Source organism: Malus domestica, chromosome 09, assembly GCF_042453785.1.
Source record: "Malus domestica chromosome 09, GDT2T_hap1".
NCBI lineage: Eukaryota > Viridiplantae > Streptophyta > Magnoliopsida > Rosales > Rosaceae > Malus > Malus domestica.
The window spans coordinates 12,023,234-12,163,455 of record NC_091669.1 but is presented as its reverse complement, the minus strand read 5'-3'; the positions used below and the strand labels follow the sequence as shown (position 1 = coordinate 12,163,455).

Sequence of the window (140,222 nt, the reverse complement as noted above, 5' to 3'; positions counted from 1 at the left end):
TTTTGGCTGATCTGTAAGTAGATGGCTTGCACTCCATGCCATCTGTTCTGATTCTTCATTTATTTCAACCTCCAAACACTGCCTAATTAATTTTACTGAGCTTTATTTGGTATGTGATTGAAGTGAAGAAAACTGGGTTGTTTAAATGTAGTCATTTGGTTACTTTCAGATTGCATCCCGTAGCCCTTAAAAGATGAAAAGGTGGAATGAAAATATAATCAGCAGTTTTGGGGAAAACCAATGAAGTTTCTTCGTTTTTGGGATTGTTCTCTAATGGGGTCACCATGCATTTATTGTTTTTTGCTAATTTTTAACTTGGTGTACATTGTTGTCCTCCAAGTTACTTAACCAAATGGGTAAATGTAGCTTCTTTTTTTTTTTTTTTGTGAGTAAAGTTCCTTGCTTTGGTGTAATCGCGTTTCCGTGTTCTGCCCTCTTCTTAATTGGTTGGTAATTCTTACTTGCAGATGGTTTCCATAGATGGAAAGACAGACCTTGAGTCTGATGAAGAAATCCCTTTTAGCTCATCAGCAGCCACCAGTAAAGTAGAGGCCTTGGACTTTGAGATGATTCATTTGCGGTCACGGGCAGATTTGGCGAACTCATGGGTTTCAACACATATGTGGATAAGAGTTCCAAGGAGTATTTATATAGTCTTATTTAAAGCAAAGATCAATGTGTTGCTACCCCTTGGTCCGTTGGCAATCTTGCTACATTATATTACTGGAAAGCATGTATGTATACATCTCTAATTCATCTTTAAAAATCATTTCATTTAGTTGGGAGAAGAATGAAGTAGAGTTTAGTAAGCAGGGAAGTGCAGAAGAGCATAGTCTTAGCTACTGGCAACTAATCAAGAATTAGCGGTTCCATGTCTTTATTTTCTTTTGGAACTTGACATTACAACCTTGTGATGTAGCCTAATCTTATATGGCAAGGTGTTCCAACATGATTTCTTTCTTGCACATCCTATCAATAGTTTAAATTGACTTCACTCCTAATCCATTGACAGTTACTTTGTATACATTAGGGATGGGTCTTCTTCTTCAGCTTAGTGGGCATCGTACCTTTAGCAGAGCGTATAGGATATGTGACTGAGTAAGTGCTAGCTTGTTTTGGATTGCATTAAGTTCCCTTAACTTTGTCTAAGGGTAATTCTTGAGTTTTTCATTGTTGTGGTGCAGGCAACTTGCTTTTTACACCGGACCAACAGGTATAATTTTTACCCTGCCAAGTGATGGTAGCCTGAATTTTTGTATCATTTTCATAAATTTTTGTAGTGATATTTATATCCCTAACTGGATTAGGATTTCGAAGAATTTTGTCCGAATATATATTATTTTGATGAACTAAATTTTCTGAGGTTGCCACCATCCTAGTTTAGATTCCTGGCTCTGCTGCTGCAATAAAGTACTGTTCTGTTGACACAAAATGTTGCTAGGGCTGTCAATTGGGGCCATACATTTAGACGCAATATTATTTGATCAATGGTCATGATCAATAGTATACTTTAGTGGATGATAATATGGGTTTTTTTAATAGTCGTATATTTTCCCTTGAATCCCCTGACAATTGAGAAGTATATTTTAAGATTTTTTAGTTATCCTCAATAAATTAACTTCTTCCCTAGAATAATTTGTGTATCTCATTGATTAGACTCAGACTGTATAGGAACTAACAGAGTTGGTTCTTGGTAAACTATGCAAGTTATCTTTTGCTGGTCATTGGACTTTTGAACATGCATTTCGCTCTGTGTTTAATTTACTAGATCATAACATTATGGGATTTAAATCCCCCAACAGCATCAGTCTGCTGACCACACTGAGTGGGATAAGGCTTTGTTGTTGTTGTTGTTGTTGTAACAGCATCATTTGCTTCTCTATTCCTACCTGTTTACTAGTTAGTCTCTATGGTCATGTGTCTGGTTGAATGGCTTGTACGAAGTAAACTGTTTTTCTACGGGACTTTGATCATATCAATTACTCTAATGATGTTTTTGTGCCATTAATCGATTATAACGTCAGCTTACTAGAGTGTTTACTGGACATCCTGAAAGATGTTTTAGTTGTTATAAATAGTGATTCAGATAATCTTAATAAATTATCACAGATTCCCAGTGCCGGTAACCTGTTCTCTGTAGTGTCACTTGATACACTTCTTTTCGTTGGTTATGAAAGGGAATAGGTAGTTCCTCTTGTTTTCAAAGTAGGAGCTTTGGTAACCTACTTACTGAATCACTGATTCAAAAAATCTTATTCCTTTGTGCATCTTTTTTTGGTTTTTTCTCAAGTGAGCTAGTTGTTGGATTGCAGTTGGGGGTCTGTTAAATGCCACATTTGGAAATGCAACGGAAATGATTATATCAATATATGCATTAAAGAACGGAATGATAAGGGTTGTTCAGCAGTCTTTATTGGGATCAATCTTGTCTAACATGCTCTTAGTGCTCGGATGTGCCTTCTTCACTGGTGGAATCATTCATTACCAAAAAATTCAGGTTTTCAACAAGGTAGATCTTCAAATTTTATTAAGCCTTGGACCCTGAAATTTTCTGCTCTGTGAGCTCTTTGACGCTGTTCATCTTGATGTCATGACATTTACATCCGAATGTGGCTACTTTTGCAACAGTCTGCCGCCCTTGTGAATTCCGGATTGCTGTTGATGGCTGTCATGGGGTTAATGTTTCCAGCTGTGCTTCATTTTACGCACTCAGAGATCCACTTTGGGAAGTCAGAGTTGTCTCTTTCAAGATTTAGCAGCTGTGTAATGCTAGTGGCATATGCAAGTTACCTCTTCTTTCAACTTAGAAGTCATCGTAATCTTTATAATCCCATTGAGGAGGTCAGTCAAGTTTGCTTAAGTTTTTCAAAGGATCTAGAATGTCATTGTTTTTCTATTTTGAACATTGTGCATTGCTGTGTTAGTTGCTGAAGTTTATCAAAATGATGAGTTTTTTGCATTTTTTAAATCTTGAATGAGCTTCGGTTTTTTATATGAAAAAATTTCATATTTAAGGGAATTATCTTCTTATCAATTTTATTATGATTTTATTTTCCATAAAGAACAGCGTTTACTAGTTCCTTCAGCTTTCTATTGAAAATATCCATTCAGTTGTTTAATTTCTCTTTGGAAACTGTTTCAGGAAGGAATCAGGGATGAAGATGAATCCGATGAAGAAGAGGCTCCCGAGATAACTCATTGGGAAGCAATTGGCTGGCTTGCTGTTTTAACCGTCTGGGTGTCCGTTTTGTCTGGATACCTTGTTGATGCTATCCAGGTAACAGTTGATTCATATACTAGTCCACTGTGCTCCGGGTGCATAGTTTCTGAGCTGCTATTGTGCTGACCTTTTGCACTTTCATTTTCTATGTGTGATTGTACACACATTTTTCATTCTTGTTTTACTGGTAATTTGGCCTCGGTTTTGTGTAACTATTTGATAAGTTACTGTATTTACTGTTTCTCCAGGGAGCATCTGACTCATTCAACATGCCTGTGGCATTTATCAGTGTTATACTACTACCAATTGTAGGAAATGCTGCAGAGCATGCAAGTGCTATCATGTTTGCCATGAAGGACAAGCTTGTGAGTGCTTTGAATCCAAGATTTGTAAACCTCAATTTATAGATTCCGTTTATTTTATTGACGGAATTAATCTTTCCACAGGATATCACACTTGGAGTTGCAATTGGATCATCTACACAAATATCCATGTTTGTGGTAAGGACTTGAATAGCTAGCTAATGAGTTCTCTCTACAGAATTTTGGCATATGATAGAATGTCTATGAACCGTCACAAACCTCTGTTGGACTTGCTTGTTATAGTTTCTCTTGAGTTGATTACATTTCAGAACGGAAAATAGGCTAATAATTTGTGTTCTTGACAATTGTAGATACCCTTCTGCGTAGTTGTGGGGTGGATCATGGGACTGCCAATGGACTTGAATTTTCAACTGTTCGAAACTGCCACACTTTTTATTACAGTGTTAGTCGTGGCATTTATGTTGCAGGTTTGTGATCATTTCCTTGTTTGTCTTCCTTTTAACCGTTAAGAGTTTCTCTAAGTTTAACCATGAACTTATTTGGTCCCTGTCGAGTCTTCCTATTACATAATCCGAGATGAATTATGCTTTCTTTCTTTCATGCCTTTTATTTTGTTTCTGTTCAATTGTACGATATGACAAAGTGTTCCTTAGTTGCTGTTTTTTGTTTACATTCAATTTTGCTCGATGTGAGATTCATTGCCTTTATCTTTGTAGGATGGGACGTCAAACTATTTTAAAGGCTTGATGCTTATTCTGTGCTATCTCATAGTTGCAGCCAGTTTTTTTGTGCACGTCGATCCTTCAGAAGGTGAGCCACAAGAAACTTACTGAGTTATACATTTTCGCAAGTGTTGTTACCCGTGAAAAGTCATCTTCATATGCAAGGGCATTACGGGCCTAAACAAACATAAGGATCTCTTTTCAATTGGTTTAGTTTGTGACGTGCCCCTAATTTCTGGCACACAGTTGAAGCCACAATTGATGGAAACTAACACATCGTGCACACGATCCATCAAGTTTCGATTGTGTCAAATCAAGCCTTGCACCCTTTTTATCATATTAGTTCTTTCCTGAATATGTAGCACACACAAGCGATATCGTATATGTGAAAGTACACGGCTAAAAGACATGCCGAGTGCTTTTTCTGTTACTGTATCTGCGTTTCCTAGTTGTTGTCGAAACTGAATCACTAACACATCAGTTACATTATTGACTCGATATTCAGTTAACATATTTGTTCTCAAATATCTGTTTTTGGGATTCGTTGCAGATGGTAATTAAACTAACCATTGGAGTGGCGGCATAGCATGTTACAGTCTACGTAGTATCTGCGATTCTTCGTGCAAAAAGGCGGTAGGAGATATACAGGAAGCTACTCTTCCACGAATCATCAAGCCATGTGATCCGTTCAATTTGTTTTATTTTTTGTTCTTGATCATGTAATGGAAAATCCATGTGATCTCCCAGAGCATCAAAAGTTTGGAAACTTGTTCAGCTTTGTATAACAGAGCAGTTTGATTCTCTTCAACAGCATGAGCATTCAGCTGTAACCCCTTGTTTTTCACTTTTGCTATAGCTTTTCACAAAATGACTCCTCTTTATCCAATTTTGTTCCTTGATGTTAGGTTTTCCTTCTTTCCCTATTTGATTTTGTCTCTTTTGTGTCCTCTCTAAATAAGTTTCAGTCTAATCCGTCTTTTTCGAGATAGTTTCATCATTGACAAAGAGCGATTTTAAACCACTCGAATCTACGGAGAAACAATCAAATTTTGATGCAAGAAGGCTAGCATGCTACTCATTAGCAAGTGTCGAATCAACTCTTAAAAAGAAAATTCTAAACTCATAGAGTATAATTAACAGAGTCAAAGTTTGAAAACTACGACGGACCTAACCAAGTAAATTAAAGCAATTTATTTTCTCACTTAAGTTTGAATTTCCTGTTTAGTAGTTTAGATTAGGCCTAATCGGATAAATGGTCTCCGTGGTCATAAGGAATTCGAAAGATAGCCCATGTGGTAAAAAAATTCGGATTTAAACCCCGTGGTCTAAGTCTGTTAGGATTTATACTTGAAATTAGAACTTCTGTCATTCCTCCGTTAATAGCTTGCAGGTGGGTCTCACGGACAAGACTAAGATGGTCATTTCATCATTTCCATTTCATCCCTTTCATTGATCTCCTTTCAGAACAATGATGACGGCCACAACCACACCGCAAAACTTGTTGTCGATATCTCCTCTTCCTCACCACGAAAACAAATCAAAATCTTTCAGACCCTCAAATGGTTACATCTTCCTCAAACTCTCTTCAAAAACCCCTATGTTATCTCCAAATTCGGGCCTTTCTCGTGCCCAGTTTCACGTCTCCGACTCTCTCGCCGCACCCGCCATCACCGGAGTTGCAGACAAGAATGCCAAGATTAACAAGTACTGCGAAATGGGTAATCTGAAATCCGCCATGGAAATGGTGTCGGGGGCTCAAAAATCCGAGCTTGACTTGGAGGCTTACTGCTCCGTTATGGAGCTTTGTGCTGGAATGATGTTGCTCCAAGACGGAAAAAGGGTTCACTCAATTATCTGTGACAATGGTGTGGAAGCTAATGGGCAATTGGGTGCAAAACTTGTGTTTAAGTATGTAAGGGATGAAATGGAAATGATGAAATGACAATCTTTGTCTTACCTTAAGACCCACCTGCAAGCTACTATCAGATGAATGACAGAAACTCTAATTTCGAGCATAAATTCTAAAAGATTTAGACCACTGGGGTTTAAATCCGAATTTTTTTACCACGGTGACTATCTTTCGAATACCTTATGATCACTGTGGAGCCAAAAATAATCACAAGGCGACACATGGATTTTTTGTGAAAAATGACAAAGTTACCCCTGAGACACACCGGTTGTCCTACGCGCGAGCAGTGGACAATCATTCTTTAATCAAGCCAAGAGTATCCAAAAAAAGTAACCAATTCCAAATTATCTCATCCATCCTCATCTTAGGTAATTACTTCATAACCTACAAATTATTCCATATAAATGGAGATTAATTGGCTAATTAATGGATTAATTCCTAATGAATCCATTAATCACCAATTAAATCACCAATTTTCACAAAAAAAACCTCTAAGGGCCGACCACCTCCATTCCCTATATATATGATCCTATTTTTTTTCTAAAAAAGGAGGTCTACACTCTTGCAAAACTCCCAAAAACTCTCCAAATATTTTTCTCTTTAAATTCTAACTTTGGCATCGGAGATTCTTCGGCTAAAGCCCCCCATTCATCGTGGATGCGTGAGGCTCTTGGCCTTGACCTAAGGTGTTAATTGTTTTGTTGGTGTAATTTTGTCCAAGAAGAAGAAGGCGGAAATTTGCATCCACAATCACGTAGACCATTTATCTGATTAGGCCTTTAGATTATATTCTAAATCTCTTTGAACAAGTAGTTTCATAAAAAATACCAGCAATCGACTCCTCTTCTGCTTGTTCACCTGGAACAATGCAAAAATTCAACAATTCAATGCGAATTCCTTTTTTTTTTCCTTCATGTTTTTACTGGGACAACTTATTGTTTCCCTAAAAAAACGATTATTTTTAATAAATGAATGTATCATAAAGAAGGACTTGGATTGTCTGCCCTTCCATTTCGATGCCCTCTCCGTACCCTTATGTTTTGTGTGGTCACGATTAAGCCACGTCAACATTTTATATTGTTTTTTTATAAAAATAATAAAATAAAAAGAAATAGTAATATAAAATGTTGACGTGACTTAACCGTAACTACACAAATAGAAAGACACGAGAAGAACACCGAAATGGAAAGACAGAAAATCCAAGTCCCATAAAGAGTTGTGCTAGGAAAGATTTCACAGCTTTTCCAATAATAATAAAAAGATTTCACAACTTTATCGGTAGGTGGTGCAACTCAAACTCAAACTACAAGAATTTTTTTTATAGGATTGATTGACTTGAGCAACTTTTTAAATAGAATTATTGTGAAATCGAATCCTACTAAAATATGTAAGGTCACATTTTTGTGAAAAAGTTCCCTACGAATTACTGGTCGGACAACTCTCTTCAACACGTGGCACTGGTGGCTCCATACTGGAAGGAAACAACCAGCGATAGAGCACTTATTTATGTGAATGAGAAATATTAGGACTTAAATATGTATAAAAGCATATGGTAGGGTAAGCTTTTGTTTGCATGTCATGCAGGTGGGATTTTGTTCAAGATAGAAAAACTTTATATCATGACACGGATTGCTTATCAGAAAGCATAAAAAACTTGGGCATGTTGGATGGACAAATTGTTGATATTGAGAAAACCAAAATATTCTTCTAAAGTATTTCACTGAGTCATTGGAAGTAAGTTTAAATCCGTTAAGCATTAGTCCCACATATTGATAACTTTTGAGCTATACAAGGAGAAAACCCTCCCTTCTATCAAAAGGGTATTAGGTCCTTTTGTTTATGGGAATAGAATTTAGAATCTCTTCAATATTAAACAATAATTGTCGGGTCGATATACATGTCTAAAGTAATGCACTACTCACCATTGTTACATTATTCATTGTGCATGAACGATGTGACAGTCTATCATTTACCTAGGCTCACTTTTGAACCTCATTTATTTATAACAAATAAGATTTTAAGGGTGCGTTTGTTGCACCGGACTATCTCAAACTGGACTAGCTTCAGGGACTAAGCTGGACTGGCTTAGACTAGACTAAGCTGGACTAACTTAGTGAAACGTTTGGTGCAGTGTCGGACTAAAAAGAAGGATAATAGCAAACTACAATATTATATTTTTTAATTCATATCTAATAATATTATATTAATTAATTCTACTTTTTTTATTCTAATAAAACTCTCCCTCTCTCTGTGGAAGCCTCATCCTTTTCTCCCTCTTTATCTCCCTCGTTCTCTCCGTCCCACTCTCTCCTTCCTGCCCTCTTTTTTTCCGATTAATTGCCAAATTTTTTTCTGCAAAACGAAGAATCGAGCTTGGTTTTTCAGGTTTTTGTTCGGTGCAAGATTACAACTGGAGAGAGCTTTCCAAGTCCGTGGATTCAATCGGAGCCGCAAGCCTGTGGAGCGGCGGAACCAGCCTGCAACAATGCCTGGCAAGCTGTCCAGCAACGAGTCGGGGTTTGTGGAGTCGGGGAAGTGAGAGAAGGCGATGGCTTGGATTTCTTGGATTCGTTTCCGTCAAACCCAAAATTGCAGATTTAGAGATCTTCTGAGATGAAGAAGAGGGAGGAGGAGAGAGAGAGAGTCAGAGAAAGGGACCGCAAGTTGTCGTTCAAGCCTGGGGTGAAGCGAAGCAACATGAGGTGAAGAGAAGAACAGAAGCGGGACTACAAATCCCCTCGTTTTTGGTGGCTCTCGCTAAGCCCACCTAGCGAAGGATTTAGTCGGCACGAGTCCGGCTTAATCCCATTAAACACAATCCCAATTTACACCAAACACAGGACTACTGATTCTAGCTTAGTAGTCCAGTCCAGTGAAACTTAAGCCGGCCAAACAAACGTGCCCTAAGAGATGTAAATATGATCATTCATCATTTTATGAATAAAGTTGGTATGAAAACTTGTAGCTTGCCGGATTCTTTTTGTGAAGATTTTGAAAATCTGTGAATTATATCCGTTCATTGTACATCATGCAATCAGAAATTATTTTAAATATTTTTATTTAAAATTAAATACAAACAGTAACTGATAAAAACTGACCGTATAATGTATAATGAATGAACACGATTTACAGATTCCCAAGATTATCACCAAAAAAATCCGGAGAAGATTCTGTTGGCTAGTAAAAACGAAGAATGATTCTCTTCCCTCCTATTTTCATCCTCTTCCCCCCTTCCTCTCACATATTGTTTTTTGTCTTATTGTCTCTATAAAAAAAAATCAATATAAGATATTAACATGGCTAAACTATAACCATTCAAATAGAAGGGAAATGAACGGAAGAAAGATTAGGAAGGTATAGAACCCACCTCCCGTAAAAGCATACCCAAAAAGAAAACACCCAACATATGTGATTGTGGAAAAACCGAAAAAAAGTTCTTAGTGACATGTCGAAGCTAGTGCTGTTGCTTAACGTGACAGGGCTGTCACAGCTGAGGAAAGACGGCCGCCCATCTACACATGGCAATGGAGCCCGCCGTAGACTGGACTGCAGCCACTGGTGCCTCCCTGGAGTTCTTGACACTTGGAACAAACTACTGTACACTGAGTTCATTCGAAATTCCTATAAACTCTCATATTACATGAAACTGTTTTACCGTCATGTGACATCTCGGTCTCATAATATATTATCATGTAAAGAAAAACTTATACATGATAATACAGTATTGGATAAAAGATACCACGTGATAAGAAATCTGTTTCATGTAAGTTAGGCAATACGAATTGAATTATCTAAATGACAATACAAGTAGATTATAATATCTGACAAACAAATATCATACCAATCAACTTCCATATACGTTCAAGAATGTAGTTTTCTTTTCTAATCATGTAAAGTTAAACAAATTATTGGAGAATGAAAAAATACAAAATCTTGAATTTTTCTCTATATTAGGTTTTCCTTCTATCCCTATTTGATTTTCTTTTTTGTGTCCTCTCTAAATAAGTTTCAATCTAATCCGTCTTTTTCGAGATAGTTTCGTTATTGACAAAGAGAGATTTTAAACCACTTTATCTACGGAAAAAAAATCGAATTTTGATGCAAGAATGCTAGCATGCTGCTCATTAGCAAGTGTCGAATCAACTCTTAAAAAGAAAATTCTAAACTCATAGACTATAATTAACAGAGTTGGAGTTTGAAAACTACGTACGGACCTAATCAAGTTAATTAAAGCAATTTATTTTCTCTCACTTAAGTTTGAATTTCCTGTTTAGTAGTTTAGATTATATTGTAAATCTCTTTGAACAAAGGAGTTTCATAAAAAATACCAGCAATCGACTCCTCTTCTGCTTGTTCACTTCGAATAATGCAAAAATTCAACAATTCTATGCGAATTCCTTTTTTTTTTTCCCTTCATGTTTTTACTGGGACAACTTATTTTTTCCCTAAAAAAACGATTATTTTTAATAAATGAATGTATCATAAAGAGTTGTGCTATGAAAGATTTCACAGCTTTTCCAATAATAATAAAAAAAAAGATTTCACAGCTTTATCTGTAGGTGGTGCAACTCAAACTCAAACTACGAGAATTTTTTTTTAGAATTGATTGACTCGAGCAACTCTTTAAATAGAATTATTGTGAAATCGAATCCTACTAAAATATGTAAGGTCATATTTTTGTGAAAAAGTTCCTTACGAATTACTGGTCGGACAACTCTCTTCAACACGTGGCACTGGTGGCTCCATACTGGAAGGAAACAACCGTGAGATATGATCTTGCTTTTAGTGGTTTAAATCGTATAACTTCAGCGATAGAGCGCTTATTTATGTGAATGAGAAATATTAGGACTTAAATATGTATAAAAGCATATGGTAGGGTAAGCTTTTGTTGGCATGTCATGCAGGTGGGATTTTGTTCAAGATAGAAAAACTTTATATCATGACGTGGATCGTCTTGTTGCTTATTTTTTTTTTTTGACATCAGGCATTAAATTTAGGGGAGGGGGGAATCGAACTTGGGTGAGGTAGGAGTTTCCTTGGCCCTAGTGCCACTGCAGCTAGGCCTTGTCCTCATCGTCTTGTTGCTTATTAGAAAGCGTTAAAAATTTGGACACATTGAATGGACAAATTGTTGATACTGAGAAAACTAAAGTATTCTTACAAAGTATTTCACTGAGTCATTAAAAGTAAGTTTAAATCCGTTAAACATTAGTCCCACATATTGATAACTTTTGAGCTATACAAGGAGAAAACCCTCCCATCTATCAAAAGGGTATTAGGTCCTTTTGTTTATGAAATTGGAATTTAGATTCTCCTTCAAAATTAAACAATAATTGTTGGGTCGATATATATGTCAAAAGTAATGCACTACTCACCAATATTACATTATTCATTGTGCATGATCGATGTGACAGTCTATCATTTATCTAGACTCGCTTTTGAACCTTATTTATTTGAGTAAACTATCGATTTACCTCTTAAACTTTCATCTAGTTTTCGATTCCCCCTTGAACTTTTCGATTGGAAAATTAAGGACTCAAACTAATTTTTTTTAGCCAATTTGCCTCCTACCGTTAGTTTTTCAAACATTCCATCTATATTTATGTTAAGTGAGACCATGTTCACAACATGTGAAGGTAGTTAAGTCATTTCACTCTTAAAAATGATTAAAAAACTGGAAAAAAAATTTAAGAAAAAAAAAACATTCCCTCTATTTTTTCCCTCTAATTCCTATCCTCAATTTTATTCTTCACTTATTCTTATGCATGAGAAATGACATATGGTATTCAAAAGTATCTAAGTTAGTCTTTTTCTTGAAGCATGTATTGCCATTTTTATTTTCTTTAACAAATTAATAATTTGACAAATGTTCATGGTGTTATTGTCTCCAAAGCAGTGCATTAATATAAGCATGTTACGTGTTGTGCTTCATTTTAGAGACATTAAGACTTTACTAGTAGAAGAGTTAGAATAGTTATAAAAATAGTTTCTAGCAGTTAACATGTCCATCATCTAGTAAAAACTACAATAAGTCAAAGAAAAAAAAACTACTCCAATCACTAGCATCAAAACTCCAAAGATCGGCTAACTGCACTAATCCTAACTATTCCTCCAATTTTCTAGCAATAGTATCCAACACAAAAAAAAAAAGTATATCATACCCACGCAGTTCCACAAAGCTTTGCTTGCCTCCTCAAAGTACAATGTTTTCAAATAATAAATTAATTACTATAAAAGAGAAGAAAGTGCACAACTCAACCTAGAATCAAATGATGGATATTTCAACTGCATTCTTGCACATTTAACACCATGAGCATTTATCAAATTATTAATTTGTTAGAGAAAATAAAAATGGTAGTACATGCTTCAAGAAAAAGACCAACTTAGATACTTTTAAAGATAATAACATCGTATGTCATTTCTCATGCATAGGAATGAGTGAAAAATAAAATTAAGGATAGGAATTAGAGGCAAAAAATAGAGGGAAAGTTTTTTTTTTTAATTTATTTTCAGTTTTTTAATCATTTTTAAGAGTAAAATGACTAACTACCCTCACATGTTGTACACATGGTCTCACTTAACAGAAATATGGATGAAATGTTTGAAAAACTAACGGTAGGGGGCAAATTGGCTAAAAAAATTAGTTTGAGTCCTTAATTTTCCAATCGAAAAGTTCAGGGGAGAAATCGAAAGCTAGGTGAAAGTTTAGGGGGCAAATTGACAGTTTACTCTATTTATTTATAACAAATAAGATGTTAATGTTGAGAGTTGTCCTACATCGGTAAGGGACAAGGTTTGCTATGTGCTTATATGATCTTGGGCTACTTCTCATATTGTCAATTGGTTTTATGGTGGAATCTCAATTTCATCATGGTATCAAAGCGGGTTGTCCTCGTGTGAAGCCAAACGGCCACACGCGCTGCACGTCACCTAGTTGTTGTCCACGTGTAGACTTGAAAATCCGTCACACATGCAGGAGTGTGTTGAGAGTTGTCCCACAGCCGCCCATCTACTTATGGCAATAGAGCCCGCCGTGGCATGAACTACAACCACTCGTGCCTCCCTGGAGTTCTTGACACTTGGAAAAAGCTGCTGTACACTATTCGAAATTCCTATAGACTCTTGCAAACATATTACATGAAACGGTTTCATCGTTATGTGACATTTCGGTCTCATAATATATTATTATGTAGAGGAAAACTTATACATGACAATGCAGTATTGGATAAGAGATACCATGTGATAAGAAATATGTTTCATGTAAGTTAGGCAATACGTATTGAATTATCTAGATGACAATACAAGTAGATTATAATATCTGACAAACAAATATCATACCAATCAACTTTCATATACGTTCAAGAATGTAGTTTTCTTTTCTAATCATGTAAAGTTAAACAAATTATTGGAGAATGAAAAAATACAAAATCTTGAATTTTTCTCTATAACGAAGTATTTATAAATGAACGAGATACAAGATTAACTTAAAAACAAGAAATAAAATAAGTCTTAATTAGACAATTAAACCTAAATCCAGAAAAGTAACCTAACCAAGGTATTATCTCCTCTCAAAAAAGATATTAAGAAATAATCCCATAAAAACAACAAAAAAGAGGAAATGGGCTGCGACTAACCAAACTATTACAGAAAAGCCAATTAGGCCCATTATACTCATATTGAATAAATATAATTGACACGCGCAACCGATAAAACTACAGCAAGTGGCGTGTTGGGCATATCGTTTCTCAGTAACGTTTTCAGAGGTCTCGGGTTCGAACTCTGGCAGCGCCTCTTTCTTCGGCTTCTCCTTTATTTTTTAAATTTTCAACCAGGTACGTACGTCTGTTTACTTTTTTAATTTCAGTCAGTAAATTCTGATTTTTATTTCTAAATTTCTAATTTTCTAAATTGTACGTGTAAAATTGAATAATCAATTGGGGATGATTCTGTTAAAATTAGGGTTTAATTGTTCCAGTGAAATTTTTCTGATCAAACAATCTCTTAACGATTTTTGAACAATTTTTAAATTATGGCGTTCTGCAATTTTGTAATTTCTCTCAGAGTGCGCCACTCCGCCGTTACGATCAATCAACACGATGAAATCCGCCAACGTCAAAACCCTAGATTTCACCAGGCAGCCCTTTATCGAGCCCGATACGCACCGTACGGTAAAGGAACTGAAATTTACCGTTATGTCCCCGGCGGAGATTATGAAACTGGCGGAAGTTCAAATCTACATTGGCGCGTATTACAACTCCGGTTGGAAACCCATCGAAGGCGGCTTACTGGACCCGCGGCTGGGCCCGGCGAGCAAGCGGTTAATCTGCGCCACTTGTGGCGGGAACCACGTCGAGTGCCCGGGGCATTTTGGGTATTTGGCCCTCGCACTCCCCGTCTACAACGTCGGGTATCTGGGCACGGTTGTGAACGTCCTGAAGTGCATCTGCAAGAATTGTTCTGGGTTTCTACTGAAGGACGAAATGCGGGTGGAGTATTTGAGGAAGATGAGGAATCTGAAGGATCCTATGAAAAAAATCGAACTGATGAAAATTGTGGTGAAGAAATGTACTGCATTGTGTGCCGGTAATCGGCGGGCGGAGTGCTGGAAATGCGGGTATGTGAACGGGACGGTGAAGAAGGCGGTTGGGATGATCGGTATTCTTCACGACCGTTCGAAATTTGAAGATGTGATGGATGAGTTGAGAAAAACAATGGCGGAGACTAAAGTCTCCGCAGCGGGGTTGAGCGTGGAAGCTATGTTAGACCCCGCAAAAGTTTTCACTTTGTTGAAAGAGATGAGTGATGAGGATTGTGAGGTGCTTTATTTGTCTACTAGGCCGGAGAATCTCTTGATAACCAACATTCTGGTGCCGCCTACTGTGATTCGCCCTTCGGTTTTGGTTGGGGGAGAAGTGAGCAACGAGAATGACATTACGGTGAGGTTGAAGCAGATCATTCAGTCGAATGCGCGCCTTACGCGCGATTTGTTTGATTTGAGGCTGGGGTATGCCCCCGGGGTTAAGCGGAGTTGGGATGAACTTCAGGTTGAGGTTGCGCAGTACATAAATAGTGAGGTTCGTGTGCCTTTCACAATGCAGGGTGGGAATCCGTTGAACGGTTTTGTGCAGCGGCTCAAGGGGAAGCAAGGGCGTTTTCGCGGGAATTTGTCTGCAAAACGTGTGGAATATACTGGAAGAAGTGTTATATCTCCTGACCCTAATCTGAAAATCAATGAGGTTGGAGTCCCCATTGAAATGGCTCAAATCTTAACGTACCCCGAACGGGTTACATGTCATAATATTGAGAAGTTGAGGAAGTGTGTGAGTAATGGACCTCATAAGTACCCCGGTGCCAGATCCTTACATCGTGATGGTGAAGAATTCTCCTTGGCGATTACGAGGATCAGTAAAAATCTGGCTGATGGACTCCAATACGGTGACATAGTTGGACGCCATCTACAAGACGGTGACATTCTTCTTTTCAACAGACAACCAAGCTTGCATAGGATGTCTTTCATGTCTCATCGGGCTAAGGTTATGCCTTGGAGGACGCTGAGGTTTAATGAATCTGTTTGCAATCCGTATAATGCTGATTTTGACGGCGATGAGATGAACATTCATGTCCCGCAAACAGAGGAGGCGCGGGCAGAGGCTGCTTTGTTGTTAGGGGTGGAAAACAATTTGTGCACACCCAAAAATGGGGAGATCTTGGTTGCTTCAACTCAGGATTTTCTGACATCCTCTTTCCTTATAACGAGGAAGGACACATTTTATGACCGTTCATCATTTTCACTCATGTGTTCATATATGGGAAGTGGCATGGATCCAGTTGATCTTCCAACACCTGCCGTGATTAAACCAGTAGAGCTGTGGACAGGAAAGCAATTGTTTAGTGTTCTCGTACGCCCAAATGCAAACGTGAGAGTCTATCTGAATCTAACTGTCACGGAGAAGTCCTACACCAGCACCAAGACCGAAGATGGGAGAGAAATTGAAGCAATGTGCCCGAATGATGGGTTTGTCTATTTTCGTAACAGTGTGCTCATAGCCGGGCAACTTGGGAAGGCTACATTGGGAAATGGCAACAAGAATGGACTTTACTCTGTTCTTCTCAGAGACTATAAACCTCACGCAGCTGCTGCTTGCATGAATCGCTTAGCTAAGTTAAGCGCACAATGGATTGGTAACCACGGATTCTCAATTGGGATAAGCGATGTTCAGCCAAGTGGCAATTTGCGTGAAGAGAAAGAGAAGATAATTAAAGAAGGCTATGAAAAATGTTATGGCCAGATAAAGTTGTTCAATGAAGGGCAGCTCCAACTTATACCGGGTTCTGATGCAGCACAGTCGCTTGAGTCGGGGATAACTAGTGTATTGAACAACATCAGAGATCAAACCGGAAAGTTGTGTATGCAAAAGCTGCATTGGAGAAATAGTCCCTTGATCATGTCCCAGTGTGGTTCTAAAGGATCTGCCATCAATATCAGCCAGATGGTTGCTTGTGTTGGCCAGCAATCGGTTGGTGGTTGTCGCGCCCCCAACGGGTTCATAGACCGAAGCCTTCCACACTTCCCTAGAGGTGTAAAAACCCCTGCCGCTAAAGGGTTTGTTGCTAGCTCATTTTACAGCGGCTTGAGTCCTACAGAGTTTTTCTTCCATACAATGGGAGGGCGAGAGGGGCTTGTGGATACAGCTGTGAAAACAGCTGACACTGGGTACCTGAGTCGTAGATTGACCAAAGTTATGGAGGATCTGTGTGTTCAGTATGATAAAACCGTGAGAAATGCGAGTGGATGTATACTTCAGTTCTGTTATGGAGATGATGGTATGGATCCTGCAGTGATGGAAGGAAAAGATGGAGCTCCGTTGGACTTGCCCCGGTTGTTTCTGAAAGCGAAAGCCACATGTCCTGCCGGCAAAAATGAGTACGTGTCTCCTGATCAAGTGTCTGAAATAGTGAGAAGAAGGCTTTCTGAACCAGATATGACTCCTGAGGCCGGGTGCTCTGCCGGTTTCAAAACTTCTTTGGAAGAATTTTTGGATGAGTATGTAGAATCATTCAGAAAAAAACATGAGATATTTATGTTTGATGATGATCAAATCCCTGCTTGGAAGGAGAAGATTGTGCAAAATATCGCGGGTGTTACTTCTACACAGTTGGAGGTTTTTCTTGATACTTGCATTTCACGTTACCATTCGAAGAAGATTGAAGGTGGAACAGCAATTGGAATAATCGGAGCTCAAAGTATTTGCGAGCCTGCGACGCAGATGACACTGAAAACTTTCCACTTTGCTGGAGTTGCAAGCATGAACATTACACTCGGAGTCCCCCGAATCAAGGAAATATTAGACGCGGTGAAGAACATCCACACGCCAATCATCACTGCGGCACTCGAATGTGATACTAACGAAAAATCTGCAAGGGTGGTAGCAGGGCGGATTGAGAGAACAAGTCTCGGGCAGATTGCTGAGAATATACAGATTGTGATGACTGCAAGATCAGCATCTATAGTGATCACGCTCGATATATCCATGATTCAAGATGCGCACTTGTCCGTGGATGCCAATGTGGTGAAAGAATCGATTTTACAAATTCGGGGAATCAAACTAAAGTCAGAAAATATCAAGGTTTTGGATGTCAGAAAATTGGAAGTTTTTCCTGCAGGGACTGACAGGAACAAACTTTATTTTCGCCTTCACAGCTTGAAGAACATGCTCCCATCAATCACAGTAAGGGGCATAAACACAGTCAAGCGTGTCGTGATTAACAACGAAAAAGAAGCGAAAACAAATCACAAGAAGTACAAGCTGTTCGCCGAAGGCAGAGGGCTTCTAGAAGTGCTGGGGACTGAAGGAGTAGACGGATGCAGAACCACAAGCAATGACGTTCTGGAAGTGCAGAGGACGCTTGGGATCGAAGCGGCGCGAGTCTGCATCATTGAGGAGATAAAGAGCACGATGAAACAACATGGGATGAACATAGACTGCCGGCACATGATCTGCGTGGGGGATGTGATGACATACATGGGGGAAGTGCTTGGGCTGACGCGATTCGGAGCGAAGAAAATGGAGAAGAGTGTGATTGCATTGGCGTCGTTCGAGCAGGTGGCGGATCATCTGTTCAATGGCTGTGTGAATGGGAGAGTTGACGCGGTTAGAGGAGTGAGTGAGTGCATAATTATGGGTGTGCCAATTCGGGTTGGGACTGGAATGTTCAACATTAGAGAGGGAGGATTTTCTGGTTCGGGAGCTCATGATTCAAATGTCGAACTGCACTATGGGCCAGGCTAGGTGGTTCCAATCACTTGAGTTGAAGAAAGAATGATGAATTTATGATTTTGTAGAACATCTCATTTCTGTTTTTGGGTAATTTGAATTTTCTTTCTGTGTTTTTTTTTTTTTTTTGTAGCTTACATGTTCGTTTGGTAACCAATTCATTTTCCTGTTTATAGTTTTCAATTTCTTTTATTGTTTTTTTAGTTTTTTGAAAGGGAAAATTAGAAGGCCCTACATAATTTCTATAGTTGTTAGATTAAGCATTCATCCCTTTTAAAGATTTGATTAAGGTGCTTCAATCAATTTCCACCTCAATAATTTTCTATTTATTTAATTTCCATGTCATTAATTTAAATGCATTTATATAGAGGTATAAGGTAGCTTATCAACTAATTGTCTATAATATAGGAATTTAATTTCCTCAATCCCCTTATGCGCATTAAATGACATTTTTTTAATAAAATAAAATAAAAAATTAATTAACTAATTCCTCATTTCCTTATTATTAGTATTTAAAGAAAATACTCTTTCTATTAAAATTGTATCAATAAAAAGTCTTCAATACATATTTTTTTTCATGTATAGATATATAAAAAATATACTTAAAACTTATGGTACATTTGAGAACAAAAGTATCGACTTTTGGTACGTTTAGATTTCAAATGTACCGAGAAACCAAATGTACCAAAAATTCAAATGTACCATAAAACCAAATGTACCCATTGTTATGTAACTTTTTTGGTACGTTTAGTTTTCAAATATTCTGAGAAACCAAATGTAACAAAATTTCAAATGTACCATAAAACCAAATGTGCCCATTGTCAAGTAATCATGTTGGTACGTTTAGATTCTCATTGTACCAAAAGACCAAATGAACAAAAAATCTCAAATGTACCACAAAACCAAATGTCTCTATTAGATAACCCTTTTGGTACATTTATATTCCAAATGTACCAAGAAATACAAAAAATCAAATCCACTATAAAACTAAATGTGTCCATATTATAGGTAACTAGACGTAGCTATATTATCAAACAAATCTTTACTATGTGTTGGGTCTTCTAAATAATAAAATTTGACAATTTTTTTTATAAATATTCTACTATATTCACAAAAAAAAAGTAAATATTATAACAAACAATTAAAAAAATGCATAGAGATGGATAATAAATGCATAAATATAGGGATAATAGGAAAAGAAAAAAAAAAGCAAACGAAATGCCCAGGAGATGGGTAATAAATGCATAAATATAGGGATAATAGAGATAATAGGAACTAAAATTAATAACCAAAATTTTAGGAAAATGTTTGATCAAATTTTCAAAAGGAGTGTATGTTTAGTCTAAAAAATTAAAAAACGAGGACCTATATCAAAATGCCCCTTTTTGAAACACACATTACGGTTAATTGTTGCATTCTCTTTTGGAGATGAACTTATCAGTTATTCACCAATTTGTTTACAACATATTGTTATCGTAAATATCATCAGTACAAAAAATTATTCAATTTAGTCATCTAAATGTATCTGTTAAAGTATCATTATCATAGCAAGCGTCAAGTTCATCGAATGTAATTATTACATGAACTTGAATTGAACATATCAATTATCAAGTCCTATGAATGTAATTATTAATGTAGTTATTAATGTAATATTGTACTATATAAGTGCAAAAGCACATATGATTCAATCAAGGCAATATATTTCAACGGTTCATCATAAGGGTGTGTTTTGGAAGTATTAGATTGTGTTTTGGAAGTATTAGATTGGAAATAGCGTTTGTATTTTTCGTTCTGAACTTTCAGAATTAGATTGTAATTTTTAAATTCAAATTTTTGGCATATTCAAACAAATTGGAATTAGAGTAATCTCGAAAATTTTGAAACAAAAATTTGAGATTCATACATTTAGTGAGCCTTTTTTTTTTCTTTTATGTTGAAATAATGTACATTTAGTGAGTTTTTGAATATCCTTTAATTTTTTCCATACATGCAATTCATTGTTCTTTCTTAATAAGTGGTATATATATGCTTATGTATAAATTCAATTCTTTTGGTGTATACTAGTATATTTATTCTTTTTTAATATATAACTAATGTTTAATATTAAAATAATGAACAAAATGTATCAAAACTAATATTAACCTACAAGTTGATTACAAAATATATAATTTGATAAATAACTATAAACAATCAAAATATTTTGGAAGTTTTTTTATCAGAATAAGTTCTCAACACTTCAAAAAAAATATTAGGATTGGAAATTCGAAGTTCTTGAAATCTCTAAATGCATTCCAATTCACGTTACAATTTTTGTAAAATATGCGGATTCGAAAATTCTATTGTCGGAATCAAAAATACTATTCAACCTTACATCCCTAGTTCATCATAATATGTCACTTAGTACTTATAATGTTGATTTATTTGATACATTTGAATGACTAAACGACAACCAATTTGATAAATATTTATGTGGATGATCTTCGAATGAAGATTAAGAGGAATTATTCAGATTATTAAAATTTCATAACAAAAATACGTTATTTGTGAAAAAAGAATGCAAGTATTATCCATTTATACCAGCTCGATTTCAACTTATTTGGTGTAAGTAAACTTGTCATATTCATTGCCACACAAATTTGCCTACCATGTGGATGCGCAGAGACAAGTAGCTTCATAGACTCATGGACTTGTCTCCTTGTAAAGAACTGTTGCATAATTAGTTAAGCGCATTCGTCTCGTATTTTAGGTTCTTTATATTTGATTCTCTTCTTGTCGTCGCATGTGTATATATAATCAGTGTTCTAAAAAACGTCTTAGGCGCCGCCTAGGCACTGGGCGCCTAGCAACCGAGGCATTTTTGGGCAAATCGCACGAAAAAATCGGGTTGGGCCTAGGCAGGCTAGGCGGTCTTAGGAGGTTTTTTATTTATTTATTTTTTATTAATTGCGTGTTTTTTTCTTTTTTGGTTTCATGGTGGTATACTTATGGAAATTGTGTATCTAATTTGCAAATGATGGATTCCAATACTTATGGAAATAGTGTACCTAATTTGCATTTTATCATTATTTTATTATCCATACAAGTATATATATTTTTTTAGGTGTTAATATGCACTTATTTACAAGATATACAAGAAATTTACCTAAATCCGCCTAGCCGCTTAGGCGCTATGCGCTAACCCGCCACCCGACTAGCGCCTAGCGTTTTTTAGAACCTTGATATAATATAATTGTATAACTAGAAGTCAAACTTAACATTCTGTAGTCAAATCACAAATCCAGCTGGCAACTAGTGTTGTCATATCACAATTAATATGAACTCTTGGCTTTGTTCTGAACTTGTATATGTATAGTTATACTGCACAAACCTTTGTGAACCAAAGGAGGAGGAGCCGCCTCCATTGACGCCCCCACACGGCGGCTACTTTGTCACGATGCACCGTCACAGGAGGAGCCACCTCCATTGACGTCCCCACACGGTGGCTACTTTGTCACGATGTCAGTCACAATATTAGAGATGCTTATTATCATCATGCATGCATGCTTTCAATACGTTGTCTATACCATACGGACAATGCTCGAATGGGACTTGTGGCCCATGTCGATGGTACCAATATTGGTCAGTCGAACACATGCGCGTGCCGGTGACTCAAGTTATTAGAAGTAAGAGTTATAATTATTTCATGCATGTGTGAGCGATATAATGATCAGTGTATAACTTTTTATACATAAATGACTGATGTTAACATAATTCTTCACGAAATACAATGGTTTATATACGAAAGTCGGGTCCTTATATTTTAGACTTTGCGGGTCGTAATCATAGTGCTTGTTTTCTAGGGTTAATGGTGATAGCTAACCTAGCTTAGAGGGCAATAACATGCAGTACCCTATTGACTTAAATAGGCATGTCTTGGTGCATGACTCAATTAATCATCCAAAAAATTAAAGGACAGAAGAACAAGGGCGGTCACCGTGGGATGGTGATAGATAAACATTTTACAATAGTACATACCAGGGTTGTCTCTGACATTTTAGACTATATGCGAACTTAATAAAAAGGTCCTCCTTATTTGAAAAAAATTATTTTTCTGAACAATTTATTCATGCAAAATTCAACAATAAATATTCAAGGAGTAATTAGGTTTTCATCCTTATTTTTACTATTCTATTGATTAAAACCTTATTACTTTTCAATTTTTGATCAAGGTCCTTTCTATTAATAATATCATTAATTATTTCAATAATAAAATATTTTTTATTTCTAAATATATTCATTTAATATTAAAAATGTTACAATTAGTATATTTATACTTATGGCTAAATTTTTTATCATATATTTTTATTTTTAGTTTGTACCCATTTTTAATTTGCAACCCTTTTTTAATTTGTACCAATTTTCCTTTCAGTTTTAATTTGTACCCATATATTAAATTCTTTTTGTGCCCATATTTTTTAAAGTTTTATTTGTATTGTACCCATATTTTTTTATTTATTTGTACCCATTTTTATTTTTGCTAAATGTACCCATTTTGAAGAATGTACCCATGTTTTGATACAATAATTTTTTGGTTATTTTTATGAATGTACCCATGTTTACACACACACACACACAATAGTATATTTATATTTTAATATTTTTAATCCCACAAATTATGGTTTTTTATTTAAAATCTCATTACTATAAACAACTATAAATTTTAATTTTTAATTTAAAAAATATAGTAACGTACATAGAAATAAATTATCAATTAATTTTAGGGACTTGGATCAAAAATTGAAAACCAATAAGGTTTCAGTCAAAGATTGTTCATAACTAGGGACCGCATCCAAAGTCTCCCAATATTCAAACTTAATTGAAATCAACATCTCATTTAAATAATCTCCAACTGCCATGAAATTATGATTTATGGTTCATCTATGAAAAAAAAGGAATGCGACTAAAACACAAATATGAAAATATGTTTGTATTTGTGGAAGAATGTAATACACATGTTTGTTTTTTATTATTAAATAAAGTAATACACAAGTTTTTTTATTGCTAAAGAAATGTTTAAGTAGAAGCTCTACTTAATTAATATAGATAATATCATAATATGATGATGATTTTCTTTTTAATAATTTTTTTTTGTTATAAAATACATACATATGTGATATATAGAAAGATCATAATTTTGGGCTCCTCAAAAATTTAAAACCCTGTACCATTGCCCTTGTGTACACTCTCAACGCCGGCTCTGGTACGTACTCGACTAGTGTTTCTGCAAATTGCTCCCATCCCATTCCATGCACTGCTTGATTGATTCGAACGCGTAGAATTTAAATATTAATAGGATGTAGATTTTGACATTCTGTCGACTCAAGTGGCCACTCCTGTCCTGCTCTGCTATGCTCGATTTGGATTTGACGTTAGAATTTATATATATATATATATATAATATATTGTATATCATATATGAATATGTGCTGTGTTCATCGAAGACTTTGACTCAGGAAATATCATAATTTATACGAAAAGATTGGATTTTTATAATAAAAAATTTAATATAAGCCACATGTTTGTAATAATTCCCGAAAAGACAGATCAAGCTAATCTGCTCTCTTCCTCCGAGTTAAGTCACACGCGACACAAAATCTTTTGCACTTAAAATAAATATAATTGCTATATAAATTTTAATACGCATTGACTTGTTTTTATAATTTATTCACATACTATTCTTTATATATTATTTTTTACCTTTTTGGACAAATCAACAAGAATCAGCCACACTTTTCACCTAGAAAAGGAATAAAAAAATGAAACAAGAATTTATACAATTTTTTTTGCCCCGGGGATTATATGTTGCAAATTAAAAAATTTAAGCTTGTAAATTCATATGCCTTCGATCACGATTTTCTCTTTTTGAAATATGCGAGTCAGTATATCAAGTGTTATAACATAAATAAATTTTTCTTTTAAGTGTTATTTTACTTATATCGTCACCATGTAAAAAATCTTATTATCAATATACTAAAACATCACTCTTGATCCGGCACCTGATTAGAAAATGATATGGAGAAAAAATCCTTCTTTTGGGAGAAGACAAATTAAACATGCCAACTGATTTCCAGGCTTCATACTTCATTTGCTATTATCGATGGTAATGGTCCTCAGTTCACTTGTGGTGGTGGTGTTATGGATAAGTGGTCACAATAAATGCTACAATAACCTCTCAACCAATAACCATATGCATTCTCATTCTATTACAAAAGGTAGATGTAAACTTAACATGATTTTCAATTGTTACAATGTATTTTTAGTCCAAACATTTCAAACTTTAACATTTATGAATATAAATGAAGAACAATTACCAAACAATATATAAGAGTGATAATGTAAAGACATAAATTAACCACATCTAATAGTAAAAAGACAGTTGAATTATATGTTCAATTCGACGGTTTTACGACTGGCATCATAAACTAGATCGCATGATTACCTTCAGGAAATAAAATGTAAACTGCTCTAAGATAATTGGCCTTTTATGCCACTAACGGACCATGGGCTCTCTAGACCTCCCCCCCATTGTATGAGTCATGGGATCTCTCGGTCACACATGATACATTATGGACTTAGCTACCCATAATTTGTCCTGCAATCAGGCCATATCCAATCCAATGATGGCAAGACGCTGACTCTCCAGAGTATTCCTTTGGGTGTCCGGTGCACCTAGGCTCCAACCAACAGGGACTGTAAGGAATACTAGTTGGCAGAATTGCTATGACTGACATGCATCATCAAGGATTACCCAATATGCTTTGCAGCCTCTCCTCCCAACTGCCTGCTAGGGTTTCTTCCCTACAAATAACCAAGTCAATCAGAGAAATCGGTAATCGCCACTTACTATTCAAAACTCTCTCAAGTTCTCTTTTCACTCTACTACTTTTCTAACTTAGACATCGGAGGCCCTTTGGCGGACACCCTCTCCCTTTTTCAAGATGTTCATCAATTAGGCTGGCAATTTTTGTCATTTTGTAGGTTAAATTTCGTCAAATCAGGAATCAGCCGTGTATAAAATTCGCATTCCCAAATTATATGAATGAATATCTTTCGAAAAGGGCAACCATGTTTTCTTCTCAAAAGCAAACAAACCAAGTCTAACACTCTAGGTCTGAATGGAATAATTCCATTTTGTTTGCCAAAATGGTTTTAGGCCACGTTTAGTGGCAAAGATAAAATTAGATTATATAACTCATTAAGTTTAAGATATACTGAAATAAAATATAGATGCTAATTTTAAAATTTTGTCAAGTCGAAGATAAAAAATGAATTAGTCTGAAAGGAAAACTATCCTCACTATTGCAACCATTACATGAGAATTTGACGAAATAAACTTCATTCATGACTAACCCATCTAATTCGTTCAACGGGGAAAATTTGAAATTCAACCTTCATTTCTTTCCTTAAGAATGTAATTAACATTTAATGAGTTTTCCAATCTGATATAATTCTAGGCATGCACCAAACATGAGATAAACGGCAAAGCATGGCTTGTAAAGTCACCATTTACCAATTGAAAAAGAAACAGAAGAGCACTGAATAACTTAATTATTAGGTTAATTATGTGTTTCCTTCTATCCAAATTCCAAACATGGTTTCCCATCTCACTCATACTTTTTTATTTTCACATGCTTAAACAATAAAAAGATGAAAAAAAAAGAAAAATATCTTTCTGGTAATACAAAAGTCCACAATTTCCACACGGAAAGATATACTTGTATGAAAAGGACAAATGGTCACATATCAAACCACTTTAATATTATTGTTGATTAACATAATGCACTTTAATCCATAGACCCACACACTCTCTCTCTTACCTCTGTCCAATCTCCTCTTCCACTCTCCACGTTCCTGTCTCTCCCTCCCTCCTTCCCTCAGTTCTTCCTTTCTCTGAGCTTCTTCAGGAGCTGCAACTCAGAGTTTGAGCCAAACATGGAAAGCCATCAGCTTTCATTCCCAAAGTTGCTTCTTGCATGTCTCATCTGTTCCTCTACATTTTTGTTCTTTGCAACTTTTGGTCAGTCAGCCACCACCGCCAAGCTTCACACTCAAGAAGGTAACCTTAAAAACTTCAATTTTGCAATCCTGTTTTATTTGATAAAGGCTGTATTCAAACTCAGGAATAATAACGGACGACCATTTGGATTGAGTTCATTTCAACTAATCTGAGTTGTTCTGCCAAATAAGGAAATTGGCTATCAACTCAGCTTAGCTAAATTGAGTTCTTATAGTATTCAAGTTTGCTTCATTGCATTCATTAATTTAATTGGTTGGTCTTTTGGGGAAGAATTAAATTCGTTATAGAGAGAGATTTGGAAGATTAACTAATTATATTTTTTCTCAAATGATTTTTAATTACGAAAGATTGTAACATTAATGTAAAATGATGTGCTAGATATCTGTTAATTTGCTTTTGCTGCAGTGAATGTATTGAAAGAGATAGGGAAAAAGATGGGTAAGAAAGACTGGGATTTTGGAAAAGATCCATGTACGGAAGAAGGGAATTGGACGGTCCCGATTAGTACGGGGAAGAAGGCCTTTGACAGTGCTGTCATATGTGATTGCACCTTCAACCACAATTCCTCTTGCCACGTCATCAGAATGTACATCTCTCTCTCTCTCCCCCTTGACCTGTAAACGTTGACTGCACACTGTACTCCGATTGCTGTTCTGTTTACCTTGACCGGAGCCGAAGCATTACTACACAAGCATCCTAAATTCAGTTCCTCAAATTATCGAAATTACGGATTAGTAAACATGTCATAAGCCGATCAGTAACTAATTATATGTGAAGCCTTAATGCATGGTCATGAACTGCAACTAGAATAATGTTGTTGGTGGGAGTCACTAGTTTGTTAGTTCTTTAATCTCGTAAGAAAAAAGAAAATTACACTTGTGTTAATTCCAATGAGGTAAGTTGCAGCTAATCTTCCGACATGCTGCTACCATGTTTTTACTTATCAGTGTCACTTGGCTACATTCTTGCTAAATAGGGTTTCGGGTTTTCGTGTGAATTGGCTAACTTCTTGCTTATTAGGGTTTAGGGTTCCGGTTTTCATATATGTTTTATCATTTATGTTGTGAGATTTTTTTTTTTTTCAGAAGTCAATGATCATGTGAATGACACAAAAAAAGTATTGCATGAGGAACTCAGCGTATAGATTGTGCAATTCTGCATTTTATTTTATGTATATTTCTTAAGGCATGATTTTAGTAGAGAGCTCTTCTGATTCCTCCAGTGATATATTGCAGATTTCTAAAGTCCCAGAATCTTTCAGGGACCGTGCCACCAGAGTTTTCGAAGCTTCCTTACCTAGAAGAATTGTAAGCATAGTATTGGCTTTGCATCTGTTCTGCACTAAACATTGTTGGTCTGTCTTCATCCTGTTTCTTTTACAGAGACTTGAGTCGAAATGTCCTCAATGGTACTATACCTTCCCAATGGGCTACCATGCGCTTGCACACGCTGTAAGCACCAGATCTCTCATCAGTTACTAGTTATCTAATCAAATTGCAATCGGTCAAGTGCCTAAGTTTTCTATTGGATATGCAGGTCTTTTATGGGAAACAGATTGTCAGGACCATTTCCAAAAGTTCTTACCAATATCACCACCCTCAGAAACTTGTATGTTGAATTATTTCCTTAATTCACATATTGATGAGTATGGATTTTTGTTCTCGAACGTATTTATACGAATGTAAAATGGAAAATTCGTTGTGTTTATATCAACAGAAAGTTGAAAATACGTGGCTGGTGAATCTAGAGAAAATCCGTTCCTGATAGTAGTCGAACTCAGTTAGACTTTGATGCTCTATACAATGTCTTAAATACCAATGGTTCTGCATGAATTTATACCATTTGCAGGAGCATTGAAGGAAACCATTTCTCAGGACCCATTCCGTGGGAAATTGGAAAGTTGATCAAACTAGAAAAGCTGTAATTTCTCATCACCTTCTTCATGAGAAGCCAATTATTTTGTCCAAGATTTTGCATTTTAATTCTCAACTAGCACTGACATTCTCACTATTTTCCTTCAGCATTCTGTCTTCAAACGCCTTCACCGGAAAATTGCCATCGACACTAGGAAAGCTGACGAACTTGTCTGATATGTAAGCAAGCTTACCTTTCTTCGGTTCTTCCTAATCTGTAGGTTTTCCAACCTAACTAAATAACCACCAACTTCGTAATTGCATAATATAGTGAACCAACTGACGACCTAGTGTAACAAATTTTACTTTTATATTGTATGTATCGATACTCTGTGTTGTAATATCTTTTGAAATTTGGTGTCCTTGGTACTTGTAGGAGGATAAATGACAATAATTTCTCTGGAAAGATACCTGACTTCATTGGAAATTGGACGCGGGTTTCAAAACTGTAAGCTTTGCGCTTGTAGTTTTATTGCTGCAATCACAGTATAATCTTTTGCTGATTTTAAAATTTTCTACTCTTATGTTACAGGCTTATCGAGGGTAGCTCTCTTGAGGGGCCTATACCTTCTACCATATCTGCCTTAACAAGTTTAACTGATCTGTATGTAATTCTACATCATCCTATCTTTTTCTCCTGTCAAACGAGAATGTGAAGCTATAGTTGTACCTTGATTATTTTTTAGGAGGATAACCGACTTAAAAGGAAACAGGTCTCCTTTCCCGCCATTGAGTAATTTAGAATCCTTGAAAACATTGTGAGTTGGAATCCTAACCAGTTTTTTAATCTCCTTTTATTACTTGCTAATTAAGCTCATAGGTAGTCAAATGTTTTGAATGTAGGATACTGAGGAATTGCTTGATACACGATGAAATCCCAGATTACATTGGGGATATGGAAAACTTGAAAAACTTGTAAGTATTTCAACAAATGGCTTTGTTCAGTTTCTCACTTTCCATGACTTGTATAAGTTTCGGTGAGAAACTAATCTGCATTTTTCTGAAAATTTCCTCAATGCAGAGACCTCAGCTTCAATGAGTTGACGGGTGAAATACCTGCATCTTTTGTCCGACTGGAAAAAATTGACATTATGTAAGCGGATTTCTAGATAACATTTTCATCTTCAGATAATTCACAGAGTCTAATTCTCATTAATGTTAATAAGAGACTATTGTTTAATTTGTTCTGCTTTAGGTATTTGACAGGAAACCAGCTCACTGGAACCATACCGGGATGGGTCCCGTCAAGTAACAATAATGTGTATGTAATACAAAACTGCAGCAGTAAGAGTATGGCTCTGATGATTAATTTTTGGTTTTGATCAGTTGAAATTTCGGTATACAGGGATATTTCTTACAACAACTTCACTTGGGAAGGTTCAAGTCCTAATGAATGCTCTAGAGGAAGTGTGTGAGTCTGATACACGCCATACAACTTCTATTTAATTTCTTAACCGATTACTTTTGTAGACTGATGAAACAATGTTTTCGTTCTTTATTCCAGCAACTTAGTGGAGAGCTACTCCTCGTCAGCTGATAAATTGTAAGATTCCTCGTCTGTTTGATATGAATTTGAACTACAAGAGAAATTTGTCACTTCCTCGGGGTTATGATTAAGGCTGCAGCCTTTTTATCACGTTTAGCTTCATGATATAAGCTCACATTTCTTCTCTGTCGCAGAAAAATACAACCGTGCATGAAAAGAAATTTTCCTTGTCATGCTTCGAAAGATCAGCGTAAGATCTCAATTAGCCTCAAACTTGAACTGGGGCTTGATGATTTATTGATTAGTTAATCTAATTGTAAGTCAATTTGAATTCATGTCTTAATTTTTTTTGCCTTTTCCTGATGGAAAACAGGTAAACATTCACTGTATATTAACTGTGGCGGAAAGGAAGTAATGATCGGTGACAAGAAGTATGAAGCTGATAGAGAACCAAGGGGTGCATCGATGTATTACATGGGTGAGAACTGGGCTTTCAGCAGCACAGGAAACTTCATGGACAACGATGCTGATTCAGATACCTACATTGACACCAATACATCTGCACTTTCAAAAAATGTCTCTGCGCTTGATTCAGAACTGTACATGACAGCGCGCGCATCTCCCATCTTGCTCACATACTATGGTCTCTGTCTCATAAATGGAAACTACACCGTGCAACTCCACTTTGCTGAGATTGTTTTTACCAATGACAGAACATTTTACAGCCTTGGCAAGCGTGTATTTGATGTCTACATCCAGGTAAATAATCCGCACCATATAAACAATGAAAAGCAATGTTAACTATTACTAATAAGTACTTATTCTGCAGTATATTTTGCATGCAGGATAAGCTGGTCCTGAAAGATTTCGATATAGCAAGTGAAGCTGGGGATGCTGGCAAGCCGATTGTTAAAGAGTTCACTTCGGTTGTTTCGAGTCATACATTAAAGATCCATTTTTACTGGGCTGGAAAAGGGACGACGGGCATCCCAGACAGAGGATTTTATGGTCCTCTCATATCGGCTATATCAGTAGATCCTAGTAAGTTGTTTAAAGTGCACACTAACCTTGCATTTGTCCTAATTAAATGGCCTAAGCATTAGAAACTTACTCACTTCGACTGCGGGGTTACGTCTGGTTCTGACCAACTACTATTGAGAAATCCACACGATCTGTTAAACTGGAGACTAACTATATTTAAGTATGCTCAAGGGAACTCAAGCAGTTTTTAATTAACTAACTGATAAAGCTTTTATTGATTGCATTTCGATCACATTGTTAAAATGTGAAGTTGTATCTGTTGTGGTTTAAGTTTTTCTATAACAAAATCCTGATTAAATTTCTAACGGGATATGTGACATAAATCAATGTAAATTTGTTGCAGATTTTAAACCTCCTTCGGTTGATGGCCACAAGAATCGTCTCGTTAAAGTAGTTGGGGGAGTGGCTGGAGCACTAGTACTTCTTCTGCTTCTGGTCTTAGGCATCATGAGGAAAAAGGGCTGTTTGGGAGGAAAGATCGCTGCAGATAAAGGTGTGGTTTCTAATTTATTGTCTCTCTATATTCTCCAGAACTACATAGTTTTCTTTTTTCAACTTATGAAAGAATGCCGGTGTACAGTTTTACCGTTGTATCTATTTTAGAAAATTAGAAGTAACAATATCTTCTCTTGACCAAGCAGAATTCAAAGATTTAGATCTTCAAACAGGACTATATACTTTAAGACAGATAAAGGCTGCAACAAAAAACTTTGACGCAGCTAACAAACTTGGGGAGGGCGGCTTTGGTGTGGTCTACAAGGTAACTTTTGGTTTCTTTGTATTCGTCTCTCTTTTTCCTGGTTTATTCTAACTGTTCTAGGACTGGGAATCTGCTTTCTGAATAGGGTGAATTATCAGACGGCACAGTAATTGCGGTGAAGCAGCTGTCCTCAAAATCAAAGCAAGGAAACCGTGAATTTGTGAATGAAATCGGCATGATTTCTGCCCTGCAACATCCAAACCTTGTGAAGCTTTATGGGTGCTGTGTTGAAGGGAACCAGATGCTGTTAATTTACGAGTACATGGAAAATAACTGTGTGTCACGTGCTCTTTTCGGTGAGAATAGGAACTTAAAATATTCAGGATTCACGTATTTAAACAGAAGGCAGTTTGGACTGAAAGTATGAAAGAGATTGACTATAATTCTGATCAATACAGGAAGCGACCCGACTTGCAGACTGAAACTCGACTGGCCTACAAGGAAGAAGATTTGCATAGGTATTGCTAGAGGCTTGGCCTATCTCCACGAAGAATCAAGACTAAGAATCGTGCATCGTGATATCAAGACAAGCAATGTGTTGCTTGATAAGGACTTCAATGCTAAAATTTCAGATTTTGGCTTGGCAAAGCTTAATGAAGACGACAAAACCCACATCAGCACGCGGGTTGCTGGAACCATGTAAGTTTCCTGCAGCATAAACATCCTACACAGCCACCTTTTTTTCTCTTAATAAATTAAGTTGGAATATGAACTTATATGTTATTGTGCAATTTCTCGTTGCAAGATTGAAACTATACTTTTTTTGGTAATTTGTTTTGGCCTTCCACTTTGCAGTGGCTATATGGCTCCTGAGTATGCAATGCGTGGTTACTTGACTGACAAGGCAGATGTTTATAGCTTTGGAGTTGTTGCACTTGAAATCGTTAGTGGAAAGAGCAACACAAACTACAGGCCAAAGGAGGAATTCGTCTACCTTCTTGACTGGGTAACTAAATTAAAAACTTCAAAAACACTCGTTTCCTTTACTTCTCTTCGATATCTGCAAGCATCACGCACAATCCCATACCTTTCAAACTTAGGGATTGTAATCTGTGTTTAGCTCTTCAATTTTCGCTGGTTTCACCATGCGATTACGCTTCCTCCATCTTAAATTTTTGCTTTTTCTTCAGGCCTATGTGCTGCAAGAGAGAGGGAGTCTATTGGAGTTGGTTGATCCAGCCTTGGGTTCAGAGTACTCATCAGAAGAGACCATGGTGGTGCTAAATGTTGCTCTCTTGTGCACCAATGCATCTCCCACCCTTAGGCCTACAATGACCCAAGTAGTGAGCATGCTTGAAGGACGAACGGCGGTTCAAGACCTGCTTTCGGATCCCGGGTTTTCAGCCATCAATTCCAAGGTCAGGGCCATCAGAAATCACTTCTGGCAACATCCAAGTTGTACTCAGAGCATGTCAACCAACGGTCCGAAAACTGATACTTCCGGTTCGTACATTGAAACAGAAGAGAATGCTGATCTCCTGAGAGTTGGATCATTGACTTCGGTTAAATCTGATGAGTAAAACTGTATCAGAATGTAAAGGATTAGTAGTTAAAAGTGGCTAATTATAATTAAATATAAGATGCAAAATATGTATTTACAGTCCAAATATAAGGCTGCATATTCCATATTTTCTGGTGATTTTACTTCCAACTTTGAAGTTCTTACTGCTCCGTTACACATGGAAGCATTCACTACAAGCGTGCCGGAAACCGGTGTTTTTTTTAATATGACGTGTGATATGTTATGTTGTCAACTTGTTAACGTAAATTGCAGATACAAATAAACATTTGTCAATTTCTGTGGAAGTACCTATTTAAATTGTTAGCTGTCTAGACATGATAATGTGTTACACCAAGAAAATATCATGATTTATCATTTCCATCATCACTTGGTTAACATCTTTCATTATAAGCAAAGCAATCATGGTCATAACTCATAAGGAATTATTTTGTTCATTTTCTGGTGACAATAAGGAGAAACTTATTTACACTTGGACTTGGAGAGTAACTATGGTAGTTCCTTTAGTAAATAATTCAATGTCACTGTGAACACGGAAAATTCCTGAAACGAATGAGACAAGAACAACGTGCACAAACAAATATTTGTATTTGATGATTTTGGGTTACAATCTCTCTCTAATTTGATCATCTGATTCGATCTCCGTAAGGTGTGTATTTGTGGATGTGTGATTGATCCAAAGGGCCGTTGGGCTTGATCTAAGGATGAACGTTCTTCAACGGCCGTGGACTTGATCTTGAAGGTGGATTTGAGTGGATCTTCAAAGGGGCTTTTGGGCTTGATCTTTGAAGAATAGTGACGAACGGATCTCCAAGGGCTTTTGGGCTTGATCTTGAAGAACAGTGATGAACGGATCTTCAAGGGCTTTTGGGCTTGATCTTGAAGAACGGTTGGATGTGTGGATTTGTCGACGTTGTTGATCCAAAGGGCCGTTGGGGCTTGATCTTGGATGAACGGATGATGAACGAAGAACGAAGAACACTTTCTTCAAGGGCCGTCGGGGCTTGATCTTGAATTGGTGGATGGTTGATCCAAGGGCCGTCGGGGCTTGATCTTGGAAGAACGATGAACGAAGAACGAAGAACACTTTCTTCAAGGGCCGTCGGGGCTTGATCTTGAATTGGTGGATGATTGTTGATCCAAAGGGCCGTTGGGGCTTGATCTTGGAAGAACGATGAACGAAGAACGAAGAACGCTTTCTTCAAGGGCCGTCGGGGCTTGATCTTGAAAGTGGATGATTGTTGATCCAAGGGCCGTCGGGGCTTGATCTTGGAAGAACGATGAACGAAGAACGAATAACACTTTCTTGATTCTTCGGGAACCTGAATGCTTGAGAGCTTCGGAGTTTCAGAGCTTCAGAGCTTCAAGGTGTAATATGAATTGGTTCTTTTTTTTAAATGAATGAATTAGCCTTCTATTTATAGAAATTTCCAAGGCCTAATTTTGAATATAATATTCCAGATGAAATAAGTCGTTTATGCCAGGTGTTGACACGTGTCCTATTTGATGACTTTTCCAACTCATTTCAATTTTCATTGAGTCACACGCTACGTGTAAAATTTATGTAATACATGAGCGTTGACACTTTGATTTATCGGTCAACATTTATTTACCGAAATTTCGATGTCTACAAATGCCCCCACTTCAAGGCACGTCGTATACATGTGCTTGTCACGTGTAGGAGATGCGTTTTGAAGTCCCTTATTGTAGATGTCGATCCAAGGGCCGTCGAGACTTGATCTTGAATTGGGCTGGAGATTTCTTCAAGGGCCGTTGAGGCTTGATCTTGAATTGGGCTTGAGATTTCTTCAAGGGCCGTTGAGGCTTGTTCTTGAACTTTTGTTTGAAATTTCTTCAAGGGCCGTCGAGGCTTGATCTTGAAGGTTGAAATTGGACCACAAGGAGCTTCATGTGGTAGATGATCTTTGGCTTTGGTAGTGGGTGAATCGGCACGTATTTTGTTGCGCTTGTTGACTTTCCACAGCTTTGATCTTGAACTGGGTTGGAGGAATTTCTGGCTTCCTCCGATTGTTTGAACTTACTCTTTATGTGGAGTTTGATTTGATTCAAGGGTGATGGACACTTGATCTTGAATTGTACTTGTGATTTCTTCAAGGGCCGTAGAGGCTTGATCTTGAACTTTGGCTGGAAGCTTCTTCAAGGGCCGTTTGAGGCTTGATTCTTGAAGGTTGACTCGAACACATGGCAAGCAGGCACGAGGTGAAGGTGACGACTTGTTGCTTTGTTCAATCTTTCCAATTCACACCTGAGCAGTTTGGTCAGCGGTATGATCTTCAAGATTGATGGGCTCTTCTTCCAGTTGGTGACTTGATATTTAAGGATTTGATTCAAGGGTGGTGAATCGACACGTGCAGCCCGCAATGCCTAGTAAGTCGACCCAAGAATTTGAGGGTCAAAACGAGTTCACCGTCCAGAGTGATTGCAACTTTGATGATATGAGATACTTTTGATTTTGAAGAAGTAGCGGATGAATCGGCACGTGCTTTGTGCTTGTCTCCACATGTTTCAATGTATCATTTCCCTTGCCTTATCTATTCTTCTGGCAGAATGTGGCATATGCTCGAGTTCCTCAGTTTGGACTCCTTCTGCTGAGTTGACTGTGCAGGCTGCATTCTTCTCTGCTTGTTTCTTCAGGCAGATGTGGCAGCTTCTCGAGTTCTTCAGCTCGGACTCCTTCTGCTGAGTTGACTGTGCAGACCGCATTCTTCTCTGCTTGTTCCTTCTGCACGTTGTCTCCACATGCTGCAAGGTATCATTTTCACTTGCCTTATCTATTCTTCAGGCAGATGTGGTAGCTTCTTTGGAAGTACAGCAGCAGTGGGAGACGAGTACTCGAGAGCAGTGCTAAGTAGGCAATTAGGGAAAGGTTCCAAGCAGTCGGTTCCTTACCCGAGTTTGAGTGGAGGTTCCGGCATATTGCTTTCTTTATCCTTGTCTTTGCAGGTAAGAACAAGGACAAAGGAAAGGACAGGGAGAGTGCATGATATGAGATACTCTTGCTTTCTACCCTGGTGATATGAGATACTTTTGCTTTGGAGTCATTGGCTTGCAGAGGTACCCCAAGGAATAAGGAACATTGAATGACTAGAGAGGCTTCGTTGGGAAATCATTTTTGGAGATGAAGAAAGGCTCTGTATGTCTGCCTTGCTATGGAGGGCGAAGGTGGACAGTTATAGGAAGTTCTTTGATACCTGTAGAGGTACTATTCTTTCACTCGTGTCGGCAACCAATGCGTGATTGAACAGTAAACTTCACGTGCTTTCTCCTTCACCGAAAATCTTCGACAAATTGCCCGTGATTTACGCAAAGTTGAGTGTGCATATGACAGGTGTTGACGAGGCTGAAAAAGACTGGCGCCTCTTCGATATCTGGGATCGGCGCTTCAAAAAATTGCCCGTGATTTCCGCAAAGCTGAGTTTGCGTGTGACGGGTGCCGACGCGTCTGGAAAAGCAAGATGCTTCTCCGATTTCTGAGCTTGCCTCTTCGATTTTTGAATGGCCTCTTCGAATTCTGAGCTCGCCTCTTTGATCTCTGAAATCCCGTCGAGTGCTGATTTTTTATAGAGGCATGCAGTTCGTTTCAAAGCATACTTGAATTTTCGCTTGTGAAAACTCCCCTCTTGCACTTCTAAGATCTTGATTTGTCCAATCTCTTCTTTCTTCAACACTTTGAAAATGTCTGGACCCTCCGATCGTCGTTTTGACTTGAATCTTGGTGAAGAGGCAGTCCCGCCTTCTCCAGACAACATATGGCGCCCATCCTTCATATCCCCTACTGGTCATCTTACCGTTGGGGATTCGGTGGTGAAGAATGATATGACCGCTGCGGTGGTGGCCCGAAACCTTGTCACTCCCAGAGATAACAGACTACTTTCCAAACGGTTTGATGAGTTGGCTGTTAAGGATTCTCTGGCTCTCAGTGTGCAGTGTGCAGGTTCTGTGTCTAATATGGCTCAACGCCTATTTGCTCGAACCCGTCAAGTTGAATCATTGGCAGCTGAAGTGACGAGTCTCAAACAGGAGATTAGAGGACTCAAGCAGGAGAATAAACAATTGCATAAGCTTGCACATAGCTATGCGACAAACATGAAGAGGAAGATTGACCAGATGCAGGAATCTGATGGTCAGATTTTACTTGATCTTCAGAGGTTTGTGGGTTTGTTCCAGCAGCATTTGCCTTCGTCTTCTGGGGCTGTACCGCGTAATGAAGCTCCTCATGATCAACTCCCGGCTCCTCTTCTTCCTGGAGTTCCGCCGAATGGTGTGACTTCAAACAGTCAACCTCCAACGTCTCTTTTTCCTAGAGCTCTGCCGAGTACTGAGACACCACCTGAGCAATGAAAACTCCCTCCCGTTTGTTTGCACATTTGTAAAAATTTTTTTTTTTTTTTTTTTGAGAAATCAATAAACGAGCTTTATTTCCTTCAGATGTACATATATATATATACATATATATATATAAAATATAATATATATATAATATATACCCATGTACATATATATAATATATACCCACACAATGTACATACACACACACACCCACCTTTTTCCTTTTGCTTTTCGGTGGTGTTCACATACACCATCATAACTTAAATGATGGCCACTATTGCTTGTCTGACACAACTCCACAAATCATATTTTATATATAACAAATATATACACACATGTCACCACACCTCTTTGCCGTCCACTATCCCCAAATTTTCATTTATGTTTTTTGTATATATATATTTTTTTCTTTTTCAGGATGGTGCCTGATGCACCATACCCCTTTTTTTTTTTTTTTTTTTATTATTATTTTTTGTTTCTTTAGTTGGTGCCCATGCACCATTCCATAAGCTTTAACCCCCATTTTTATTTATTTATTTATTTATTTATTTTTATCATGCACATATACATACATACGTACATACATATACATACGTACATACATATACATACGTACATACATATACATACATATATATATATACATACATACATATATATATGGGTAAACTGCCAATTTAGTCCCTGAATTATCACCTTAGTGAAAATTAGGTCCCTAAACTATTTTTTCAGAAAAATTAGTCCCTGAATTATAAAAATCTGCCAATTACATCCCTAATGTTATATTCGAAGCTACTATATTCAATTTTCCATCAATTTAAGTCACGTTACTTGCATGTGATACACATTGAAGGCTAGATTGGTAGTTTTTCATAAAGAAATAGTGTATGGAGTTAACTTTGGAGGAGAAATTGGTAGTTTTTCATAAAGAAATAGTGTAAGTTAACTTTTAAGGGTAAATTAGACATTAAATTCGCAACATATATGAAATGTTAAGCACTTATAAACAAGAAAATGATGGTATTACATTCTAAAGTGTGTCAAGTGACTTAATTTAACGAAAAATTAGATAAAATAGCTTTGAATATAATAATAGGGATGAAATTAGCAATTTCTAATGAATTTAGGGACTTATTTTACTGAAAAAATAATTCAAGGACCTAATTTTCACTGAGGTGATAGTTCAAGGACTAAATTGGCACTTCATCCTATATATATATATATATATATGGTGCGGGATAGGAGTTTGGAGAAGGAAGAAGGAGGAGCACGGAGGAGGTAGGTGTGGAGGAAAGAAGGGTACGGGCTGGCGTGGAGGCCTTGTGCGCTCGAAGGTGTGGCTGCTGAGCTGCAGCTTTGATACTCTCTTTACTTCTCATGTTGTCAGGCACCTTCCCCACAACGTGTTGCAGCATGAGCTCCACTCTCTGAGACGGGCTCGGCGGCGACGGGCCCAACAGAGCTGATTCGATGGTGGCGGGAGGTGGTTGTTGTTGCTGGTGTCTTTGTATTTGGGCCGGGTGAAGAAGACCCACTCCTTCTGCGAACTTCTGGGATGAAACCCGTCGTACAACCCGACCCGACCACCATGTACACGACGAAGAACCTCGGGACCAGCAATAGCACAAGCAACAACTCATGTGAGTTTCCGCAAAAGGACAATCCCAGAACTTTAATTTCCCGCCATGTCCTTCTCCTCCACCCCTGCGCATCTCAGTCTCCTCGTTTGCTCTTTCTTCAAAAAAACTGCCCAAATCCGATAAAAGCCCATCATCGTCGCTGAAATTCAGACCAGCCCCGAAGTCAATTGCCTAATTTTCTATACTCTTTGTGTGAGAAGCCCTCTTTGTCTTCGGGGAACACCACAAGCAACCCGATTTCCTCGGGGGCGAAGGGGAGTCTGTCAACCAATTAGAAGAATCCGGCGGAGAATGAAACGACCGAGATTTCGGTTTGGGCTTAGAACGCTGCTTCTTATCTGGGTTCTGTTTGGATGGCGAGAAAATTGCACTTTCCGGAGAGGAATTGGAGGAATTTGAAGGGGATGAGACTGAACCACTTTTCAATTTCGCCTTTGAACCCCTTTTCCCACCTGGGTTGTATTTCGATTTCGCCACTGACAATTCTGAGGGATCAGATTTGAGATTTTGGCCCCAATTTCTCATCTGGGTTCTGTTTGGAAGGCGAGAAAATGGTAGCATCAGAAACAGGGTCTGTCTTACCTTCAACGGAATTGAGCCGAGCTGAACCGGTGGTTAACAGTGGCGGGCGGGCTTGCAGTGGTGCACGTGGATGTTGAGAAGCCTCATTCTGGCGACGGAGATGATATCGGTGATGACGAAGATGAATTTTTCGTCTTGGAGCGTTTAGTTTTGCGACATCCGCCGCCGACGGGGACGTTGCGGAGGACGCCGCCTTTGGTCCAGTAGCGGCGGCAGGCCTTGCAGAAGTGGCGGGGCTGGGAGAAGTTGTAGTTGTTGTAGTAGCAGAACTTGGTGTTGAGAGAATCGCACCGCGAGCACTTCAAGGCATGCTGGTTCGGGTGCTGATGCGGTCTTAGCCGCGGGTCTCCTCCTCCCGAGCCCCCGAAGAACCTCCCTCCACCTCTCACTGAATGAATGTCTTGCATTTCAATTACCCAAGTTGACAGACTGCTGAATTTTTCCGAGAAAATTGATCGATTCTTGAGTTTTCCGGGAAAAAGCTAATGGAATTGCTGAATTTTCCGGGAAACTTCGCTCACATTTGCGTACTTTGAGCGTGCAATCTTTTCCTTATCACACATACTGTTTTGAGTTGTTCTTCTAGAGAGAGAAAGTGAGGAAGGAGAGAGAGCGACGTGGCTGGGGAGTTGGGCTAGTGGAATCCGGCTGCATCAACGAGCTGGAGATGAAAAACTGGGCCACAGGAGTTGGGCCCAACGTTTGGTGGCCTTGTTGATGGTGTGAACCGTGCTGGGCCGAAGCAATTGCAGATTATATATATTGTACAAACCCTTTTTTTTTTTTTTTTTTTTTTTTTTTGTAAATACATAAACATATGTATTCATCATTTTTTTTTATAATAAAATTGACTTTCTTTAATAAAACATTTATTTATATTTTGATGTGACTGAACTCGAAATTTTGAATATTCAAGCTGCCTACGTACCCCTCCAAAGAAGAGATCAAGTCGTAACGTAGTTCAAATACATACATATATTTTTTTTGGTATTTTCTTTTTGTGCCATTTGCAGTTTTAACTCATGCAGACAATGAGTGTTTGTTGTCGCCTTTTATGCTCGTGCGGACCAGGAGCTTTGTGCCATGCAGTTTAGACTCGTGCGGGCGAAGAGAATTTGTGAATTTTGTTAAGCAATTTTGGAGAGGCGTTCCTCACAATTTTCATAGCAAGGAGCTTTGACCGCATGATTGAAAAAGTCTTCGGGCAAGAAGTCGCGCATCGTGATGGCAACGGACGATCTTTGTGTCGCAATTTCATCATCTTCAACATGTTCACGTTGCTTTGAAGGTTGACAAGAGCTGTTTTGCCCCCTTTCCGATTGGCGGACTTGTGGAGGAGACGTATGCTTCTTGTGCAATTTCTTAGGAGTGACTTGAGTCCATCCTTCAACTTTGCTTGTCTTTGAGGATGCCCCCAGCGGTTGAGGTGAAAACTTTGAGTTGGAAGAGCCAAAAGTGATGGTGGTATAGTTTGACTTCACCATATCGTCAAGATCTAGCTCGATGATTCCTTTTTGAGCCAGCTTCATGATGAGATCTTTCAGCACGAAGCACTTTTCTGTCGGATGACTGATGAAGCGGTGGAATTTACAGTACCTTGGACTGTCGGTGCGATTCATCTCTTTTGGCCGTCTGCACTCGGGCAAGCCGATCACCTTCTTTTCCAGCAAGTCTTCTAACATAGCAACCACATCAGAGTCGGGGAATGGATAAGTTTTCTCCTCGAGCTCCTTCAAAGTGCGTCTACGCATCTCTTGATCACGAAAGCCTTCGGCTTGAATCGCCTTGCCTCGTGTAGGGATTTTGACGAGAGCTGTGTTGACTGTCATTACTTCCTTGGTGGATTTCCACGCAGCCTTCTCCACCTTTGTCTCAAGAACTTTGTCGTTCTTGTAGTTGGCGATTGGTTCCTTCTTCCCATGATGGGCGATGCTTAACTCCATGTCATGGGCGCGGGTGGCTAGCTCTTCGAAGGTCCGTGGTTTGATGCCTTGAAGGATGTATTGCAAACCCCATTGCATGCCTTGGATGCACATCTCGATTGAAGAGGTTTCCGAGAGCCTGTCTTTACAGTCGAGGCTTAGAGTGCGCCATCTGTTGATGTAGTCAATGACTGGCTCGTCCTTCCACTGCTTTGTGCTCGTCAGTTCTAGCATGCTCACAGTGCGGCGGGTGCTGTAGAAGCGGTTGAGGAATTCCCTTTCCAACTGTTCCCAGCTGTTGATGGACTCGGGCTCTAGGTCCGTGTACCACTCAAAGGCGTTTCCTTTCAGCGAGCGCACAAACTGCTTGGCGAGGTAGTCTCCCTCCGTCCCCGCATTGTTGCAAGTTTCGACGAAATGTGCAACGTGCTGCTTTGGGTTTCCTTTTCGATCAAACTGCATGAACTTTGGTGGTTGATAACCCCTTGGCATCCTTAGGACATCGATCTTCTTGGAATAGGGCTTCGAGTAGAACAAGGAGGTATGTGAGCTCCCTTCGTACTGTGCCTTGATGGTGTTGGTGATCATCTCCTGCAGTTGCTGGATAGAAAGAGATCCCATGAGTGCCGCTGCTTGGTCTGGCTCCGGCTTCCCATCGATTTTCTTCACCGGGGGTTCTTCGTCTCCGCCAGCTCCTCCCTTTAGTGGATCATCCTCTGGGTCGGGTTTATCGCCGTCCTGCGCCTCCAGTCGGTTGACTAGTGCTGCAATTTGCAAGTCTTTTTCTTCCACAGTTCGGGTTAGCCTTGCGATTGCTTCATTCATTTGAGCCAGCTGCTCATCGATTGAAGTTGCTCCAATAGTCATGACTTGCATGGCTGAACTGTCGCTTGAATCGGCATCGGAGAGCATGGATTCGGAGTATTTCCTTGGGCTTTCCCCCCTTGGTGCCCTTAGTGAGGCTAAGGTGATCAAAGGCTCATGCCTTGGGTGCTTTTGTTCCCTTGGCAGAGTTGATGCAGAGGTGAAAGAGGCGGCAGAAGTAGCTCTTGCCATGCTTCGAGTCGTGATGCCCAAAGTGACACCAGTTGCGACGAGGACGCTTTTGTTCTTTGCGCCGGTTGCGGGAACAGTTTGAGCCTTCCTTGATGCCATTAATTTTGGAAGTGTGCTTTTCTTGAACGGAGAAAGAGATGAGAGGCAGAGATTGTCCCACTGGGCGTGCCAATTTGTGAACACGGAAAATTCCTGAAACGAATGAGACAAGAACAACGTGCACAAACAAATATTTGTATTTGATGATTTTGGGTTACAATCTCTCTCTAATTTGATCATCTGATTCGATCTCCGTAAGGTGTGTATTTGTGGATGTGTGATTGATCCAAAGGGCCGTTGGGCTTGATCTAAGGATGAACGTTCTTCAAGGGCCGTGGACTTGATCTTGAAGGTGGATTTGAGCGGATCTTCAAAGGGGCTTTTGGGCTTGATCTTTGAAGAATAGTGACGAACGGATCTCCAAGGGCTTTTGGGCTTGATCTTGAAGAACAGTGATGAACGGATCTTCAAGGGCTTTTGGGCTTGATCTTGAAGAACGGTTGGATGTGTGGATTTGTCGACGTTGTTGATCCAAAGGGCCGTTGGGGCTTGATCTTGGATGAACGGATGATGAACGAAGAACGAATAACACTTTCTTCAAGGGCCGTCGGGGCTTGATCTTGGAAGAACGATGAACGAAGAACGAAGAACACTTTCTTCAAGGGCCGTCGGGGCTTGATCTTGAATTGGTGGATGATTGTTGATCCAAATGGCCGTTGGGGCTTGATCTTGGAAGAACGATGAACGAAGAACGAAGAACGCTTTCTTCAAGGGCCGTCGGGGCTTGATCTTGAAGGTGGATGATTGTTGATCCAAGGGCCGTCGGGGCTTGATCTTGGAAGAACGATGAACGAAGAACGAAGAACGAAGAACACTTTCTTGATTCTTCGGGAACCTGGATGCTTGAGAGCTTCGGAGTTTCAGAGCTTCAGAGCTTCAAGGTGTAATATGAATTGGTTCTTTTTTTTAAATGAATGAATTAGCCTTCTATTTATAGAAATTTCCAAGGCCTAATTTTGAATATAATATTCCAGATGAAATAAGTCGTTTATGCCAGGTGTTGACACGTGTCCTATTTGATGACTTTTCCAACTCATTTCAATTTTCATTGAGTCACACGCTACGTGTAAAATTTATGTAATACATGAGCGTTGACACTTTGATTTATCGGTCAACATTTATTTACCGAAATTTCGATGTCTACAGTCACGTGATAAAATAAAAATACCAAGCAATAAGTTATTAAGTTAAGGTACTAATACAGTAACGTTCTAAACATAAGTATGTCTCTACTTTCTAGAGGCCCCCTTAAATAATTTTTACTCTCATTTTTTTTCTCGAGACCTACATAGCACACCTTATCCACATTCTGGTTTACCTTCTCACTTTTCCTTTTGCGATTGTACTCAACTAGCACTCGAAACCATAATTTTAATTATATTAGAATCCCATTATTATTTTTTCCTTTATTAGTGTAATTAAAATTTTAGTTTGTCAACTAAAAAGTAATTAAAATTTTGATTTTATGTGCTAGTGAAATATATGTGACATGAATAGAATTGAGAATATTAAAATAAAAGGCTAAGTGAGAAGGTTGTTAGCAAAATTTCCTTTGCTAATAAAGGTCGTTTGGAAATACTTTAAAATCACTGAAAATGTTTTTGGTAATAATTGATTATAAGTTCTAAAAGCACTTAAAAATACTTTTTGGAAAAAACACTAGATGTATACTTTTTGCAATAAGCATTTAAGTCATTTTTTAAGACATATTTGAATTTTTACTAAGAATTAGTATTAAAAATACTTTCATTAATTTTAAAAGCGCTTACAAACACACCAAAATATGATATTAAAAAGGAAACCTTAATGAAAAGCTTTCGGTACTATTTATTTAACAAAAATCACATTTTTACACTAAAAAGTTAATTATGATATTTACCATTTATTTTATCTGTATCGTTAAAATTTAAAATTTTAAACTATTTTCATTAATTTTTCTTATTAAAAAAAGCAAAAAACAGAAACAAAATATTTTCCCTATCTGCGTGAGAATTCGAGCTCAGTTAATTTCTCAAACACGTGCCTGTCATCTCCATCTCCAATGCCAACAAAACAAGAGTGAGAAAGAAGAGAGGAATAAAGCACTGGATCTGTCTTCAAAGCCTTCAGATCTCCTCCCAAATTCACACTCAAACAATCACTTTCCTCTTTGATTCCGTGCAAATCCCAGCTCTTCGAACAAAATTGATAGGAACCCAGATTGAAATTTCCGCTGCAGATTTGGGAAAAAAAAAAGCTTCGGTTTTCCTCTCCGCCGCTGAAGATTGAAACGAAGAAATGGCGGCGGTGGAAGTTCACAAGTTCGCTCAGTGCATCACTTGCCACGCTTGGAGCCGTGATCGCTCCAGTAATGTTTCCCACCCTTTCTAATCATTTTTCTTATTCTGTTTGGTTGCTCGGAAAATATGGGATAACCGATAGGAAAACAAGCATTTAGTCTCTCGTTATTTTTTTTAAAGTTACATATTTTAATGCTTTTATGTTTGTGGGTCTGTGTTGAAAAATTGGAAAGCTCAGAGCTTGGAGCGATTACAGTTCATGAACTAATGTGAAGATTTTGGGTTGAATATTTTGATTCCATTTTTCTATTTGCACTTTCTGGGAAGCCAAACAGAGGATTGGGGTTAATTATTGTGCTGTGAAGCTTATATCTTTTCTGCTTGTGCTATATCTTTACACACACACACACAGCTTGCTGCTGAAAAATGTAATGTTTGAAAGAATATATATATACACACACACATACATACATATAGCTTGCTGCTGAAAAATGTAATGTTTCAAAGAACTTTGGTAGTCAATGGCCCAATGGGTAATTTTGTCTAGTTTCTGAGCTCTGAAAAATGGGAAATCTTGATGTTGCTCCAGACTATGATGGTTGTGAGCCCAGGTTTTAGCTGTGATTAATGTGCGGTCATGAAATCGTAGGATAATGTGTGTGTGTGTGTACATTTTTGTAGTTGCACTGTTGTAATTTGATAATTCCGATTTTCTGGCAGTGCTCGCATTTTGTCCGAACAACCATGAAGTTCACATCTATGCTCTGTTGCAAGGAAAGTGGGAGAAGCTGCACGTTCTTCAGAAGGTACTTGGTTCAGATTCATCGTATAGAAATATTAATTGCCTAAATCAAATTGTACTATAATATTTCACTGCAACTATGATGTGAATTTGAGGAAATAGATTTTTTTTCAGAAAATAGAAACTTGCAACTTTTGAGGCGTGAAGTTTTATGAGTTTTACTCAAGACAACTATAAGTAGTTTAAGTAGTAATGGAAGTAAAGGTAGAAAAGTACTAGAGGTATTATTTGGATATATCGAGCTGTTTGAAAACCTCCCTGTAATGTGATAAATGTGAACTGAAACTTGAGGGCTCCTTGGAAGGTCCTGCACTCCAACATATGTGAAGTCTTTGGTTTGAGGGATTTGTTATAATCTTTTTTTGTTCTTTAAATTTGGATTTGTGGCCTGTTCTGTTTGTCCAAGATTATGTTTGTAAGGACATGGTTCCAGGCAGAGGATGTTATTTGGGTCCTCAATGGAAGCATTGTGCATAATTGCTGAGTTTTTTTCGTATTGTTATTTTCATTGATGTTTGCTTTCTTAGCTTTGTTGGAAGGGATTACGGTATGCTAACTGATGTTGAGTTTGCTTTCTTAGTATTGATATATTTTTCCGTCAGTGATTTTGAATCATGTGGCTAATTCAATGGGTTTTTTTTTTTTTTTTTTTAAATTTTTTTTTTAACAAATGATATTATCTACACTAAGGGGGAGGGGGTGGGCTTAGCCTCACAATGGGCTAGCAATAATGTGGTTCAAATTCGCCTTTGGCGAGAATCGAACCTAAGACCTCTCACTTACAAGTGAAGAGGAATACCACTAGACCGTAGTACTAAGTTGTTGGGTTTTACGGCTCAAAATTAGGATGATGCAAATAATTAGGTTTGTGTTACCTATTTGTTTTTGGTGTCCTATTTGGGTTTGGATTTTGACTTCTTAGTTGGTTTCCTTGGTGGAGAGATTTTGTTATTACCTATTTGATTAGGATTTGGATTTACTTCCTATTAGGATTCTTATTGTAACCTAAGTCCTATGCACTATAAATAGGACCTTAAGGTTAGTGTATTTCGATGTGGCTTATTCGTGTGGCAATTTGGTGAGAGTCAATTTGTGAGTTTGTGAGTTAGAGAGCAATTTGGGAGAATCTTCTCCGTTTGTTTTGAGTTCTCTACTCGTTTGGTTTAGGGTTTGTAATTTGTGGGATTTGGGTTGTGAGAGTTTAAACACTCTTTTGTAATCTCCGTTTGTTTAGTGAAATTCCTTGCCGTGCTTCACCTGTGGAGTAGGCTATACGCCGAACCACGTAAATCTTTTGTGTTCAGGTTTTAAGATTGTTTGTTTTAGCTTTCACCTACAATGTTGATATTTGGTACTTTGTTATAATTTGCTTCCGTTTGCGCATAAAAGTACAACATAAGTGGCGCTAATTCAATGGTTCTTGATTCATTTTATTATTATTTATTCACGTCTGGATAGTTGTATATTTTCTAAGACGATCTGGTGTTACTTAGCTTCTGTCAAGAAAATGCAATGCAATTAAGCTTTATTATTTTTCATCATGTGGCAGCATGACCAAATTGTATCTGGGATAGACTGGAGCGCGAGGGCAAACAAAATAGTTACTGCATCTCATGATCGGAATTCGTGAGTACCTATGTGGTTTGAGATATTATTTTGTTTTGTAATTTATATAGGAACTTTATCCATGAGTTTTGTTCTGTCTTTCTCTCTCTCTCACAAGTCCACACTATTTTTCTTTCTTTCACTTATTGACGGATTAGTTCTGTTTCCCGAACTATCAAATCTACCTAGTTATGTCTGGAATCTAGAAGGATCAGAGTGGGTACCAACCCTTGTTATCCTTCGGCTAAATCGTGCTGCACTTTGTGTTAAGTGGAATCCAAGAGGTATTGATGTGTTTGTTTGTTTGTTTTTTTTTTTTTTCTTTTTCTTTTTCTGAATGCAAATGTAAAAATAGAATATCCTTCAGTGTGAAAATGCTATGCCAATCTAATGTGTGCCTTTCTTTGTACTAGAAAACAAGTTTGCTGTTGGAAGTGGGGCAAAAACTGTTTGTATATGCTACTACGAGCAAGAGAATAACTGGTAATTAGCCTGTTACATGCAGTTCTCTGTTTGTGGTTTGTCCAAACTGTTCTGCTTGACTAAATATGTTCGATAACGGTATAATGATTGGAGTTACATTTGAATTCAAGTTGCTGTCTTGCTGGTTAATGGTAAAAATTTGAATCTTTGTTTTCCAGGTGGGTCAGTAAACTTATCAGAAAAAGGCACGACTCTTCTGTGACAAGTGTTGCTTGGCATCCCAATAATGTACGTATTTTCCCAGTATCACATTTTGTTTCTGATTTTGGCACGCATTCAAAGCAATTGCATGCATGACATGTATTTAGGTTTGACACAGGCCACCCTTTTCTCCATGATAGTTATTAATAAGTACTGTGGCCCAGTGCTTGTGAGTTTGGGGCATCTGTGTGCACCTGGGGTCGCCCTACACCTCCCAAAGGTGGGAGATCACAGTTTCATAACTTCTAATAAGTTATTTTAAGGATGTTAGTCCTTTATTTATTCTTGGATATTTTCTGAAGTTGAATGTCTTCTCCTAAACTAGGGAGTCAGGCTTGCAATACATAACTGTATTTTGAGAATTTCCACCACTTTAATTATATTTGTTTCATATCGATGTATTTAATGTGATTTATATGCTTAATTAATTTATCTAACTTATTTTTATATTCTGTGATTACTTTACCTTTACATCTGCTTTAGCTGAACTGTTGTAATTCATTATCATGTTCAAGGGTTAGTTTTGATGCTAGGTAATTAGCCATTTACCTTCGGTAAGTGTTAACATTGTGCTTGTTTGCTACAGATTCTTCTAGCAACAGCATCTACAGATGGAAAATGCCGTATATTTTCCACTTTTATTAAGGTCGTCGATGCAAAGTATGTTTAAAACCGTCATTCTTCATATTTAGTCTAATTCTTATGTTACTTGTCCTATTATAATCTTAATCGCTCATGAAAATTATCCAGGGAATCAAGAACAGGCCCATTTGCTGATTCAAAATTTGGAGAGGTGAAAAATATTCTCTTGGCTTACCTTGTATATAGTTGTTCATAATAGTTACACGTAGAAACGAAGCACTGTTCTAAATCTAGAATTAAAAATTAACCACTGACCTATATATGGTATTATATCTTTCTTGGCTTACCTTCAGTTTCATTTCCCTTTAAACATTGTAACAGTGTTCTAAAAAGTTATGATATATGTAAAACTGTAGCTCGTCATTTCTAGTGAAGAAGAATAAGCAATGTTGGCCATTGTTAAGATAATAGTAAGCGTAGGAAAGTTTAATAGTAATATGCTTATCTGATTTTTGTTTGTACTGATTTAAACTTGTGGCCTTCTAACGTTAAAGCAAAACCACATATTGAAAATTTGAGTATCATTTTTGTCTCAAAACCCATAATTAGAGACCCTGGTTTGGAGGGGTTACAGAGCAGTATCATTTTGTTTTTATCCACTCACACATTTCCCTTTTTCTTTTCCCCTTTCGGTGGGAGCAAACCTTACTTGGTTTTCTTTCTGGTGAAACAGCAAATTCTTCAGCTTGATCTATCATTTTCTTGGTCATTTGGCGTGAGGTGGTCACCGAGTGGCAATACCTTAGCATATGTAGGTCAGACAAATTTCCCTTTTGTGCATTCTTTACAAAGATAAGAAGTTTTTGGCATAGCATATGCTGCTAGCTGATAGGCAGTATTTCAAATTGCCAGATTGGCAGCTGGCTTGGGTAGGTTTTCCTTTCTTTTCTCTGTTATCATTCTCCACTAATTGGCTTCCGGATTGTGGAATTATACAGGCCATAGTTCTATGATTTACTTCGTTGATGATGTTGGACCTTCTCCTCTGGCTCAAAATGTTGCATTCCGTGATTTGCCTCTCCGTGATGTGGGTCAGCATCCACTCTTGTTAACTTTTTAAGACTCTAAATATCTACTCTGCATCTAATCAACTAAAATATTTTTATCTGGATATTGTAAATCAATATGCGGCACTTTTTCAGGTGTTATTTCTGTCTGAAAGATTACTTATAGGCGTGGGGTTTGATTGCAATCCAATGGTGTTTGCGGCAGATTTACATGGAATATGGTAAATTCCTTTTCTTTGATGGCTTTATTCTTTTAAGGACTGGCGAAGTAATAGTTTTGTTTTTCTCTGTAGGCATTTTATCAAATTTCTTGGGGAAAGAAAAACAACATCTTCAGGTCCGAAATATGGTTCACAGGTAAATACCTGGTCTTCTCTGTGCTATGTATGTAATTGTTTATGAACATTCCAGTGCTGTCATCCCATGGTGGTAAACGTTCTGAATAGGATGGCAATGGATCTTGCGTTTAAGAGTTGCTCCATGTCAGCTGAAATGGATTTTTCATTACTTCTTTTTTCGCCCCTACAGTTTTCTGAAGCATTCGGAAAGCTGTATGGCCAACAAAAACATGGATTGAACAATGATGCAAATGAACATTCAAGATCACGAGGACGTGTCCATGAGAACTGCATCAAGTACGTCACTGTTGCTTCTCATTTGTCATTCCTTGTCTAGTAGCCCCAGTTCCATTTCAAACATTACATATCCACCCTAACTGAGAGCGGATATGGGGCTGCTCTAATATGTTTGGAGTTAAGTTCATGACAATATTTCCTGATTACTGTAGTTGTATCGTGCCGCTTGGAGAACCAGGGAGTTCTAAAGTAACGCGCTTCAGCACATCAGGTTTAGCAAGTCAATATTAAATTTCGTTTTCAATCACTTTGTCGTAAAACCTCCTATTTCCCACCATAATCCACTATCTTAATCTCTTAACACCTTAACATTACAGGATTGGATGGAAAAGTAGTTGTGTGGGATATGGAGAACCAGGCAGATTTATCGGAGTATTTGTAGAGTCTGTCACCAATCACCATAGGCATAAAGAATATCGTTGTGTAATCGGAATGTTCATTGTATATTTCATGTGACAGCAATTGGTAATATTTCTGTAGAAGCCTAGAAGAAAATAAACTGCAAATCGTGGCGATTTTAGCTTTGTATGGCTCTTGGCTCGTGTACCGCTTCATGTAATGTATTTGGCCTCCGTAATTTTCTCGTGTACTCGCTGGTCCGAAAAGGAAACTTCTTTCCCATTTGATGTGATCAAGCAAAAAGTTTGTCTCCTGATATTCACCTTTGGATTTATAGATTATTGTGTACTATTTTATGATACTTTTGTTGTTGTGTATAATTGATCCATCCTCACCATCATTGCAACCAACATTGTCCCCCACACCGCCACCATTGCCGCCACCACTTTCCATCTCCTCCACACCCCTCCAACTACCACCACCATCAACATCGCCTCCGCCACTTCCCCACCGCCCTCTCCTTTGCCATCGTCCCCCCATTATGCCGCCACCGAGTTGAAATCTTCTGCACCCAAAATCCTCTATGGTCTCTCTTATGTCCTATCTATTTGAGTGAGATACTCGTTTGGTTGTGTTTTTAAAATGATTAAAAAACTTTTAGAGAAAATATTTTTTTATTCCAAAAGCACTTAAATAGTTTTTTCAGAATTTACTTGTATTTTTACTAAATATTAGTTCTAAAAGTATTTTCACCAAAAGTGTTTTCAGTCATTTTAAAAGCAAATCCAATCCAAACAAGAGTAGAGATTTGAACTCGCCGCCACCTGCCCGACAAAATTCTTTGAAATATACCAGATTGGCCATACAAAATTCTTCATAGAATCCAGATTTCCAGAAATGGTAACAAATTTTTTTACTGTACTTTTTATTTGGGTCAAAAAAAAAAATTGTCTAGGCCTCCTCTTCTTTGGGCCTAACAAATTTCATAACAAATATATATGAAGAAGGAGTTTTGGGCTACCACTTAAAAAGGAAATGCCTCATTCGTCAACTTCCTCGACCGGAGACTTGAGGGACTCCTACCATATGCTACTGCACCTTGATACTCGGAATTCTCACGACCACTCAGTGACTTGGATTTTTCAAGTTTCCAAACGCGAAGTTTTCCTTACTTGGGAAATTAAGGGAGCACTACCTCAACTTACATGCTTCACTCACAAAGTTTCAACATACAAACTTCAACAAAATGAAAAATTTAAAGAACTTAATAAAGAAGGCCTTGGTGTATTTAATATAATACGTTGAAATGAATGAAGCAAAACATGTTTATTAATATCTTCGAAAAGTTCCAAATTTTTTTACTGTACTTTTTATTTGGGTCAAAAAGCGAGGGCCAATCAAAAGCTCAAACAAAGAAACTAACGGATAAAACAGTTGATCATTTCACTTCATCATCATCGCCTGTCCATCAATTTCTCTTTCAACCCTTCATTCCACATATCACAGTTGCCAGGAGAAAAATCCATTCCCAAAAAACGATGCTATCGACACTCCAACCGCCGCGCTCGCTCTCCCACTTCCGCACAAACCCCACCCTCCTACTCCGCTACACTTCCCTTAAAACCCTCTCCTCCTTATCCTCACAGCCCGTCAGCCACTCCACCCTCACTGACCAACCCTGCTCCCCAAACCCACTCCCCCACTCCCAAATCCTCTCCTCCCGCCACTCCCTCCTCTCCCGCCACCTCACCGCCACCCAACTCGCCGACTCCTTCCTCGCCCGCCTCCGCCTCACCGAGCCCCACCTCCGGTCCTTCCTCCACGTCTCCGACTCGGTCCTCGCTCAAGCCCGCGAGCTCGACGAGAAGATTCAGAGGAATGAGGAGTTGGGTCCCCTGGCTGGGGTCCTTGTCGCCGTCAAGGACAATATCTGCACGGCTGAGATGCCGTCAACCGCTGGGTCTCGTGTTCTGGAGGGCTATACGCCGCCGTACGACGCCACTGCCGTCAGGAAGATTAAAGAGCTGGGTGGGATTGTGGTGGGAAAGACCAATTTGGATGAGTTTGGCATGGGTAGCACCACTGAAGGCTCTGCATTTCAGGTTTTTCTCTTCTGGGTTTTGGTTCTTTTATCAATTTGCTTTCTGGGTTCTGTGCATTTTTCGTTCTTGTTATTTTATTTTTGTGTAAATGCATAAAAAGTTAATAACTTTTAATGAAAAATTGAGAACTTGATGGTAGTGAAATTTTAGTTGGATATTAAGGAAGTTAATTTTAGTGTTTCATGGAACTTTTAGGGCTTTTGGTATCCTATTTGAAATTTTTTTATCATTTCTCAAAACATTTCTTAAGAACATTTCTTAAAAATAATTTTTTTTAAGACTCAAAAACTTGAGTGGTTTGCGATTTAAACTAGACAAAGAGAGGAGAGGGAGAAAGAGGAGAGATGAGGAAAGAAAGTAAGACATGATTGAAGGAAAGGGAAAGAAGAGAGAGGATCAGACGAGATAAAGGGAAAGAGGAGTGAGAGAAAGATCCGAGAGAACGAAGAGAGCAGATTGGAGGATAGACGAAAAAGGTTAAAAAAAAGATGAGAGAAGAAGAAAAGAGAGGGATAGATTTGAAGTGAGAGGGGAGGAGGGAGAGAAAATAAAGGAGTGGGTTTAAGTTTAAAAACTCAAAAAACTCACTTTTTATGTTTGTAGAGAATAGACTATATTTTTTAATTAGTTTTGAGTTCATTTTTTTAAAATAGTCCTACCAAACAAGTTTTTAAGGCCTAAAACTTGAAAATTGTTTTTGAGTTTGAAAAGTGGGATTCAAGTAGAGTACCAAACATGTCCTTAGATTGAGAGTTGAATTTTTATTGTGGGTAGTGAAACAGTTTGGTTCTTAGTATTACTACCAGTAAGACACTGAGTCAAAGGGAGTGAGGTTGTGTAAGTTCGTTTCCTTATGTTTCGCACTCGTAACTGGGGTTGGTTTACTCAGGTGGTGCATCTGTTCATTCATTAGGTGACTGCAAACCCGTGGGACGTGTCTCGGGTGCCAGGAGGGTCATCGGGAGGCTCCGCTGCAGCTGTGTCTGCTAGGCAGTGCATGGTGTCGTTGGGAAGTGATACTGGTGGAAGTGTGAGGCAGCCAGCATCTTTTTGTGGTGTTGTTGGGTTGAAGCCCACATATGGGCGCGTCTCGAGATTCGGACTTATGGCATATGCGTCGTCGCTTGATGTCATTGGCTGCTTTGGTACGTCTGTTGCTGATGCTGGGATTCTTCTTCAGGCAATTTCTGGTCATGATAGACTTGATGCAACCAGCAGCAAGCGTGTAAGAAAATTTTCTAAGTCTTGATTTTATAAAACCACCTTATCTTCTCATTACGTATCCTGAAAGTGAACTCTGAATTTTTTTTAACAAACTTTTGGTCCTTTTATGTGAAGACTAGTAAGGACTAATATCACAATTATTTGCTTGACGCATACATTTTAATTTCTCCTTTCAGGAGGTTCCCGACCTTGCAGCTGAATTTGTTTCCATAAGTTCGACAATTTCTAAACCTCTTAAAGGATTGAGAATTGGTCTGATCCAGGAAACTCTGGATGGTGGTGTTGATACTGCAGTAACTTCTGCAGTTCGTAGTGCTGCTTTGCATCTTGAAGAATTAGGATGTTCCATAACCGAGGTCCTTCTATCAATAATTTTTCCTTTAGTTGCTCATATCTGTTCCTTCCTCCAAAATGTCATGTGTACCCTTCTTATGTCTTGATTCATATATTCTTGAAACATTAACTTGCAGGTCTCATTACCATCTTTCTCACTTGGGTTGCCAGCCTATTACATTCTTGCTTCATCTGAGTCGTCTTCAAACTTATCACGTTATGATGGTGTCAGGTAATTCACCCAGAAGTTTGTTCTGATGTATAAATAAGTTTATTCATTTGTATATTTAAATGGGAGAAGAGAAAATGGGTGAGGAGAAGCTTGTTTAGATCCACCGTGAATAAAGATGACAAGTTATTAATTGTATTCATAAAACTCGAGATGGTATATCAGAATGACGAATATGCTTACATTTGTTATTATTTGTTTTTCCTCCATATCCAGGTATGGAAACCATGTTGCTGCTGATGAGTTGAACTCACAATATAAGGATTCCCGAGCCAAGGGCTTTGGTTCTGAGGTACACTATGTCTAGGTGGCTGGTTGAAACTTACAACTGTTATGAAGTTTCTATTAGTTGGAACATTGCTGCAGTGCACTTGATCTAGTTTTTTTATTATTTCTTCTTAATTTTGTTTTACAGACTTATACCAGTTGGTGAGTTGATTTAATGCCTTTATTGTTTTCAGGTTAAAAGGAGAATTCTAACGGGAACATATGCCCTTTCAGCTGGTTATTATGATGCATATTATAAGCGCGCCCAGCAGGTACCATGATGTTGGTGTTAATTTAAAAGGGACTTTTGGTGGGAGAAGTTTATCCTATTATCTATATTTTTGTTTGCATTCTAGTAATTCATTCTTGGTTACTACACTATGTTATGTTCTGAGATGCTTAATCCTATCAATTAGGGTGTTCAAGATGGCATTAATGATTCTTATAGTGTTTTAGGTGAGGACTATAATTCGGAAAAGCTTCAAGGCAGCACTAGATGAACATGACATCTTAATTTCACCTGCGGCTCCATCTGCTGCTTATAAGATTGGTATGCCGGTTTCCACGGATATGTATGCTTTTCATATGTTATGATTTTTCAGTAACTCACCCGTTTACTTGTATTTATTCAGGTGAAAAGAAAAATGATCCTCTAGCAATGTATGCAGGTGACATAATGACTGTAAGAACCTTCTCACTTTCTCTGAGTGCCCAAATTTCTTAATTTCTGTTCATTAGCTGCATGCATGGACAGTCTATGTGTGTCCTAGGAGTTGATAATTGAGTCATGATGTTGAATATGCATTCATCAATGTAATGTTAGATACTTGCCCATGTACCATGTTGTAATCTGCTGGAAAATTGTTCAGATTTTGTTTCAGAAAAAAAAAAAAAAAATGCTGTGGTCATATTAGTGTGTGGCGGAGTATAAGGCCTTTATTTCTGTAGTTAATACTCGCACTTTTGACACATGCACTTCAACCTGTCCTACAGTTCCATTTTGTGCTCGCAATTTTGTTGTCTTTCGAAAGAGTAGATGGTTAAATGTCACACCCTTGTTTCTGGAGTTTGTAGTGAGAAGTTTAAAGTGGTCTGAGATCTCATTTTGGGGGCATTCGGTGGCACACGCTGTTGGTTCTTGTTTCTTAAGCTCTACGTTGCATAAGTGCTTGTCCTCCTTTAAAACTTTTATTGCCTGTCATGTAGTTTCTACTCATAAGATGACTAAATGACTCTAACCTGTTCCGCTTGATTCTGTATGCAGGTCAATGTTAACTTGGCAGGTCTACCTGCACTGGTTTTGCCATGTGGATTTGTTGAGGGGGGTTCTGCAGGCCTTCCTGTTGGTCTTCAAATGATCGGTGCAGCATTTGACGAGGTATTACCTTTCTACCTACCTACTACATTGCGACATGTTGATTTCTATCAGGAATTAGTATTCAGCTTTTCTAGCGTTTACATACTGAAAATGAGTAAAAGTTGCTACATTTGCAGATTAAGACTAGACACGGAATGGAGAGTCACCGAATTAATGAAAAGTACGGGATTGTGGAGTTGAGTATCTGATTGTTGATTTTAAGATTTTTCTGGTCGATTTTGCAGGGAAAGTTGCTTAAGGTGGGTCATATATTTGAGCAGACTCTGCAGAATTGCAATTTTGTTCCTCCATTGATAGCAGATGAGCTCACATCCTAGCTACTCCCGGGATCGATGTCGATGTGCTCAACTGAAAGTGGTTTTTGGAAATGTAATCGATTAGTTAGAATTGATCAGAACCTGGCTGGTTTGGTTTAATTTAGACCGTAATTGTTAATTAAACCGGTCGTATTAGTAATGATTTTTGGTGATCTATTTACAATATAAATGAGGAAAGTTATGAGTTTGCAACAACACACAGATTACTTGCTTTTTTTCGTGCAGTCATGATTTATTCCCAGTGACGTTACCGTGAATAAATATCTGTCACACACTCACATGTATAGTGTGCAAAAATTGCGTTACTTGTCTAATGAACGATTGTTATGCATCGAAAACAAAGGGGCAAAGTGCATTTTACATCCCTGAGATTCGGGGTGTTTATCAAAATAGGCCACGACCTTTTGATTTGTCAATTTACGCCCTAAAGTTTATAAATTTCATCATTTTAAGCCTCAAGTCTGTTTGGCTGTTATGTGTGCCGTTAAGTTGTTATTGGGGGACCTGTTTTGTGCTGACATGTTAAAGAAGACCCAAGCCCCGGAATCCCTCTCTTTTCCAGATTTGGATTCTATCGGCGTCCAAATTGTGAGGATTTTAGAAACTCTCGTAATTTAATCGAATATCATACGATCATAATTTATTTAATTTTTTATTTAAAATTAAAAACAAATAGTAATTGACAAAACTGATCATATAATATAAATTGAACGGTTAGAATGTGAGGATCCGTATCATCATCGTAAAAAGGATCCTAGAATCCCTTCAGAAAAAAAAAGATCACTAGGATCCCAAGAGGATCCGGAGATGATCCTCAATCATCTTCTCCTGGACAAAAATGTCGAGTCCCGCCAGCTAAACTTGGCACGCGCCGCGCAAGTTAGCGCAAGTTGCCTTTTATTACAAAGGATCACCAAAAGGGAAAGCGAATCTCTTACTCCATATTAATTAATTAATATCTTTATTCAATTAAATTTAAACCTGTAATTCACCTTCGTCAATCGGCCTCCTCCCGTATCCGATCACTCGTTGAGTCCCTCTGAAACCAATTTATTTGTCAATTCATATATTTTCTTCTTATTTCGAAATTGCGATTGGGTATTATCGGATTGAGCTGTGGATTTCCGTTGATAAGTTTGAGTTAGATGGTTTTTTTTTTTTTTAATTTTATTTTCCAATTTAATCAGATTAATAGCTAAAGGTTTGATCTTGTACTGATTCTGTTTTGTTTCTGTAATTCATTGGATAATTTTTATTTTTTATGATGGATTGTTAAGAAAACTGAGTGGGATTTATGGATTCAGCTGAATCCAACTAGTGGTCAAAGTTGCATGAGTTAAAAGTTGAGCATCTGGGATGATGATGAAAAAGTTCTAATCTTTTTTGTTGAATTTGTATATTTGGTGATGATACATGATAAATCCTATAATCTGCCATAAGTAAAAATGGGTTTAACTTCATAAATTTCCAGGATTTCGAGCAACACCCTTTTCGGGTTGCTCGAAATCCTGGAAATTCTGTGTAGATGAGTTCTATTTGTTCAATGCAGAATACTTACTACTTCAAATAAGTATTTACGATGATGTAAAATTTTAATTTGCTGCTTAATGTATTGATCTTAGGGACACTACCGGGTTAGAAAGTGACCGGGCAATATGGATGAGGATTATTCAAGTGATGAAAGGCAAGCAATAGCGCCATCTTTGGTTGATCTGTGCATTAACACAGCAATAGATAATTTAAGGCGCCTTGGGGATGTTGGTGAAACCGATTCTCATCTTCTCAAGAGAATTCTACCACATTGTACGGTGGACCAGTTGATGCATGTAGAGAAGAGTACCAAAGTAAGTTGATGCAGATTGTTCTTATTTGAATGTTTTTTGTGATCCGTAAGTACAAGTTCTGAAATGTTTTTAAATTAATTCTTGTAGGGTAGAGATTTGACTCCAATTACTGATAAGTTGTGGAAGAAATTCTATGAAAAGGAATTTGGTACTAAGAGGGTGAATGAGGTGATTGAAAGGATGAAGCAAAAGAAAGTTGCGTTCAGGTGGATACAATTGTATGAGGTGCGTTTGCTACTCTCCTCAAGCTGTCTGACCAAAATTGTTTTCTTTTAGTTTCCGTAGTCAAATCCCATTAATTTTGGGTACTTGATGTAGTATTTCTGGATCCGATTTATGCTTGTTCTTATAACTTATAAGGGAAAAAAGATAAAGAATTAACGGTATCACTTGCAGGCAAAGTTAAAGGAAGTTGATATGGCTGAAAATTTAATGGCTGACAAGTTGAAGAGTCGATATCAAGAGGCAAATGCTCGTAAGTTCACCTCCTCAGCGTGTTATAGCAAACTGAACAACAGCATGCTGATTTATACGTGATTAACCTTACTAACCATTCAAATTTTGTAGGAAAACAAAGTCGGCAAGTTCAAATTTGCACAAAGGTTCCACCATCAAGCAATAAAAGAAGCTGGGGTAAATTTTTCTGTTCTCTTTTAGATTATCTAAGACTAATACATTATTAAATAGGATGAACAATTAACTGTTTCATTTCTGATAATTCTTTGTAGGCAATGGGCCTGGCTACAATGTTACTGGAAAGAGCAACTTGATGAAGAAGGCGAAACTAGATTTTCTGAAAAGGTAATATGTATTTGAGAATGATGCCTGGTATGGCATGTCACATGCACCTTGGGCTTGTGAACTGAAATTATACCCTCGAGTTTTCCTTTTACTTTGTTGTTTTAATTTTCTTATATCGTATTTAGCAAATCATTAAATGGTTTGATACTTATCTCGAAGCTATGTTCAAAGATGTTGGGTACTTGATTAGTCTTGATGAGATAGACCTTCAAGATATTAACCTCTTTCTCCTCTGTCCTTTTCCTTTGAGCAGTAATGAGGTGAAAAATCTGGCAGCAATGAAGAGAAATGCACTCCAGAAGAGTTACAGGTAAAATTTCGGATAAACTGGATGTTCTATTCCTGTAGTTAACAAAACTACGTATAAACTCACCTCCTGCCCTGATCATATCTACCCTGTATATACAGTGCTCCTCCCGTGAAGAGGCCAGATGCGTTTTCTGGGAAAGCTTCAGCTTCAAGTTCTAAACCAATCAGGCCCCCAAAGCGCCTCCCTTTCTGAATATTGCCATCTGTGAAGACAAGGGTGTCAGATGGAATACTCGTTGAGTTCTGCAACTCATGTCTATTGAAGTGTGGCTCGATTTCTAAGAAATCATGGTGGCTTCAATCTTCTTAGCTTGGGCGTTTCAGTGGTCCTCGTTTCAATTGTGTCAATCAGTAAGAATCGTTTTTGTTTTTTATTTCTTTGATTGTCTTTCAATCATCTTCCATCGTAGTAATATTTCACATCAGTGACGAACGATACCCCATAATGTTATTGTGCCTTCATTTTCCCTTGAAGATGTGTATTTTCCTGCAATTCTTTTCATTTCTAACCCTCATATCAGTAGCAGCTCAAACACCACCAGCCGGTTTAAGTTAGATATTCAGCTGGTCATTTGTTTTAGCAATGCCCCTAGAATGGGGGATCGCACTACTTTGGTACCTTGTTTCGATTTTTCCTCTAGACTTTCAATTTGGTTCTGAGCCCGAGTCTTTTGAAATATGACAATTTTTCGCCCGTTTAGTGACGGGAAACAAACGGGAAGTGTGATGAATTTGGCGGTTGGTGCAAATAAGCACGTTTTAAAAGGTCAAAAGTTGAGGAGACACTGCGAAATTTACCCCTAGTCTAAAATTGGGGTTGAGTCTGATTGGCGGCCGGAAAGGGATTCTCTCCGGATCCCTTCCTCACCAATCCGGGCTCTTGAAATTTGATCCAACGGCTAAAGTTATTATAACTTTTAAAGGGGCTCCATGTTTTTAGCTGTTGGATTAAATTTCAAAAGCCTGAATTGTTGGATTTGGTGAAAAGGATCCGGAGAGATCCCGTTCCTTGATGGCCACCCCTTTCTGAAACTTTCTCAGCATTAGCAATTCATTTCTAACTACAATAAAATGATATTCCTATTTACTTGCAAGTGAGGAGTTTTGATTCAACTCACGTGTATGTAGGGACATGTATTACTTGTGTTGAGTTTGATAACTAGTTATGATCTTATTGTGTGACTTAGTCCAATCGCTCCTCTCGAATATCGTTAGTCCAATCTCCCCTCCCGAATAAATGGTGCAGGGATTAATTACAACAAACCAGATATCTTCTAATCAACAAATATTTCAAAACCTTGAACTGATGTAAGTTTTGGTACAAATAATTCACAATCAATAGAAACACACATGAACAGAATGGAGCTTTTATTCGGAATATAAGACCGTCCGGCTAAATATTAATAGAATTCCTCTGCAGAACGAAGGAGCATGATCGGAATCACACATCCTAAGCACAAGCATATACAACTAGCATCCGAATCAGAAAATGATGTCGTCGTCCTTCTCCGCAGACAACAAGTTCTGAGCTGAATTTAGGGAAATGCCCTTCTTCAGCGATAACTTTTCCGCAACCTGCTCGTTGGCAAAGTTCCTGGCTGCTGCCATTTGTCTCTCAATTTCTCGCTTCTTATAACCCTGTATCTTTTTCAGCCTGAAGAAGTCCTCTCTTTCGAGCTCATCCAACTCCCCCTTGATATAGCTTATTGTATTCTCCAACCTAGGCTTCACAACGTTCTCCAGAGCATTGACACGACGGTTTGTGGTCTTGATTGCTTCGTCAAGGGTTAAAAATGATGTTTGAAGTGAAGCAAGCTCCACGAGAACCTCGATTGCTTTCACATAAGCAGCACGGCAGAGCTGGACCTGTTGTCCACCTCTTGCCAATCCAGTGAGGTCGTTCTTGGTCTCGCCTTCAGTAAAATAGTCGAACTTTGGGAGCTTTACACCAGCAACATTCTCTTGCCTTGATCGAACTTTAATAGTGGCATTGTGGACATTCTCGAGAACAATGTGCTTGATGTTCTCGCCAGCAACATACTTGGCTTCAGTAAGGGCAAAGGAGGAGTCTTTCATGACATCTCCCATGGATTCTTTGGTCGACACAATATTTTTAAGAATCTGACGAAACTGCACTGTTAAAGCATCACTCTTCTTCTTCAGGAGAGCATGACCTCTTGTTGCACCAACAAGGCGAGCTTTCATAACTCCAAGCATAGTAACGGTAGGAACTACATTCAACCGTTGGCTTTGGCCAGACATGATTACAAAGATCTAAGCCAAGAAGAATATACATAAGCAGGGTTCGCGGATATCATTTAAAAGCAAGTAAACAATTAGTGCATAGCAAAATGCAAGTAAAAACATCATGTATATAATAAAAACCTCCTCGCTCAAGAGGATGCAATTAATAACAGAAACACACGCAAATCTCTTCAAACTTAATTTGAAGGAAAACATACAGCCTCCCTAGTAACCTTACACCCATAACACGAAGACTTGTTTTGATAGGTATGCCTATAAAAACTTCACACTACTTCTGGACCCTAAAATGTCCAACCGTCCCCAATCCATTAAACATAAAAACACTAGGAGTGAATTTCTTTTTCCGGTAAGAATATATACAAAATCACGACATGGCATAACAAAGCCGAGTATAGAAAACTAGTATCTTCCTGTTGTCAAATGCCTACAGCATCAGAGATCGAAACAGAAACAGTGTCACAATTACAATCCTGAGAAGTAAATCTTCAATATATCTACAGAATCTAACCCGACAGCAGAACCAAACTAGAACAATCTTCAGCGAACCCACAATAACAAACGCTAACAGGAGGCATTACAGATCAAACAAATCGGGCGAAAAAGTTTGAAACCCGTACATTCAACTCTTAACCGAAACTGTGTGTGCTAGGATATCGCCGAGGAGTGACTAGGGAATGAATACAACAACAACAGCAACAACAACAAAGCCTTTTCCCACTAAGTGGGGTCGGCTATATGAATCCTAGAATGCCATTTCGCACGGTTCTTGACTAGGGAGTGAATGACAGAAAAAAATGAGAGACAAGAGAAGGGCTGGAAGAGAATGAAAGATTCTGAGGGGCTGGAACTGAAATTCCAGGTGAAATTGCACCTTATGAAGCTAACCTATGATCAATCAATCCCAATACAACTGTATGGGGTCAGTCCATGTCAAAATTTCTTCATGATTTGATCACAATCCCCTGATTCTGTGTGTACCCAGATGCTAAAAATCGAGATCACATTCAAATTTATGATTTTGCAAAACAACAATAACTAAACTCCAAGTCTTTCAATTTGGGTTTTAACATATTTTCCATGATTTTCCAAGGAAACAAACAAAATCCAAAGCAAATAAGCATCGTAGATCCAAATCAGAGTGAAACAACAACCAAAGGAGAACAGAAGTGCATTATATAGATGAGAAATCCGACCTGGTGTTACCGGCCTCAGCTAATGGCGGGAAGAGGTATCGCCGGACCGAAAATTGGCCGCCGGTGAGTGGAAGAAAGAGAGGTCAGGTGTATGGAGCGAGCAGTTCAAATGTAAAAAAAAAAAAAAAAGATTGATGGATTTGTTCGGGTATTGTTTGTGTATGTGTCAGCGGCCCAAACTTGTCTTCTCGTGTATTAATGGATTTCGGATCTTCCGTATTCGGGTTAATAATGGAGTCCGATCCAAAGTGGTTTCCCGCTTTAATTAGAAACGGGAGAATAAGAGAAAAAAAGAAGAAAAAAAAGCATGAACTATATGCTAAGTACAATGGTTTAGTACTATTTTTTTTTTTTATAGCTGACTTATGGTGTGATTTAGCTCAAATTTCTCTCTGCAATGTAAACATATTGATGCAATTAATATATATATATATATATATATATATATATCATATTATCTCGGGTTGTAGGTTAGCTCAATTAGTCACAGTCGTATGCTTATTTACTTGTTCTCAAAATATCTCATTGTCCAAACAAAAAACATGTATCATATTTGGTTAGTCATATTCTGGAGGTGTTCTAGGGTATCTTTTTATTTTATTTTTCTATAAAAAAGATGACAACTGATGGCAAGCCACGGTTATTCACCACTTCCGAGGACTGGGAAGACTCAAAGAGATTTTAGCCTCTCTCTGGCCACAGTCAAGTAAACTCACCAGTTTGAAGCCTCGAACGTGGGACCTCCTTGTTTTTTGTATTTTAGAAATCAAAATATGAACCCTTACCACTGAGCCATTTGTTGAGGTTGGTGTTCTAGTGTCTCGAAGGCCTAAACTATTGAAACTATCGATGTCAAATGGGCTAATCAAAATTATATGTGCCATATTTGAAAAAAGATTGAAGGGGATATTATTTGTCTATTTGTTTTTTATAGAATGAATTCAAACTTGAGTGTGACTTGAAATCTACAGATGCTCCGGTTAAAAAATGCTACATGAGATAGCGACTTAGGATAAAAGGGGTAGAGAAAAACTTAGAAAGAGACTTTGAAAAAAGATATAGAGTACTTGAGGCTAATGAAAGACTTAACGCAAAACCAAGTACGCGTTCTAGGACTCATACATGCCTTTTTAGATAGAAAGATGCCTAATTGCTTGACTGTCATAAGAAAGAAAAACACAAACAACAATGGTGCGCATCATTCAATATTACAGCTATTTTAGCCATTAGATTTGATTTGCAAATTTGTTTAGATCTTCTATTCTTAATCTTAGGCATTCATTCCGTATCATCCAATGATGCGAAGTATTAATGAAAAATCCAAAAATATATAAGAAAGAACTCTATATCCATTTGAGGACTACTGAGTTAAAAATCGTACATAACATTAAACCAGATGACTGACTGGAAATTTCAGAATTCAACACCACCAAAGCGTCGTTATTTTCGCTACATAATGCCTAACCTACAAGCCTCCGCAACTCTTGTGCTTTCACTTAAGGCATAATTTACAGAAAGATGAAAAGATACTTCTTTCTCCCCTAGGTATATTGTGAAATTTATTTTTATTTCTGTGAAGTCTCACACAATTCGGACTGAGTGCCTAAACACCAGTTCCGGCCAGACGACGCCTAGAGGCATTTGATACAGAAACCTGAGAGAGCTTGTCTACATCACCTGGTACTATGCGTTCTCTTGGCGGTATGTAGTGGCGCAGCCAGTTTCCAGTATACACCTGAATAATCACAAAGATTGGCAAAATAAGAAATGGGATGAACACAGACGTATCAGCAATTTTAATAGAAACACCAAAATTGCACATGAACAAGCAAACTCGAGTATGAGCAAGGAACTAACCTGTTGGGGTCTCATGATCTTAGTATCAGGATCATCAAGGGATTCTCGCCAGTGTGCCAACCACCCAGCCATTCGAGGGATCGCGAACAAAACCGGGAAGAATTCCGTTGGAAATCCCATTGCCCTGATTAATGGAAGTCAATACATCTTCACAGTTACAAGCTCGGCAAAGTAAACTTAATCTTACTTTGTATGAAAAGTAATGAGAAGTACCTGTAGATTAATCCAGAGTAGAAATCAACATTTGGATACAGCTTTCTCTTAGCAAAATACTCATCTGAAAGTGCAGCCTTCTCCAAAGCAACAGCTACCTGCAAATGACATAGGAATCAGGATAGATGCACTCAAACCTTAAGAATTCCATCAAATTTAAGTTGTGCTTATTCATTAAGCTTTCTCTCCTGCGTTTCCTAATTTTTAGGTGTATTAGAAATGCACCTCAATCAGAGGATCCCTTCCAACAATGGAAAATACTTCCTCTGCCAATTTCCTTATGACCTTTGCTCTAGGATCATAGTTTTTGTACACGCGATGCCCAAAACCTGACATCTTTCGCTTCCTGAAGGGAGAACCAAAAGCTCAGTTTGATAAATAAATCTTTCACTATGAATCCTGTTTCCCAGACTGAAGTACCAAGATATAGGAAATTAAATACCTGTTCTTCACACCCTCTATGAAATCTGGAATGTTCTCAACAGTTCCAATCTCATTTAACATCTTCAGCACAGCCTGCAATAATCCAGGCAGCAACAAAAAAGAAACTTTAGTTGCAAAATTAAACACGAGAAGATTAATGAATAGAAAATCTCAAGTATATTATTTCAAATTAAAAGTGTTCTTCCAGTTGTTTGCATGAGAAATGAGTGAGGAAAATGCTTAAATAAATGAGAACATGGACCATTGAAAATACCTCATTTGCTCCGCCATGAAGAGGGCCATAGAGAGCTCCTGTAGCTCCAGCAAGAGCAGTGTAAACATCTACACCACTGCACATAAAGGGCCAGACATGTTATAAAACGGAATTGAATCATTTCAATCAGGTTCTAAGATGCCTACCTTGATGCCAGATGCCGGGCAGCAGCTGTGGAGCAATTCATCTCATGTTCTGCATGCAATATGAAGAGAACATCTAACACTCGAGCCAGTCGGGGATTCGGTTTGTAAGATCTATTGCCTCTGTAGATTTGCACATAGAAACCCGCCTTAATCAGTTTAGAGGGAGAACAAATTTCATTTTTCCACAATGATTATCACTCTACATAATTAAAACAGAAGAAGAGTGCATATACTTTATAGAACAGCAAAGGCAACGTCAGGGAAGAGGGAAAAAAGATTGCCAAAGATGATTTGGAAAGTTATGCAGTAAAATGCATACATGGAGTAAAAGTATAACATACAAGGAATCTAGCATGTATAAAAAGTTCTCTGAATAAGAAAGGTTGTTAGCAGGGAGAACCGCAGGTCTTCCAGCCAATCTCAAATAAGCTGCTGCTGCAATTGTTGGTGCCTGGAAATAGAATAACGATTTAATACCAACTTAATCATTCCAAATAAGTGATAGAGACCTAAAAGAAAGACAGTAGCTATAGGCTGTGGAGGTGAAGGTGGAGGTCGCCTCCCTTGGTTCTTATGGGGAAGTATCCCAATTAATTATATAGGCCTATCAATTCCTGAACAATGGGTTCTTGGAGAGGCGTGGTAGGTGAAGGTTATGGCTATCACCGCCTGAAAGAGGCAGAGGCCGGGGTCAAGGGGGATGTTTGTTTGGAGTGTATCGGTTGAGAATTGAAAAAGGAGGGGATACAACTCAAATGGCTAGTACATGGCTGCATAAGTTGGACAACCTAAAGAATGGAAGCATATATAACATTCACACGACATTTTCTCAGGCTGAAAGTCCAAGTAAAGAACAAAAATAAGCATACCTTCCCAAGGATGCGTGCTATTTGCTTGTCTCTCACTTGTTTCGATTTGTAAATTTCTTGCCCCTATGTTATCAATAAAAATATATGATCAGATATGATATAATGCATCGAACAATGGACCCCTTTAGTAACTAAGACTGACAAAATTCATGTTCAGCAAAGAGCCAATAAGAATAAACTTACTCGGAGAGCAGGATTAGCATCAGGATGGAAAACGGAAAGAGCACTCATCGCACTCACAAGTACGCCCATTGGATGTGCATCATGAGGTATTGCCTGGATAATGTCCTACAAATACAAAAGAGACAATTGTGTAAAAGGCTCAAATTAACAATAAAAAAAAGTTAATCAAAGTTATTAAATTTTACTCATGCATTTCTGCAAGGCAAAAAACCTCCATGACTCATGAGTCCAGAGGAACAGCGTATATGTATTTGTAGCATGATTATTAGAAGATACATTTAAAATCTCTATTATATGAAGAAAAAGGTGATATGTAGTTAATCACATGGAAAATTCCAATATTGTGATCCAAGGATAATCACAGGATTCCTATAAGAAGATCAGAAAGAAAATGTACCAAAATTCCCTGCGGTACAGCTGAATGCTGAGAAACGGCAAATTCCCAATCCGCATATTGACTCTCAGAAGGCAAATTCCCATACACTGGAGAAGAGAAGGGGCAATGACAAAGCAAAGTAGTTCAAAATGAGATACGGAAATGGAATATATGACAAAGACATGGAGAGACTACCCCTAAAAAGGTCGTACCCAGTGCACAAGGCTCCCGCTTTACGCAGAACTTTTTTTAGTTGTATAAATTCTTCACATGGTTTTCAAAGTAATGGTATATATTCCTGTTGAAGAAGAAAACCTTCACTTCAACTAGGCCAATTCCAAGTGAGGGTACTTACTCAAGAGATAGGCCACTTCCAAAAAGGTACTATTCTCAGCCAATTCCTCAATTGGGTAGCCTCTATATCTAAGAATCCCCTCGTCGCCATCGATATAACAAATGGAGGATCGAACCGGGGCGGTATTAAGATATCCTGGATCATACAGCTTCAGCCCCTTGTCATTTTTCCCTGTTGTGATCTGCATATTAACAAGAACCAATTTTTCTCCCATTAACTTAAATCGAATTCAAAACACAGAAAACCCATCACAGAAATTTTCACTTTCCTTCCACTTATTGCAATTTTCCGAGCAACCAAACAGAAACACCAGCAAAGAAAATTTTGAAAAAAAAAAAACGAATACCCAGATAAGAAAATTGAAAACCAAACATAATCCAGATTAGCAAATTGAGTGATAATTTAGAAAAATTATACCTTCTTGAGATCAGTGGCCTTGACGGTTCCTTCATCAGAGACCTGGACCTGATACCTCTTACCGGTCCTCTCGTCGACGATGGTCAAAGGTCCCCGGAGGTTCCCGGGCGGTGGTACCATGTTCTGAGCGGACACGCAGTGCGGCTCGAGAGCGGGTCCGAACTCATAGGGCTCGATGGTCGCAGCTGCCAGGTGCGCTGATAGCACAGCTAAGCGGCCGCGAGCTGTCACCGGCAATTCCATCACCCTCGACATTTCAGTACCTTGAATTTTCAAACTTCTGTGACAAATTTCAGATTTTGATCGATGAATTTCTAGAGAGAGAAAGATTTGAGAAAAAATGGTAGAGGAGAGCTGATAGAATTTGTAGAGAGCCTAATAAAGAGAGACGTCTCTTCTTCTTCCTGCTTTTATTTATTTATTTATATATATATATATATATATATATATTAATAAATCTTATTATTTAAAAAACAGTTAATAATTTTGATTGGGTGAATAAACAGTTAATTAGCAAGCAAATTAGGAATTCAAATGATTGGTAAAAGCAGGGCGACGTGTGCGGCAAGCAAATAGTTAATCTGAAATCAACGGCAGTGATTAACTCGAGGTTTCATGTTAACGGTCGGAACGGTTGATTTTGGGAAGTGAATGCGATGGCGCGAAGGATGATAAGTGGGTCCCGCGGTCTGTTTTAATCCGTCTCGGGAAGCTCAATGCTTTCTGAAAATTAGATGGTGGGAACACTGGACCTGGATAATATACGACGACGTATTGACTATGTATACGATGACGTAATGACTGTTGATAGATACTTTTGGTTTCCAATAAAATTTGATCGGCTTTAGGGCGTGTTTGGGGTAAGCACAAACGTGGAATGGAATGAAATTAATGAATTTTATGCCATGGTTTAAAATAAATTGACCGTATTATTCTTGAATCTTGAGTTATTACTATTACGGTGACACATTTCGACAATGACTTCTCTACACCGGGAGATGTGTTATTATAGCATTCAAGACCAACTACACAATGTAATTTGAGGAAGTTAAAGTCGCGCACAATAGTACATGAAACAAATTTCCGAAATCCATCATACACACAACACAAGTATTGTATTACGGTACAGATTTTCTAAGGTTGCACACAAGAGTATCTAAAACGGGAACATCAAAAGTAGCAATGTGTCAAACTAATTATACAATGTCATGTGCTATTTTGACATCCCGTTTCATGTACTTTTGTGCACGACCTTGCAAACGTATGACAATGCTTGTGTGTATGGCGGAATTTCCTTTCCCATAGATGCAGATCAAAAAGAAATTAGAAACAATGGAGACTAGGAAGAAGAACAAAATTTTCATTCAAGCAAGAAGGGGGGGAGCATGGAAATTACTCTTTCCTTAACATTATAAATTGGATGTTATTGTTTTAGCACCATAAGCAATAAAATTTACACTAACATCGTCGGATAAAGACCATCTACCTGACAAAGGGTCGTACTCGCACCCAGCCATCTCTTGGACCTGCACAAAACCAACCAAACAGAAAACAAGCGTTAGCGACAAGTGCATGGGTAAAAATAGCAGAAGTTCCTAGGGCGGAAATAGTTGTTACGGCTTACTGAAATAGAAGCACGCTCCAGGATCAGGGCTAGTTCTTCGGGAGCGAGAAAACTGGACCATTGATGTGTACCTTTAGGAAGCTGTAAAACAATCGATTTGGTTCAAGTCAAAATATTATCAACAGATGATGAATAGACTTGAGTAAATATGACTTGATCAAACTATTTTTCAAAGAAAAATGCTGAAAAATACAGAAATCCTTCCACCTCCATAGCGAATTATTTTAGAGGTACACGTTGAATTGAATAAGAGTTAATTCCCTTAGAATTGTAACAATTGTAATCACAACGATATAATATGGAATTTTAGTATAGCTTCAGGATATGTTTCCAGAAATCTTAGTGCACTTAAACATACTTTAGATTTTGAAACCCAGCATCGTTTCATTGACAACAATTTCTAAAGTTTATATGCAATATCATATACCGATATCAGTTGGATAGTTCTAATAAAACAGGAATCATATCACTCACATATAAACCAATCAGGTCTTTTAGAATTTCAAACATGAATGCAACAAAAACAACCAAGTTAAAGAAAGAAGGCAAAATTGCAGCAAAGCAACAGATGTTGCATGGTAGATCAAAAACACATAATCAACAGCAGGAGGTAATAATGAATTATACCCATTGGAGGATATACTCTGCTGCAAAAATGGCAGTAGCATACGCTCTCATAGAACGGTTAATGGTTGAAATAACAGTTGCTCCACCGGGGACAGTTAATGCTGATAGAGATTTGCAGAATTCGGTAGGGTCGGCTACATGCTCAATTACCTTGAGTAAAATCATCAATTTACAACCAAATTAGTTAAGAACACTGAAGAAAGAGACAATCATACAGGCAGTTTTTACCTCTAAAGCAAAAACAGCATCAAAATTCTTCTGTTCCTCAACTAGCTTTTCTGTTTATATTATAATTGGAAGAACACAATTAAGAAAAGTACGATTACTTGAGATTAAAAAAAAAAATACCCAAACGATCTTCAGCACTGAAATAATAGCACTTTGTAAATAACAAAACTCACAACAACACAATTTGCTAGTACAGGTCAAATGTCTTAGAGGATCAACAACATTTACTGATACCACCACAAAAACGTAAATTGCATGGGACAAAGATTCCAAATAGGATACTGAAAGAATCAAAATACCATTTATATCATGCAGGAATGTCTCAGAAAGAAAACACATTTTAAGTGGCTATCAGCTGGGTATCACTCATTGTATTTAACAGGTTTTGAATGCAGTGGATGCAACCAAGTAAAGTTTTCCTAACTTATGCCATCAACGATCATAGTGAGCCATTCAATGTGTTCATTTAGGGTGGAAACCCATGCATTCTAAAGAGATGCATGAAAGATCAAATACTAATTGAATCCATTACCACAAACTTGACTACACTGAATAAGAACAAATTTAGCGCATACCAGCTGTAGTGTATTGGTATTCAATTCTCGAGGTCACTGGATCCAAATCCTGTGTGAATGAGTAATGTTTAGAAGCATGTTAAGACACTTTATGAAACAAAGTACTTGCACATGCACAAATACTTAATAAAAAAAAAAAATTAATTGCCATTGTTCAAGAGAGTGGTCATACAGCGTGAACACGTGCTATCTTGATATTTTTCTCAACCGCATCAACTCCTGTCACAGTAGCTCCCATTCGAGCTAAAGGCTGAAAAAGGCTATAGATTGTTATATTAACATGACCCCTTGACCAAAAACAATTGCTAGGTAAAGCTATCAGTTAAATTAAACATAACTGAAAGAGGATTCAAAATGTTGAGTGAGTACAATGCGGAACATATTAATAGGGAATCAGCACACCACAGGTAGGAGGTAAAATTATATAAACACGGAGTTCATGTGCAGTGAAGAGTAGTGAATGCACCTGGGAATCAGCACACCACAGGTAGGAGGTACAATTATATAAACATGGTGTTCATGTGCAGTGAAGAGGAGTGAATGCACCTGGGAAGGTGCACGATAACATACCTCAGAAACAATTCCACCACCACAGCCAACATCGATAAATTTGAGGCCATCGAATGGCCTAGGAGATAACGGATCCCTCCTGAACATCAGAAACACAAAACATAATACTCGGAATCATCATTTAGCTTTTGAAAAATGTTAGTAAAGTATCGTTCCTTTTACGAATTTCACTTCCGCAGACAATGCCAGGCACCAAAGCAATCTACTTTCTTAATTACTCGGCAGCTACGAATTTGGCAACATTACTAATCCCTAAAACTGCACCAAGAAAACCTATTTACCCGAAATGTCGGCAAAGCGTGGAGCGAATGAAAGCAAGCCTTGTAGAATTCAGCAGATGCAATGGTTTGAACGGCCCTTCAGAATCCCACCTGAAAAATCCAATAGCTTTAATCTAACGAGTAATTTTCTTTCTCATTGGTCATGAATTCACAATCATACCACAGCTAAATCAAATTCAAGTGCAAAAATTGAACCTTGTATGCTAAAAGGGAGAAGCTCTCACCAGGTTTCGGCAATGGAGGCGAACTTGGCAAGCTCGTACTGGTTCAGGGACGACGGGGAAGGAAAATGAGGGTTTAGCGGCGGTGAAGCCGGGAGGGGCTCGGTTAGAAGAGGAGAGTCTGAGAAGACTCTGGTTACACTGCGAATGCTCGAGAGCTGTGGGCTGAGATTGCGGTGGAGGATTGTGGAGGTGGTCTGCAGTGGTCGGAGTAGCTTCAGGAGCTTCAAAGCCACAGCCATGGCGATTTGCTGAGAGTAAGAGAGAGTGAAATTGAACGAAGAAGAAAAGGGAGTGCAAATAGAGTCCGTCCGGCGAAGGAGAATCCTTTGGGTTGGGTTGGGTGGGATTGGGTTTATGCTTTTGGGTGGGACGGTGAAGGCCCAAAGTTTGGCCCATATTTTGGCCCATACTTAAAGCTTGAATATACTTGTGATTTGCTCTGGAATGCTTGAAATCGTTTTTGATTGCCTTGACAGCTTAGCTGAAAAAAATGTAAGCTATTTGTTTGAAATTGATTTTAAAATAATTGAAATCGTTTTTTTGTGAAAATATTTCGAGTTCTCAAAAATTCTTGAAATGCATTTTGGAAGAAGCACAATTATGTATTTTTTTTACAGGGAGCACTTCAATTGTTTTTCCAAGATTCACTCGTATTTTTACTAAGAATTAATTTCATAAATACTTCTAAGTTCCAAACAAGCATAAAAAGCACATGTCAAATTATTTTCAAGAAGCATTCGTCAAATATTTTTTCATGAAGCACTTTCGGTTGTTTGTTCATAAAGCAAACACTTGGAATTTTAATAAAAAATTTAACGTGTTTCTAATAAAAGCACTTATGCAAATAAACACTTATGAGCATAATTGCTTCTTACAAATGCAATTTCAAACCAGCCTTTTATCCTTATGTTTTTTTTATTCCACAAGTTTAAATGAGATTTTGTCTTTGAAAAGAAAAAAAGTAGAAAAGCCAACTTTAAACCTACTTTAAAAATGCCATCCTACCAAGAAGGGGCAATTGTTTTTTTTTTTTTTTCAATTCTGTTTGCTAGATAAAACAAAATCGTATACAGTAGTCACACAACAGTCTGACAAAAAAGGAATCAACAAATAATTGAGTAATTAGTTGAACTATGTATAATGTATACGAGAGTTAACAAGTATCATAAAAAGTTGGCAGAGATAAACATTTAAAAAAAAATAGAGAAATAAGACATATCAATTATGCCGTACAATCTTGCAAGCAACTCAATGTTGGAATCAAAGCATATTCTTTGTAATTAAAAAAAGAAGGCGAGAATCAAAAATGAATTTTCAAGAGAAGGAGAGAGGGAGAGATTGGACAATCCTTCTTAGCTTGTGCTCCAATTAGTAAGAACTTAATCAAAATTAAAAGACCATTTAAGCATTTAAATTGACAACGAATTTTTCAAACAGACCAGAGATAAAAATGGGCCCTTTGAGAATGATGTGTGCAGAAAGCTGCATGCTTGCGCTTCAAAGCTCAACCAACAATATATTATACATATACACACACACACATGTATATCAGATGAACGTACATGATTGAACATGACATCTTGAATTTTACCTAAAAGCAATAAAGCATCTCGATCCATTCTCAAAATATACCGGTGAAATGGAAAAAAATAATTTGTGGTGTAAAAATGTGTACCTGCACAAAGGACTCCCTTTCCCACGTGAGGTTCTCTGCAACTTTTCTTCTTGTATAAACTCTTTGATGAACAAGGAAAGTGACAGATACGTAGTTTCTGTCTTAGTCCCCCATGCTCTCCTGGTAGGGACGAAGTCAGAAATTTAATTAAGAGGGGGCATCTTAAAAAATTTGATCCCTTTTTTTTTTGGACAAATAAAGCTAGTTCTTTTACAAATGCTGAAAAAATTAGTTACAAAATGCCTAATTTTATTACTCTATTGTTTAATTTTGTCTTTAATTGTTGTATTGACAATCCAATGCTCATTTGTACTAACTAATCAAATATATGCAATTCAATAAGGTTTAGACATTAGTGCATGAGAAAAATATACAGAAATGAAGGAGGGCATTTAAAAACAAAAAGAGGATTTTTATTATTTTAATATGATTAATTGAATAATTTGTAAAGCATAAAAAATAGGAATGATTAATTGAATAATTTCTAATGCAAATAAAATAGGATGAGAGGGGGCATGTGCCCCCAATAGGCCTTACCTCCCTCCGTCCATGCCTTCTGGTTACATTCACCACCACCCCTCCTTTTGTAGTAACTCTCGCCAATAAGAAGAAATGTCTTGTATTGGAAGTTTACCAAATTTCGCATGTGTTTTTTAGAAGTATAGTTACTCTCATATGACCAATTGGTTTATGCTAGAATTTCAACTTCTTTTGTGGTATTAGATCTCATTGTCACACACATTTTGGTGTCACTCTTGTGCAACCCACATATAAGGCTTTGGAACTCGTTACAGGTGAAGAAAGTGTGTGAAAATGTGAAAAGAAGTCTCACGTCGAAAGTTAATTTACCAAACTTTGCATGTTCTTATATGAAGTTGTGTTACTCGCTACATATACATTGTTAGTTTAGTTTCGGGTGAAACATCAACGTCCTGTTTCTCTCTCACACATGCATGCATTATGCACGTACGAAAAAACCCATTTGGCCTTGATGACTAGATGCCTTTTCAGAGTAGGGTTTCATCTTCATTCTTTCCAAATACATGTTTGGTGACAAAATCTGGTCGAGAGAGTGATGAGCCTTTGAATGATAAATATAGAATATATATATATATATAGGAATTGCTTAAGGGGAGGGATCCCCATTTTTTAAAAAAAATGGGGACACGCTCCCCACCGTTGGATTTGAATTAAATGAAATCCTGTGGTTGAGATTCTATGGCCTGTGTTTTAATCTCAACCACACAATTTCATTAAAGTCAATCTAACGGTGGGGAGCGTGTCCCCATTTTTTTTTTAAAAATGGGGATCCCTCCCCTTAAGCTCCCTGTATATATATATATATATATATAAAATTTAATGGGTGTGACAAGTGACTGTGCGATCTACTTTTTCCTTTACTGCATTGGGGACGGGATGGGGCGTGTGATAGTTTTGGACTCTACCTGTTCGAACTGTTTCCTAGAACTGGAAATTGGATTTGATTCTACTTGTCAATAATAGTTGCCCACCTTTGAATGAAGGCTTATAATTTCATGTTTATACAATTATATATGCACGCATTAATTAGTGATTTGGTAGAACAATATTCACTGTATGATCCAAGGTGGTGAAAAAAAATGAAAATGATCATCTTCGGATCTTTTTTGTGGAGATCCGAGAAATCAATCAATCATACTCGTTCATCATATATCGTACGGTCAAAAATTATTTAAAATTTAAAATTTAAAATTGAATATAAATAGTACCTAATGAAAATTGACCGCACAATGTACAATGAATTAATACGATTAATTGATCATCCAAATTCCCACAAAGAAGATCTGGAGAGAATCCTTTTCCGCAAAAAAAAATACCGTGCATGTTATAGCATTAGACGAAATACTAAAGGGGTCTGATATCCACACATCCCATTTTACTTCTCACACACATTTTTAATTTTCGGCCGTCGAATCGGATGAATTGAAAAAGATCAACGGACAAAAATTATTAAAGGGTGTGTAAGAAGTAAAATAAGGTGTGTGGATAGTACACTCTAATACTAAATGATTGCATGTTTACTTTTGTTTTTTTTATTTTTTTATTTTTTATAATCATTTGATTTGAACGTATGTTATTTTATCTTAGCCAACTATCAGTGAGATATATCAACGTTGATCAACGTTTTGTGCGGCACAAAGCCAATGATGAAATTGAACTACTTAGGATTACGGTTTTAGCTATTAGGATTCGTCCCCTACACGAGAATTTTTTTTTTTTGTGACGGGAATATGGATGATACACCACGTGTTTTTATAGGAGTGGTAGAAATTTTTTATTTTTTTATTTTTTTTAAGTTATTGACTTTTTAGCACACATATTTCATCATTTGTATAATGACAGGTGGTATATCATCTCGTATACCGGTCACACTGAAAAATCTCTTTTGAAAGGGAAGTTTTGCCTTGGGACGGCTTAAAACATAATTGAACACCATCACTTGAAACTAATTGCTTTTGTGTTGCACGTTCATATTCTAGCAAATATGTACGCCTCAGAATTACTCGCATGCATAGAGGACTGTACTGAGCTTTTCCCCTTGGATTATCAAGTAAAGTACATATACAAAAAGATTAGTGTGAGGTCCTAATCTATATCGAGAGATTTTCATCATTTTTTATTATGCTATACACCTGAGAATAGTAAAATTTCTGCTTATACGAATTCAAACTTGTAAATACAGAGAAGCAAGAACTACATACCCTAATCAATGGGATTCAAAATTGAAGGGGGGAGGTGGGTAAATAAATAGCTAGGTCACTTTACTATTAAGCATGCAGTAGTAAATAGTAAATGTTGTACCAAGACACTATTTACAAATAGGGAAGTTTTTTTTTTCAAATGTTGAAAAATGAATAGTGGGATCCATATATTAAGAGGGGCCATGTGTCCTTTGCAATTTAGTCCTTCTCTGCAAGCAGGTGGTCTTGTTTCATCAACCTTCCCTCCACAGGGGCAATTGTCCTACAAATAATACCCCACCCCGCCACTGTAATTTCATTTTCACTTTCGTTATTTGATGAAGTTTACAAATTTAACCAGGTTCTGTTATTTTCTTACTGAGCATGAATTGTTGTTGTACATTTGGTATGGGTGGTAGAAATTTACAAGTTCTGGTTTAAATTGATGTCTACTCTTCAAAGAGAAATCTATCTGGTTCTGGTTCGGGTCCCCAGAAATTAAACCTTTAATCGAACCAACATATATAGTGTCAGATGATACTCTCTCTTGCTTGCTAATGGTAATATCCCCAAAAGTGTCAAAATCAGGAGCTGCATATTTCCATGGAATTATTGAAGAACAATATGTTGTGTGTGTGTGTGTGTGTATGTATCAAGTGTTTAAGTGTTAATCAGTTAGTAATAATTTAAACAATATTAATCACTTATTTGGGCCCGCTCTACAAAGTATTTCATGATCTGAATCATAGAACCGCTTACTCATAAATCATTTTTGCAAAAATTCACTGCAACCGGAAATTGTCTAGCCCTACAATTGTTATTGTGAACATTTCCCTTGTTTATCAACAATATTGTGTTCGCCTACTTGATATGACCCATTTAGATAAGTAAATGTCATTTGATTTCAATGAAATTTTGTGAGGATAATCTTTAAGTGATAACATATACATATAAAATGGCCGGTTCAGATTATGCAAAATATCCTGGAGCAAGTGTAGACGATTAATTAACATCGTATTAAGTTACCAATTGTTTAGCGTTTATGTTTACGCATCCTTTATATTGTCATGCAAGAGCAGCCTCATCAAAGATAGAGTTAATCTAAATATTACAATTATGCACCACATGACCATAACAAGTTAATGCCTCCGTCGAAAGCGGCATCTGTCAAGAAGTTTGCTTCTTGGTAAACATAGCCGAAGGCGTTGGGTTTGAAAATTTTGTCAAAGAAAAGAAATAAACATGCTTATTACACGAAAAATGCTATTCCAAATTCCCAATGGCAGTGTCCTCTGAATCACTTAAATATTATAATTAAGGTTTTAATCTCAAATGTATCGAGATTTTTCTTATGTTCATCTGCTGCAGAAAATAATTGATTCGTCCATCTAATATCAAAGAAGGAACCAGTAAGGGAATAAAGCTTGGACTTGGATTGTCTGCCCTCCCCGTGCCCTCCCATTTCGGTGCCCTTTCCGTACCCTTCTGTTTTGTGTGGTCACGGTTAAGCCACGTCAATATTTTATATTATTTTTTTATAAAAATAATAAAACAAAAAGAAATAGTAATAGAAAATATTGACGTGACTTAACCGTGATCACAAAAACAGGAGGGCACGAGAAGGGCACAGAAATTGGAGGGCAGACAATCCAAGTCCATAAAGCTTTCAGCTACCGTCTGGACATTTGACGACATGATTGGCTTTATGACTAGAGTTGTAGACCACAGAGATTCTAATTAATGGGAAATTTTTCATTAGGATCGGAATACGGATGGTATACTACGTTTATATAACTTGTGACAAATTTTATATTATAAGTTATTAATTTTTTAACACATATATCTTATAATTTATATAATGACAAGTGATGTACCACTATGTGTACCGATCACACTTAAAAATCTCTCCTAATGGATAATCGGTTTTGTAACTTTTTGTGAGGTATATTTTTGTATTTCGCTAGTGTCACGCGATAAAGTAATAATTAGAGAAATACCAATATGAGAATATACCCGTTACACCAGAAATTCTAGATCAACCACATGATTTGAATTTGTAAGAAGAAAAATTCTCAAACAAATTAAAAGAAGGTTGCTTACATGTGTTTGGCCAAGTTGGTGTTAAAGCAATGTGCTCCTTCTCTATCCAAGTTCGAATTATTTTTTCCGTAATTTACATATTTGATATATTATCTTACTATTTGTCAAAAAAAAAAAAAACTAACAAAAAGTCCAATAAAACTTAAATTTTAATGAAAAATTATAAATAAAGGTGTAGTAAATAGTACTAGGAAAAAATAAAAATGTGATTTTTCGTTAAAAATGAACAGTAGCGGGAATGTTTTGTTAAAATTGTCAAAAAAATCCCCCATACGCACATCAAATCTTGCAAACCCCATAAAATCTTATATCCATTAAAAATAGGAAACTTTCAAGAAAAGCTCCGGATACGGTTCATTTTAACGAAAAACCGTATTTTTACACTAAAAAATCAATTTTGGTACTATTTATTTTACTCTTTGTTATGTCCTTATCTTTAAAATTCAAAGTTGTTAAACAATTTTTATTAGTTTTCTTTTAAAAATATTTTATACTAATCACCAATAAATCAGACTAAATTAAACACAAATATACTTTATCACACTAAAAGCATCTGATGATGCAATCTCCAAACACACAAAACAGCAAACAGAAAAAATGGGTTTTTGGAGATCCCAGATGGAAGAGGAGCTTGAGAATTCTTCGATGGCGAGGCTGGTGAAGCAATCTGATCACTGCTTCCACAGACATTAACCCCAACTTTCGAACCGTGAGCTTCTGAGGAACTCAGACAGAGACCTGGGTTTCCACTAAGATCCAAGTTCCTCCCCAACCTCTTGAGGAAACTTGCATTGAAAGGCACAACACCCCCCAACATGTTCCTGCTCAGATTCATGTGGTAAATGTGCGAGAGGCTCCCAAACCCGACCGGGATTTTGCCGGTTAATCGGTTGTTCTGCAGCGACAGAGTGCTTAGATTCTTGAGCTGGGAGAAGGATTCCGGGATAGTGCCCGAGTAGCCGGAATCAGCCAGCCTGAGTTCTTGGAGTTTCACCAATTTACCAAACTCCAATGGCAGAGGAATGTGCATTGGATTGCCGTCTAAAATGAAATACTGCAAGTTCTGCAGCTTTTCCAATCCGTTCGGAAATTGCCCACTTAACCTGTTGTTGCTTAGGGCCATGAAAACCAATAAACCGAGCTTTTCGACGCCACTGGGGATGGAGCCTGTGAGTTGATTGGAGCTGAAGTCAACTTTTTGCAGCAAACCCAGTTGACCAATTGTGTCTGGGATGGAGCCTGTGAGAGAATTGTAGCTCAAATCAAGGCCTTGGAGGTTTCTAAGACTGCCCAGCTGAAGAGGGATGGTGCCTGTGAGCATGTTGTAGCTCAAATCAAGGTGGATTAGTCTCCGGAGGGTGATAATCTCCGGTGGGATCGGACCAGAGAGGCGGTTTTGTGACAATGTGAGGATCTCAAGGGACTTGAGGGAGGAAATTTGAGGTGGGATTGGGCCGGTGAGTGCCGGGTTGGACCGGAGGCTGAGCTGCTGGAGGGAGGCAGGGGAGGATGCTCTGTTTTGAGAAACAGAGAGGGTGGTTTTTGTGTGAGTGAAGCAGTTGAAGAAGAAAGCAGATTGGAGAAATGGGAGGGAGAAGATTAGGGAAGGGAATGCGGCTGTTTTTTTGCAGGAGGGGTTTGGTGGGGAGCCAAAATCTAGCCGGGAGACATGGGGGCGATTGTCTTTTCCGATTTTGCACTCGATTCCGGGCCAGGAGGAGGAAGCTTGGCAAGGGGTAGGGTGAGAAATTCTCCAGGGTTGATCAGAGGACATGGATTCCATGATCTTGAAGAGGGTTTCTGATTCAGATGGAAGCATGGTATTGGTGGCGGCGGTGGTTGAAGGAGGGAGAGAGAGGAGAAGGAAGAGAAGAAGTGGAGGGAGAAAGAGTGAGAAGGGAAGGCACATTGTGTCAAGGTATGGAGGAGGTTTGGTGAGTTGCAGCATTTTGTTGTCTGGTTTTTAGATGGGGTTTTCACTTTATGTGAGTGCGAGAGAGAGAGAGAGAGAGAGAGGGTGAGTTGGAGGACTAGTGATTGAAGTGATAGGAGTGGTGAAAATCAATGGGGGAAGGGGGAATCATAACATCTGAGTAATATGAGTAAGAATTTGATGGATTTGGAGACGAGCCTCTTCATCCAAACACGGACGGTTGGATTTTGATTCAACGGCTACAAACAGAGAATCTTTTTAAAAATTATAATAATTATAACCGTTGAATCAAAATCTAACGGTCTGTATATTTGGGTCAGGAAACTCTGTCTCCTTTGCTCATGAGAGGATCCAAATCTGAATTTGATAATTTGAAAGCAAAGGTAGGGTCAAAATATCGAGGGACCCTGTAAGGGGCATGTTTCACTTTTCCCACACACTATTTTGTCTTCCTATTGTTAAGAAACAAAGCAATTTGATAATTATTTCGTTTTCAATTTTTTTTTTTTTAATTTTAATTTTTAAGAAATAAAAATTTAAGGTCAAAATTTTAAAATGTAAGAAAGTAGTTTTCAGTTTTTGGTTTTCAACGACAAAAATAGTTTGCATTGGAATTGTATCCCCACATAAGGAAATTAATTGCGAGTCTTGTCCTCTCCCAACATGAAATTCAGGTGTAAACGGTTGAGTTTAATAAACAAAAAGCCTTCAACTTAAACAATGGTTTTCACAGAAAACCATGACGTGAAAGTGCAAACCAGGGCAGTGTCGCATAGCAGCACAAAACATTGAACTTGTGCTAATGAATGCCTAAAGCTAAGCACATAACAATTTCATCTCACACCTTCCAGTTTCGACTTTGTTAGAAGAAGTTCAGAGTTCAAATCTTAACGATTAGCGGAGTTAAAAAAAAAAAGTTTCTGAAACTAAACCCTGAACCCAAACTTTGGAGTGTTTAGTTTTCATATAGACCGCCATATGGTAGAGTAAATTTTACTTAACTTTAAAGTTTCGTTTGGGGTTGCTTTTTCGGAAGGGATTAGAAAAGAGATTTAAACAGAACCGTTTGATGAATAAAACATATCCCTTATAATCCTACCATTTTAACACAACTAAAATGGATAAGTTTCATTAATTTAAGTTGGGCAGAGTTTTTCATTTCTTTCTTCAACATACCTTGAATACACCGAGTTATCCATTTGAACCGAATCCTAGACCCCACACGAGGGCTAAATTGGAGTGTTAAGAGTTTTGCTAGTTGCCTGACACTACACAAGACTTTCGACCAAAAAAATACAAAAGGGTTTTAATCAAAATATGAACTACCCTAAATAATGGTCCTCTGTGATTCAGATTTAAGGGCCCATTTGTCCCCTATATTTTCTTCAAGAAATAAAAGCATCCCAAGATAGGCAAAAGACTTGTAGCTCCGTCAGTTAAAAGCATTTATCACTCAAGATCTCGGGTTCGATTTTCCTCCCCGACTATCGCTATTCGCTTGTATAAAAAACAATAAAACCCAACGCCAAAAAAACGAAACTTCAACATTTTCAGAGGGATCATAATATACATGAAATTATACATTATTTCCAGTACCTGAACAGACACAACTTCCAGTAATCTTTACATTTGGAAACGAAAGTGAATAATCGATAACCTAAAGACGAAGATGACGTTATAAACATAGATCAGACATAAAATTGTTACAGCACAAAACAGTAGAATAATTAACACGAACCGAAGCATCTTGTTGCCAGCTTACTTCCCCAAGACTGCCAATCTAGCTGCATATTTGTAATTCTTATAGTTACGCTCGCGCTGCCTGTCAAACAATAAAATGGAATTATAGGTTCATCTGGTATAGAACAAATGCAAGCGGAAAATAGTACAAATAAGATCGAAGAATTATCAGATCAGAGTACACGTCTTTGCTCGTGTGAATGGATTACCTCAGAAAAATTGCATGATGGCGGCTTTATATTATACTACGACACTACATTTACTCTGATGGGCAATGTCCTGAGGAGTTTCAAGAGAAGGCTCTGGAACAACCTCTGCTTCAACTTTCGATGCTTGTGGATCACTCTCACTCGTAACATGAGGAAGCTCTGAGTCATCAACCTCGTCATGTGCACCACGGAGCTGTGAGTCAATGACCTTAGTTGCATTGCACATCTGTGTATCAACTACCTTAGTTGAATCAGACAGTTGTGAGTCCTTGACTTCATTTATGGCATCATGAAGCTGTGAGTCGATCTTTTCGGTTGCTTCAAAAAGCTGTGTGTCATCGAACTTCACAACCGCACGGATTAGCTCAGAATTACCTTCCACAGCAGCATGGCTTAGCTCTGAATGATCAAACCCCATGTCGGCACTGCATAGCTGCATATTCTCATCCTCACCATCTCCGTTGATCATATGCAAAGCAGTGACCTCACTGTCAACATGATATAGCTGTGAATGATCTTCACTGTGTACATCCTGAAAACGTATCTGCTCAACCCTGACATTGCTACCACAAAACTGGGATTGATCGTCCTCACTAGCAGTAATATATTGTGCTGGATCATCCTTCCGCAAACGTTTTCCCATACCTTTTCTTCTTACCCTCTCCTTTCCTCTCATCCTTTTCCCAAATTCATTTTGTGGGGTGGGTGACGGTATGTCTGGACCACAAATCTGGTCCCTCAAACATTGATGCGCAATACTTCTGATTTCTTCAATTGAATCAGCTTGTTTTTGGTCCAACCCGTCTGTTACAAATGTATCTGCTATGCGTGCAATATCCCTCAACCCAGCATTCTGCAAAAGTTAATAACGTTATCATTTAAAGATAATGCACCATCTCCTTATCCTCACACTTGACAATAACCAATAAATTATAATTTTACTTATTCAATACAATATTACCGTTATTTGAAACTCAGATGAGAGAGATATGGGCCTCCCTATAAATTTACGTGTAATTTTCAGGTACCACAGCATATAATCACTTTCATCTGCACCATCATCACCTTCAACAATATGATATCGACGCTCCAGCCATTCATTAAGCTCTGACTCCATTTTCCCTGACAAGTCAACCCCACCATCAACTCCGCGACTTTTTCTCTCCCATCGCTGTACATCCTCTGGGATTGACTGAGACATGCCATATTGCCTTAGGCAACGGTTTGGGAGATGCCTTTCTGCCTTGTCAAAGCATATCAGCATTGTTTTTGACCTCCCTATATTCAGATTGCTCTTGATATCTTCTGGAATCACTGTACTGTCCATAGTTCTATATGGAAGCCACTCCACCTATAAGCCAACGCCATGTCAAATTTGTTTTAAAATCATACATTAAAACTAGCATATCAGCTGACTCAGTTATCGATGGAAAGAAGAAGGAAAAACTTACATCACATGGTTTCAAGGAATCCAGAGCTTTACGGTAAAACACTACATCACGGTTTGTTGTTGGCCCACTTTGCTTTCCCTTCCAGCTAAGCACAAAAGGAAAACGATCATGCATTGAACCAGTATTGAGCTTTGGTCGTCCAATATTTAGGTGAAAGTAACTCCAGCACTGCAAAAATATGAAATGAAATATAAAAAAAAAGATATCAACAAGAAGCAACTGCAAATAAGAGCCAAAGGAACTGCTAAAAAAAATAGAAAATACAAAAGAAATAAAAAGACATGTAGATAACCTGTAGTAGCGTTAAACAACCACTAATTGTACTTTGAGATCTCAGAGAGGCATTTCCCAGTGCCCTGTACAAGAATGCCAATGCTGCTGCCCCCCAGGCATATCTCCCACAATTGTCAAAATTCTCGAACAGTGGAAGGTACATGACAGGGACTTTATTCCCCGTAGTTGTAGAAAATATTGTACTTCCAACAAGATATAAGAGGTATGCACGGGTATGACATTCAATCACTTCGAGTGGTGCATCTTTGGGACAATGGGAAAAGAACTCTTTCAACCAGCTTAGCTTCACCATTCCACCACTAGTATAACTAGATTCTGGTACTTTTCCGAGATACCTGTCACATACTGAGTTGCAGGTGGTATATGTTATACCAATTACAGGGTCTCCATCAATTGCTAGTCCGAGCAATAGTGCGACATCCTTAAGAGTTACCGTCATTTCTCCAACATTAAGGTGAAAGGTGTTTGTTTCTCTCCTCCACCTTTCAACTAGTGCAGAAATGAGTGGGTTATCTAGACTGATTGCCGGAATCCATCTTAAATAACCAAATCCAGCCTTCTCTACCAACTCAACCTGTTTCTCCGTGAGTGTCCATTGATCAAGCTTTGAAGTGTGTTCATGACATCTGAGTGCACCACGTTCCTGTAGGTAGTTAAAAATATGTGTTATCATCCAGATCAGAAAAAATAGCTCATTAAAAAAAACGGAAGGAAATGGTAAAAAGCCTTATATGGTTCATTAAATTGTGCACTGCACCTGTCCATCCCAAACTGCTGAAGACACATGCTTGTCCTGATCATAAAGCACTGAACCATCAATTGGTCCAGGATTCGTCCCATAAGGGTCCACCAGTATCATTTCCATTACTCCCAACTACAGAAAATATCACCCAGTGTATTAGCTCCATAGCAGCATCTTAATTCATAATCATAGATAGTTAAACTCAGTAACGACAAAATTACAGAAGGAATCGACTATACTCTATGTTTGCCTCTAACTTGTATCAAATTTACACAAAACGATGAGTTTCAGCTCCAGGAAGCTTTGCAAGCATATTGGAATGAGGTAAATTGGACCACAAGTTAGAATAAATACAAAAACTGTTGCAGTCAGAAAGAACCAGCAAACAAAAAGCTTCATTTACATTAGAATTGAAACCTTTTTGTGCATTCTAAACCTACTCGGGTCAAATTAAGAGACTTGTATTTACGGTCATCCCTGCAATTTCCAATATGTCGAGTACTAGAATTTAAAGATCAAAACATAATGAAACTCTCATACCGCAGTTTGTTTTCATTCGAGAAGGTCTAAGCACGCTCTTTGGAATATGTCCTCTTTTTCAATCACAATTCTTCCCATGAACTGTCATTCTTAATTCATGACAAATGAATAACTTTTACCCATAAACATTCACTCATCTACATGTTATATGAAAGAGCAAGGACATCATTCAAACGCTTTTCGTTTGAATAAACTCTTTCAAGAATCCTCCTTTCCTTTTCCTCTCCCTATCCAAAAACCAAAAATGCGAGACGTAATGGCAAATCATCATCATGCACCCTAAATTTGCTCAGATGAACATCATCACGCACCACAATGCATTTCAATTCCTCTTGTACTTTTCGAAGAACCGAGCAATGGTGCAACCGGGCAAGATCAATTTCTCTCAGCTAATACACTAACACTAAGACTTGAAGCTCCACTTACCTTCTTCATTTATCTTCCCAATTCAATTACCATCCGAAAGTTATAGCAACTAAGATACAGCACCCAAAACCCTAATTAAAACCCCCAATTAAAATAATTAATCCAATTCAGGGCTTAATTGCCACAGAAATCCACTCCACATTCAAAAGTTCACATCCATAACGCTATAATCTCTGCAAACCATAGCTTATTATTTAATCCAAACACACAGCTAATCCTCAATCATAATCACAACCAAAATCAAAACCCCCAGTTTGGCTTCCGAGAAAATACAAGGAAAAAAACAAACGAGATTCTGTGTCAGTTATGTTATCAGCTGGTTTTACTTTCATTTTCTCAGAAATTGAAGTGAGCCGAAAACGGTGGTGGTGAAATTTGAGATGGAAAATTCCATGAGAAAGTTGGAAAATTAAATTTTCTCGGAAACCAAACAGGGAGCTGAGAAGGGAAAGGTTAGACGGATTAGAAGAAAGAAGGAAGAGATTTTATGGGGGGGGGGGCAAATGGTGAGGAGGAAATAAACAAACCTGAAATGCAAATCGAGCCAAAACGACGCCGGAGAGCTGGGTCGACGAACGCAAGCAATTCAAGTCCTCGAAAGTCGAAACGACGATGGAAGCTATGACAAAACACAAACTACTGATTTTTCTCTTTCTTTTCTTACTAGGGCTTCATTTTGGGCGGGTTTCACTGCCCTAACCCGAGCCCAACCTTAATATTGGGTAACTCGAAAAATGAATTTGTTTGGGCCTGGTATTGGGCCCAATATATTTTAAAGCTCTTTATTTTTCGGTTACTTTTTGACAACAATATTGAGTAGAGAAATCGAACTCGGTAGTTTAAGTGGAAGGGTGAGTGCTCTTAACAAACTAAGCTAAAATCGCCTTATATAGTGATACTATAGTTTAAGTTGACGATAATTCTGCAATACATTAATAGCATACCATTGAGAAACCCTTGATTTTTGTACTCTTCCTTAATTTATGTTGTTCAAGAATTACACGTAACGGGCGTCATAACCTTTTCAATTTGCATATCTCGTAATGTGTTACAATTACGTTATGATATAACTAATCACTCAAAATATTGTCCCTACCTCTTATCAACTGGTTTTGCGTTCGATATCAACATTCTAGCATGGCACCCGAATAAGTTATGCACATTTTAAGTTCAACGCTAAACATGCTCTCTCGTTACCTGATACGTGCATAATAGTTTCAATAATAAGGAGAACATTGCCGATTGATTTTGAGTTGATGTAACCGTACACATTGGAAGGTCAAAGGAACAATAAAATTAATCTGATAATTCCGTTTTCATGACAAGAATGACAAGTAATTACTAGTATAGTACATTTTCATTTATATCTGAATGCAAAATGATCACGTGACGAGAGAGATAGAAGACAATGAATCGGGAAACGCAAGTATTTCCCCTCATGCAGGATGATTCTATTGCTTTCTCCAGTCTAGGCTAATGGAAAGACAACTTTATTGCAGGCACTTAAGATATTTTCCAGATCAAAATCAGGTATAAATTCAAATATTTACAAGTTATATGGTTGCAACAAATTCAGATAACAAAAAGAACAAATTTGATGACATATTTACTCCAAAATACCAGCGAAAAAAATATAGAAAATCATCAAAATTCATAAAAATAAACACGAAGAAAACGCCATGAGCTTTAGCTGGCAGTCATACTCCATAAGGTTATGAATTTCGTCTCTAAACCTGGCTTCCAGGAGCAAGCATAAGAACACAAACGACTTCAAAGAAAATGCCTGAAATATTCTCGTCCTAGTCGTGAGAAGAACAAGAACGAGAAAGATACGTAAAATGAAAAGAACCATCTTTACGGGAAGTAATCGCGACAAGATACTGCATTTGTCAACGTGCACCAACCCCTTCTCCGGTAGGCTTCTGAAGCAAAGTCGTATTCAACTGTGTTGGCACTTCCACTTGGACATATAAATTACTGAAACATTCGGAGGAAGTTGTTCGCATATGCCATTGGCTTGACGTCAGGATGTGGCTGCGATATTATACAAGGAATTTTTTTTAGTGCAACGAGACACGTGATTAGTGTACAGTGTGTGCGCGAATGTTAAAACAAATATGGAGCAGTTAAATTGACAGGAACCACTGACCACTGCTGAGAAAGTAACAATGTTAGGCTTCAAATCTGGTGCTTCAAAACGGATAAAGGCACCCTTGTTACCCATCTGCAACGCCGGAACCATAAACCAAAATTATCATATGTGCAAAAAACAAGCTTCGATAAAGTTCATACACAACAATTTTAGAAGATTTAGTAATGATCGAAGAGTAGCCGTGTAGCCATCATTCAGTTACCTGATCACAGTAATTTGGAGCAGAAAAGACAGTGATAAGTTTCCCATCATGCTCAATCTCATAACCCTCGTCCTTTACTTCATGAGATCGCACAACTAAATCTGTATATTAACAGCTATGTAAATCCTCCAGTACATCCTTTGCTAATTAGCACTATTAACTTCAGTAAAATAACTTGTCAACGCTAGTAATTTACCTAAATTGTTTTCCTGCAAAAATCTTTTTGTCACATCGCCACCAAAAGAAAGACCTACACCTCGCTTGCTTGGTCCTCTTCCAGGTGCAGGCTGTGGATCACTCCACAGCAATTCACACATTAACCCTGATGAAACCCAGAAAAAACAAATATAAAATCTGCCTACTAATTAATTTACAGAAGGTTTGTGATGGCGTATTTTCAAACTTTAAATTCACCTGGTTAAGGGCAATAACAGACGTAATTGAAAAGCAGAATAAAGGGAGGGAATGTAATAAATTACCTTCCTCAGGAGGTTCACAAAACCGATTAATTGCTCTAATGTCGCTGAGTTTCACTCCATCAACGCTGAAAAGACCCCCATGGACTACAAAAACCTTCCCATTTATTACATGAGCCAGCGGTAGACAACAAAAAACTTCAGCAAACAGCTCCACAAACTTGTCGCTTAATTTGGACTGGACCTCGCCCTCAAAACCATAAATCCTATTCATGCTCTTGCTCTCATGATTTCCTCTTGCGAGATATATTGCTGAAAATTATACAAACAGAAATGAGTGTTATCAATTCAGAACATGATTTCTCTTTAATTGAAAAGAGTAGAACATGACCAGATTACCGAGCAAAAGAAATGAGTGGTAAATGAATATCGGAGTTAATATTGACATTGAAAGGAGCAACAGGGTAATATCCCACAACGAAGTAATTGAAAAGTGACTTCAACATGACTTCGCAAAAGATATGGAAGGCCTAAAAAAATCTACCTAGACTAACAAAAAATTATAAACTGATCAAGAAAACGAAAGGATTCACCTGATGGAGACATGCACTTAAAAGCAAACAATGTTAGGATCACCTCCAAAGAAAAAGATCCCCTGTCCACAAAATCTCCATTGAATAGATATGGATTCTCATCTGAAGGAAGCCCGTTAAGCTCAAAAATATTTAGAAGATCATAGAACTGCAGGCACACAAACAAACAAATGAGAGAGTGCCTAGAACTTAAATAGATACATATCATGTAGACAACCGCCAGAACTACCAAAACTAGAAGCTAATACATTAGTCGGACTAGGTTGACTTCAGAAAAACCATAAGACAATATGAAATTGAAATATCTATTGTTTCACCTAGTATTTGACATTTACCGGTCAAATCCCTTTATTTCTCTATGAATTAACCTTCTAAGATGTTGATGTTGTTCAAAGTCAAATCAAGCACTTGATCCAGTATCTTATGGATATGGAAGAAATGTATTACCTGCCCATGTACGTCACCACAAACAGTAAAATGATTGCCCTTAGGAATATTTATATCAACCAGAGAAGGCATGGCTTGCAACATTTCTTTCGTCTGTAAGACAATTTGGAACGCATATCTGCAATATCGATACCAGGTGAAGTGAAAAGAGTGTCTAAAAATATTTTGCTGCCAAAGTCCATGACAGTGAGTATTGTAATTCCCACACATACCGTTGGTGTAAATTCTTCTGATTCTTGAAATCCTCCATCATTTTCTTCACAAAATCCAAAGTAACAACATCCCCTTCTATCCTTGCACCGGCATATTGTGGTTCCACATCTGAAGTTGAAACAGATATCACTTTCATTAGCTCGAGTGCTAAAGGACGTAAATAAGCTTTACCCTATATAGACGTAAATAAGACCTCATTATATCATTAGTTAAGAGTGAGGTTTTGGCCATAAGAGAGTGCCTCCACTTATATAATCTATAAAATTCAAGGGCACTACTTTTACTTGGGTATATGCGTGACTTTCACCAAGCCATCAAATATTAAAAATACAGAACATACTATTTTCTACACAAGTGTACATGTCAAAAGGATGGATGCTCAATCAGTCATCAATATCTACAAAAGAAATTAGCAACTCCATTGCATTGCAGTAAGTGATAAACTTTTACGACACGTGCAGCTGTACCAAAAAATATGCCACATTTGAACTGAGTTCAGAAAATCAAGGTTGCTAACCAAATGAAGCTAGATAATGCAGACAAACAAATAAACACAAACAGAAGAAACATATATCCGCTCATGAGAATTCTTATTCACATTAAGATGAATACTTTAAGCTTCCTGGTTTGATTATTTTCGTAGTATTGCAAACCCGGTTTTTCTGTTCCAATTTTCTGTGACCAACTTCAGATCCAGAGCAACATAGACTTTAGAACAAGCAAACAAAGTTCAACCCTGACTCTAAGAAAGTTGACCTAGGCAAAAATAATACAAGGCCCAGATCTACCCACTTGGGTTAGGTAGAGTACATATCATCCATGTTCAACTCTTTTTAACTCCATTAAGACCATGCGTTTGGCTGAAAATCCATTCTCGAGAAAGTATACTATCTAAATGGTAGGATCAAGAATGCATTAGCAGTGAATGAATATATTAGTTTGCAGTACATCTCCTAGAACCTAACAGAACTTTCCAACTATTAGAAGTTATGAGAGTGACTTCGACTGTTTTCTTATGCTTCATTGACTGTGAACTCAAACCTAGGTTATTTACTCGACTTCCATGGAAGCCACGCCACCAATGGGCCCCCAGGGCCACCATGATCACCACCACTATTGTGGCCACAACTGCAGTCAGAACTGTAGTCACTTCTGCTCTGAACATAACCAATGCTGCCACAACTCCTAGTCCAAGTGCTGCTATGTAGTAGTCTGGTGACGTACTGGGGGCCATTCCTATAATGATAAGAATACTATAATTAATGCTGTTAACAGACACCATTTTGTATAGTGCACATTAATAGAATTTTGAAATGAAATGATAATCAGTTACTTAATGCTGATCAAGCTTATTGGTACTAACTAAACTGAGGAATACATGTTTCAGGAACTGATTCCTCACTAACGAGCAAACAAGACAAGAAAAAAGATCCTACCCCAGATGCCAACAGAAACAGATGCAACTAATGCGTAAATTATAGGGCATTAACTTTGTGTGTACAGTTCATCCATCTGTAAAAAACAATTTGGGATAACTATGTCGTCCCAAATAAACCATGCGGTGTAACCAACATCAGAGACGAGAGAAACCGACATGAGGGATCCTTCCATATCAGACTCAACTCAACAAAAAATCATTCATCCAAAATATCCCTACTAAACGCCCCAATTAATGAAATTTGAATGTGGAAATGATCAATTGTTCAATAAAAAAATGAAAAGTACAAAAAGAGGGATTTCTAGGTAATATTGGACCCTTTGAACCGTAGCACTAACAAAATCACCAGTACAAATACTACCCAAATACCACCAGTTCCATCCCTACAGCCATGACTATAGTTTTGGTCCACAGCATGGCCAACATGCTCACTTCCGCAGCTCCTGTATCTACCCTAATAGCGCCCACTAATGCAACCAACACTACCGAATCTTAGAAATACACTCAAACTTATCAAATATGGAAGCTGCTATAAAAGCTCTAAACCTGCTTAATCCAGAATCAATAAATGAGAAATCTAAAACCACCTTTCATTAATTACAAGTGTTGGTGAAAATTAGAGACTTGAAATTCTTAAATATCCCTTGGGAGTTCAGACAAAAAAATTCAGAACTATGGTAATAATGCACTATATAATGGCTCAGGTAGAACTGATACAAAGAGGGATCAGTAAAAAAGTTCAGGATATCACAATGAAATGAAAATGAATCAGGTAAATAGTAACAGAATCATGAAATAAAAATCAGGCGCCATCATACATTTCCAAGAAAATAAAACAGACACCAATATTGGCGAGAGCAAATCTTGCAGTTAACAAAACTTCAAACCTAAAAGAGAAGATCTTTAAGTAGTCAAATCAAGCTGCTATATTTTTCTTTAATAAGAAACCAATTTCACTAAAAAGAATAGAACAAAACAGAGGATACATAGGGCTGCTATCGCATTCACTTTTTTGCAATAGCATGCACTTGAGTGCATTTCAAAGAATAAGTTTCATATAATGCCTTGAACGCTTATCAACATTCAGAAGCATGGACAAGCAACTCTTAACAATTTTTTAAACAATTAACAAAATCCATTGCTTGAAACATATGATGATGAAATTCTGCAAAAAATTGAAACGAAAAAGGAAAAATAAAATCTATATAAGATAAGCAGAAGAAAGTGGAAAAACCCGGACAAACATAACAAGAAATGAAACAGCATAAAACCAACAACACTAATACCTATAGAACGATAATTAATAGAATCAGCTACAGGACGCCTTTCAGCCTCCGGTGCAGATATTGCTTCAGCAAATTTAAGCTTCATCACTGCTTTCTCACATTCCTTCAATTTCTTGGTAGCATCAGGATCATTTGGACAGATTCTTTTGACCTATTTTAGATCAAGGGAAAAATTCAAAAAAATGCAGCATCGAAGACAACTGCTACCAAAAGAAATTTGGTACACATTTTCAAAAGCATCCTTCATCTCTAGTGTATCAATTTATGAAAGGAAAGACAATGACATTATACAAAAGTCTTTGCACAATTTGATTTTTCTTTTCTCAAACTAGACCTAAGCTTGTCTTATCACATTCAAAATTCTGATTATAGAGCTTATGAAAATTGATTGTCTACCCCAACGCTCCATGCTCAGATGTGGGGGACGTACCATGTTTCAGTAAAGGTTCCAATTGCACAAACCATAACCAGCTGCAGCTTAGCATTGCTCCAGTAAATGTGCATATAAGATATGTGAGCCACAATGAATAAGGACAAAGATTGTTCTAAAACTCTTGGAGACATTTAAAATGCAACTTTATAGTAATTAAATGAAGAAGAATTACGACCTTCTGAATGTGCAGCTTTGACTCTCCAGAAACTTAAGATTTATCTTTAACGAAAACACTATTAGATGTATATACTAAAAAACAACCAACTAGGCAGATAACCATTTTCACATGATGAGTATATTGTTTAAAACCCTCCTACAAATATAGATATTTTAAATGTACTGGTATCATAAGGGTTGCTGGAAATAACGGCTTCAACTTCTTGCAGTTTAATATGATAGTTGGTATTGAAAATTATTTTTTATGATAGTAGGTATTGAAAATTATTTTGTCGCAATTTTAGAAAAGTGCTGAAGAAAACACCTGCTGAAAATCCTTTAAAGCTTCTTTAAATTTCCCCATAGCAAGATAAGCTGCACCTCGTCTGTAGTATCCCTGCAACAACAGAAAACCATCAGAACACAATCACACATGTCTAAATGCACAAAACCTAGGGGATAAGATAAAACATGCCTTTGAATATTTGGGATCAACTTCAATAGCCTTGGAAGCATCTTGTATGGCGCTACCATATTCCTCCAGTTTAAGGTGGGCAATTGAACGATTGGCCCAGTATACAGCATTCTGACTGTTTAGTTCAATCGCTTGTGTATACAGATCAATAGCTTGAGCAAATTTATGAGCTGATATCATAGAGAAAATATGAGCACACAGATCATACCCCAAAATAAATGCACTACAAGTACAAACAAATCAATAGAATACTGTTCAAAGTTAATCTCTATGTGAGGCATTTTTGCCAATTGTGAGGAAACAAATAGATAAAGTCAATGTCTCACATGAATTCATTCAATTCAGAGCACTAGAGTGAGATATATGTATAATGTCAATCACTTGTTAGGATTAACTATTCGGCAACACCGAAAGTAAATCTCACTCGTATCAAATCTATTTTGATTATTTAAATTTTGATTTATAAATACATGTACATAAAATCAAAGAAATTAAAAGGATAATTTATTTCATTGCCATACCTGTGAAATTAAATTAAAAGAAAAAAAAAGGTATGACGGATTGTAGAAGCACAGATTATTACCTTTATATGCTTCATTGGCAAGTAGTTTAGCATCTTCAGCTTGCTTAACATTACCATTCTCAGTTTCCATGATTGGCATAAACTTTGTCGTCTACAAAAAGAAAATCGAATATTAGCAAATTACATATTCCATGATTAATTTCTCATCCTCATGTTACAATCCATATCAGTTCTACAAGTAATGTTGAGATGACATATCAGGCAATAATAGTTCATATCTTTTTCGGACAGACAAAAAAGTTATAAATTGCAATTCAAGAAAAAAATCAATGACCAATCAATATAAAAACTAATATACTAGTCATCCTAAAGGCCCATTATCAATTTTCTAATACAACTTAGCACTGGATCAGAATTAATTATACATGTACCTCCGATGACTACTCAACTCTACGTTTGCCATACAATCGAATGATATGAATATTTTCTACCAATTGGAAGCTATATTCTTCCCCAATAAAATGTTCACAGCCAAATAATGTGAAATGTCTCATATGCAATTGCCTCAAAATCTCATTCCCCATCGGAATACCAAAAGCGACATTCAAGCAATTGTCTTTCAGCGTCGGACAAGGCAACAACAGATTCCTCTGTTACAGCAGTTACTAGTTACGGACAAAAGTTAGCTCCTTTAGAGCGATTATCAGCTTCACAACTGTGGCACACAACATAGGAAGTTCAAAAACTTCGGCATATGCTAACGCTATCGACGCCTTAAAAGGGTGTCACAAGAGACACAGACCCATTAACCTTAGAACTCAAAAATGTCCTATTATATCATGTTTTGTTAAACATAAATTAGTGATTCCCATAACCCAGGTGAAGCAAAACAATTCTGAATCACCAACAACGTAAACTGAATCAAATCCTATGTTGTCCAAAACTGACACTTTCAGTTTAAAATTCTTAGCTTTTCATACTCTGAAATATTCGACAAAAATTGGAACCCGGAAAGCAGTCAAAACGACCCTTGAAAAACAACTTTGCTCAGCCAATGTGAATTCTAATTAAACAGAAACCAAACATATCATCCGCAAAAATTAAAAATTTAATATCTTTTTCCCAGTCTTCATGAACAGCAACCGAACAGAGAGACATACAGTGAATCAGTTGAAAGAAATAGTTGAGGAATAAAATAAATTACAAAAGAATAATCCATTTCCTCAGAAACCAAACAGGGAACTAACCCAAAAGAAGAAAGTATATACCTATTGCATCAGCAGACAGTATCGGATCTCGGCAGAGAGAGAGAGAGATACCCAGAGAGAGAGCTGGAGGGAGAGAGAAACCCTAATTTTATAGGACTTTGGAATCAGATAGATAGATATATCAGAAGCTGTTGTTAGGAGTGAAGGGGACTTGGTCTAGTTCATTGTACAAAGGCTTTAGACTTCAGGGCAAAACTATATATATTTGGGGCAAGAGGAGAGAGAGAGAGAGAGAGAGAGAGAGAGAGAGAGAGAGAGGCTCCTACTAACTTATCTCTATTTTTTTTCTTTTGTTCATTTTAGGAAAGCCTATTTTTTATGAGAAATTCTTTAGTTTCTTCCTAACTTGAAATTTTTACAATTTCATCCACAATTTGGTGGTTTTTTTTAAGGAACTTTAATGAAAAACTTCCTGTATTGTTTATTTTAATGAAAAATCATATTTTTACACTAAAAAGTCAATCATAATAATATTCATTTTACCATTTATTTTGTCCTTATCGTTAAAACTTAAAATTTTCAAATCATTTTTCATTAGTTTTTTTTTTATTTGTCTCGTTAGGTTTTTGTTTATGTGATTCTAAATATAAGATTAAATTTACCAACTTCTATGAATTATTTATGGTTAGAGCTAATCATGCTTCTTTAATTTAAAAACAATAAAAAGCACACCATTTTAATAATTCAACATTTCTACTTCTATGAGTTACTTATGAGCAATGTATAAAATATCGATGATATCGGAAATATCGGTAGTCCAAAAATATGAAAATTTCGATGGAAATATCGGGATATTATTGATATCAATAAAAATTGAATAAAAACCACGAAAATTGTAAGAAAAACTTGGAAATATGAATAGGAGGGCTCCGAGTAGAGAGATAGAGATATAGGGGCGTAATCTTTTATTTATTGAAACTTTGCAAAATGTTTATTTAGTCAATTATCTATTAGTTTATCACAAAAAATTGGATGGAAATGCATTGCATGATGGATTTAACTAATTTAAGTTGATTATATAACAAGCTGGCAAACATTGTGAGCGTAGAAAATATGTAGTAATTAATTAAAAAAGTTTAAACACACCATAATCATTTATATATAATGAATTAGTACAATATTTTACACTTTATACATTGCATGGTAAGATACATGAGTGACTTATTACCACATAGAGTTCCTACGAGGTTCAAAATTTTCGCTATCTTCATCATCTCTATGTGTAGATTTGTTTCTTGCAAAAAGAATTCAAAACAAAACCATATATAAATATTTTAGCATATTTTCACAAAAACATAAGTGATATGGTGGTCAAGGTGTTGAAGGAGTAAAATGGGAGGGGTTCAAATCCCTTGGTTTTTTTTAAATATAGAAATTTATCCTAGATAATAAATATTAGGGTAAATTACACAAAACTACCTAAGTGTTTTTTTAAATATAGAAATTTATCCTAAATAATAAATATTAGGGTAAATTACACAAAACTACCTCAACTATTAGGGTTTTATTTATTTATTTATTTTTTTCCAGGTTGCAGGGAGTGGGTGCGGCGTGTAACACCCCAACCCCCCAATTATATGTATAATTTCGTAAGTCCCCTAAAGTTTTATTGAGATTTCATTTTGGCCCCCCTATTTTGACTAAATATATACCCTTTATCTAGATTCCTAAACATTCCCAAACTGCCACGTGGCAACACCATATCACTCCTCACTCTTATCTCTTTCTGTCCCCTACCCCGTGACCCTCTATCATTTCTCTTTCTTCTTCTTCTTTCTCTGCACTCTGTCTCTTTCTTTCTCTCTCTCTCTCTCTCTCTCTCTCTCTCTCAACCCTCTATCTCTTCCCTCTCTATCGCTGAGACACACACACGGCAGCACCATCGTGCAAACATCATTACCATCATCATCATCGTCATCAAACCTCGTCTTTCTCCCTCTCTTTCTCGTCTCTGCAACTCGGCAAACGCAGGAACTCTCCAACAAGCTTCTTAATCTTCTCCGGTTAGGTAATCTTCGGGTTTACCTCTTTCTGTTCTAGATTGAAGCTTAGATGTGAATTTTTAAGTTCTATCTCGTGTTTTTCCAAGGTTTTTGGGACGAAATCGGCTCGGGATTAGGCACACCCATATCCGGCAAGGCTGTGGGTGTCTAGAGGTGTTCTGACCACCACAAGTCGTTTCACGGCAAACGAAAATGGTTTGAGTGGGTCCTGCCGTCAAACGAATGGGATCCGATAACTGCCACATAGTTGGGAGTTGTTCACCGCCACAGAGAACGACGCAGCGACGGCCAAGGGTCTTCAAGTCACCGATCTTGTTAAAGACGAGGAAGAGGAAGGAGTCTAGGAGGCGATCGAAAAGGTCGTCGTCAATGGGGGAGTAGGGTTCCAGACGACAATGTTTAACAACTACTTTATTGGAAAAAAAAATTAGTGTATCGGAAACATGTGACGAAACATAACACGTCATTATACAATTAAAGGAATTTTTTTGTTAAGTCCTCCCAATTGTATGACAGGTGATGTTCCGCTTAGTATTTGAGACATACAGAAAATTCTCTCCTCCACTTGGATCTTATGTCCCACATTCAGATATTATGTTGCAAGTGAAAATGGACTTCCAATCAATGGTAACTAAATTACATACCCCACATTCAGAGATATGCAAATATGTATATAGGTTAGGAGTAATTCATGACCAAAAAAAGGTTAAGAGTAATTAATTACCAACTGATGTTACATACTAACTTACCAATTACCATGATTTGCCTAATACACCTACCTAATTCCCTACCTCACATAACTTGATCACAAAAGTAAAGTAGACTGAATACAGCCCGACAACTAGCAATTTCCAACAATCTGCCTTGTGAAATTTGGTAGCATCTTCAATCTTGAATCATCCTCCATCAGCTTCAAACCAAAAAAACAATCAGAGGCAGTATCTGCCGTAAACTTGTAAGAAGCCGAAAACTATATTAGGTCGTTTCCAAACACTAGAAACTTTATGTCTACGTGAGCGTTTAGACATCGAACTGCAAAAGTGAACTTGTGATGTCATTGCTAACTAAAACTATTTTTTGTTCGTTAAAATAAAAACATCGATGCGGTCATGGTATCAGCATGATAGACTCGTACAAAAATAAGATATACATATATATGCACACACCTTGGGCGACATGCGGTCCAAGACCCCAAAATTTTGATTAGGGTCAGTAAAACCAAGAAATTCTTCCAAGTTCGACTCGGAACCGGAGGTGTTAGCATTTTGAATTAACAGTAATTTTCCTGATACACCAGTTCCAACACTGTCAACTTTACCAGGCATGTTTAATCTCCCCAACAAATGGACCTACTGCACTTTTGTTCACGACGATGCTGATTCAGAAACTGTTTCCATAGAAGTCAGCATTTCCTTGGTAGAAGCGGAGATACATGGTTTAGTTGCTTCAAGCCCGACTTTCACACCAGTAAGCACAAACCTTTGATGACTAGAAACATATGAGTTTACTGTGTGTATGGCAACATCGCATTCCCGACAGAGTAAAGCTTGATCCTACAGACAGAAGAAGTATCCGACAGTCTCTTGCAGCAGAAAAGGAAATGTAGATTACTTCATACATCTCAACAATTACAACTTCACATACGTGAACCACTTAAACAGCGATCCCTCTGCAGAAATCACCAAAAGGGTACTTCATTTTTTAGAGATTGTGTGACTTGTGAGCTCTTTAAACAAAGATCATGGAACTCACAAACAAATCATATATGTCAAGTAAAGTTTGCAGATCATTAGAAAGTAATAAAACCCCAACATGCATATCAATCTGGTATGCCTCTACAAGGGCACTGTGCAAGGGTGGCAATGGATCATGCTCGGGTTTACCTATTTACCTTTGTGTCATGTTCATGCCAACCCACAGGTTAATGAACACGTAAAACAATATAACGAGTGGAAAAATATTATTAGTGTTACGAGTTGTGTAAACTACCAAACTGTAGAAGTGCAAGTGTCAATGACTGAAATAAATTAACATGATATAACCTGATGATATACGGATGGATGTCCCTACAGTTCTACCTCAAGTCTTCAACATCTGTACTTCCAAGTATAAATACAACTACCAAACTGTATAAGTGCAAGTGTCAATGACCGAAATTAGTTAACATGATGTAATGTGATGATATACGGATGGATATCCCTACAGTTCCACCCCAAGTCTCCAACATCTGTACTTCCAAGTATAAATACTCTGCAGTGCACTCAATTCCTAGCAGACTTTGTAATACTATAGGAAAAACGAATGACAGTAAAGCAAATGGGTGGGGATCAGGATCCTTTCCTGAGCAGATGGAGAGGATCATCCTGATCAGGCCCATCGAGCCGTTCAATTTTTATCCAACGGCTATAATTATTATAACTTTTAGAAGGGCCCCTGTTTGTAGCCGTTGGATAAAAATTGAACGGCCCGATGAGCCTGGTCAGGAGGATCCTCTCCATCTGCTCAGGAGAGGATCCTGATCTAATGGGCGAATAGAGTGTAACCCAAGTCACATCCCACATCACATCAAACATTAAATTTGAAACTACAACCCAGCAAAAGAGTTTTAATGCGATCCGACTTTAATGTTACATCTCACTTAGTAGTACGAGTTTTATGTAAGATCTAATCATTGTAGAATCTAAATCATTAAATTTTCGAACTATTATGTGATACGTATCATGGAAGAAATTTGTTTTAATTGATCAAAACAGCATAACAATCTTTATCTCAATCAATTAGAACAAACAACTTTCACATAGAAGAATAAACAAAGCTAGTATGAACTTATTTTCTTCAACACATCGATAATCTATTATAAACGACTTTAATTTATCACGAGAGTAATTTAAACTTGGGTGAAGAGGCAGATCGACAACCTTTAAACTTGGTTGAGGGGACGGACACACCACTTTGACCATCTAATTAAGCTACCATGAATTATAAGAAATAAATTCGAATGTGACCATGGCAAACACACTGCTCTTAAGCCCAATTGGGCCATGTTTGCGAATATTATGTTTTTCTTAAAGATTATTTTATTCTAAATCTTATAATTTAGTGTGAGCGATTCGACACGGCTGGTCTGACCCGGACCAACCAGGCTAATTCATGTTAACCAATATAAGCACAACTAACTTTCAAAAAAAAAAAAAAAAAATGTAAGCACAACTAACAAATCCAACATTTACTTTGGAATTTTAAACACAAAATAATGAAAGGAATGAAATGAGAGAGGATCCTCTTTGTGAGAATTCTGGATATCCTTAAGTCATATCTGTTTATTGTATATTGTCCGGTCAGTTTTTTTTAGGTATTATTTATATTTAATTTTAAATAATAAAATTTACAATGATTTTTATCACACGATATACAATGAACGGATGTGATTAGATAATTCTCACAATCCTCACAAAGAAGATCGTGCGATGATCCTCCTGGGAATGAAATTTCATAAAAATATCTAACTTTTCGTCCATAGTACATGAAATGGTCTGAAAAATCAATAGTTAAATTTTTGGGTAAAGTACAAAAAACTACCTCAACTATTGGTGTCACGACACTTTCATACCTCATCTTTTAAAATTGACAATGTCATACTTCATCTTACGAATTTGTGCCAATGTCGTACCTCCGTCATTTTTTCTATTAATTTCTCAGTTAATTGCTGACGTGGCTTGATTTGAGACCCACTTTCTATTAAAAAATTATTAAAAACTAAAAAAAAAAAAAAACCAAACAAAAATTCCCCCTTGCGCCCTCTCTCTTCTCGCCCATCTTCATCTCTCTTCATCTTCTTCCTACCTACTGCAACCCAAAACAAAACAAAATTTGTCCCTTACCCCCAGGCACCCTCTCTCTTCTCCCTCATCTTCATCTTCTTCCTTCTTCTTCCCCCTATCTGCTGCAACCCAGACAAAAAAAAAAAAAAAAAAAAACAAACAAACAAACAAAACTCCCCCCCCCCCGGCCCCCTCTATTCTCCCCCATCTTCATCTCCCTTCCTCTTCTTCCTACCTGCTGCAACCCATAAAAAAGAAAAAAAAAACTAAACTTTGTCCTCCCCCCCCCCCCCGACACCCTCTCTCTTCTCCCCCATCTTCATCTTCTTTCATTTTCTTCCCCCTATCTGCTGCAACCTAAAAAATAAAAAAAAATAAAAAAACAAAACTTCCCCCCCACCCAACCTGCAGAAGAATAAGAGAGAGAAGGAAAAAAAAAGGTCCGCCCCCCCCCCACCCAACCTGCAAAAGAAGAAGAAAAAGAGAGAGAAGGAAAAAAAAAAGGATACCTAGTTCGTCCATCCCCCCTCCCCCCGGGCGTACCCACCCTTTTCCTTCCACATCCATTCCCCCCATTTTCTCTGTGCCCAAGTTCTTAATGAGATTTGGGTTTTTTTTTTTTTTTTTAGGTTGCAGGTAATGGGTGCGAGGTTGGGTGCAGATGGTGGGTTGGAAGGTGCGGAGGTTGGGTGTGGAGAGTGGGTGCGGGGAAGACAATTTGGATATATATATATATTCTCTTCTTTTTTCTGGGTTGAAGTTGCAGGAAGGGGGAAGAAGAAGAAGATGGGGAGAAAAGAGAGAAGGGGGAAGGGGACGAATTGATTGTTGGTTTTTTTTTTCTTTTACTTTTCTTTATTATTTTAATATTTAAAAAATATTAAATGATTTTTTGAGTTTTTAATAATTTTTTAATAGAAAATGGGCCCCGGATCAAGCCACGTCAGCATTTAACTGAGAAATTCACGCCAAGCTAACAGAAGGTATAACATTGGCACAAATTCATAAGATGAGGTATGACATTGTCAATTTTAAAAGATGAGGTATGAAAGTGTCGTGACACCAATAGTTGAGGTAGAGTTTTGTACTTTACCCTAAATTTTTTGTAGATCTAATGAATCTTTGCAACGTTTAAATATTATATAAAATATGTAATACTGAGTTAGAAGTAGCAACTTATTGCTATTGCCTAAGACGTAGCATCGTAACCTCAAAATATCATCAAAAAGTCACAATCTTTGAATGAATATAAAGAGCAAGAAAAAGTTGAAAGTTAAAACTAGGAGTTCGTTTAGACCTGGCAGATATCGCACTTGGGCATGGGAGAGGAAGAGGAAGAGAGAGGGACTCTCTGGTGCTTGCTGGCCAGTTTGTTAGCGGCGTGGATATTTTGGTCGCACGCCCAGCACAACGCCGCCTCGTCCGCGCAACACAGCACCTTGGCCTCCGCCACCTCGCACGCATTGCACTGTATCTTCATCTCTCTCTACAAAAAACCGAAGCCTTTTGGGAAAAGCGTAAAGTGGCTTTCTCTACGGTGGAGCTTTTAAGGGAAAAGGCTAAGAGTTTTGGGAGCAGAAATACAGGAAGAAAAGATGGCGATGTGGGTTTAAGAAGGCAAACCGACTATTGGTTGTTTCACTCAGTCTGAAATATCGATAATATCGACGAAATATCAAAGATATTTCGGTTTTGATATTTCGGAATATATCCATGTACATATCATACAAATATCGACAATATCGAATTTGAACCCCTCCCATTTTACTCCTCCAACACTGTAACCACCATATATCACTTATGTTTTAGTGATAATATGCTAAAATATTTATACGAGTGACATGTTAACAATTACATGCAAAGTTATTTAGGGGATTTATCATTTAATGAATACTCTTCACAATAAACTTACTCTACACATAGAGATGATGAAGATAGTGAAAATTTTGAACCTCATAGGAACTTTATGTGATACTAAATCACTCATGTATCTTACCATGCAATGCATAAAGTGTAAAATATTGTAGTAAATCATTATATATAAATGATTATGATGTGTTTAATCTTTTTTTCATTAATTACTACTTATTTTCTACACTCACAGTGTTTGCCAGCTCGCTGTATAATCAACTTAAATCAGTTAAATCCATCATGTAATGCATTTCCTTCTAATTTTTTTTATAAACTAATAGATAATTGACTAAATAAACATTCTCCAAAGTTTCAATAAAAATTTCCAAGTTTTTCTTACAATTTCCGTGGTTTTTATTCAATTTTTATTGATATCGATAATATCCCGATATTTCCATCGAAATTTCCATGTTTTTAGACTACCGATATTCCGATATCATCGATATTTTATACCATAGTTTCACTCAAGGTCTAAAATATCGATATTATCCCGATATTTCTATTGAAATTTTTGTGTTTTTGGACTACCAATATTTTCGATATCATCGATATTTTAGACCTTGATAGGAACTCTATGTGGTACTAAGTCACTCATGTATCTTACCATGCAATGTATAAAGTGTAAAATATTGTACTATAAATGATTATGGTGTGTTTAAACTACCTTAATTAATTACTACATATTTTCTACACTCACAATGTTTGCCAGCTCGCTATATAATCAACTTAAATCAGTTAAATCCATTATGCAATGCATTTTCTTCCAATTTTTTACGATAAACTAATAGATAATTGACTAAATAAACATCATGCAAAGTTTCAATAAAAATTTTCAAGTTTTTCTTACAATTTTCATGGTTTTTATTCAATTTTTATCGATATCAATAATATCCTGATATTTCCATATTTTTGGATTATCGATATTTCCGATATCATCGATATTTTAAATCTTGGTTTCACTAACATCCACTATGGCGATGTGGAATATCGACACGTGCTCTTTTGTTGAGCAGCCCGTGCCACGCATGCGCGCCCGACCGTACACACGAGATAAAGTTCTCTGTGTCGGCAGCGCCAGCATCTACTTGTTAGTAACGAGTGTGAGAATATCTACTTTGTTTCTTCTCTCATTCTTCTTTTAGGCAGCCAGCTATCCCTTTCCAATCCTGCTTAGTCCTCCCCACTTTATTGATAATCCCCACCAACTCTCTCTCTCTCTCTCTCGCTCTCCTCTTCCTTCACAACCCAATTCCCAGTTCTCCTTCTCCAAACATGGAACCCATGCTACAGCACCAGCAATCAGCAGGAGGGGCCCGGTTCACTCTGATGAAGCAGTCGTCGCTGGCGCCGGACCGGGACGACTCGGTGACGCCGGAGCCGGTTGACCCTCGCGTGAGGCTCTTGTACATGGCCAACGAGGGCGACTTGGACGCCATTCGGGAGCTCCTCGACTCCGGCATCGATGTCAACTTCACTGACATCGACGGTCGCACCGCCCTCCACGTTGCCGCTTGCCAGGGCCAAACCGACGTCGTTCAGCTCTTGCTCCAGAAAGGCGCCGATGTCGACCCGCGTGACCGCTGGGGCAGCACGGTAAGCAAGTTCACTCCAAATTTTGTCACTTTACTACATTCGCGTGTGGTATGTATATATATGTATGTAAATATATGTTGTATGTATAGGTTGCTAATAGTGTAGTGACTCTGTGGGTGATTTATTCGTTGAACAGCCTTTTGCGGATGCAATGTATTACAAAAACGATGACGTGATCAAACTTTTGGAGGATTACGGCGCCAAGCCTCGGGTAATTAGTTGGTTGTATGTCATCTAATTGTGTTTGGGTGTGCAAAGTTTGCTTCTTTGGTTTCTTTCGTTTCTAAAAATTGAATAATTTGTGGTTCTTGCAAATATTAGATGGCTCCCATGCATGTGCAAAGCGCACGGGAAGTCCCCGAGTATGAGGTTAATCCCAATGAACTTGATTTCTCCAATAGTGTTGAGATAACAAAGGTAAGTCTCATATGGGAAAGGTCTATCACGTCGGCATTGGGTTTTTTTTTTTTTTTTTTTTTTTTTTCGAGGTCTAATTAAATTCAAGTTCACTATCACACAATGAATTAGCTTACGAGAAAAGATTCAGTTGATTACGGATTGGTTTTGCTTAAGAAGTTAAGTGTGGCAGTGTAGTGGTGATATTGATCTTTGATTGCATATGAAATGTATGTCAGGGAACCTATCGTATTGCATCGTGGCGTGGAATTCAAGTTGCAGTTAAAATGCTTGAGGAGAAGGTATTCGCTGATGAAGATAAAGTGTAAGTTTGTCTTTATGATAAACTTTTGTGTGAAATTTTATCTCTACTTTACTTTTGTTGTAATTTAGATAATGAATTAAAAGGTCTCGAGTCTTTCTTTTTGGCTGGAGTTTTAATTGGCTAAATGAAATATCAGAAATGCATTCAGGGATGAGCTTGCTTTACTTCAGAAGATACGACATCCAAATGTTGTCCAATTTTTGGGTGCTGTAACACAAAGCTGTCCAATGGTGATTGTCACAGAATATCTAAACAAGGTTAACTGAAACATGTGAAAATTTTGATTGATGTCTTCCTTTTAATATCATCGTCCATTCCTACGTCTTCCACAGTTCATTATTTTGCATCTGAGTATTTGATGTTGACTTGTTATAATTTGGATAAGAGATACTTTAGTACCAAGTGAAAGCCAAACGATAGACTAGTATACAAGCCCTTCAGCCAAAAAGTGTGATTTTTGGTGGCTGACTTGGAGTTTTAAATGCCTAAATTGTTGGATTGCATTGAGGTTACAATAAAGAGAAATCGAATAAATGGGCCATTGACACGATGCAGCCTGTAGGCACACATGATGAGACAAATGTATTATGTATTTGTTTAGTGTTATACACTATTTTTAAAGATTCAACATATTTGTTGGATTTCTTTTTCATCTGAGCTTTTATTTTTACTGTTTCAGGGAGATTTTCGCGCATATCTTAAAAGGAAAGGTTCATTAAGACCAACATCAGCATTAAAGTTTTCGCTTGACATTGCTAGGTCAGTCAAGTTGCTTGTACTCTGAATTTGTTTGCAATTTTTTTGTGGTGAACATCACAAATGCCTTATCTTGACATGGGATCTGAAATTTCCACACTGTATCATTGATTTGGAGTTTGATTACCTTTCTTGTAAGGAACTTGAGGTGTACTTTTTGAATGATATCTCGCAAATGTAATTTCTTTATTATTCTGAAATAGGTTATCTGACTTGAAGCATATCATCCCAAGTTCCTGGATTTCCTTTATTTGACACAAGTGCGGGACAAACTTTTCGAAGTTGCCAGCAGTTGAAAAATCATAAGGTCAGCTGCATGGTTGGCATTACCTCTGAGGATTACAGTCCCTATGGACACATCCCATTAAAATTGCGAATTCTAGATCCCTGTAGGACTAAAGAATTTCTGGGGAGGGAATTCAATAATGGTTAAATCATTGAATGGGCATGAAAACCTAGTTGGTTAGTTTTGGTGTTACCATTTATTTACTGGTGTCATGCTTATCTTTGTGTTGATCAACGTAAACAGTTTTTAAATGAAGTTTTGTGTTCTGGAAATCATAGTGGTGGGAGGTGGATGATTGCTACCTGTTGTAGCCGATTATTCATTGCATGTTTTCTCTTATCTTAATGAGCACTGTACTGAATTACATTTCAGGGGGATGAATTACCTCCATGAGCATAAACCTGAAGCAATAATTCATCGAGACCTGGAGCCCTCGTATGTTCTCGCACTCTCTCTCTTATATGTATTATTGCTGTTACATTTACTAGTAGAGAAATAGATGTATACCGACACGATCTCTATCTAATCTGACTCATAGATAAGCGATTGTAGATTTATCATCTTAGCTTAGCACGTAAGCATTCTACTTAAATGTGCGTGAATCATGCACTATCAATAACTAAATGATTGAAAGTTTTGATCGTTTCTTAATTGTTCGTGAGTGAGATAACAGAAACATATTGCGGGATGATTCTGGGCATCTGAAAGTTGCAGACTTTGGGGTGAGCAAGCTACTGAAAGTTGCAAATACAGTTAAAGAAGACAGACCTGTGACGAGTCAAAAGTCTCAAGACACTTGTATGTTGCCTGCTTTTTTGAAAGTTCTCATACTTCATTTCTTTGATGAATGCTATCTTGTGTGTAAACCTACAGAGCCATCTGATATATATGTGTGTAAAACACTCACTGAAACATGACTTCCTGTTGCTGATATAATTCTAATGAACAGGGAGATATGTGGCTCCTGAGGTATACAGAAATGAAGAGTACGATACCAAGGTGGATGTTTTTTCATTTGCTTTGATTTTGCAAGAGGTACTCTCTCTCTCTCCCCCCCCCCCCCCCCCCCCCAAAAAAAAAAAAAGGAAAACAGTATTGCAGTAACTACATATAGACACGATGTTAAGGGCATTTCTCCATACATTATCTTCTTTTAATATGCTTTTGTCTTTTATTCGTACGTGTATATATATGTTTGTACATTCATGCCAATGTCCAGCTTTTGAACTTTGTATTGTTGTATATTGGAACGGACTTCTTTCATGTGCCGTATACACTTTCTGGAAATTTTCATGGTTCCGAATGTCCTGTGTGAATCCAGCACTCAGTTGAATAGATTTGTATAAATGTTTTCCAGGTGAGAGGTGGTTTATTCTTGATGAACTGAGAAAAAGTTTTAATGGTTGAAAAAAATGTTTACATGTATTTTCCAGATGATTGAAGGTTGCGTACCATTTTCTACAAAGCCAGAAAAGGAAGTTCCTAAATCATATGTTGCAAATGAGCGCCCACCATTTAGAGCGCCACCAAAGCGTTATGCACACGGATTGAAGGAGTAAGTTGTTTGCAAACCTTTGATCTGCTGCTGTATATATGAAGTGTAATTTTCCTTTACATGTACTTATATAGCCAATCTTTTGTTCCTAATAATGATGTATTATGGGCCCAAAGAGTTAATGTCGTATTGGAGGGAAGTTTTTTGACAGGTCTCCCGGGCATTTTTGGCTCCTTAATCTTGAAACCAAAGAGCAATCCTGATAGGAAAAGTTTTGTAGTTTTCCTTCTCTTTTCCAACAAAAAGATTATATTGTGAATCTCCAAATTTTCTCGAGAATGCCTTGTTGCGATGCTCGAAATTCTCTTCTATGCTCTTCTATGGGGTAATTCCCTGTTAAGAAAGCTTAATTTAAGTTTGTATACTTTGTGTACAGGTTAATTGAGGAATGCTGGAGTAAGGACCCATCCGAGAGACCATCATTCAAGCAAATAATTAAGAGGTTGCATGACATTAATAACCAGTTTGCTCGGAAAAGACACTGGAAGGTGCAATTCTCTCTCTGCTTTAATAAGCTCGTTTTTTCCGATTGCCTTTCCTACATCTTCTGGAATTATTTCTTGTTGGCACACAGTGCAGAAAATTTATTCTTGTGTATAAATTGACTATTGAGTCACGTGCAAGTCAATTTGCTGTGATAGTAAATACACTTCCATAATATCGTGTATTTCGCACAGGTCACACCACTTACATGTCTCCGGAATCTCGAGGCCATGTTGAAGAAGGATCGGACAAGTCCAAGCAGCCGTTCATCTTCCTGCTCTACAATGAGATGAGCAACTACTGTTGTATTTCATGCAGGAATTAAGCTCTATTTTGGCCCGAACAATCGAGCTTTTTTCTAGCAGAGTATGGTTGTGAGATAGTTATACCTCTTATAGGATTTCAGCTTCTCTCTTTTAGGTGGGCCGAGAGACGCTGTTACACTTGCACCTACCGATTCTTGCATAAAAGCATTTGTAGAGTTTCTCCGAACCCTCTTATCTTTTTTCTTCTTATTAACAATCATATTGAAATCCCATGTTTTGTTTGCTCTTTGGAATTTCCCCCCCTAGTTTTTATGGTTTATTCGGTGTTTACTCTTCTGATGAGACGGAACTTGAAGTCTTCGGACACGACGTTGGAAGACGGGTTATATTCTCGCATGTGCATGTGCTTGCTTATGGTTTTTCTCTTGTGATTTAAACAACTGCAATGCCCAGAGCAGTTGGTCTAGAAATCCAGAGACATTTGGGAGGAGACTTGCAGCTATAACATTTGCAAGCTAACCAAACTGAACAATATTGTCCAGATAAATACATCTGTCGATTCGAAAAGGACCTAAATTGTACATGGCAATCGTACAAATCCACATGTGATTTGTTCTCCACATTGGAATCGTTTGATTGCCATGAGACGCACCGTGAAAGTTTCTCTAGGCCGAAAGCTAGGGAAACTTAGCCCTTTAGAATGCAGCGTCTACCCGAAGGGTTGACATAGCACTAAATAAACGCAACTGGGGAAGGGGAATCGGAACACAATGTTGCTTGGCGTTCGAGATAAAAACTCTTAACTACTTGAGACAGAAGCTCCTTGCCACAGCTGTGCAAAATACGAACAAACGCTTAAGCATCTAGCATCACATTGAAGGCACTCACACGAGCACAAGAACTCTCATAGTCGCATTGAACGAAAGCAAGTGAAGAAGGTAAGATAATAATTGGAAAACTTTGAGGATTCCTTAATCGGATGCAGTTTAGGGTACCTCTCCAAGATTAAATAGTGACTTTTGCTCTTGCACTGCAAACTATCTCAGTTGTTTTCCTGGTATTTTCTTCCTACAGTTGTTCCAAGTGTATGGTGGAACCGTTGCCCTCGTTCTCTACCTCCTCATCTTTGTTTCCCGGCCACCATTATCATTGCTACGATATTCTTTCTGGCTGACATTATCCTCAACCTCTTTGTCGTGTTCACTAGCAAACCTTAGGGTGCACCTTAATCTTGCTGGGATGGAAACCCGATATGTACAAGCCTTCCAAGCTTTTCACACGGGGATAAAGCTACATAAACTATTCCATATCCGAAAGATTTTGAGAGACTGGTGTGAAGATGGTCCAGAGTCATGCCCTGGCACTTGTGAATGCTTGAAGCCCAAGCCACTCTGAAAGTTGCTCCTCTCTTTGAGCAACTACTGGATCTCCCTCTGTCACATCCTATGTTTTTGTTTTAATCACCTTTGTCATCCCCAAATCAAATTTAACTACTGGTAGCAGCCCAGCATCGCATATGCTCATCCCTCCCACATCTTTGGTCTTAAGAAATGCCATAGCAGTGCCAGTTGCACAATTCACCTGGCCACGCTGTGTTCAAAATTTTTAGTGTTGTGCTAGGATCGCACCAAACCAATTGGAACCAACTCAATCTAACCCACATGAAATATATCAAATGGAATGCAAGAACAAAATATAAAAGACACCAAGATTTTAACGAGGTTCCTCAACAATCAATGTAACTAGAGTACGTTTCAACTAATAATTCACTATCAACCAAATGGGAGTTTATAAAGTGTTGACAATCTCATAATCCAAAACCCCAATACACCCAATAACTCTCACTCACCAAAGAAACAAATAGAGAAGGAAATATTGTGAATAATTTATTCTCTATACAAAACTCAAAACTAATACAACAAATACAACTTTGATGGAATGGTAGCTAACCAATGAAGGGAGCAACAGCTCCTCCTTCTCTGAAATGGGGCTGCGGCAGTGGCTCTTTTAATTCTCTGTGCTGCTCTCTGTTTTCTGCTGCAGCTCAGACAAAATGGGCAGCAGCTGCTGCCAATTAAAAACCCTACCAGCCACATCACATGGCTTCCACGTGGGTTAAATAAAAGGTCCACTTTAAATGGGCTGTTGGGCTTACATATAAAGTTCCTTAGAATTTGGTCATATATTCAACAATCTTCACCTTGGTCAAATTCTCGAAAGTGCCATGATGAACCAAATTAATATAATCAACAATCAACACAAAACCACTCCCGAAAGTAGCAAGAGAACAACTCATGCTGAGCCAAAATGCTCCAAAGCTCCTACTACTCAACGCCTTCTTTATATAGGCAGAATGTGAGCTAAGTTCAAGTTGCATTCACTCTATTTACGTCTTGAACCCTTGGCTAGAATTGTACTGCAGAAGGATCTGGCTCGGAATCTGCGCAAGAATCTTCTAAAAACTTGAAGTCTTCAGGATAAATCTCCCCTGAAGTATCTTGATCAGTCAAGGGTCTGACTGCCGAAAAACCTTTGTAAGATTAACTTGTAAAATTAAAACTGGAATCCCAACAGTCTACTTCAAATGCAAATTCTTTACCCTCCAAATTCCACTCAGTTTATACGGGTGGTAACTGAAAGAAATCCCCACCCACAACAGGCTGCATTCCACCCCACATTTCATCAACTTGTCGTTTTTTTTTTTTTTTTGCAATGTATTCAAGACTATAAAACCTCCACGTCAACCATGCTAACCTCATCTATGACCAACGCCTCGGCCTTCAACCACCTCTTACAAGCCTCCTTGTTCACGAGAACCCTACTCAGCAAAGCTATCCTATCAGCATTGCCACATCCAATACCAGCGAAAGAGTGAAGGGTCTGCCCACGGATAGCACAAGCCGCAGCACCAGTAGGTGCTGTGACAAAAACCTTTGAAGGTGTATGACATCTTTTCAATGATAATGTGCTTAACCAACATCGTTTCTCCGGTCCCCGCGGAACCGGTAATGGACACAGATTTCCCCTCAGAAATGGCAGATATGACTTGTTTCTGGTGGTCGGTCCACTTAACTCTAGGAGTTTCGGGTTTGCATCTGAGGTTGTATGTATCCTGAACCCAATTAATGCTTTTTCCACTAGTTTTGGTGCTAAAATTTCTCTGCGTAGAAAATGCATGGCAATAAACTTCACACACAGCATTTTTTCCACTCAAAATCGTTTCTCCTCAGGATTTTGTCTAAAAACGCTTATTTTTCCTAAAATACACGCATTTAGCAACACTAACAGACGCAACAGTTGATCTGAAAAACAAGGAAAGATTGGAACTTTACTTTCACACAGTGCTCTGAAAACGGATTGGGAGAAATATAAGGACTTTCCGGCCAAACCCAAAAGTCACTGTCTCGATTCTCCAACATTTATCTCCGAGACTGAGAGTCTTATTTGAATTGGAAAACTGATGAAGTTGAACGCTTCTGGTTGAGGGTGACCGGGCTTGGGCTAGTTCTCTTCTTTTTAGGCCTTTTGAGCTTCGTGGGCAGGCTATGTTGATTTGGGCTTCATGAGCTACCTAGAGTTAGATTTGAAATTTCCTCATGTCATTGGTTTTAAGTTTTCTTGCTATTATGATTAATTATTTAATGGATATGACAAATTAGATACCAAATATGTATATGGAAAAGAAAAAAGAGTGATTTCCGAACTCTCATTTTCTCATGGTGCACTTTTTAGAGCACTTTCATGTTTTTTTGGCTTTTGAACTGAATAAAGTGAATGCGAATTGAGAAACAAAAACATGAGGATTAAATAAATATAAATTGCACAAAAAAAAAAAGCTCTTGAATTGAAAATATTGGATCTAAAAGTTATATAAATGGAGAAATTACAATTGGTTACGCAGTCAAGCATGAAGCCATCGAGGGACCTCTTATATATTGAAATCTAATTAAACTGAGAGGCAAGGGGTTTATAGCCCAAATGCTTTAGAACATTTATTCTTGCACCCAAACAGCTTACCAAGAAGACATGTTGATAATTTAATTGTGTGGTTCTAATGAACTTTAGAAATTAATCAATTGGGAGCGTTAGGAAGATTTAAATCTCAGCTTTTATAGCATTCTAATTGTGATTAATTAGATAGAAACACAAAAGGTTTTAAATCTATATATGGTGGATAACTGGATATTAGGGAACTGGTTCCTCCAAATTATAAACCCTAGATAGCCAAAGCAAGCATTAAGCATGCATACAGGTAACACCCGGTTTTTGTTGTTTGTTTCTGTAAGTACAATATATATGATATATCAAAACATATAAAAATATATCTGAGATGGAGAATCCGTTTAGCAATTACTAACGAGTTATTATATGTAGTAAATTATGAGCTGCTGATCCTGTTGCAGCAGCAGACTCTCCGTCTGTGTTTGTGTGTGTGTGTGTATATATATGGGTAATATATAAATGTGTGTGTTGTCTATATATATATATATACATATATATTTGTGTGTTAGAGAAAGAGAGATCTAGGGAGAGAGATAGAGACTGTGACGTATGAAGAAAAAAAGGTAAAGAAACGTCCATTAAGGTGAGACCGAAAATGACCAAACAAAAATTACAGAAACGAAAAAGGTGAAAATTAGTACACTCGCTTAGTTGCATTGCATGCACTGATGACTGATCACCTGGCACTGCACAAGATATATATCTATCATCGTCTACGGACTATGATTCTCTTTCATCATCTTTCCGTTCCCTTCCATCTCTTTCTCTCACATTTTCTATTTTGTCTTTCTCTTTTTATAAAAAAATTAATATAAGATGTTGACGTGATTTAACCATGACCGTTCAAATAGATGAGAGGGAAGGGGAGAAAATCCTACTCCTTGCTTTTAACTTAATTCATGTCCCATGTCTGGAAACCCAAACAGATGGGTCGATACATACCGCGCCCCTTGGACGTTGGATTTAGTCTTTCAGAGTTCGCATTAACCTAACTATGAGACATACTGTAATAAGTATTTTAGGGTAACCTACATGTCGTATGTATACTAATAATGACTTTCGGTTGTCAATCTAAACTATTGATAATCTGATTGTTTAGCTAGCTAGGTCTTGTGTTTATACATACACACATACATGTACATATATAGTTAGAACATGCAGGATTGATGAAGCATGCTCGGACAGAACAAATTGAAATGAACTTTGTGGCCGGCAAATTCATGTCGGTTGGAGTTTGGAATTTGGAGTCTTTGGATTAGATAATGTTAGAAAATTAATCGAGATGGGAATTAGACAGGAGACAAAGGGGCTCGTTGTCTGTGCATGGCCTCAAATTTTTAGCCAAGCGGTGAGCCTTCCAACTTGAGGACCTTGTTCACTTGTTTAAATATTTCCTTGAAATTACCAATTGTTCTCCAAATTTAAAGTCCTAGAGTCTAGAGCAACTCTAAATACTCATCAACTTCAAGTCGACCCCCCTCATTTTTAAGTTCCTATATATGGCTTTGCATTTTGTGCGCCTAGCCATGCCACTCAACTTCACGCGCCACTCGGTTCTGGACCATAAAAACAATGATTTGAGACAAAGGAAGTTAGAGGTCGTTTGAGCTGGTAAAATTATCATCATTTCCTCTTAAGTGTGCACATTGAGTTTCATTTTAAAAGATGAACAGTAGGTCCAAACCCGATCCAAAGAGCATAACCGCTCCAAGGAATATCGGTGTTCTTCAATGCGCCAATATTCACATCAAGTGATAAAAATTTGCCTGTGGTGCCCTCGTACGATCGCCAACTAACCCCATGTACGATTTTAGACGCTGGCGCATAGCTTGTCAAATAAGAAAGGTTCAGTTTCCTTTTTTCTTTGCAAGCAAAGTCGGAAAAGCTTCTTCGGCCTATATAAGTGAAAGGAGAGCTAAGGAAAAAGACGTTCAACTCTATCAACAAGCTGACAAGAGATTTTTCAATCTAGACTATTCTCTACCCAAAAGCTTCCTTGAATTCATTTATCCTTCTCAAGGAATCTAACTTCTAACTTCTAAGTTTAAGATGATTTGATCTTGCCTTCTCCCATGATTCCCTTTCATTTTTAATTCTTCTTTCTTTTTTTTTCTTTTTTTTTTTAATCTTGAAGAAAGGGCGATAGAATTCATACCAGCAAAAAAAAGTAATAAATTACAGGACAGACTCTTCAAACAAGATATCTGAATTTCATTCCTAGCGCTTGTGTTAGAATTCAACCTTTTAATTACCGTCATTCAAAGATTTGTACGCTTGCTCTCTATCAATGGGATGATTAAAACCAGTTTTTATTCATTTATATTTTTCTATACTTGCGCATACAACGAACAAAGATGTAAAGTCATTAGCACTCAAGGCATAGAAATTAATCTCAACTGAGTCAGCCTCCTCACTCGTGGCACAAATTAATTACAGGCACAAACTACACACACACACACACACTAACCCTCATCTCACTGTCTGTTAACATCATCCAACAACGACACACTAGCATATATCTTTCTCTCAAGCCTCCTTTTAGCACTGAGAGCAAAGAATCATCAGGGTCAAAATAGTTATATAGAGAAGCGGCTTAACACAATCTAATAGGAACGGAAAGAGGTTCTACCAGGACAATAATTTAATATATAGGGTAGCTCAACTCCACATACATGCATGGTCCCTTTATTCTCTTGGCTAAGATTCACACACTCAATATGTCCTATATATGTCATTTAACCCTAACACATAGATAACATATATTGAGTGAGCATGTTCGGTATTGGGGTGCACATATATCATGCTCTAATATAATAAAGGAAATTAAAGTTCCACTAAAAAACTAATTATAATAAGCAGAATAGTTCTCAATTCCTTATAAGCACACATAAAATTTCTTAATTTGAAATTTCAGGTCACTTGCATATTTATTTTATACGTACACAGAGAGAGAGCAAAAGTATCTTAATAAGATTTGAGATTGTGTTATCCAACACATCATGATAAAAATCAACAAAATCAATTATTCATGTTCATAGTCTTTTTATGTAGTCAAAGATATTCCCTCTAGAAAGAAATGTAGGTTTCCCATATTATTGAAATTTTTTTGTTGTCGGTTGTGAATTTACACCATCAATCAAATTTATTTCATATTGCAGAAAAGCGGCTTATAAAGGTTTGCATGCTTTACGTTGTCTTGTGAAAAATTAGATCAATATTTAAAGTAATACTAAGAAGATTAAAATTTTTAAATTAAATTTATAAATTAAATGATATGATTGTAAATGATTAGTTTATTAACTAAATATCAACTAATATGTTTATTTTTTATTATTAACACATTATTTAGTTTATAATTTTAATTTAAAATTTAATCTCTTTAACATTACTCTCATATTTAGTATTTAATCAATCAAAAGTTGATTAAAAAGAGGGCAACACTCACTAAGTCAAATATTTTATAGGTGCGCAGCCCCAAAAGTTGCACCCACTACACGTATGCACCAAACCAATAACACCATCATAAACTTTAAGCTAACAAGTAATCATTTATCCAGATTTGTAATGAGCAAGCTAGTTCCAGTTCTTAGATTCGGTGAGGTAAATATATTAAACAATGATCAACATCATGCATGTGTCAACTAAACAATCAGCTTCTATGGGCTAAAAAAGCACACGGTGCAGAAAAGCACACGTATACAACTTTGAAACTGGCTTTAATTATTTGGATAATGGCTCCTAGTACATTTTCAATTCTTGGGTTAAAGTAAATTTTTTTTTAATTTTAATCTAAAAATAATTTTTTTGCTCTCGCTCTTTTAAATTAAAAAATTTTAGTTCGAAATTATTAAAAAATAAATTTACGATAATTTTTTTCTTAAAGTAACTTTTAGAAAAAAATAATAAATTATGTAGACTATTATAATTTAATTTTATGAACATTTTACCTTAAAAATGTTTATATTTCGATAAATATTGAAAAATCATTAAACTGACATAATGAAACTCATGGAGTACTATGAAAGAATATGAAATCACATGAATTTTGTTTTTAATTACTTTAGCCATTGGATTTAAATTTTGAACATTAGATCTTCTTTTTAACGTTGGATTGATCATATTAAATCTTAACTGTTGGACTCAATGAATTTATAAATATACAACTAAAAAAAATGTACATATATGGTGCCCACTAACCTATGGGGAATCCTGGCTTAAATTTGCTCAAAAAATGAGTTTTGGGTTAAAACTTATTTTTGGCCCAAGGGTTGGAGAAAGTTGGGGGAGGTTTAGAACCTATAATTTGAGTTTTACTCTAAAGATTGAAGTAGGTCTTATGGAGGAGTTCATCTTCAAATTACTTTGTGGACTATTTATAAAACTTTGTGTTTGTGATTAGAGTTGGTTATATTATAAATAAACCTGTAAAAATTATTTTCGCAAAAAATCAATGAAAATTAGGATCGGCGAATCAAGCAATTGTATTAAGTAGATAAGCAGTTTGAAATACTTTTGTCCAATCCGTCTATCAATTTTTATATTGTTCAATGCCTAAAGATCTTTGTTTTAAAATGATTTTTGGTAGAAATGATCTTTACATAGTATTTTATAATATGAATGATTTCAATTATAAACACGAAATCTTGTGAGTAAACCATGTAGTATTTCAAGGAAGAATGTTTGCTCGATAATTAAGGAGCTAAGTCTTTCTCATTAGGGTATCTCAATAAGGACTAAGGAAAGTCAATTTGTAGGATCAGGATGTTGATTACCGCATGGCCAATGGCTCTGGGAGTCTAAGGGTTCATTTGGGATTGTGATGCTTTAATAAAAAAAATAAAAACAGCTTATTTTAAAATCTAAAACATTAAATGTGTTTGTTAAAACAAAAAAAAAGAATTGTTCTTTTAAAAAACCGCTGTCAATGAAAGTAGAAAAGCATAGTAAAGCAGAAGCAAAGTTTATCATCCTTCTAAAAGAAGTGTTTTATTTTTTTTCAAAGAATGGTAATCAATGCTCATTTAATAAATTTTTCAAATAGCAAGTATACCCCCATATGTTTTACAAAATTACAATCCTTACTCCTACATTATTGTATTTGATAATTATTATATCACATTAAATACTATATCATTTTTAGTCATTTAACATATCCAAAATAATTTATATAAAAGTTTACTAAATACTCATACATTTTTTTTTATTAAAAACACTTTTACAAAAAGAAGTTTACGAAATACTTAACAACTTTATTTTATAGCTGTTTGTTCTTACAACATAGTAGAAACAATTTTTTTTTTTTTTTTAAAACACAACAATACCAAACTAGCCTAAGGATTTCCCTAATAATAGTCAACCCTCAATGTGCTTCCACTTAATCATCTTTTGTTTGATACTTACCAAAAGACAAAGTAAAGGTTTATGTGGCTCTCCAGTTTCATGTCAAGTGAATCATGTGATTACATTAATCTGTCACATGCATGCCATGAGTGTCCAAAACATTATTCAATTTTCAATTTAAGAGGTTTTCACTATACTAGGGATATGAGATCTCTGGCGGCTTTTTGCACCAAGTAACAGTTAGTTAATTAGTAAAGAAATAACCAAATCCTATAAGCCTAAGTAATACATATATATATATATATATATATATTACATTCTTTCTCATTTGCATATTCTAAAGTATAGCTACATGAGGAACTTAATTAATCAATCGGAAAGTAAAAGCTAGCCTTAACTAGATAAGGAAACCTCTCTTTCATAGAGCAATTCCACTCCTGAAGCGATAATTGCGCATGTAATTAGAAAATTGATAATTATTGTCTTAATGAATAGTAATTGCTTGAGAGCATTTCAAGCTCGTAAATAACTTGTCCTGACAATTCACATTAAAAACTAATAAAAAAGTTTAATATTATTTTATAGTAAAAATATCATATTTTTGTTTGAAACCATCAAGTCTCTCCCTCATTTTTGTTGAAGTCCCACATCGGTGGTGTGAAAAGAAACTAAGAAGTTTAAATAGTATTACCTTACTCTAACTAATATCGAAGCATTTTGTGGTAAAACCTCACATCTGACGGATTTGGCAGGTGGCAAAGGTGGAGACAGTATCGGTGTCGTTAGAATGAGGCGGGCTTGGCGATCTAAAAAAAGAAACCAAGGGGTTTAAATAGTATTACCCTACTCTAACTAATACCGCGGTCTTTTGTGGCAAAATCTCATACCTGACGGATTAGGCAGGTGGTAAAAGTGGGGACAATATCGATATCGTTAGAGTGGGGCGGGCCAGACGATCTAAAAATCCAACACTTTTCTCCCCCGATTCCTATGTCCAAGTCTCTCCCTCCTCCTCTTCCCTCGACTTCGCGCTCACCGGTGACGGGTCTTGGTACACGAGGCTGGCTGCAGTTCTCGCTTCGTCCGTCCCCCCTCTCATTTTTCTTCTTCCTTTCTTTCCATCCGTCCATTCCTTGGTCCGTCTCTGTCCCTCGACTCGCCTCGTCCTTCTTTCTCTTCGTCCGTTCCTCCACTTCATCTTCTAAGCCGAATTTCTCGACTACAGAGAAGGCGGACTCCTCCCTCGACCACCGCCTTTTGTTGTTGCATCCTCGCCTGCAATTGTTTTTTGTCATGGACATCAACATGATGTATAGAGGCGGGCAAGAATGGTCTGATTGCTGAGTTTGGGGGAGTTGAGCCCACCGAATACCAAGAAGGATTTGGGTGGGTTGGAGCAATTTTTGTTGGAGTAGGGGTATTAAATCACCCAATTGCAAAGGGGATTTGTTAGGGTGGACTTACTCTTATATGCATATGTTGACCCTAGAAACTACCAAGCCTACGTGGCGCGCAGGCCGAGTAATCTATAAGCTAACTACGTCTTTCGGTGAATGCGGGGCGTGCCAACTCGTCGGCCGAGCTCGGCCGAGGAGTAAATTTTGTTAATGTTGCGTTGGGTGCGCGGCTGACTTCTGCGTCTTGCGATTGCGGCCGAGAAAGGAACACGTCTCGGCCTCTTGGGCTCTTAAACCTGAAGACAAGGTTACTATTCTTACGAAGTTCAATATCAAATTCGGCTTTCAATGTGCCGAATGTAATAACTGTAACACCTCACTTTGCCGAGAAGGCTGATGAGATGACCTCGACCAATAAGGATTCAGAAATCCTTCTCGACCGAGACTTGGATAGGTAATCAACTGTCCTCGCCGCAGTGCTGTTGATGCCAACGGAAGATGCTGCGAGAACGGCTGATTCTACGGTGACAGATCTATCTATGCCGACTTAAGATATCACCGGTTGCTTTCACAGTGCTGTTGATGCCAACGGAAGATGTGTCAGCGAAAAGAGAAAATAAAAAATCTCAAAGTTGTTGAGAGTTTGCGCAGGGCAGTTTTGTGTGTTGAATTGGAGGTCCTGAATGATGCGCAATCTCTTCTATTTATAGCAACGCCCCCCCAAGGTCGAGTTAAAAACCTACTCGGACTAGGTCTTCTTCTCCTGATCAGTACCAACTCGACCAGTCCTACTTTCACTAGGATTGTGAACCTAGTCCTTAACCGAGCCGGATTCGCTTCCGGGTCTTGCCGAGACTCCTCATTGCATTAGGACTCGACTTCTTGCGTTATGACCTAGCCGACCTAGGTTTGGAGGCCCACGTACTAAACGATCCATGGTATTCTTGTCGCAATGCCTTCCGGGCCGAGAATGATTCTATACTCGGCCCAAACTATTATTTTGGGCCCAAACAACTGCTTATTCGGGATATGAATCGCATTCTATTTATCTCGTTTAAGAAGATACCGAGATAATTCATATTAAAAGATAATTATAATATTATCCTTTAATAATCAAATTATCTCTACTTTCTCATCTAGCGGTCGAGAATCATGCCCACTCAACGGCCTCGATCGCTTGGGCCGATGATGTAAAATCGGGTCCAAACAGCATATTTTAAAGTGGTTGATATAATCCATTTTAGAACTCTGATGAATTTTTGAGGTTCTATAAAAGAATCTCCACAAGAAGGACGAAGCCAGTTAGGGCTTAGGAGGGTTGGCTGACCCTTCTATCCATTGTCTTTCACCTAGTGTTCTGATTGGTTTCTAGCTTTTTTTTTCCATTTGTTTTAGAGTTTTTACCCTTCTCATCCATGGTCGAGTTGGTTATTGGAGTACGCAATAATATTTCTTTTGGCTGACAGTTATAAAAAGCATTCATAGATTTTTATGGAATGAGAAGCATAAAATCATTGATAGATAAATTGAACTTATTAAGTCAGTATGTACAAACATTAAAAAAGACGCACAATTAGAATGATTTGTAAATTACCAATATACTAAGATTTTTATCGAATGAAGCGTTTTTTTTTTTACAATTTGTTCAATTGTTGGTATGGTACATGATATTGGGTTGGAATTGATAAGTTATTATTTTCAATGTGTATTGAAGAAAAATGAAAAAAATGTTACAGATGTAAGAGAATGATTCACTACACAAAAACTAAGGTAATAACAACGACTCAAAGGACACGATTTCAATCCAATATTTTATACCAAACAAGCCTAGTTGACCCTCCATAGCATAATTATGGGGCAACAGTTAATCGAACACTTTATGTGCAATAATAAACTAGAACCCGAAATGGCTTCAATCAGAAACCAAGAAATTCAGAAATACCTTCAACCCTTCAAGAAACAGCAATCGAACAACATCAATTCTTCAAGATATCGAGACAGAATCACAACGGAAGAATTGGCCCGGAGGATCGTACTCGGGAAAGGATACCATGATAGAGTTTACAGAATCTTGAGCAAGAAATGAAAATAAACAGAGAAAGATGGAATTGCAGAGAATAAGAACAGGCCAATCCTTTCTAATAGATTATGATGAGGTGGCAGTCAACTATAGTCTACAATATATATATATATATATATTTTAGACGTGTTATCCTGAATTTTTCAACTTAAAAAAAAAAAATTATGACAAAGTTAGATTTCATCTCTTATGAACTATTGGATTAGGTTTTTCTTGTCTCAATCTCATATGTTGGTTTGTTTCTCTAAAATTAGACAATATAAGATTTCATTTTGTTGATGCGCACAAAATCAGTGAAGACTTTGGAACAACGTAAAGTGTCAAGTTTGTGATATTCGCTCAGTTGCTCTGGTCACTAGTGAGGATAAATATGTAAAGAGATAGAGATAGGGAAGCAACCACAAGATGTACGTGGTTCACCCTAAGTCTGGCTACGTCCACGGAGTAGAGAAGTTCTCATTAATATTGAAGGGTTTGCACAAATACATAAGTTTAAGTATAATTATCATCAGTGGGTTCTAATGACTGGTTTAAGTAAAATAATGACACTAGCGATTCATTGTAGGAGAATGGTATTCTTTTATAGTTGAGGAGAGTCTCCAGCTCTTGTCCACAGTCGATGTAGGACTATATGAGCTTTATTCTGATGTTGACATTTGTCGTGCTATGATTGGCCACTTGGTTGGAGGGAAACTCTTGTGCTTCAGTAGGGGTGCCTTAGCATGTACCCCTCAGTGGATCATTGAAGGTATGAAGTTGACCAGTGTTTGGTAGTTTCGGGATTGGTCAAGTATGGTACAAACACATTTCATTTCATAACAACCATTAATTGGATTATCTTATCTCAATCTCATCCATTAGTTTATTTCTCTAAAATAATTTGATTGCAGACTTGTAGAACGAACATGCACAGAGTAGCTAAGCCTTGTGTTTGTAGCATTTAGATAATTAAATTGTAATAACTTTACTATTTAGGTATGTTTGCTTGTTCATTGCTTTTAAATAACTAAATTGTAATGCCCTTACAATTTAGGTATATTGTTTATTTCTGTTTGGTTTAGGTCTCCAACTACCAATGTCATTCCAATATGTAGTGTGTTTTTTTTTTCGAAATTAATAAAAGTAAGCCCTTTTATTAGAACATATTATATCATTTTATGTGTAAGCATTAAACATAAAAACAAAATGTAGGAGGACTTTGGAACAAAAACGCATAAAAAAAAGAATTAAAAATAAAATGAGAGTATATGTGTATTCGCAAGTGGGGAAAAAGTGAAAGAATTTGGCTCACATAGGCTGTACTTTTCTTGTAGGACTCATTGCTTTTTAGGGTTGGATGTAGCCTAATTTTTTGATATCCAAGAAAGGAAGCCGTCAGCCTAAGTGGTGGATTTAGCCCTATTTTTTGGCCCATTTAGGATGAAGTTCATCACTAAAACCATCTCCAAAGAAATGTCAATTTATAAGAGTCAAATTACAATTGATGGCTGATGCAGTAATCTAAAGTCTTATGTTAAATTTTGTACTTTTCCAACCGAATTGTCAAATGTTATTTTATTATTTAAATAGAGCTTTAAATGGTTGTAGTTATTAAAAAAATGTTGAAACACAATTTTTATTGGTTGAAATGTTAGTGGAATAAAAGACCCACCATTAAAATGAATTAAAAATAAATTTGACATTGATGTCAAATTTTACTCCAAATCACAAAGCCTTCAAATTCAGTCAGCAAATAATACTTCTATTGGAGAGACATTTGATGTCAAATATGCACAGTGACATTCCACCTAGTATTTTAACATCTCATTTGGAAATTCTCTAAGGCTTCAAATGTAGTAGCCTTATGGAGGATAAAGCCAGGAACGCTCTAAGGCAAAGGTTAGCGACTGGAGGCTAGAAATATTTTTGGTTTTCTATTGCTCTTAGGTTTTTATACTTATAGAATTTTTTGAAAGTGTGAATCTCACATACAAAAATTAAAGAACCTCGCATACACTTATAATTAAGGAGTTGAGCCACTTGACTTTTGTCAATTGGTTTTAGGGTGAACAACAAAAGAAAGTTAATGTTCTCCTATAAAATCTGGCCCAACTCCTTACAAGCTCTTGCATCATTGATATAAGTTTTTGTCCTTCACATTCTCACGTGCCCACTCACTTATGGCGATTTTTAAGCTAAACATGCGTGCAACACAAACTAGGTGATATGTAGCACGTGTGACTGTTGGACTTCATACGTGAGCTAACCTGCGCTTTGATATACCATGGAAATTTCAATATAAAATCAATTAACAATATGGGGAGTAGCCAACTCCTTATAAGTCCTTACAAGGTTTGGTCTATTGATTACTGATGTGAGACTTTTTGTTCTTCAAACTCACTCATCAACTTTTTTCATGATATTAGAACATATTATCCACATATCAAGCCCAACAACCAACGTGCTCGCACTTCATTTTTGTGTTGTACACGCAATAAACTTAAACAACATCACACGAACGTAAGGATATCGGATTGAGAACATTAGCAAATAAAAGAACGTTGTATATACTTGAGCCACACCTCCTGAACCGTTACTGATTTATTTTCGCATGGAAAGCTCAACTTCATTGAGAATCTATTTCATGTTTTTTATAAGGATAGTTTAGTTACGATGCCTGGTCCATAACTGTTATAGACTCAAATCTTATGTATTTTAGATTTTTGATTGAAGTCTCTCTCTTGCTACATAAATGACATAATAATAAAAAGAGATGCAATAATACCAATAAAGACTCAACCCTTATTTTTTTTTTTTTTGCTTTCATTTACACTACCAATTTAATTGTTCAAAATTGCTTATGGGTTTTGATAAAAAAAATAATAATAATTGCTTATGGGTGCATTCTAGATTATAAAAAAAATGGGAATTTTTTTATTTTTTTATTTTTATAAAATGAGTACATTTATATAATAAAATTTGGCTACATTTACATAAAAAGGTGGGTACATTTTATATTGAAAAAACAATAGTACATTTTAGATTAAAAAATAAATAGATTTTACCTTAAAAAATGGGTACATTTTACATAAAAAAAATGGTATTAAAAAAAAAAAGGGATACATTTTATATATAACAAAGTGGTACATTTGTAAAAAAAAAAAAATGGGTACATTATAAATAAATTATGGGTACAAATAAAAGGTTAAAAAATTATGAGTACAAATAAAAGTTTAAAAAATAAGGGGCAAAAAGAAATTACAAATTAAAATTTAAAAGAAAATTGGTGCAATTTAAAAAAAGTTGCAAAAATGGGTACAAACTAGAAATAGAAATATATGATAAAAAGTTTAGCCATAAATATAATATATCAACTGTAACATTTCTAACACTAAATGAATATATTTAAAAATAAAACTTAATTATCTTGACATGTAAATATTTTTTTTTTGAATAATTAATGGCGTCTATTAAAACCGAAGGACCTTGATCCAAATTTGAAAAAGAATAAGATTTTAATCAATGGAGTAGAAAAAATAAGAATGAGGCCTAATTTCTCCTTTTATAAATAAACAGTGCATGACAGCATTTTTTTTCTCTATAACTACTTATTAGTTCAACTACTCTGGAACATCAAATGATATATAATTATATATTCGTTTTTTTTTTCAGCCGACAGGATATATTCCATCTGTGTTATTACGTAATTTTCCTACATTTTCCTCGGAAAATTTGTTGTATTTTATGTCAAATTCAAGAAGTACATAACGAGTTTAAAATTTGTGCACTTGTTTTATGTGTGGTATTTCTGTAACTTTTATTAGTAATTGACACGTGTTAATAAATTTAACTCTTTTTAACTTTGTTATTATAAATTTAATATATATCAATTAATGATAAAGACAACAGAAAGGCTAAACGTAAAATAAATGCAGAAGATTTGTTCTCGTAGGTAACAATTACGGTTTATAGCTCATGCCCCTAGATAAATTTCTAAAAAAAGACGAGTAAACGAATGAAATGAGAACCAATTATGAACAATATACTTATTATGTATTCAAATAAAGAAAAATGAAATGATCACACCTATGCACGTAGAAACATTATAATATGCACTATTAAAAATGAAAAAACTTATATAGATGAGCTAATTAATTAGTTCGTTGCCTTCTTTTGAAAACAGAAAAATTTATATAAATATATCATATAGTAGATACGGATGGATATTAAACATTGACACATATATACTACACAACCTTATCACTTCGGTTGATATTTTTGCAATATTGCAAATAGTATAATAGATCTGATATCTGTTTGTCATATGAATTGGGAGGGGGTGGTCCAAAAATATAGTATCTCATTTATTATTCTTAGGGGTGGAAAAAAAAAAAACTGAAAATTCCAAAACCGAATCGAAAATCTCTTAACCGTTTCCAAAAAGTTCGATACAGGACTCGAGATCCCACAGCCATATGCCTTCTTCTATAATCCCAAACCAAAGCATATTTTATTATATTTAATTTTAAATTAGGTCTAAGACTTATGTGGCGAGTTGGATTTGTTTGAGATTTAATCTCAACCGTTCATTCATTACCCTATCTCTCTCGACCTCATTCCCACAATCTCACTATCTCTCTCTCTCTCTCTCTCCCTCGATCGACTCATCTTCTTTGTCCACCTAAAATCGAGGTTTGCTTCACAACACACTCCAATGGCTTCCTTCAATGTTCCCTTTCCAAAGGCGTGCTTAGCCCCCGTTACCCGCCTTGGCTCCTCCGCCCAACCGCAGCAGGACCTACTCTCCTTCCACAATTGCCTCAGTCGCTGCCCCATTCCATCTCTGTAGATTTCTGGTCTTCAGGTTTGATTAATTCCGTATACTCTTTACTTTTTTAAAAATTTTGTTTGTATAAATTTAATTGCTTTTTGTGTTTTCATGCTTTAATTTTGTATTTTGCTCAAATGGGTATTGTTTGTATATCTTTATTTTTTAAGCATCTTTAGTTTTTCCAAAGCGTAACGAAATACTAATATTTTAATATTTTTTGAAGAATATCGAAATTCCGATTAAAATTTTTGGAATCCCGTCCCAAAAGGAATTCGTTCGCAATTTGGGTTATGTTTTTCAGTTCGGGATCCTGACCCGAACTACCCCTAATTGCACTTTGTTGTTGTTTCAAACTTTATTACACGCTGTGCTGTTTGTATTTTTCTCATTTTGTTCAGTAGGCAAGCGAACAGTATTTATTTACTCTTGTATTTTAATGTCTGGCACAATTCGTGTCTTTATTCATGGGACACACATGTTTCTGGTAGCTGGGGTCTATGACACCTCCCTCGGTGGAGCGGAGCGCCCTGTCTCCATCGTCCCTTGAATGCATACATGTGTCCATCATATATACATGGTTGCATGAACATACATCACCGTGCATGCATGAGTATTTTACCCATGTATTCATGAACATTTTACATTACCATGCATGCTGCCATGCATAACAGCATAAGCATACGTGCATTAAAAATGGGGTATAAAAATATCAACAGTCACCATCATTGCTAGCAACCTCCCATATCTTTAATCGTACTTCCAATGACTATTGAACAAGTCAAAACCATTTACTCACTTTATTCCCGTGCCTTATATTGGAATTATCTTTGTCACAGATACATGTTGGCAATGATAAAACCCTACCATTCAACTCATTATTAATGTAAAATATTGATATAGTACTAATTATTAGAACACAATTTGCAGACTCACGGTGCGAACTTGAACAACCTGCGAACAAGGAAGAGCTTTTGAGGAGCACCATTGTACTGTCGGTCAAAGATTCCCCGACACTCAAGTTAGTGTCGATTGGTATTGTTGAATGAACTCAGGGAAAGAGTTATAAAGTTTGTATCTCAGCTCTAGGGTTTAGAATGACCGATGCTTATATCCTTTTTGAGGTTTATCTTGAGAATCCATGAGTGGATATTACTCTCAAGCCGTGTTGGCTCTTATCTTTGCTTAGTCTTCAATTTTGGATGAGGTGTAGTTCTCGAATAAGATATGAGGATCACGTTCATACTATTCAGACCTGGATTCTCTTAGTTAGGCTCAAGCTAGGGCTTGGAACCTTCTTTATAGCTTATTGGCAGAGTCATGCTTATTTAAGATGATTAGGGAATGTCTATGGTGTTGTAGACATATTGAGACCCGGACTTGCATGTTCTGCTAGATCTGAAGATGATGTTGATATCGTCTCCAAGCTCTGAGATGACACGTGAGAGGTCCATGCCATTGCATGGTCCGACAGCCTCCAACCATGGGAATGTGCCAATAAATCCTAAACTCTTGAAATTCTCATTCATCTTCTAAATTTAACTTGCACATATTTCTACATCATGTAGCTCTTGGCTCGTGTGACAATATCTAACATGCTTATTCCTTTTCTTGGTTGTACGTAGAATTCCCAATAGCAACAAGATTCTCAAGATGTGCCAATTAAATTATGTTACAAAGGAGGTAAATGGGGGTAGTTGATCTACTCACCAAATATATATATATATATATATATATATATATATATATATATATATATACTGGTGCATAAATATAACTTGAGGCCCTTTAGATATCGGTGTATTTCCACCACTGTATGAATGCGTGACATTCAAGTGATGTGAAAAAAAAAAAAAAAAACAAAAAGAAGAAGAAGAAGAAGAGGTATAATGAAGAAAAAAAAAGTTGTGAATATCACTGAACATGCATTCATTATTTGGTACGTCAAAGAAAATAGAGTTCCCTATATATAAAGATATGTTAACATGTGGAGTGCTGCATGACCAATCTAACTCGGTCTTCTATAAAAAAAAAAAAGCTAAAAGTTATATAGAACTTTGATCTAACTAGCACCTAACATATTTTAAAACCTTCATCTAACTAGTAGAAGATGAAACTAGCTAACTATATAAGACAAATTGCTTAAGGGAAGGGATCCCCATTTTTTGGGATTAGGTGTGGGGCCCACTCCACATTGAATTTCAACGATCCAAACCGTCTATTTTGTTAGTCTCGATTCACAGACCATCCTTGCAAAAATTCAATTCAATCCGAAACTGTTTGCCTATTTAATTATCAAGATCAAATTTCATTTTTTCTTATATAACAAAGTATTCGTTTATTTCTTTGAACCCAATTAGATGTCTTAAACATTTATAATTTAGCTAATATTTTGCAAGGATGATCTATGAATCGAGACTAACAAAATAGACGGTTCGGATCGTTGAAATTCGATATGGAGTGGGCCCTACACATAATCCCCTTTTTTTCAAAAAATGGAGATCCCTTCCCTTAAGCAATCTGCTATATAAGAAGCTGAAAGTTGTAATTAGTAATTTTTTTTCTTGGTATAAATAGCTAGAAGTTACAAATTTTTGAAGTCTAGGGGACCAGTATACTGTCGATGTGGCTAGACTTAAATAAACTTGTATGCAAATGTGGTCCATACATATTGTTAAGGAAGAGGGTGATGTAAATTGAGTAGTGCCTGGCCTTCACCTCAAGGTCTAAAGGTCCACACAGCTAACAGAAGTTAATTCACTTCCAAGGGGGCTTGTCTCATAACTGCTATAAATTTTTTTTTACCTAAGTGATGTTAAAGGAGAGAAAATATGAACTTAAAATATCAGGTGGGAAGTTTTTTTATTTTTTATTTTTTTTTATTTTTTTATTTTTAAATATCAGGTGGGAAGTAAATATTGTTAACTTAGGGCGTGTTTGTTTGAGCTCCTTAGGTTTCACTAGACTAGACTGGCTTACTAGTCTGTGTTTGGTTTGATTTGGGACTGTCTTTAATGGGATTAAGTCGGATTCGTTCCGACTAAAGGCTTCGCTACCTCGTCTTGGCTAGTACCCCCGAAAAGGATGGGATTGCTAATCCCGGCTCTCTAATATCTGCATCGTTTGCGATCTGCAACCATGCGTCGCCAAATCCAGTCACAAATCTTGCAGTCTCGTCGATCTCCATCATCCCCGCAAACCCATCACCAAATCTTGCCGTCTCGTCGATCTCCTTCGTCCCGCGAACCCAACATTCTATTTGCTTCAAATTGATTTCTCCCCTCTTATGAAACCCAACGAACCCACAACCCAGATTTCCCCTCTTTGCTTCGAGAAGGAATACCTAGCTGGATTTGCTTTGGATTTAATCCAACGCCAAGAACTGAAATTGTAATCTCAAAGAACTGAAATTTAAATATCAAAACAAATTCAGAGTTTCATAGTTTAAAGAAGAGAAGAATAGAGCAAAGTAATTTGAGTGAAAATGGCGAAAAAGAGAGAGTGGGGAGGGGTGACAATGGGACGAAGAAAAAAGAGAGTAAAAAAGGGAAAGGACAGGAACACCATGGACGGAGAAAAAGAGAGGTTAAGAAAGAGGAAGAAGATTATAAAAGAATAAATAAATATATTAATATTAAAATATTAATAGATATTGGTTAAATAATATAATATTAAAGTGTGTTAATTATCTTACTTTTTAGTCCGACACTGCACCAAACGCTTCACTAAGTCAGTCCAGCTTAGTCTAGTCTAAGCCAGTCTACCTTAGTCCCTGAAGCTAATCCAGTCCGAGATAGTCCGGTGCAACAAACGCATCCTTAGAGTCAAATTATTAGACTCAAATTATTATATACTGAGTTAATCAAAATAAATTGGTATCAAATTCGTTATTTACAAAAATCGTACTTAAAACACCTATAGTGCCAAAAATAAGTGTTCTTAACTATTTGAAATATTATGAGGTTCAAAATTGTACTTAGGTAATCGTGGTCCATATGTCACTTACATATATGTACTTATTAACTTATGGACAGGGGTGTCCCAAAGGTATTGACAAGAAAATTGAAATTAATTGTTTATGTTGGCCCCTTTGCAGAAAGGAAAATTAGAATGAACAAATTAACTTAGCGCTTAATTAGTGACCAACTAAGTACAGTCGTATGTTCACGCGATGCCTTTCGACGTGTGTTGTGTTGAGTTTTGCTTTTGCTTGCGTATGTAGCAGAATCCTTGTTGCATATCGCTCCAAGAATAATCGAATATGGGTGGTGGTGGTGGTGGTGTGCACTACTTTTTTAATAGCAATGGTTAACATTTTCCTTATTCTTTTAGACTCTTATCATACCTTCCAAAGAGTTACAATGAAAAGGATTTGTAAGACTCATTGTTAATTAAAATGATATCGTCTTATTTCTATTTTTCATATGAGCAGGAAATTGAAATCAGAATCTTGAGAGAAAAAATTAATATTCTTAATCAACTAAGCAACTAGTGCCGTGCAAATTTTTTATTGAAGTCTCACCATATTCAACATATTCAATCAAAAACATAACATATAACACTATATGCCACTTTGGTATTTAGGATTAGGCTGGATTGAAGAATGTCTATTTTTAAATTTTATTTAAGTTAAAGGTAGAAGATGAATTAGTCATGAACAAAATTTAACCTAATCTATTATAACCAATCCATTTAATCCCTTCTACTTGAAAAACTAATTAAAAAACTATTTCTTCAAAATTTAGGGCTTGAACATAATTAGTGATTACAGACATATATGTTACAAACTTAGTGTTGTCGACAAACAATGAAATGTTCACAATAATGACTAAAGGGGTAAACAATAATGACCCAAAAAATGAACGCTCCGGATCATAGAATTACTTTGTGAAGTATACCCAAACAAATAATTAGTGTCGTATTAATTTATTAATCAGTTGAGCACTTATATATAGTAACAAGTGGTGTAACGAATTCACGAATGTTAAGAATTTAACACACAACGCCATATTTTTTTGTTAGGAAACATAATGATAAAGTTAAGGTTCAAATTTAGTGTTTAGTTATTAATGGTAAATGCACGCATAATTTAAATACGGTGCACTATATCAGCATGTCGATCACATACTATCATAAATAATTTATTTCACTTAACAATATCATACTAATTTTCCACATAATACCAAAATGTTCTTTATTCTTTATTTTTTATTTTTTATTTTTTATTCTTATAAGTAATATATAAAACTCTTTAGAGATAGGCCCTTACAACTCCTATTTACTAGACAAAACACATCTAGTTTAAAGCATCCAAATAAATTTCTAATTTCACATAAACATAAGCAAATAAGTTACCTATCATTATTATATAGGCCAAACTGCCGATCTGCCCCCTCTAAACTTTTACTTAGTTTTCGATTTCCCCCCCTAAAAATTTTCAATTGGAAAATGAAGGACTTAACTAATTTTTGTGGCCAATTTCTCCCTTAATATTAGTTTTCCATAGATTTCATCACAATTAACGTTAACTCTTATCACGTACACACCACGTGACTCTCCTTTAAAGACAAAAGTGTCACTTCGCCAGACCTTCAGACACAAAAGTTATAGAATCACACAAATTTGCATAGGTTGACATTTTAGAAATCTAGGGTTTTCAATTATTTTAAAGAACAAAGCGACCAAACTACCTTCACATGTTGTGCACATGCTCCCATTTAACAAAAATTTGGATGGAATGAATGAAAAACTACTAGCAGGGGGAAATTGGCCAAAAAAATTAGTTTAAGTCCTTAATTTTCCAATTGAAAAGTTTAGCGGGGAAATCGAAAGTTAAGTGAAAATTCAGGGAGAAAATTGGCAGTTTACTCTTACTATATATTTACAACTTATATCACAACTCTCTTATAATGTCAACAAATTTATTGCTCACCCTAATTATGTTGAGCAATGAGTCCACCTAGTGTTCCACATGTATATGTTAATACCAAAATGTATGTAACAAAATGTCAATACCAAAATGTACAAACCAAAATGTATGTACTAGAATGTATTATAATACCGAAATGTGTGTACCAAAATATACGTATTGAAATGCATTATATTTGAATTAATTACCTATATATTTGTATCGATGAATATACCGAAATATACCAAATGAATTAATGTACCTAAATGAAGAACATACAAATTGTATCCAAATTTATTATAAAAAAAAATTAGTTTACCTAAATGTAGACATCAAATATATTATCATGAATGAAATGGAAATTAAATTTAAATGAAATTAATACATTAAAAATAGGAAGAAAAAGAGAAACAAAATATCAAAATATAATTAATAAATGAGATGATTAAATACATTAGGGACAAAAATCGGATTTTAACTTACACAAGGTTATAGTCTAAAACTCAGTTTTTTGAAGAATGAAAATGAACCTTTATATTGCCACTTAATACTACGATCTAGTGGTATTCCTCTTCACTTGTAAGTTAGAGGTCTTATGTTTGATTCTCGCTAAAGGCGAATTTGAACTACATTATTATTAGCCCATTATGAGATTAAGGTCATCTCCTTCCTTTGGTATAGATAATATAATTTGTTAAAAAAAAACTTTTCTATTTAAATAATAGGATTTTTTTATTTTTTATTTTTTATGAGTAGAACGATATAGTTTACACTAAGAGGAGGGAGAGTTCGACTAAGCTGCATAATGAACAACCTATTTTGGTATTGAATTCGTCATTTACTAGATTTAGACCTAAAATTTCTCACTTATAAATAAAGAAGAACATTACCAAACCATAATACTATATCACATTTAAATAATATGATGACCAATGAAAAGTTTATTTTATTTTATATAAAGAAAATTGAGGGTGAAGAGATAAGTCAACATATAAATCTTATTTTATTGGGTTGTGCGATAAACCGACCCATTTTTACCTCTTCTCTTTATTAATTTTTATTTTTTCGATATTTTTTAATTTATTAGATCTAACATTTAAAAATTTAAAAAAATGTGTAAAGACAAATAAATGTGTTTATAGCATCATCCATTTTTAGATTTGATGTTAACATGATCAGGAGAACATTTCTCTTATATATATATATATAAAAGAGAATATAAACTAAATATAAATATAGGTCAGTATGTGGGGAATGGGGATGACATAGAGAGATTGGAGAAATTTTTTATTGTGGCAGAAATATGAATGATACATCAAGTATTTTTATAGAAATGGTAAAAAATTTATTTTTTAAATTATTAACATTTTAACAATATATTCTATTATTTAAATAATAATACGTGATATATTACTTTTATACCGATTACATTGAAAAATCTCTCGTGGTTAAATTGGGTCACTTTAGCGTTTTGGGTAGGGGTCTGTCATGTCTCTGTCAGTCATAAATAAGGGGGAAGCAAAGCAAAGTGCTCCTGCTGCTCGAGAAAGAGAGAGAGAGAGAGAAGAAGACAGAGAAATACCACCACCTCTTCGGCCCATGAGTAGTACACTACTGCTCTTCAGTTTTCAGTCTTCAGTCTGCCCGCTGCTGTCCTCCCTTTTCCTTCAGTCCTTCCCTCTCTCGAGCGGGAAAAATAAAAAATAATAATCCATTACACGCACAAACCGAAAGAAAAGAGAAAGCAGGAGAGTATACAATATATCCATCTTTCTCTCCTCTCTCTCTTCCTTTCTCTGTCTATCTATCTCTATCCTCTAAAGCTATTGATTCTCTATAGCTTCTACCTACAACCCTTATCCTCATTTCTCCTTCTTGTTCTCCTCAAAACGACCATGGCAGTTGCGTTTGGTGGCTTCTCCATCCGGTAAGCTTGCTTGCTACCTCAAATTTAGCAACTTTTCTTTGCTTTGTTTTTTGCCGCTCTTAAAAATTTGTTCTTCTGTTTTTGTAGAGAATATGCGGCGAAGATGCGAACCGTGGACGTGCTGAAATGTTATCCCTTCGCGGTTGCGGACAACCACGACGACGAAGATACGAAGAAGAAGAAGGAAGCAGAAGCGGCGGCGTTGCTTCCTCCGATGACCGTGACCAAGTTCAACTGGTGGTCCCACGAGCTCCACCGCTCGAAAAGATCCAACAAAAACAAAGAGGTACTAACTCTTGTCAACAAAGAAAGCTCAGATATCCCCAGAAACGACATCGAATTCACTGCTGTCGAACAACGACTTGACGAGGTTGTTGCTGCTGATGGTGATGGTGCGGCTGAGAGCGAGGAGACCCTGAAATCGTCCGACGACGACTTATCGTCGTTGGTTTGTCCAGTTTGTAAAGATTTTGAGGCGTCTACCGTGAACGGTGTGAACGCCCATATCGATGGCTGTCTTGCGTCGAGGGAGGAGCGGAGGAGGCAGATGGGGAAGATAAAATCGAAAGCTCCCAAGAAGAGATCTATTGCGGAAATATTCGCGGTGGCGCCGCAGATTCAAACGCATGAAAAAGATCTTTGTGAAAGAGATGACGTTGATGGAGATAATAATTGTAAGGTGTTGGGTGAGAGTGGCAGTGTTTTAAAGGCAACAAAGAAAGTAAAGAAAAGGAAGAAGGAAAAAAGGGTTATGTTATTGGAGGAGGAGAACAACAACAAGAAGTTCAAGAAGAAGAAGATTAAGATGGTGAAGAATGATGGGTTAATTGCAAACAAGGTATGTGATCAACTTTCATACCATAAAATATTGATTAAACAGTTGGGTGTGTGTTTTTTTATGATTATATAATAAGATTGTTGTTGAAGTTGATTACTGTAGTGTTAGTTTGATTACTTTGTGCATAAAATTATACTGGTAAAAAAGCTGGGAGAAAACGTTGTAATTAGTTTGAGGGGAGCGAGTGCGTTTGTTGTCATTGTACCTTGTGTTTTATGTGTTCTTATTTACGGGGTTATGGATTGTCCAAAAAAATTTATCGGGTTATGGAGGGGAGAGGTTGGTGATCCAGCTGTACGGTACGGATTCGGCAGAAAAAGGGATTTTATAGGGTGGACGATTTTCTTTGTCCTTGGTTTAGCAAGTGTATAATCCTAGCTACACTAATGATGTTGTTTCCCCCCACACACACAGACACACACTGTTTGAGTACTAATCTCTTTGGGAAGAAAATATGCTCCAATTTCGATCAGATTAGATTTAGATTTAGAAGTGGGCGTCTGTATAATTATATTGCTTATTAAAAGTGTGGTAATAATTTTTGAAAGCTCTACTAGCTATATATCCATTTACGAAGTTTTACAAAGATGGTTGCTGATGAAATGAATAACTTTATACGTATGGTGAACGGGTTTCTGATCATCGGGAAATCATGTGATACGGATGGGCATGCAGTAGTACTGTTTTTTAATTTGTGTGATCTTGGTTGTTGCAAGAGATTGGCAGTGCATTATTTGTGTTTGTCCTTGATTAAATTTGGATCTTCTGATTGGCTTTGGGGATTGATTAGATATCCTTGACCTTGGAATATCTAGAATACTGGATCTTGTCTGCTTCTTGGTCTGATATGGTTTGGAAGACTATGAACGCCCAAGACTTGCTAGATATATATCAGTACTGGGAAGTTAAAGACTATTCGGGTCCACATGAACAACTTCTGAAACAAGAGATTTCAGTATATGTATCACTGTATATATGTATGGTGTTTGAATGGTTACAGCAGCTATGGATGACTGTTTTGGGATGTTATTCCAGCTATTCAGTCGGGGTTTGGTCAAGCAATTATATGCTAGATCCATATGCTGGTTTGTAATTGGATCGCATGCATTGAGGATATAATCGATAAAACATTTAAGAGATAATCGATCATACATTGAATCAGCGATCAAATGAGCGGTGGTATTTGATTCGATTTATCTGAATGTCGTAGATTTGTGGAATTATGAATGCTAGACTTTTATGCCTTCAGGATGTCATTTTATGTCTAGTGGTAGTGGGATCTTTTAGAAATCGTTTGGAAGGATAATTCCATTAAGTGAACGAAGAGCTTGGAGATAATGCATGCCTGGTGATTTTCATTCTTCTGTCATCATATCATCACAAGAATGTGAGTCAAAAGGTGAAACATCTTTATCGTATGGATGATATCTGGTCAAGTGGAGTTTATTCTGCACATGTTAGCTTTTTGGCTGGGTATTGTGTCTTGAAATCTTGGATTCAGTTAAGAAAGAGAGATTGAATGGGTGTTTTGTCCTTGTATATCATGCCTTTAACTTCTTGGTCTGAACAATCTTTGTGGCATGGCTGATAGTTCGAAATGATGATAGAGATATTAAAGAATGATATTTCAGTACTACGGAAGGTTGGTCTAATTGTTCAAAGATAAAGACGATGGATTCCTTTCTGCAGAATAATAACTATCTAAGAATTCTAAAATTGAAGCAACAATGGTCACTTTGATCTTGCGGTCTAAAACAATCACACATGAAGTCTTACCTAGCTGTGCGATGTCATTGGTTCCTACAATCATTAACTTACCCTAAATCCTTTAGTTAAACAGACTCTTTCAAGAGAAGCATGGAGAATCTGAACCGATCTTTCATGAATCAGCTATGTCCATTAAAAGGTTTAATGTGAATGTTTCGATTGAGCGACAAATTGTTTGGACAAGAGCAATCTCTGGGAAGCTGTATTAGTTGCAATATGATCTGATAAGCTATAATAGATGTTTCTTGAATCAGCTAAATTGTTTGGACAAGATAGAGAGGTATATATGTGATCAGACAAGTTACAAGCCTTTGTTACGAAGTAGGATAAATTTCATCTTACTTGCAATGCAGCTAAATCCCAGGAGTATTGCTTTATCTGGATATATGGTAGAATGACTTCAAGTTGTAATCGGGTGACGGATCTACTTGATGGAAACTACAATCTGCAGTTGAATATTAAAGTTTTGATCTGAGAGAATAAGTATTAACTGTTGCTAAGCACAAACTTCGGCTGGGGTGTTTTATTTATCTTCGTCTTGTTTTGGTATTGGCATGTATGCAAAAAGGATGCAAAAAGTGTTTTTCGCATTACGCTAGTATATTTCTGCTGGAATTTCTTTTTTGACAGAAGGACATACTAGTGGTCTATTCGTCATAGATAGTACAATGGATCGTCGGATAATCAATAGCTTTAAGTGAGCTTATGATATGGCAGTCCAGAATACTTGATTTAGAAATTCCCTTTGCACTTAAGAGTGCTTTTAATCCAATTAATACATACTGATATTGTAGCTAAATAAAATATTTTCTAATGCTTACTTATTAACTATGATCAATACAAAGTTTTACTGAACCAACGATATAGATTTATGTAAATTTTCTTGTTTTGTTTTAAGAATTTGAATGTGACGGTGTAATGACTTTCTTGTATGAATTAGGACCATTCTTGCAAACTTAAATTGCAAAGTTCAGCCAATTATGCCAAAAAGCTGAATAAGAAGTTTGCACCGGATATTTGGGATTCTGTAACTGCTTGTGCAAGGACACCAAATGTCAAATGTTTAACTGCAAAGAAGCGAAAAGTTGTTCAAACATCCAAATCATTTCCAAAGCGTAAAAAACCAGTGTTTGCCGTTCACAGCATTCTCAAGAATCATGATGTTTGTGGGCAGAACTCCACTTATTGCAGCATGCAAAGTGATAGTCAATCAAATCCTTGTGGTATTCAACATTCAGAAAGGCATGTTAAATTTTCTGGGATGGATCACAAACTTAGTCCGAGGAATAATCGAGTGTCTTCCTTTGAGAATAATTCCGATTCCTTTGCTAGTTCATCTGAGAAGGACCAGTCTTCTGACAGTAATAAAGAAGCAGCCCCCATGGAGGTACACAGAAGAAAAAATGATGTTTCAATTGATACAGATATTGGAACTGAGTCTTGCAGTGTAATCGGAAGGAAGGAATTGCCTATAATTCCTGATCATGTTGATATTCCAAGTTTTCTGAGGCCACATATGACTCATCAAGAAAAAGTAAATCAAATGCCAGATAAATCTGTGCCTTCAAGTAGTTTTGCGGCTGAAGATAATAATTTGAGGATGTTCGACCAAGGCTACCTACCCCCCACACATAGACCTGCAGATTCTCGCTTTCCAAGACCGATATTTGCTCTAGAAGAATCCCGTGTAAGTACTCAAGGAGCTACTGTTTCCAGAGATTTTGAGCCCAGTGGAAAGATGATTGATCATGTCGTACATCCTATGCACGGAGTTTCTGCAATGAGTTCAAAGGAAAATACAGGAGCATTTCCTGTCCCTTCTTCATCTAGTTTCATTTTCAATGAGAAAGCAAAGGGGAGGTTTCCATTCCTGTCACAATCTGAAATTGATAAATTCAGCGATTGTGGTCTGCACTCCCAATTATTATGTCCACCCATGGACTTGATGGGTGGCTCATATCCCTTTCCGGAGTGGAAACAAAGAACAGTTACATATAGGGAAGGGTGTGCAGATGAGGACTTTGTTGGCTTGCCTCTCAATTCACATGGTGAGCTAATCCAGTTGAGGAAGTTGAATGCTACACCAGGGTCCTCCAATGGCTTGCCTACACAGAATTTTACCCACTTGACAAGTATCAGCAGCTTACCGACGCAGAATTTTACCCATGTAACAAATACAGGAGATTGTTCGACTGCATGCAACAAACATGTTTTGGAAAGAGAACTTCCAAGTGATCGGTTGAACTTCTTTCCTATGCAGAATTGTGTTAAACAGAATCCTAGGTCACATATTCGAGATTTGTTTGGTGCTACTTACTTGCAAAGTACTCAAAGAGCAGATATACATCAGTTTGATTTTGAGAGCGGAAGCAGCCACTCTTTTTGCCCAATTGTTTCAGACCGGAACCTGATGAATGTCTCTATCAGTGAATGCGGACAATTTGACCAGGTGAAGAACCAAAAGATAGGTGGAATGATCTCTAAGGAAAATTCAGGCCGCACACCATTGGGTGTGAATCAACCAACAATGCGGTTAATGGGAAAAGATGTGGCAATTGGTAAAAGTAGCAGAGAGATTCAAGGATTTGAGGATGGAACATTGTGGACAGATAAGGAAATTATAGCAGAGCATTGTCCTTCAAGTACCGCCTTGGATACTCTGTCGTTGAACAGGAATTTCCAGCATAACTGGTTTCCATGCACAGCATCGGGGAAGTTGAAAGAACCTGCCGCACAGTCGTTTGAAATTCACAGAGAACATGCCCCACAGCAAAATTTAATGATGAAAGCTTCAGAGTCCAGATTTCCCCACACTTACCGCAACTGGCAAAGCCATTCCACGTTTGAAAATGGCAGCCTTACCGCCAACAGAAGTCCAAGTTCTAATTTGATCCGTTTTGCTCAGATGCCCACTTCACCTGCAATGTTTAATGGGGCACCTAAATTCCGAGAGCAATTC

General features: G+C 37.1%; 16 protein-coding genes and 1 long non-coding RNA gene across 25 annotated transcripts in view; 10 read left to right on the top strand and 7 right to left on the bottom strand.

Annotated features, from left to right (window-relative positions):
• The window catches only part of LOC103443225 (vacuolar cation/proton exchanger 2-like), a 5,655-nt gene extending 491 nt beyond the window's left edge, over positions 1–5,164 (top strand). For both annotated transcript variants that reach the window (XM_029108188.2, XM_017334149.3), the window contains 11 exons: positions 468–734; positions 1,031–1,098; positions 1,185–1,213; positions 2,313–2,509; positions 2,629–2,841; positions 3,143–3,277; positions 3,469–3,585; positions 3,667–3,720; positions 3,894–4,010; positions 4,260–4,353; positions 4,816–5,164. In XM_029108188.2, coding sequence (XP_028964021.1) covers positions 468–734; positions 1,031–1,098; positions 1,185–1,213; positions 2,313–2,509; positions 2,629–2,841; positions 3,143–3,277; positions 3,469–3,585; positions 3,667–3,720; positions 3,894–4,010; positions 4,260–4,353; positions 4,816–4,826 — 1,302 coding nt within the window. In that variant the 3' untranslated portion in view covers positions 4,827–5,164. The remainder of the gene's footprint in view (positions 1–467; positions 735–1,030; positions 1,099–1,184; positions 1,214–2,312; positions 2,510–2,628; positions 2,842–3,142; positions 3,278–3,468; positions 3,586–3,666; positions 3,721–3,893; positions 4,011–4,259; positions 4,354–4,815) is intronic.
• A 572-nt stretch (positions 5,165–5,736) lies between these two features.
• On the top strand, positions 5,737–6,207 carry LOC139187773 (pentatricopeptide repeat-containing protein DOT4, chloroplastic-like). The gene has a single exon (XM_070804360.1). It carries the CDS (start codon positions 5,737–5,739, stop codon positions 6,205–6,207), a length of 471 nt encoding a protein of 156 aa, XP_070660461.1.
• A 7,701-nt stretch (positions 6,208–13,908) lies between these two features.
• LOC103443311 (DNA-directed RNA polymerase III subunit 1-like) lies at positions 13,909–18,632 on the top strand. The gene is made up of 2 exons (XM_008382126.4): positions 13,909–14,006; positions 14,236–18,632. The coding sequence occupies exon 2, from the start codon at positions 14,271–14,273 to the stop codon at positions 18,462–18,464; it is 4,194 nt and encodes a 1,397-aa protein (XP_008380348.3). The 5' UTR covers positions 13,909–14,006; positions 14,236–14,270; the 3' UTR covers positions 18,465–18,632.
• Positions 18,633–26,228: 7,596 nt separating this feature from the next.
• Positions 26,229–33,511, top strand: LOC103443226 (probable LRR receptor-like serine/threonine-protein kinase At1g07650). The gene is made up of 24 exons (XM_008382032.4): positions 26,229–26,544; positions 26,911–27,091; positions 27,741–27,812; positions 27,888–27,956; positions 28,042–28,113; positions 28,354–28,425; positions 28,527–28,598; positions 28,795–28,866; positions 28,951–29,022; positions 29,105–29,176; positions 29,262–29,333; positions 29,440–29,511; positions 29,614–29,679; positions 29,764–29,829; positions 29,923–29,961; positions 30,099–30,154; positions 30,278–30,663; positions 30,750–30,945; positions 31,289–31,438; positions 31,587–31,705; positions 31,791–32,001; positions 32,104–32,344; positions 32,501–32,651; positions 32,836–33,511. Exons 1-24 carry the CDS (start codon positions 26,421–26,423, stop codon positions 33,223–33,225), a joined length of 3,093 nt encoding a protein of 1,030 aa, XP_008380254.3. The 5' UTR covers positions 26,229–26,420; the 3' UTR covers positions 33,226–33,511.
• A 6,368-nt stretch (positions 33,512–39,879) lies between these two features.
• Positions 39,880–40,203, bottom strand: LOC139187404 (dof zinc finger protein DOF5.4-like). Its single transcript, XM_070804359.1, has one exon. It carries the CDS (start codon positions 40,201–40,203, stop codon positions 39,880–39,882), a length of 324 nt encoding a protein of 107 aa, XP_070660460.1.
• Positions 40,204–44,832: 4,629 nt separating this feature from the next.
• Positions 44,833–51,184, top strand: LOC103421752 (actin-related protein 2/3 complex subunit 1B-like). Of its 2 annotated transcripts, none has more exons than XM_008359794.4 (15): positions 44,833–45,220; positions 45,873–45,958; positions 47,504–47,580; positions 47,749–47,843; positions 47,973–48,042; positions 48,201–48,270; positions 48,830–48,903; positions 48,994–49,036; positions 49,559–49,640; positions 49,824–49,912; positions 50,028–50,113; positions 50,186–50,249; positions 50,421–50,527; positions 50,680–50,738; positions 50,845–51,184. In XM_008359794.4, the coding sequence occupies exons 1-15, from the start codon at positions 45,151–45,153 to the stop codon at positions 50,907–50,909; spliced, it is 1,137 nt and encodes a 378-aa protein (XP_008358016.3). In that variant the 5' UTR covers positions 44,833–45,150; the 3' UTR covers positions 50,910–51,184. The 2 variants fall into 2 exon arrangements, with proteins under 2 accessions (XP_008358016.3, XP_028964018.2); XM_029108185.2 differs by having other exon boundaries at positions 45,137–45,220; positions 47,718–47,843.
• A 1,110-nt stretch (positions 51,185–52,294) lies between these two features.
• On the top strand, positions 52,295–56,911 carry LOC103443223 (glutamyl-tRNA(Gln) amidotransferase subunit A, chloroplastic/mitochondrial-like). Of its 2 annotated transcripts, none has more exons than XM_029108183.2 (10): positions 52,295–52,968; positions 53,882–54,193; positions 54,369–54,548; positions 54,663–54,757; positions 54,971–55,046; positions 55,216–55,293; positions 55,478–55,571; positions 55,654–55,703; positions 56,286–56,399; positions 56,624–56,911. In XM_029108183.2, the coding sequence occupies exons 1-10, from the start codon at positions 52,405–52,407 to the stop codon at positions 56,714–56,716; spliced, it is 1,656 nt and encodes a 551-aa protein (XP_028964016.2). In that variant the 5' UTR covers positions 52,295–52,404; the 3' UTR covers positions 56,717–56,911. The 2 variants fall into 2 exon arrangements, with proteins under 2 accessions (XP_028964016.2, XP_028964017.2); XM_029108184.2 differs by having other exon boundaries at positions 56,516–56,911.
• Positions 56,912–57,499: 588 nt separating this feature from the next.
• LOC103443222 (elongin-A-like) lies at positions 57,500–60,144 on the top strand. Of its 4 annotated transcripts, none has more exons than XM_070804795.1 (8): positions 57,500–57,638; positions 58,340–58,560; positions 58,648–58,785; positions 58,957–59,035; positions 59,128–59,193; positions 59,289–59,361; positions 59,615–59,671; positions 59,770–60,144. In XM_070804795.1, the coding sequence occupies exons 2-8, from the start codon at positions 58,372–58,374 to the stop codon at positions 59,861–59,863; spliced, it is 696 nt and encodes a 231-aa protein (XP_070660896.1). In that variant the 5' UTR covers positions 57,500–57,638; positions 58,340–58,371; the 3' UTR covers positions 59,864–60,144. The 4 variants fall into 4 exon arrangements, with proteins under 4 accessions (XP_070660896.1, XP_008380250.3, XP_008380251.3 ...); XM_008382028.4 differs by having other exon boundaries at positions 57,533–57,744; positions 58,339–58,560; XM_008382029.4 differs by lacking the exon at positions 57,500–57,638 and adding an exon at positions 57,720–57,917 and having other exon boundaries at positions 58,339–58,560.
• A 796-nt stretch (positions 60,145–60,940) lies between these two features.
• LOC103443221 (V-type proton ATPase subunit D-like) lies at positions 60,941–63,306 on the bottom strand. The gene is made up of 2 exons (XM_008382026.4): positions 63,129–63,306; positions 60,941–61,944 (listed from the first exon to the last, which is right to left on the bottom strand). The coding sequence occupies exon 2, from the start codon at positions 61,930–61,932 to the stop codon at positions 61,153–61,155; it is 780 nt and encodes a 259-aa protein (XP_008380248.2). The 5' UTR covers positions 61,933–61,944; positions 63,129–63,306; the 3' UTR covers positions 60,941–61,152.
• A 1,151-nt stretch (positions 63,307–64,457) lies between these two features.
• On the bottom strand, positions 64,458–68,858 carry LOC103443220 (citrate synthase, glyoxysomal). The gene is made up of 13 exons (XM_008382025.4): positions 68,242–68,858; positions 67,825–68,005; positions 67,491–67,576; positions 67,094–67,198; positions 66,911–66,973; positions 66,383–66,492; positions 66,042–66,161; positions 65,896–65,971; positions 65,641–65,714; positions 65,424–65,544; positions 65,199–65,296; positions 64,986–65,109; positions 64,458–64,863 (listed from the first exon to the last, which is right to left on the bottom strand). The coding sequence occupies exons 1-13, from the start codon at positions 68,494–68,496 to the stop codon at positions 64,732–64,734; spliced, it is 1,545 nt and encodes a 514-aa protein (XP_008380247.1). The 5' UTR covers positions 68,497–68,858; the 3' UTR covers positions 64,458–64,731.
• A 723-nt stretch (positions 68,859–69,581) lies between these two features.
• Positions 69,582–72,690, bottom strand: LOC103443219 (ubiquinone biosynthesis O-methyltransferase, mitochondrial-like). The gene is made up of 9 exons (XM_008382024.4): positions 72,371–72,690; positions 72,147–72,236; positions 71,866–71,944; positions 71,468–71,545; positions 71,296–71,344; positions 70,721–70,770; positions 70,493–70,642; positions 69,866–69,946; positions 69,582–69,767 (listed from the first exon to the last, which is right to left on the bottom strand). The coding sequence occupies exons 1-9, from the start codon at positions 72,607–72,609 to the stop codon at positions 69,651–69,653; spliced, it is 933 nt and encodes a 310-aa protein (XP_008380246.2). The 5' UTR covers positions 72,610–72,690; the 3' UTR covers positions 69,582–69,650.
• A 6,689-nt stretch (positions 72,691–79,379) lies between these two features.
• LOC103443217 (receptor like protein 29-like) lies at positions 79,380–80,967 on the bottom strand. The gene has a single exon (XM_008382023.4). The coding sequence runs from the start codon at positions 80,811–80,813 to the stop codon at positions 79,404–79,406; it is 1,410 nt and encodes a 469-aa protein (XP_008380245.3). The 5' UTR covers positions 80,814–80,967; the 3' UTR covers positions 79,380–79,403.
• A 1,378-nt stretch (positions 80,968–82,345) lies between these two features.
• On the bottom strand, positions 82,346–86,882 carry LOC103443216 (protein MAIN-LIKE 2-like). Of its 2 annotated transcripts, none has more exons than XM_008382021.4 (7): positions 86,728–86,882; positions 85,250–85,366; positions 84,491–85,135; positions 84,199–84,366; positions 83,709–84,098; positions 82,748–83,600; positions 82,346–82,620 (listed from the first exon to the last, which is right to left on the bottom strand). In XM_008382021.4, the coding sequence occupies exons 2-6, from the start codon at positions 85,355–85,357 to the stop codon at positions 82,779–82,781; spliced, it is 2,133 nt and encodes a 710-aa protein (XP_008380243.3). In that variant the 5' UTR covers positions 85,358–85,366; positions 86,728–86,882; the 3' UTR covers positions 82,346–82,620; positions 82,748–82,778. The 2 variants fall into 2 exon arrangements, with proteins under 2 accessions (XP_008380243.3, XP_008380244.3); XM_008382022.4 differs by lacking the exon at positions 86,728–86,882 and adding an exon at positions 85,775–86,700.
• A 792-nt stretch (positions 86,883–87,674) lies between these two features.
• On the bottom strand, positions 87,675–96,074 carry LOC103443215 (serine/threonine-protein phosphatase 5). Of its 2 annotated transcripts, XM_008382019.4 has the most exons (14): positions 95,803–96,074; positions 94,595–94,685; positions 94,012–94,181; positions 93,862–93,933; positions 92,948–93,098; positions 91,265–91,459; positions 90,223–90,331; positions 90,011–90,128; positions 89,564–89,711; positions 89,034–89,282; positions 88,751–88,876; positions 88,555–88,655; positions 88,350–88,424; positions 87,675–88,234 (listed from the first exon to the last, which is right to left on the bottom strand). In XM_008382019.4, exons 2-14 carry the CDS (start codon positions 94,671–94,673, stop codon positions 88,175–88,177), a joined length of 1,653 nt encoding a protein of 550 aa, XP_008380241.1. In that variant the 5' UTR covers positions 94,674–94,685; positions 95,803–96,074; the 3' UTR covers positions 87,675–88,174. The 2 variants fall into 2 exon arrangements, with proteins under 2 accessions (XP_008380241.1, XP_008380242.1); XM_008382020.4 differs by lacking the exon at positions 91,265–91,459.
• Positions 96,075–104,624: 8,550 nt separating this feature from the next.
• LOC103443214 (serine/threonine-protein kinase 12-like) lies at positions 104,625–109,490 on the top strand. The gene is made up of 12 exons (XM_029108179.2): positions 104,625–105,130; positions 105,267–105,341; positions 105,452–105,547; positions 105,766–105,851; positions 105,988–106,108; positions 106,531–106,610; positions 107,266–107,328; positions 107,567–107,691; positions 107,843–107,928; positions 108,327–108,448; positions 108,825–108,936; positions 109,126–109,490. Exons 1-12 carry the CDS (start codon positions 104,810–104,812, stop codon positions 109,222–109,224), a joined length of 1,386 nt encoding a protein of 461 aa, XP_028964012.2. The 5' UTR covers positions 104,625–104,809; the 3' UTR covers positions 109,225–109,490.
• A 16,847-nt stretch (positions 109,491–126,337) lies between these two features.
• LOC108174119 (uncharacterized) lies at positions 126,338–128,383 on the top strand. The gene is made up of 2 exons (XR_001790889.3): positions 126,338–126,859; positions 127,754–128,383. It is a non-coding gene; the product is annotated as an uncharacterized lncRNA (long non-coding RNA).
• A 5,884-nt stretch (positions 128,384–134,267) lies between these two features.
• Positions 134,268–140,222, top strand: part of LOC103443211 (uncharacterized) — a 7,294-nt gene continuing 1,339 nt past the window's right edge. Inside the window, exons 1-3 of the mRNA XM_008382014.4 lie at positions 134,268–134,658; positions 134,746–135,496; positions 138,204–140,222. The exon at positions 138,204–140,222 is cut by the window's right edge and continues 1,019 nt beyond it. Coding sequence (XP_008380236.3) covers positions 134,627–134,658; positions 134,746–135,496; positions 138,204–140,222 — 2,802 coding nt within the window. The 5' untranslated portion in view covers positions 134,268–134,626. The remainder of the gene's footprint in view (positions 134,659–134,745; positions 135,497–138,203) is intronic.

Excerpts from the sequence above, each read along its gene's own strand:
- LOC103443222 (XM_070804795.1), top strand. The coding sequence starts at position 58,372 with ATGGATGAGGATTATTCAAGTGATGAAAGGCAAGCAATAGCGCCATCT. Across the intron at positions 58,561-58,647 it reads ATGTAGAGAAGAGTACCAAA|GGTAGAGATTTGACTCCAAT; the intron begins GTAAGTTGATGC and ends TAATTCTTGTAG. Across the intron at positions 59,362-59,614 it reads AAACTAGATTTTCTGAAAAG|TAATGAGGTGAAAAATCTGG; the intron begins GTAATATGTATT and ends TCCTTTGAGCAG.
- LOC103443217 (XM_008382023.4), bottom strand. The coding sequence starts at position 80,813 with ATGCTGCAACTCACCAAACCTCCTCCATACCTTGACACAATGTGCCTT.
- LOC103443226 (XM_008382032.4), top strand. The coding sequence starts at position 26,421 with ATGGAAAGCCATCAGCTTTCATTCCCAAAGTTGCTTCTTGCATGTCTC. Across the intron at positions 27,813-27,887 it reads CTTCCTTACCTAGAAGAATT|AGACTTGAGTCGAAATGTCC; the intron begins GTAAGCATAGTA and ends TTTCTTTTACAG. Across the intron at positions 29,177-29,261 it reads TTAGAATCCTTGAAAACATT|GATACTGAGGAATTGCTTGA; the intron begins GTGAGTTGGAAT and ends TTTTGAATGTAG.
- LOC103443220 (XM_008382025.4), bottom strand. The coding sequence starts at position 68,496 with ATGTCGAGGGTGATGGAATTGCCGGTGACAGCTCGCGGCCGCTTAGCT. Across the intron at positions 65,972-66,041 it reads GCCCGGCATCTGGCATCAAG|TGGTGTAGATGTTTACACTG; the intron begins GTAGGCATCTTA and ends CTTTATGTGCAG. Across the intron at positions 65,715-65,895 it reads TTCATGGCGGAGCAAATGAG|GCTGTGCTGAAGATGTTAAA; the intron begins GTATTTTCAATG and ends GGATTATTGCAG.
- LOC103443223 (XM_029108183.2), top strand. The coding sequence starts at position 52,405 with ATGCTATCGACACTCCAACCGCCGCGCTCGCTCTCCCACTTCCGCACA. Across the intron at positions 55,047-55,215 it reads CCAAGGGCTTTGGTTCTGAG|GTTAAAAGGAGAATTCTAAC; the intron begins GTACACTATGTC and ends TATTGTTTTCAG. Across the intron at positions 55,572-55,653 it reads ATCTGCTGCTTATAAGATTG|GTGAAAAGAAAAATGATCCT; the intron begins GTATGCCGGTTT and ends GTATTTATTCAG.
- LOC103443214 (XM_029108179.2), top strand. The coding sequence starts at position 104,810 with ATGGAACCCATGCTACAGCACCAGCAATCAGCAGGAGGGGCCCGGTTC. Across the intron at positions 105,131-105,266 it reads GTGACCGCTGGGGCAGCACG|CCTTTTGCGGATGCAATGTA; the intron begins GTAAGCAAGTTC and ends TTCGTTGAACAG. Across the intron at positions 106,109-106,530 it reads TCACAGAATATCTAAACAAG|GGAGATTTTCGCGCATATCT; the intron begins GTTAACTGAAAC and ends TTACTGTTTCAG.
- LOC139187404 (XM_070804359.1), bottom strand. The coding sequence starts at position 40,203 with ATGCAAGACATTCATTCAGTGAGAGGTGGAGGGAGGTTCTTCGGGGGC.
- LOC103443311 (XM_008382126.4), top strand. The coding sequence starts at position 14,271 with ATGAAATCCGCCAACGTCAAAACCCTAGATTTCACCAGGCAGCCCTTT.
- LOC103443219 (XM_008382024.4), bottom strand. The coding sequence starts at position 72,609 with ATGGCTGTGGCTTTGAAGCTCCTGAAGCTACTCCGACCACTGCAGACC. Across the intron at positions 70,771-71,295 it reads ATACCAATACACTACAGCTG|AAAAGCTAGTTGAGGAACAG; the intron begins GTATGCGCTAAA and ends TAATATAAACAG. Across the intron at positions 69,768-69,865 it reads TGGAGCGTGCTTCTATTTCA|GTCCAAGAGATGGCTGGGTG; the intron begins GTAAGCCGTAAC and ends GGTTTTGTGCAG.
- LOC103421752 (XM_008359794.4), top strand. The coding sequence starts at position 45,151 with ATGGCGGCGGTGGAAGTTCACAAGTTCGCTCAGTGCATCACTTGCCAC. Across the intron at positions 48,271-48,829 it reads TTGCTTGGCATCCCAATAAT|ATTCTTCTAGCAACAGCATC; the intron begins GTACGTATTTTC and ends TGTTTGCTACAG. Across the intron at positions 50,250-50,420 it reads GTCCGAAATATGGTTCACAG|TTTTCTGAAGCATTCGGAAA; the intron begins GTAAATACCTGG and ends TCGCCCCTACAG.
- LOC103443216 (XM_008382021.4), bottom strand. The coding sequence starts at position 85,357 with ATGGAAATGATACTGGTGGACCCTTATGGGACGAATCCTGGACCAATT. Across the intron at positions 85,136-85,249 it reads CAGCAGTTTGGGATGGACAG|GAACGTGGTGCACTCAGATG; the intron begins GTGCAGTGCACA and ends AACTACCTACAG. Across the intron at positions 84,367-84,490 it reads GTTGTTTAACGCTACTACAG|TGCTGGAGTTACTTTCACCT; the intron begins GTTATCTACATG and ends ATATTTTTGCAG.
- LOC103443221 (XM_008382026.4), bottom strand. The coding sequence starts at position 61,932 with ATGTCTGGCCAAAGCCAACGGTTGAATGTAGTTCCTACCGTTACTATG.
- LOC103443215 (XM_008382019.4), bottom strand. The coding sequence starts at position 94,673 with ATGCCAATCATGGAAACTGAGAATGGTAATGTTAAGCAAGCTGAAGAT. Across the intron at positions 94,182-94,594 it reads TGCCAATGAAGCATATAAAG|CTCATAAATTTGCTCAAGCT; the intron begins GTAATAATCTGT and ends CTATGATATCAG. Across the intron at positions 93,099-93,861 it reads CTTTAAAGGATTTTCAGCAG|GTCAAAAGAATCTGTCCAAA; the intron begins GTGTTTTCTTCA and ends GATCTAAAATAG.
- LOC139187773 (XM_070804360.1), top strand. The coding sequence starts at position 5,737 with ATGACGGCCACAACCACACCGCAAAACTTGTTGTCGATATCTCCTCTT.